Source organism: Megalobrama amblycephala, linkage group LG2, assembly GCF_018812025.1.
Source record: "Megalobrama amblycephala isolate DHTTF-2021 linkage group LG2, ASM1881202v1, whole genome shotgun sequence".
NCBI lineage: Eukaryota > Metazoa > Chordata > Actinopteri > Cypriniformes > Xenocyprididae > Megalobrama > Megalobrama amblycephala.
In genome coordinates, this window is record NC_063045.1 from 53,793,350 (window position 1) to 53,896,407 (window position 103,058).

Sequence of the window (103,058 nt, forward strand, 5' to 3'; positions counted from 1 at the left end):
AAGGCATGTGTAAAACAAATATTACAAATATCTGGGCGAGGAGGAAAAGGCTGTGTCAATAAAGTTGAAAATCCTGTCGTTATTGTCTTGCCTGTCAGTTTGATGGGTTACTCACAGAAGTTTGTGGCTGATAATTTCACCTGTTGCTCAACCTCAACACCTCACTGTTTTAAAAGTATATAAGTCTTTATCAGACTCTTGTCAATCAGAAGCGAAGCACAAGAGTGTAAGAAACAACTCACAACATGAGGAGGATTCACTGCCAGCTGTGTTTTATTGCAAGCCTGATGCTTGTTATTGACGCAGGACCGATTGCACAGCCCGTTAATGATTATGGCATTGCAAAGGTTTGGGGTTTATATATGTGTGTGTATGTATATATATATATATATATATATATATATATATATATATATATATATATATATATATATATATATATATATATATATATATTTGCTTGTTTTGTCTTTGGTCATAGGCCTAATTCTTCCAACAATTATTTTTGTATTCTTTAGAATTACCTGAAGAGCTTCTACAATCTGAAATATATCACTCCTGTTGCTGAAGGCAAACAGCCGGAGGAAAATCAAAAATTGATAGAGATGCAGAAGTTTTTTGGGCTCAATGTCACTGGAACGCTGGACATAGAAACACTGGAGGTGATGAAGAAGCCCCGCTGTGGAGTTCCAGATGTGGCTGCGTACTCCACGTTTGGAGGCAGACCTAAATGGCAGACCAACAAGCTCACTTACAGGTCTAATATCAGTTCTCTTGGTGTCACAGAAAAAAGATGCAGATACAGACTATGGGCCTTTTCCACAGGATTGAGAACTACACTCCTGACATTCCTGTAAGAGAGGTTGATGATTCCATCAAAAGGGCCCTGCAAGTGTGGGCAGATGTCACTCCTCTGAGATTCACCCGTATCTACAGCAGCACAGCTGACATCATGATCTCCTTTGCTACAAAAGGTAGGTTTCATCTATCCATTTATTTGTTCACATTTAATTATGTGCTTTTTTTTTTTTGATGAATTATTTTAACTAAATTTAAACTTGATAATATTTTGGATTCTAACTCACTGTTGTTGTAATAATAATATATGAAACATTGTTCAGTAAAATTATCATGGAAGGGATATGAAAATTTGACTGACAGTGAATCAATTTGATTCAAGAATTTTGCAAATTTATAAAACTCCTAAAAGTAAAACTAGCTAACCCTTTCCTACAGATCATGGTGATGGCAACCCATTTGATGGACCACAAGGCACTTTGGCTCATGCTTTTGCTCCCTCACCTGGAATTGGTGGAGATGCACATTTCGATGATGATGAGTTTTTTACCTTCCGCTCATCAGGAGGTAATTTTTTTTTGTTTTCAGAGCTTTGACTTTGGCACCACTTTGATTTCATGTAACAAAGTGTCAATTAAACTTTTTAATTTGTACCTAAACTGTTCTACTTGATTCCTCAGCAAGTTATATCCTGTTCTTGGTGGCCGCCCATGAATTTGGTCACTCTTTGGGTCTTTCTCATTCCAACAATCCTGGTGCTCTGATGTTTCCCACATACAGCTTCACTGATCCGGATCATTTCTCTCTGCACTCTGATGACATTAGAGGGATTCAGTCAATCTGTAAGCATATGATCTATAAGTGTACATCTATAATCTTTGAGTCAAATATATTCAATTGTTTGTTTACTATGTGGTATTCCCATCAGATCCACCTGTTCAAACGACTACTAGAGCTGTTCAAATGACTACTAGAGCTTGTAACTTTAACATGATCTTGGATGCAGTTACAACTTTTAGGGGAGAAACAATGTTCTTCAAGGATAGGTAATACACAAAAAACATAACTTCATGAATAGAAAGTTCAAAAGAACAGCATTTATCTGAAATACAAAGCTTCTGTAGCATTATACACTACCGTTCAAAAGTTTGGGGTCAGTAAGAATTTTTATTTTTATTTTTTTGAAAAGAAATTAAAGAAATGAATACTTTTATTCAGCAAGGATGCATTAAATCAATCAAAAGTGGCAGTAAAGACATTTATAATGTTACAAAAGATTAGATTTCAGATAAACACTGTTCTTTTGAACTTTCTATTCATCAAACAATCCTGAAAAAAAATATTGTACACAAATATTTTGTACAATTGTACACATTAAATGTTTCTTGAGCAGCAGATCAGCATATTAGAATGATTTCTGAAGGATCATGTGACACTGAAGACTGGAGTAATGATGCTGAAAATTCAGCTTTGCCATCACAGGAATAAATTACTTTGTGAAATATATTCAAATAGAAAACAGTTATTTTAAATTGTAATAATATTTCACAATATTACTGTTTTTTACTGTATTTTTAATTAAATAAATGTAGCCTTGGTGAGCAGACGAAACTTCTTTTAAAAACATTAAAAATCTTAGTGGTTCCAAACTTTTGGACTGTACTGTATATATATATATATATATATATATATATATATATATATATATATATACAGTGGGTACGGAAAGTATTCAGACCCCCTCAAATTTTTCAATCTTTGTTATATTGCAGCCATTTGCTAAAATCATTTAAGTTCATTTTTTTTCCTCATTAATGTACACACAGCACCCCATATTGACAGAAAAACACAGAATTGTTTAAATTTTTGCAAATTTATTAAAAAAGAAAAACTGAAATATCACATGGTCCTAAGTATTCAGACCCTTTGCTGTGACACTCATATATTTAACTCAGGTGCTGTCCATTTCTTCTGATCATCCTTGAGATGGTTCTACACATTCATTTGAGTCCAGCTGTGTTTGATTATACTGATTGGACTTGATTAGGAAAGCCACACACCTGTCTATATAAGACCTTACAGCTCACAGTGCATGTCAGAGCAAATGAGAATCATGAGGTCAAAGGAACTGCCTGAAGAGCTCAGAGACAGAATTGTGGCAAGGCACAGATCTGGCCAAGGTTACAAAAAAAATTCTGCTGGACTTAAGATTCCTAAGAGCACAGTGGCCTCCATAATCCTTAAATGGAAGACGTTTGGGACGACCAGAACCCTTCCTAAAGCTGGCCGTCTGGCCAAACTGCGCTATCGGGGGAGAAGAGCCTTGGTGAGAGAAGTAAAGAAGAACCCAAAAGATCACTGTGGCTGAGCTCCAGAGATGCAGTTGGGAGATGGGAGAAAGTTGTAGAAAGTCAACCATCACTGCAGCCCTCCACCAGTCGGGGCTTTATGGCAGAGTGGCCAGACGGTAGCATCTCCTCAGTGCAAGACACATGAAAGCCCGCATGGAGTTTGCTAAAAAAAACACCTGAAGGACTCCAAGATGGTGAGAAATAAGATTCTCTGGTCTGATGAGACCAAGATAGAACTTTGTGGCCTTAATTCTAAGCGGTATGTGTGGAGAAAACCAGGCACTGCTCATCACCTGTCCAACACAGTCCCAACAGTGAAGCATGGTGGTGGCAGCATCATGCTGTGGGGTGTTTTTCAGCTGCAGGGACAGGACGACTGGTTGCAATCGAGGGAAAGATGAATGCGGCCAAGTACAGGGATATCCTGAATGAAAACCTTCTCCAGAGTGCTCAGGACCTCAGACTGGGCCGAAGGTTTACCTTCCAACAAAACAATGACCCTAAGCACACATGTAACCCAGGTTACTGAGAGCCCTGTTAATGTAAAATAGAAAAGGGAATAAAAACCATAACACTCGTGAATCTGTAAATCAGCACTTTATTTTAATAACATTTGTGAAATAGAAAATAGGAAAATGCATAAATTCAAAAAGAAATAAAACTAATTAGAAAAATTATTCAAATAAAACAAAGTGAAATTTGGTCCAATGAGGAGAGCGAGGAGTTAGCCCCGCCCTATGATCGGAGCTGTGCGAGAGAGACTACGAGCGAGAACGCGCGAATGCAAGAGAGAGAAGCAGTAGTTACGACACGGTCCTGAAAAAGAAGAAGAAAACAGAATTAGAACATATAAATCAGCAGTTGTGTTAAGAAAAATAACAGATTTTGAGAGAAGAAATTAGTGATGGGCAGATCGAGGCTTCGTGAAACACTGAAGCAGTTGAAGCAAATGTGCCGTAATGATTCGAGGCTTCGAAACAATCTGACACCCGTCTCCACGGTGACCCCTAGTGGTCAGAACAGTGTAAATGCAACAAAACTCAGGCCAAACATGCATTAAAAATACCCTTTAACAAATGTATTGCAAAATTTAAAGTACAAAATCAATTAAATGGAATTAACTAATCATCTAATAAGATTAAATATAGTGTCTGTATAATATGTGTCTTTTTATCAATTTTAAAGGCTTGTTTCTCTGTTCCATGGCTCAAGCTAAACAGGCCAATAAGAGATAAATAACTACCATTATTCATTTTAATTATTCTAATGTATAATTAAAACATCTACAAATGTATAAAACTGATCGGAGATCAGGTAAAACCATGGGGTAAAGCCCTAGACACTTGTTCAATAGTTCTCAATGAATCTGTATGATTCATGGGTTCACTTTATCATCGCCCTCTACCGGTGAACCATTGAAATTTCGAACTGTTTTGAAACGTTTCGAAACAGTGATGACGTAACGAAGCCTCGTTTACTAAAATCACGTGACTTTAGCAGTTTGATACACGCTCTGAATCACTGATTCGAAACAAATGGATTCATGAAGCTTCGGAGCTTCATGAAGCATCGGAGCTTCATGAAGCAGTGTTTTGAAATCGGCCATCACTAGAAGAAATGTGAATTGATCATCGTCAGTCGATTATCACGGTTGATGCTAGCGCAAACTGTTATATACAAATCCGCCGCGAACTCTATGGGCGCCGCCATCTTGCCTGCCGCCATTACTGCGTGCCTGCGAAGTGTGACGGTGTGACCAGGGTGTGACATTGCCGGTGCCCTCTAATGACATTTCAATTAAAGTTCATCCTGCTCATTAAAGAAAATGTCTGGTGAAAGGGAACATGGGTAGATGATGTCAGGCAGTGGCCAAAACTTACCGATAAAGGTAATTTATTGACAACATAATGTAATAATGTAAAAATGTAATGTAATGTAATTAAGAAGTGTATTAATTGATGACAACAATAAAACCGAACGCTGTCATTACTAGCTGTGTTGCTAATATGTTCACAAGCTTAAGTTTCAAATAATTATTAGGCCATCCTTAAAAATATTCTTGTTTGCCATAACCCGACCGACCCTGTCAATTTAGGACCGACCCAATTAATTATTTTTTCCCCTTTTAGTCCGACCGACTTGCCGATTGTAATTGCGTTAAGACCCACGGATTTTTTTTTTTACTCTTCAAACAGCTAATACAAATGCAATAAAATGTGAGACACACACAATTGACGCTTTTCACACGCTCTCATGCCACACATCCATTTTCTCACGCACAGAAAAATCGCGAAGTAAAGAGGACACAGACCGACAGACTAGACAGAGCAGGTTACTTATGATAGAAAAAAATCTCAGCTCTCAGATTCTGTCAATTTTATTACGAAATTCAAACAATAAATACCGTTTTGGTGCTTGTAAATGTGACATGCTAGAAAAACAGATTAAAAAATATTACAACACCAAACGACGTATAATGTTATGTTCTTGTAAACATGTTTTTCAAAATGGATTTATGTATTCACACTTACCTTCGTCTGAGGTAAATCTCTCAGAAATGACCGAGCTGTCAGCTAGCAGCCCCTCACACAGAACCTGTTTTGGCTGATATGTGTACTGTATTACATCTTTATTATATTTTTACTTATATCATTAAATAAAGTTGTTATTATAATAAAAAATGCATTATATTTAAATTGTTATTTTTAAATAATACTGCCAGCTGATAGGGCTCTCTGTATGTTTACAGCATTAAGTTAGGTGAGTTTTTTTTTTCTTGAGAAAAATTAATGCCTACCTTGTGTAGCCTAGCTAATATTTACCCAAATGAGTCAATATTAAATCAAATCACAATAATAATTAAATAATAATAATTGAATAAAAATAATAAAAAAGTGTAGCTTACCAGAAATTGTAGCCTACCATGTAAACATTGTAACATGTCACTAAACCTAATAAAATTCAGCTTAGTTACTAAAATGTTTTGACAATCACAATACACTTAATGTGATGCAATAAATTTTTTTTTTTTTTTTTTTTTTTACATTTTTTACGACCTACCGACCATTTTTTATTTTTTTTGGCTGTTATGGCAAACCAAAATATTTTTAAGGATGGCCTTAGCCACGACCAGTTGTAGCAATAAAATACATGTTCTTACAGGTATTCAAGATTATTTTATTAATCATCTGGCATGCGATGAGCCATCTCGGTTACGTGTTTCATCCACTTTTGACGCACATCTTGGTCCTCCGCTCGACCAGGAACTCTGTGCAATCCGTATGGCCGTAAACATGGGCAGTCAATGTGCAACAAAGCTTCGTGGATTACACAAACGGTTTTATTCCAGGCCTGTAGTTTTGTGCTGTTGTTAAAACAACCAACCACACAACACGCTCTGCCCGGCATCACTGGACAGCATAGGTACTAAAAAAACTATATACGGTAGCTAACATCTGCTACAGCCTACGGGACCAACACGCTACTTCTGCTACTTCCTTAGCAGCAAGGCACGCAGTAATGGCGGCGCTGCTTTACTTCCGTGTTTCGCCGGATTTGTCTATAGAGGAGAGAGAAACTTCCGGAGGTTGGAGTTTTGCCTGTCTGGAAACTTCATAACTAGAAAAGTAGAATTCTCTTGGTGAGTAAAGTAATTAAATCCTCAGTTAAACAGGTAGTTTTGTATAAATGTTCTGTAAATGGTGTTTAACCATCAAATGCGGTTGTATTATGTGCAGTAATATATATAAAAGATGTATAAAAGCTAATTCTCTGTTAAAAAACGGGAGGAATATCGAGTGAATGTGTTAAATAACTAATGTTCAGATTTAAAAGTTACTTTAAGCAGTTACAAGTGTTATTTTAATGGGTTTTTGTCGTGTATTCGAGCTATGAGAAATGGCTGATCGTGACGCACATGCGATACGGGCAGATGAGGCCTAACTTAAGTGCGTCATTTGAAAAAATGCTCTTTGCATGTTTATGCAAATTTCAATGTGTTAATGTTAAATATGTTGAAATCTTGTTTATTCGCAGATTAACTGCTGTAATGATGTATATCTTGAACGGAATGTCTAATTGTATTTTTGGCCTTGTATTTTGCAAGGTTGGGTTTTTTTTTTTTCCTTCCCATCTCTGTCCTTCTTTTCCCTATCTTTTTTTTTTCATCATCTCTTGAGTCGGGTGCAGCATATTTTCTGGAATCGGACGATCGTCGAAGAAGACTTTGAACTTGAACTGTCCCTGCATTGCACTAGAAAGAGCATGCGAGCAGGAACTGGCGAGCCAATGCTCATATAAGGATCGAGCTACGTGAATCAAAAAAGTGATAGGATTGTGCACACGCTTTTCCTTCGTTTTTCTGACTGAACTGTGTTGCTCAGAACTAAATTGCGGAAGACGGATCTCGTGTAAGCAGCACTGAACCGAGTTAAAGTTTGGTGAAACCCTAATCCACATTGGGACTCTTATTGTGAGCATTAAGGTTTATCCATTGTAATTTCTTTTTCCTTTTTGATTTTCCTTTTTTTTTTTTTTTTTTTTTTTTCCCTCTCTCTTCTCCCCTCTACTGATTTTATACTCTCAAATTCCACTGTCAAATTATTTGTTTTTATTATTTTATTTTTGTTGTTGTTTTTTCTGAAGAACAAGAGTGAAAAAGGTATTTAAAAGTGTCATTGGAAGAATTGTGTCCAGTCAAATTCAAAGTTATTATCTATATTAAATAAGCCAATTAGAAACAAATTGAATAAATAGGTGAAAATAAATTTTATATTATTATATATATCTATATTCCATATTAGCAGAATAAGAGTCTGTTAGCTTTATTAGGTTGAATCTAAATAGGTTTAAAGAGATAAACAAATAATTAATAAGATAGAAAAATAAATAAATAGAAAATTTAAATAAGGGTTATAAGAAGAAATACATTTATTTAATTTACTCTTTTCATTTATTTCATCCTCCATTACCCCCCTTTGGTCACTATATCCATTTTTTTTTGTTTTGTTTCTTGGTTTTGATGATGTATTGAATCTCTGACATTATTATTATTTATTTATTTTTATTTTTTTCCCTTTTATTATTGCATTATTGACATCCTTTAATACATCTTACCTGTTTCTGATGCAGCCAGTGTTGTCGTCATTTCCTTCTACCCTTATTGCTAACACAGTCTCTTGAGCGAGTCTGATCTTCTGGTCGCTGGTCCAAATTTAGAACTGGTGTATTCCTTTTCCGCTCATTTCCGTTATTTACTGTTTGAGAGGGAGGGTCGCACTTGCGCCGCGACGCGGCGTTACACACAGCTAAAATAACGAAGGAGTGGCTTCACAACAGCTCCGTGACTGTTCTTGAATGGCCCAGCCAGAGCCCTGACTTAAACCCAATTGAGCATCTCTGGAGAGACCTAAAAATGGCTGTCCACCAACGTTTACCATCCAACCTGACAGAACTGGAGAGGATCTGCAAGGAGGAATGGCAGAGGATCCCTAAATCCAGGTGTGAAAAAACTTGTTGCATCTTTCCCAAAAAGACTCATGGCTGTATTAGATCAAAAGGGTGCTTCTACTAAATACTGAGCAAAGGGTCTGAATACTTAGGACCATGTGATATTTCTAAATCTGCAATTAATAAATCTGCAAAAATGTCAACAATTCTGTGTTTTTCTGTCAATATGGGGTGCTGTGTGTACATTGAGGGAAAAAAAATGAACTTGAATGATTTTAGCAAATGGCTGTAATATAACAAAGAGTGAAAAATTTAAGGGGGTCTGAATAACTTTTGTACCCACTGTACATATATACAATTTAAATGGATTGACTTAATGTGTCTCTGTGCAGCTTTTTCTGGCATCGTTCACCAAGCAGAAGTGTGTCTCAACTTCAGATCAAGAGTTTCTGGCCCAATGCCCCAGATAATATAGATGCTGCTTATGAGGATCCAGTGCAAGATAAAGTTTTCTTTTTCAAAGGTATCTTTCTCAAACAATCTGATAACTACAAATTTCATTTTCAATCTCTGTATCCATGCTCAGAAAAAAACTCTCATTGTGGCCTTTATTTATTTATAGGAAGACAAGTCTGGGCTTTTAATGGAAACAATGTTGAGCCGGGCTATCCCAAGACTCTCAGCAGCTTTGGTCTGCCACCATCTGTGACAAAAGTTAGTGCTGCCGTCCACAACAAAAACTCAGGAAAAACACTGCTCTTCTTTGACATATATTACTATAGGTGGGTCAAATGCTGTATCATAAACAAAAGCATTACAATTTGCTCTGAAAAGCTGTCAGAAGGTAAAATTTCCCCTTTTTTGGTAGCTATGATGAGAAGATGAAGAAGATGGACAAAGGGAATCCCAAGCGACTGAAAGATGGATTTCCAGAGGTGACTGCAGGGGTTACAGCAGCCCATCTATTCAATGGCAGGTGTTTCTAACTTCCTCTTCTACAAATCTGTAACAATTCAAAGACTCAATACTGGCATGAATGTACAATTTCATAAAGTTCACTGACTTCTTTTCTTCCAGGGAACATTTATCTCTTCAGTGGGACAAAGGTGTATGAGTTTAGCAGCAGCAGGAATCTCCACTGTGTGCTGAATAATAATTACTTCCTTCCCTGTTAGTCACATTTCCCCAAAATAAGAAATGAATGGAACTTAACAACAGTACTTACTTAAATGCATTTTTTTTTTTAAAAACAGTTAAAATGAACTAATTGTTTATTGTATTTCTGGATTCTGCTGATCAAAATTGTCACTGGACTTCTATTTTACTATTGTTAACATTTAAAAGAATGTGTATAATGTTTAATGTTAATGACTATTTTCAAATAAATGAAAGTGCCTAATTCAATTGAAGAGCATGTGAAGTTATTTTTAGCAGGGACATACATTTAACATTAACATCTCTGACCCTTTCAGAATCAGACAATAGTGTAACCCAGACTAATTAGGGGTTAAATAAATATATTAATATAAATGTATGAGGTTTAGAAAAGTAAATAATTGAAGATTGGCAATATTAATGAATACTTAAGATAAAATAAATTATGTGATAAAAATAATTTGTAATATTTAAACAAATTATAGTTTCATCCAATCAGAGTTCTGTTGCTATGGACCGCCCACTTGCTGACACGGCAGATTGCGCAAGACCTGAGAAGGGAGAAGACGGGAAAGAAATTCGTTAAATTTAGCTATCAAGAAATTAAAAAATAACTGAGTTAAACTTTGAAAATAGTGTTCAAATCTCTTCAAGTCAGTTGAAAGAGGAGGATATTGAGTGGATTCAGTTGTTATTTTACTCCTGTGACGATCGATGGGTGAATTACATCGTTGTATTACTGGGAAGTGAATATCTGGATGTGGTGAGTTCAATTCATGCATGTATGCTGAGTTTAATGTTTAAATAAGAAAACAAAACTTATTTTGTAAAGAAAACAGTTGTTTATTTTGTTTATTATGGTCATATATGTGATTTATGTTGTATTTTTGTATATTATGATACAAATTCGTAACGCTGTTCATTTGTTCTCATGTGGTGTCATTCTTTTTCACGTGCACGCTTCACGTGCATGTCGCGGTAATACACACGTGCCTGAAAAGAGATGGATATTTATTAGCAATGTAATATTGTAAAACATTGAAATTATTACTTTATATGTTAATGTATTGATATGTGGAGATACTTACCTGATGTGATGCTATTGTTGACTAAATGCAGTCATGCATTTCTGACCTTTTAAACAGGTCAGGTTTTTTTTTTTTCCTGAGGGGAGATTGATTTTCTTTGATGGCGAGCCAACCTATTCGGACACTGGAAAAAAGAAGAAAGAAGATTCATCCTATAGGACCAGGAGAGTATCGTGATTTCATTTTTTTTTCCCTTGCTCAAGGTAAAACTAGAGCCTGTGTTTTCTCCATATGGGACTGAAAACTGTCTGAGATAAATAGAAGAAGGAACTGATATCAGTTATTGAACATTTGGAAATTGAACTGATCGTCGACGTGTGCGTGATATCACAAAATGGTTGTCATTCTATCGTTTTCTATTGTATTCATACTATTCTAGTGTGAAACCAACAGTGATTTGCTCTAAGTGAATTGTGCTTTTATTTCTTTTTGTTGAATTTATGTAACTTACTTTGAATTGTTTTTCATTTATTTTATTGTTTGATTTCAAAAAGGGGAAAGGCCGGCATTTAAGGGAACACTTGTAAAAAAAATCTATATACTTACCTTAATTGTGGTCTCCTGTCGTTCCTTCAGCAATTACCCTCTACCTCCATAGTCGAACATACAAATCTTCTGATTTTCTTAATTGGTCCATAAAAGTGAAGAAATAAATTATAAGTAATATAACCCGTTACAATAGCAAACCAATATAACCAATATATTATATTATAATTTATGTTATTAGACTTTGTAAAAACTGACAGATCAAATAATCTAAACCCCCAACAATAAAGCAAATCACAGCACTTGTTGCTATTGATATAGTATGGTGTGTCTGAGGAATGGACGACTACATGTCGTGTCACCAGAGATGTCAAAAGTACACTTTTACAGTTTACTTTTTTCAGTAATTTTCTTGTACCTGTCACTTTTTCGTCTGAATGTCTACTTTTATGAACAGAACGTCACCTTGTTGGAAAACAACAACCTCATTGTATGCCCTTAAGTGGAAGCTTTTTGCCTCTTGTAGGCAACGTGACCTAGACCCAGTTCATTGCCCTGTAGGTTCAGTACTGGAGTTCCTGCAAAGTCGTTTTTTGAAGAGGGCAGCCCCTGCCACTCTTAAGGTTTATGTGGAAGCCTTATCTGCTAAGCATGTGCCCATGGGAGGTGCTTCTATTTGACATCACCCCCTGGTTTCCCATTTCAGACAGGGATCAGGACGGCTTAGGCCTTTCCATCCTGTGCGAATTCCTTCATGGGATTTATCTATCGCCCTTGAAGGTCTAGCAGGCCATCCATTTAAGCCACTGGAGTCAGTGTCAGAGAAGTTTTTGACCCTGAAGACAGTTGTTTAGGTGGCTCTATCCTCTCTTAAGACAATAGGGGATCTGCAGGCTCTTTCAATCAGCCCTTCTTGTATAGACTTTGCCCCAGGGCTGGTGAAAGTTTTTCTGCGACCTAGGCCTGGGTATGTTCCTAAGGTTGCATCAAAAACGCAAAATGCGGGCAGTGGAATAGGGAAAAAGTGCAAGGTCTCGAGACTCGTTTTTTAAAAGTTGAACTGATTTGAACTTGAGTGTCGTGTTTTTAGAACGCCGTGTCATGCGCCAGATGCTGCAAAAGACGCAAGATGCAAGCGCAACAGTATACATGTCCGTCTATCGCCTATTTACATAGAAAAACAATGAAAAAGTAGCACATTGGAATGGAAAAACGCGTTCTGTGTGAACGGCCCCATAGTTTTTCATTAATGACATCATCATTGACTAGTCGACGTTGACTTGACTTTAATTACATAAATGGCGACTTTAAAAAATCTGAAGTTGTTCAACCCCTAGCATCAACCCCATTTCGCTCCCAGCAGGTGGTCTTGGAGGCTTTTCCCCTCTTGATTTGGGGACTGAGAATGACATATCACTTCTTGGTCTATGCCTGGTGAGGGCTTTGAAGATCTACGTTGACCACACATTTCAGTGGTAATTGGCAGATCCACAATCCATCTGGCCAAATGTTTGTATGTTTTGGCAGCAAAAACAAAGGAGCTGCCGTCACCAAACAGAATGTCTCATTGGGTGATTGAGGCTATTTCTGCGGCCTATAAGGCGCATGGCACGGCTTCACCAGGTGTGCACGCTCATTCCACCAGAGGAATGTCTTTTTCTCAGGCTCTTTTTAAAAGCTCTTCGTTGGAAGATATCTGGGTTGTGGCAGGATGGTCCTCTCTGAACACCTTTATCAAGTTCTACACTGAAGACGACTCCCGGCTCCCAGGTTTGTTTTATCTACTTGAGCGGACACTTTCCTTGGTCTTCCAGCTATCTTCAGGTACATGAAGGCGTTATGGTATATTGTTCCCATAGCGACAGTACGCAGCATTGAGGGAACCCATGAAAGGGAACATCTTGGTTACGTATGTAACCTTGGTTCTCTGAATAGGGAACAGTGGTGGAAAAAGTACTAAACAATTGTACTTAAATAAATGTATTGCTATTAAGAAATAATTTAGAGTACAAGTAGAAGTACTGAAAAATAATATGACTCAAGTAAGAGTAAATAAGTAGTTTGCTGAAAAGCTACTCAAGTTACTACATAACAAAGAACTTTAGTATTATTTTTCTATTTTTGTATTAAACCTCTGGCAAAATCACACCATTACACTCAAACCCATGTTCGCACTGCTGCTGAGCCAGAAAGAGCAGTTGTCATGTACAGTTTAGGTATCAAACAGCTTCAAAAACAGTGTTTTCAACCACTCAGTATCATCATTTCTGTGTTACAAATATTCATTTATCTCAGAAGTACTAGGGAAAAAAGTTTATAGTTTGGATATAAAAACTACAGTTGTGAGCAAAATAGAGCAAAAACACATTTTGAATGCAACTTGTATCGATTACATTGTTACACCACTAGGTGGTGACAAATGACTGTAAAATGTATATATTGAACATTTGAAATTGAATGATCTATTCTGTTTTCCCTCAATGCTTTTTTCCTGCATATGATCCCATTAGGGTCCATTCTCAGGAAATAGGACATTTCGTTTCACTGTTATGCAGATGACACACAAATGTATCTGCCACTGAAACGGAAAGATGCCAGACCTTTAAAACCTCTGTTTGACTGCCTCAAAGACATTAAAGATTGGATGGCCCTACGTTTTTTACATTTTAATGAGAGCAAGACTGAAATCATGATATTTGATTCGAACTGTACTAATAAGGCCTCTAACACTGATTTAGGCCCTTTGCTTCCCTATGTTCACTGTTAAAAATCTGGGTGTAATAATGGATATGGATTTTAAACTTGACAAACAAATAAACTCTGTAGTCAAGTTTTTAGCAGTTAAGGCTTTTATCTAAAGTTAAGCCTTTTTTGTCATTTAATGATTTTGAAAGTCTTAAACATGTTTTTATTTCATCTCGTTTATTGTAATGCCCTCTATGTTGGTGTCAACCAGGCCTCCCTCTCACGCGTGCAGTTAGTGCAGAATTCTGCAGCTTGACTTTTAACACAAACGCGTAAATGGGAATATATTTTCCCCATATTGGCTTCCCTACATTGGCTTCACCATTATAAACTTTGGAAGAGTAAGGATATTATTTAATATATCTCAGATTGTGTTTGTCTGAAAGAAAATAGTCATATACACCTAGGATGGCTTGAAGGTGAGTAAATCATGGGATAATTTTCATTTTTGGGTGAACTATCCTTTTAATGCACACTGCAGTAAGCTAGATCAATATTAGGCATGGTAAAACATGGTACCCTCTGTCAGCAGGGTTGGGGAGTAACGAAATACATGTAACGACGTTACGTATTTAAAATACAAAATTTGAGTAACTGTATTTCGTTACAGTTACATTTTAAATAGATGGTAATCAAATTACGGTTACATTCAAAAAGTATTTTAGATTTGAATTTTTATGTCATTTATTTCATTTAATAGACTATTAACGTAAGCTGTTTGAGGATTTTTAACCAACGAGCCAATGTTGATGATTCTCCGACTCTGTCTGCTTAAAAAAACGCGCGCGCAGCCTGTTCAGATATCAGCAACCTGCAGAGTCAGACATGAGATTGATTGCACGCAAAAAATGGACAGGGAAACGGAATAATGCATTTCTCTAGTGGAAATTCAAAGACTTTTTACTTATAAACATGAAAAAGCATGTACAGTAACATCATAGTGCAATGTAAGCTATGTCTACTGCAACAAAACTTCTATCGGCTTCAAAGGATTCAACATCTAATCTGAAAAAGCATCTTGAGGTAGGCCTAAGCTGTTCTTGGTCTTTGAAAATGTTACTTTCCTTATTTACTCCTTATTTTCCTATTTACTCGTACGTTGAGCTTTATATGGTTATCATTAGCCTACATTTAATATTTAAGAATTTATTAGTTCTTTGAAATATAACATAATCCTCATAGAATTAACATCCACATGCGTTAAATAATGTTTTATAAAGCCAATATCTTGGTGTACTTTACAGACAAACTTTAAATCTTAATCATTCTTTCCAAATGTTTAGGTATATGGCGCGTGCGCGAGTTCCACTGGTCATTAAAGGTGCTAAAAAGGATCTTTTTGTCAACTGAGAAACCAAAGACTGATAGTGAGTTTTTGAAATGAGCGCATGCGCATGCGGGAATGCCTCCCAAAACTCGTGCACGGGTATTGAAACACGAGTGTTTACCACCAGCATTCGCTGTGTCGTGTTAGTGGATTCATTATGTCGGACTCACCGCAGGTAATTTATAATCTGCAGTTGTTACTCCTGTCTCCTGACAAAAACATTGCACGCGGCGCCTGTAGACTGTGAAAAGTTACTGGAGCGTGCAGCCGCTCACGTCTCGCACAAGGAACGTCATGGCAGTGATTGACAAGCCAGAGGGCCAATCGTTTGAATACGGACACAAAGAGGAGAACAGACGCACCAGCAGAGAAAATACTGCACCATGCACAAGCTCACTGTTCACCAAATATAGGAAGAATAATATAAATATTAAATTGGGGTTGATATGAATGTATCTCTGAAGGGAACTGTCTGCAGAAATGTTTTGATGGCTTTTCCTCTTATCTTCAGCGCAGCGCTGCATTGTGTATAGCTGTAACCATAGAAACGCTATATCACTGCTGTTCCATAAGTGCCACCTACTGTCAGAGATTGAATCTGCATTTCATTCAGTCCGTCTGCTGATTTTGTTTTATGTAGCATAATTTCACAAAGCTAAAGTCAGAGCAGGCTGTTTTTGCTGTTAATCTTGAAATTATACAATAATTTAAATGAAAAACAACTGATCAAGGTATTTTTCTCAAGATGGCGCCTGTGTGCTGGGCCTGCCGTCTATCGCTCTTGTGGTTGCTTGTCTGGTTGTCTGCTCTATTTTTAAACTGTTACACGCTTTTAACTTACGACCGCCAAACACTTTTGGATATCCGCAACTCGGTTGCGACCTCATTTACAAACTCTTACACTTTAGATGTGGACTGCTCCTTTAACAAGACAGATGAGTCGTTCACATCAGCTGTCCCGGGACATATCCGCCGGTGGCCCCTCAGCATCCCGCGGAGAAAGCGAAGGAGGAAATGAGGAAACCGCGGAGGATACATCATGAAGCTAAAGGCTCACTTGCGGGCTGGTTTTCTCTCGGATCCTTCCCACGAATTGCTTAATGGCGGTTCTACTACCTGGCGCCCGCGGGACGTGGCATACCGGTGGCTTCGTCATGTTCTCCCCGTGCAACCGAGCCGTTTTTCGTTCCGATCTCTTCCGTATCGGCCTCGGCTCCAGACGTCGGGGAGTGACTCATAGAAATCTGCGCACGCTGAAAAGAGCGTTATAGCCTACAGCATTTCACTGAACTGATTGGCAATATTGCCACAAATTACGACTGCTTCCTATTGGTGGGGGACTTTAATATCCATGTCTGCTGTCCGTCTAACCCCTTATCACATGAGTTTCTTAATATTATCAATGCTTTTAATCTCTCCCAGTGGATCAGTGACTTTACACATATTTTGGGTCATACGTTGGATCTTGTACTCTCATATGGGTTTGATGTGACTGATGTTGTGCTCTCAGATTTTATGATTTCTGACCATAAGCCTATATTATTCACACTATCTCTTCCAGAGCTCTCTCATTCTTCTAATACAACTGTAAGTCTCTCTCGTTTCTACTCTCCTAATTTTAGCACAAATTTCAACTTGTGTTTTGCTGAATGTTGCTCACAATTGAACTTGGATCAACCATTATCTGACTTGGATGCTGATCAACATCTGAGCCTCCTGAACTCCTGATCTGTTACCAATCCTTCTGTTAACACCTTGCCTGTTGCATCTGATGCTCTCTGTGAAAACTTCTTGAGATACTTTAGTGACAAAATTACGAACTTAAGACTTGGTGTCTGTCCCACCTTAACGTTAGCCAATTCTCCAATCATGTCACCTGCCTCTGCATTTTTGGATGCTTTTGAACCCATCAATCTCCAGGAATTGAAGGAGGTGATTGACAATCTTAAACCCTCATTTTGTCCTAGTGATATTATTCACCCCAAATTTTTTAAATTAATTATTGATTCGATTGGGCCTGGTCTGTTATCTCTTGTTAATAAGTGTCTCCAAACTGGCTCTGTTCCTGCTGACCTTAAAGTCGCTACAGTCACTCCTCTGCTCAAGAAGCCTTCACTGGACCCCACTGTCCTAAAAAAATTTCGTCCAATTTCTGTTTTGCCTTTTATTTCAAAAGTTTTAGAGAAAATTGTGCTGAATCAACTTCAACACTTTATGACTAGCAATTCTATTTATGAGGTTTTTCAGTCTGGTTTTAAGTCTGCTCACAGCACTGAGTCCGCCCTTTTGAGAGTGTTAAATGACATCTACATCTCCACTGACTCTGGGGACTCTGTGGTTCTTATTCTTTTAGATTTATCAGCTGCTTTTGATACCATAGACCACTCCTTACTATTATCTAGACTAGAGTCTTGGGTAGGTCTAAAAGCAAACGCTCTGAAATGGTTTCATTCATACCTATCTGACAGAAAGTTTTTAGTGAAGCATGGGTAATTTTTCCTCTTCCCCTGCTCCTTTGAACTGTGGCCTTCCACAAGGCTCTATTTTAGCTCCGTCTCTATTCTCTCTGTACATGCTCCCTTTGGGCTCTATTCTACGAAAGCATGGTGTGTTCTTTCATTTCTACGCAGATGACACTCAAATCTATCTTCCAGTCAAGAGAAACAATTCCACTGCGATCTCCTCTCTTCTCCAATGTTTAGAGGAGGTCAAACTATGGCTAGCCCAAAACTTCCTCTTCTTAAACGAGGACAAGTCCCAATGAGATCTCTCAGTGTATAAGCCCTGAGCTAGAAAGTTTATCCGCTTTTAGATCGACACGGGTGCAGTATTATTATTGACCAGCATTTAAAATTTGACAGACATATCTCCTCTGTTATTGGATCCAGTTTTTATCAGCTTCGTTTACTGTCTAAAATTAAAAACCTTCTCACCCCAAAAACTCTCGAAATGGCTGTTCATGCATTTGTTACGTCACGTCTAGATTACTGTAATTCCTTATATTGCGGTATATCTAAATCTCAAATTGCACGACTTCAGCTAGTCCAAAATGCTGCCGCCAGACTTCTTTTGAATGACTTTTACTCCGCTCACAACTTGGATTTTATGTTCATCACGGAATCCTGGATAAAGTGTCGCAAACATGAACACATCACTCCTATTCTTAGATCCCTTCACTGGTTGCCAATTTGTCAGAGAATAGACTTTAAAATTCTTCTCTTCGTGTACAAATCCCTACATAACAAAGCTCCTGTTTATTTATCTGAACTCCTCCACTCCTATACTCCACCAAGAAAGCCTCCGTTCTTGTGATCAGGCTTTGTTGGTCGTTCCACGCGCTAGACTGAAGCGCAGAGGTGAGCGTGCATTTGCGGTGGCAGGGTCACGACTTTGGAATACTCTACCTTTAGAGATTAGGCTGGCCCCTGTCTTGCCTATTTTTAAGTCCTTGCTAAAAACTTTTTTATTTTCCTTAGTGTACTGATTACCGTGATATGTTAAACTTTTAAATAGGTGGTTTTCTATTTTCTTCTGGTTTATTTTTATGTATGTGTGATATTCTTGCCCTTCTGTAAAGCACTTTGGTCAGCCTGGGGGCTGTTGGAAATGTGCTATACAAATAAAATTTAACTTGAACTTGATCATGCTCATGCTCATGTTCATAACATCTTTGTTGGGACTGTGATAAAAATCCAGTGTTTGCCTCTAATATCAAAGAGCTACACACATTTTTTGAACAAATAAACAACAAATATATTTACAACCAGTATCAGAATCGTCCAATTTGCTTCTATTGGCCATGAAAAATCAAAATAGTTGCATTACTAATAATAATAAAAAAAAGAAAAATAAATAAATAAAGGATTATTTAAAAAAAATTTCTTTGCTGTTTGTTCTTTATATGGTTAATATTAATGCAGCTATCAGTCCAGTAAGGTTAAATATTAGTATAAACATATTTATACTAGGGATAGTTCACACAAAATGATCATATTTTTTTCCAAACCTGTAAAATGTGGTGGTGGAGAGATGCAAAAAACTGTTGAGAAACCGTAGGTGAGTCAGCTCTGAATATAGGTCTTCTCTCGAGATTATTGGGTAGATCATTTCATTTCATTTTCTTTATAAACATTCTAAATGTTACAAAGAAACTTTGTTAATAAAACAATTTAAACCACTGTGTCAATTCGACTCTATACACCTATAAAACAACCTATATTATTAACAATATTTTATTATTGTTATTTAATATTTTGTTATGCCTCTGATGCACATCTTTACAAATATAAGAAAGAAACAAAACAAACAAATATTTTCATAATTTGTTTATCAAGTTATTGAAATTCTTTTCCAACACATAGGTTATGTCTAATAAATTGCAGATATATATTTTGTAACTGATGTTAAAAATACAATTTAGTGGAAAACCAAATCCTGGTGGGAAGAGGTCATTTTTATTTACAGGTTGTAAACTTAAAACAGAACATCAAGTTAATATGGTCCTTTGTGTTAAGTATTTCAAAGTATTCCAAAGTATTTAGATTAAGTTACTAAACTTGAGTAATGTAACGAAATACGTTACAGATTACTTTTTAAAGCATGTATTTTGTAATCTGTAGTGAAATACATTCTAAAAGTAACCTTTCCAACCCTGTCTGTCAGTCAAGAAAACGAGATTTAAACAATAAGACCTACTGCCCTGCAAACAAGCCTGCACTGGCCCTTTACGGGCCCACTTAGGGCTGCCCACGCGGGGCCCCTGAGAATTTGCTCATTGACAAAACGTTGGCCCTGCATGGTCATCCCTTACTTAGCCTCCAGGAAGCTTTAGCGCTGTTTTATTGAAAATAATAAAGTTTGAAGTCACCGTTATGGAGGTAAGCGCTTGCTTTAGTTGGGCACTTGACCCTTGATTTCTTAACTTTAACTTATGTTATTTAGATACCTCTTATAGTACATTTGAACCCATAGTGTACTACAAGTGGCAACTAAATATATTTTTTAAATGCAGAGATAGTATATTAAAAGCACATTTTAGTTCATATTTCATGGTGTCTCAAAATAGCTAATTTGAGTACACTTAGATGTTCTTAATATTATCTTAAAAATAATTTTTAGTATATTAAGCACAAAATTAGTGCGTGAAAATAGAGCACTTGAAGTACATAATAGAAGTGTACATTTTTTTTCACCTGGGATAGCTTTGTGCAACAGACAGACAGAGACAAGAAACCAATGTCTTTCAGTAGAGGAGGACAGTGGACCTCTCATTTTACCCCTACTGGTGAAAAACGTAATTGCATGTCTAAAATTCAATTTATTTTTATAATAACTTTCTTCAGCAGGAAGATAGAAACGTGAAACAAGTGCCAATCAATAGAGGGGGACAGTGGACAACTTTCACAACCTTTCAGTTCACCATAGTGGCTGATTAGGGAATTGCATGTTCAAAATTAACCTTCTTTTTGTAATAGCTTTTTCCATTAGGGAGACAGAGAAACCAGTGTCCAGTGTCAATCAATAGAGGAGGACAATGGACAACTTTCACAACCTTTATTTTTACCCCTGCTGGTGGAAAAGGGAATAGCATGTCCAAAATTAAAGGATTAGTCCACTTTCAAATGAATTTTTCCTGATAATTCACTCACCCCCATGTCATCCAAGATGTTCATGTCTTTCTTTCTTCAGTCGAAAATAAATTAAGGTTTTTGATGAAAACATTCCAGGATTATTCTCCTTATAGTGGACTTCAATGGCCTCCAAATGGTTGAAGGTCAAAATTGCAGTTTCAGTGCAGCTTCAAAGGGCTTTAAACGATACCAGACGAGGAATAAGGGTCTTATCTAGCGAACAATCGGTCATTCATATCTTTCTTTTTGTAATAGCTTTGACCATCAGGGAGACCAGTGGACATTTTTCACATCCTTTCATTTTACCCCTACTGGTGGAAAAGGGAATTGTGTGTCCAAAATTAACATTATTTTTGTAATAGCTTTGTGCAACAGAAAGACAGACATGAAAGTAGTGTCTTTCAGTACAAGGGGTCTTTCACAGCCTCTCTTTTTACCCTTACTGGTTGAATATGGAATTGCATGTGCAAAATAAACTTTCTTTTTGCCATAGCTTTCTTCAGCAGGAAGAAAGAGACATGAGACCAGTGTTATAGAGGGGCGCAGTGGACACATTTCTCAACCTCTCTTTATACCCCTACTGTTGGAAAAGGAATTGCATGTTGAAAATTAACATTTTTGTAATAGCTTTTGCATCAGGGAGAAAGAGACATAAAACCAGTGCCCATCAATAGAGGGGGACAGTTTACATATTTCACAACCTCTCTTTTTACCCTTGTGGCTGATTAGGGAACTGCATGTTCAAAATTAACTTTCTTTTTGAAATAGCTTTTTCAAACCTCAAGTAGTTCTGTTTTTTTTACTAATAAAAAGACCATTTCCTTCCTGAGATTAAGTCCTCGCCTCATCCCTTACCTCAAACCTGAAATATATAATGTATTACATAGATGTATTTTCATAGTAGTATTTAAAAGTGTTTCATAGTAGTATTTAAAAACAAATCTCCTCTTCTTTCCAGATCATTGGGATGGTTACCCTTTTGATGGACCAAATGGTTTTCTGGTTTCCCTCCATTTGAGGGCATTGTGGTGATGCCCATTTTGATGATGATGAGATGTTCTTGTACAGATGTCGTCAAAGTTAGGATTCATCTGGAGTCTTCAGTTTGTACAAATGCTTAAAATAAAAACAAACTGTTTTTGCATTCCTACTTACTGTATTCCTCAGGTTGCAATTTGTTCCTGGTTGCTGCCCATGAGTTTGGACACTCTAGGGCTTGAACATTCCCGGGATCCTGGTGCACTGATGTATACGTTTACAGAGACGTTGATACCTTCTCCCTCCCTCAAGATAGTGTAGATGAAATCCAGTCTTTTTTATGGTAAGATGTTACAAATTACATCATGTTGAACACGATGGTTCAAAAGACCCTGAAAGTGCCGTTTGTAATGATTTGACTTATCGAACAGGCCCAAACCCTGATGTCCACCCTGATGATACAAAACCCACACCACCAGTTACCCCAAACACATGTGATCCCAACCTGGTCTTGGATGATGTCACCATGCTCCGCGGAGAGAGTATGTTCTTCAAGGGCAGGTAAACAGAAATGTCGATGTGAGCTTATGATAGTTATATGACTTGTCGGATCTGACGTCTCGATGACTATCGGGTGTCTGGCTTTATTCCCAGCTTCTTCTGCCACATTTATCCCCTGAGCACAACCGCTGAACTACATCTCATTAAAAGCTTCTGGCCTGAGATTCCTGAATATATCGATGCAGCATTTGAGAGTAAGAAAAACAATTTAATATAAGAAACTGAAACACTCTTCCAAAAGAGGTTCCAAATGTGGGTTTTCACATCGATGCCATAGAAGAAACTTAATGGGTTCCCCAAAGAACCGTTCACTGAGAAGAACCATTTTAAGAACATTTTAATAATCGAAAGAACCTTTTTCCACTATAAAGAAACTTTTGTCCATTAGAAAGGTTCCTTGAGTGTTAAAGGTTCTTCATGGAACCATAGATGCCAATAAAGAACCTTTAATTTTTTAGAGTGAAGATAACTACATGTCATATGAGAAATTAAATATAATTTGAATATGTTGTCACACCTCAGGAGAGAAGGTCTGGGCTCTCTATGGTTATGATGTGGCACAGGGTTATCCCCAGAGTCTCAGCATGTTCCGTTTGCCAAAAAATGAAGAAAATCAACGCAGTCCTCTACGATGAGACCAGCCAGTTTTTCGTAGAAAGCCATATTTACAGGTCAGTAAATCAGTCTGAACGAGTTAGCATTGTCATCTTTTTCAAGAATCTTCAAGTAACGAGAATTTATTTTGTGCAGTTATGATGAGGAACAACGCAGAATGGAGAAAGGTTATCCTAAACCGGTAGAAGTTGTTTTCCCTGGAATGACAGGGAAGGTGACCGCAGCCTTCCAGTACAAAGGTGAGGGTTTTACAAAATGTAACAAGAGAAAATCTAAAATAAAATCCCATCTAACTCTGTCTTTCATGATCATTTTTAGGCTTCAACTCTCTCTTCAGCGGATCAAAGGTTTTTGAGTTCGAGCTCCTACAACAACAAGCTGTTCCGTGTTCTGAACAACAATTATTTCCTGCCATGTTAATTGGTTACCCAATTAAATATTATCTGCAGTACAGTTATCTACAGTGTAAAAATATGCGGAAATGACAGAACAAAAAAAATTTTGTTTAAAAAAAATTACTATTTTTAATTTGATTTGTGGTGATGTTGATGGATGTTGAATCAGCAGATTCTCTCGTCTCTTAGTTACAGTTGTGGCCAGAATTATTAGACCCCTTCCTAAATATGATCAATGATGACTCTAAAAATAAATATGCATTATTTATCCTTTTGATCTTTAATTCATAAAATTAGCAAAAATCTAACCTTTCATTGAAGGAAAAGAATAGAAAGTGGGGGGGGAAATAACATTATGAAATAAATGTTTTTCTCCAAAACACGTTGCCCACAATTATTAGCACCCTTTTATTCAATACTTTTTGCAACCTCCTTTTGCCACGAGAACAGCTCTGAGTCTTCTTCTATAACGCCTGATGAGTTTGGAGAACACATGAGAAGAGATCAGAGACCATTCCTCCATACAGAATCTCTCCAGATCCTTCAGATTCCAGCTCCATGATGGTGCTTCTTCTCTTCAGTTCACTCCACTCATTTTCTTTAGGGTTCAGGTCAGGGGACTGGGATGGCCATGGCAGAAGCTTCATTTTGTGCTCAGTGACACATTCTTGTGCTGGTTTTGATGTTTGTTTTGGATCATTGTCCCGACGGATGATCCAACCACAGCCCATTATAAGATTTCTAGCAGAAGCGGTCAGGTTTTGATTTTTTATCTGTTGGTATTTGATAGAATCCATGATACGATATATCTGAACAAGTTGTCCAGGACCTCCAGCACAAAAATAGGCCCACAACATTAAAGATCCAGCAGTATATTTAACCGTGGACATGGAGCACTTTTTATCCATGTGTGCACCAAACCCATCTGGTGGGTTTGCTGCCAAAAAGCAATTTTTTTAGTTTCATCTGACCATAGAAGCTCGTCCCATTTGAAGATCCAGTCATGTCTGGCAACTGAATATGTTGGAGATTGTTTCTGGATGAGAGCAGAGGATTTTTCTTGAAACCCTCCCAAACAACTTGTGGGGATGTAGGTGCTTTTGATAATTTTTTTTAGGCTTTCTGAGATTCAAGACTCAACTAATCTCTGCAATTCTCCATCTGTGATCCTTGGAGAGTCTTTGGCCACTCAAACTCTCCTCCTCACCGTGCATTAGGACGATTTAGACACGTGTCCTCTTCCAGGCAGATTTGTAACATCTTTAGTTGATTGGAACTTCTTAATTATTGCCCTGATGGTGGAAATGGGGATTTTCAATGCTTTAGCTATTTTCTTACAGCCACTTTCTATTTTGTGAAGCTCGACAATCATTTGCTACACATCATAACTATATTCTTTGGTTTTACTCATTGTGATGAATGATTAAGGGAATTTGGCCTTTGTGTTTCCTCATGTTTATATTCCTGTGGAACAGGAAGTCATAGCTGGACAATTTCATGTTCATGATCACCCCGGTGAGCTAAAAAAAATTTAAATATGAATGGGAATATACTTCAGAGATATTTTACTCATAAAAAATTCTAGGGGTGCTAATAATTGTGGGCAACGTGTTTTGGAGAAAAACATTTATTTCTTAATGTTATTTTCCCCCCACTTTCAATTCTTTTCCTTCAATGAAAGGTTAGATTTTTGCTAATTTTATGAATTAAAGATCAAAAGGATAAACAATGCAGATTTATTTTTAGAGTCATCTCTGATCATATTTAGGAAGGGGTCTAATAATTCTGGCCACAACTGTATAACATCTAATTATAACATCTAATTTAAAACTTCCACCAAAATATTTTTAATAATGTTTTACACACACAAATTAAAAATGTTTATACAACATACAGTGTACTTTGTATATTCACATCATTTTTTTCAAATTAAAATCTTGTCATATTGTTTGTCAACATGTTTAAGGCAGGAAACATTTCCTACACACCTAAAAAGAAAAAAACTCTTGTCTTTGGGATAAGAACAAAGGACATATCAGCTGTTTTCAAGGGCGATGTCAATGTAACATTAATTTAATGACAGTTAAAGATGTTTACTGCAACATTCTCCAAATCCGGAATCACCTCTTTAGTGTCCTACTGACTCATTCGATCCTCCATGTTCTATATTTCCACCACCCATAATTTTCTTTTTAGCTCATGCCTATGGAGATTTCTGTTCTCCTGCCAGGCTGTTTTTGTAAACAAGAATTCAATTTTAAAGGGTTAGTTCACCCTGAAATGAAAATTCTGTCATCATTTACTCACTCTCAAGTTGTTCCCAACCTGTATGAACTTCTTTCATCTGCCGAACACAAAAGAAGATATTTTGACAAATGTCAGAAACCAAACAGTTAATGGGCTCCACAGACTTCTATAGTATTCTTTCCATTTTTTTCAACTGTTTGGCTACCCATAAATGTGAAATAATACTAATAAAAAAAGAGTCTTCACATGCACCCACCATAGACCGTCACATTTTTATTGTGTTTAAAATGTAAAAGTTCTACAGACCTGTTAAAGGGATAGTTCAGCCAAAAATGAAATTTCTGTTCCATATATTGGAAAGAATTTCTATGGCAGTCAATGGCTACTGTCAACTGTTTGGTTACCAGCGTTCTTGGAAATATCTTCTTTTGTGTTCAACATATGAAAGAGACACATACAGGTTTAGAACAACTTGAGGGTGAGTAAATGATGACAGAATTTTCATCTTTGGCTGACCTATACCTAAGTGTTAAGCTAACTTCTGGAGGCATGTTTCTGCATTTCTACACAGTTGGCGTCCCTCTTGCTGTTGAATGATTGGCAAAATTTTAATCTTTCGCCAACATCCCAACTATCATAAGGCTTCAGAAGAGTTGAAATACACTGCACAAGTTATATGGACCATTTTCGTGATATGATGCTTGTGCTTATATAATGAAGCCTCAGTCATCATTATAAAATATTACTCATTTGTCTGACAATAACACGTGACAACGGCTGACCTGCAGATCTCACATAATACCCCAAACACACCTCACTCTCTTTGAACATACATGCCAAGCTTTCTTATTTGGGGCTTTCTTATTGATTTCTTTTGTTCTGAAATTAAGTGCAATTAGTTCAAACAAACTAACAGAAACCCTAGCCCTAAAAAAATACAACTTTTACTTTTTTTTTTAGAAGTAAATAAAGTCACAATTCTCCTTTTGAGGTTATGAGAGGAGGTGGTTTAAGTGTATATATTTTAGCAATTTATAACTAACTTTGTTAATTAGCTAAAATAAGTAATAATATCATTTACAGTCATTAATTATATAAGATTTTTCATTTTAGAAGATAAAAGTATGAATTAGCTTATGTTGCAACTCTGTATTATATTTAACAATATGCATACATTTAAGGTAAAAAAAAAAAAAAGGTTAAAACTATGTTTTTTTATGAGTAAAAATTATAAATGGCCATTGCCAGAATTCCCTGCAAAAACCATCCTATTTGTTTAAATTTTATTTAAAAAGTTACTTTCTTCCTGATTTTGCAATATGCACTGGGGGTTTTATATTGGACTTTATATTATTTAGTTAATTTAAGTTGAATTGCTGTAAAGCATTTTAAAAACATTATTACCGTGTTGCCCTTGTTTGTGTTTATAATACATAGAAACATTGCCATTAAATAAAGGCTTAAGGAAGAGAAATAATACAAATCTGGGCGAGGAGGAAAAGGCTGGGAAGAAAATTAAAAATCCTGCTCTTATTGTCTTGCCTGTCAGTTTGATGGGTTACTCACAGAAGTTTGTGGCTGATAATTTCACCTGTGCCTCAACACCTCACCATTTTAAGAGTATATAAGTCTTCATAAGACACTTGTCTATCAGAAGGAAAGCACGCGTAAGAAGCAACTCACACCATGAGGAGGATTCACCGCCAGCTGTGTTTTCTCGCAAGCCTGATGCTTGTTATTGACGCAGGACCGATTGAACAACCCTCTGATGATTATGGAATTGCAACGGTTTGGGGTTTATATATGTTTGCTTGTTTTGTCTTTGGCCATAGGCCTAATTCTTCCAATAATTCTTTTTGTGTTCTTTAGAATTACCTGGAGAGCTTCTACAATCTGAGATATATACTCGCTCCTGTTGCTCCTGGTGCTTACGGCACACGGCCGGAGGAAAATCCACTGCCCGAGAAACTGAAAGAGATGCAGAAGTTTTTTGGGCTCAATGTCACTGGAACGCTGGACAAAAAAACACTGGAGGTGATGAAGAAGCCCCGCTGTGGAGTTCCAGATGTGGCTGCGTACTCCACGTTTGGAGACAGACCTAAATGGCAGACCAACAAGCTCACTTACAGGTATAATATCAGTTCTCTTGGTGTCACAGAAAAAAGATGCAGATACAGACTATGGGCCTTTTCCACAGGATTGTGAACTACACTCCTGACATGTCTGTAAGAGAGGTGGATGATTCCATCAAAAGGGCCCTGCAAGTGTGGGCAGATGTCACTCCTCTGAGATTCACCCGTATCTACAGCGGCACAGCTGACATCATGATCTCCTTTGCTACACAAGGTAAGTTTTATCTAACCATTTATCTGCTCATATATTGTTTATTAGCTATGTGCTTTTTATTTTGATGAATTATTTGAACTAAATTTAAACTTGGCAATATTTTGGATTCTATCTCACAGTAATAATAATATATGAAACATTGTTCAGTAAAATTATTATGGAAGGGATATGAATATTTGGGCTGACAGCAAATCCATGCAATTTAAAAGAGAATTTAGCAAATTTATACACATAAAACTCCTAAAAGCAAAACTAGCTAACCCTTTCCTACAGATCATGGTGATGCTTACCCATTTGATGGACCAGGAGGCACTTTGGCTCATGCTTTTGCTCCCTCACCTGGAATTGGTGGAGACGCACATTTCGATGATGATGAGTTTTTTACCTTCCGCTCATCAAGAGGTAATTTTTTTTGTTTTCAGAGCTTCAAATTTGGCACCACTTTAATTTCATGTAACAAAGCGTCAATTAAACTTTGTAATTTGTACCTAAACTGTTCTACTTGATTCCTCAGGAAGTTATATCCTGTTCTTGGTGGCCGCCCATGAATTTGGTCACTCTTTGGGTCTTTCTCATTCCAATGTTTCTGGCTCTCTGATGTCTCCCACATACGACTTCACTGATCCGGATCGTTTCTCTCTGCACTCTGATGACATTAGAGGGATTCAGTCAATGTGTAAGCATATGATCTATAAGTGTACATCTATAATCTTTGAGTCAAATATATTCAATTGTTTGTTTACTATGTGGTATTCCCATCAGATCCACCTGTTCAAACGACTACTAGAGCTGTTCAAATGACTACTAGAGCTTGTAACTTTAACCTGATCTTGGATGCAGTTACAACTTTTAGGGGAGAAACAATGTTCTTCAAGGATACGTAATACACAAAAACAGAAAACAATCCTGTGTATATATTTTTATATATATAGACCTATACAATTTAAATGGATTGACTTAATGTGTCTCTGTGCAGCATTTTCTGGCGTCGTTCACCAAGCAGAAGTGTGTCTAAACTTCTGATCAAGAGTTTCTGGCCCAATGCCCCAGATAATATAGATGCTGCTTATGAGGATCCAGTGCAAGATAAAGTTTTCTTTTTTAAAGGTATCTTTCTCAAACAATCTAGCAACTACAAATTCCATTTACAATCTCTGTATCCATGCTCAGAAAAAAAACTCTCATTGTGGCCTGTATTTAGGAAGACAAGTCTGGGCTTTTAATGGAAACAATGTTGAGCCGGGCTATCCCAAGACTCTCAGGAGCTTTGGTCTGCCACCATCTATGAAAAAAGTTAGTGCTGCCGTCCACGACAAAAACTCAGGAAAAACACTGCTCTTCTTTGACATATATTACTATAGGTGGGTCAAATGCTGTATCATAAACAAAAATCCTACAATTTCCTCTGAAAAGCTGTCAGAATGTAAAATTTCCCCTTTTTTGGTAGCTATGATGAGAAGATGAAGAAGATGGACAAAGGGTATCCCAAACGACTGAAAGTTGGATTTCCAGGGGTGACTGCTGGGATTACAGCAGCCCATCTATTCAATGGTAGGTGTTTCTAACTTCCTCTTCTACAAATCTGTAACAATTCAAAGACTCAATACTGGCATGAATGTACAATTTCATAAAGTTCACTGACTTCTTTTCTTCCAGGGAACATTTATCTCTTCAGTGGGACAAAGGTGTATGAGTTTAGCAGCAGCAGGAATCTCCTCCGTGTGCTGAATAATAATTACTTCCTTCCCTGTTAGTCATGTTTCCCCGAAATAAGAAATGAATGGAGCTTAACTACAGTACTTACTTAAATGCATTAAAAAAACAAAAAAAAAAACAGTTAAAATTAACTAATTGTTCATTGTATTTCTGGATTCTGCTGTACTTCCACTGTACTTCTATTTTAACATTGTTAACATTTAAAAGAATGTGTATAATGTTTAATGTTAATGACTATTTTCAAATAAATGAAAGTGCCTAATTCAATTGAAGAGCATGTGAAGTTATTTTTAGCAGGGACATACATTTAACATTAACTCTGACCCTTTCAGAATCAGACAATAGCAAATCAATATAACCAATATATTATATTATAATTTATGTTATTAGACTTTGTAAAAACTGACAGATCAAATAATCTAAACCCCCAACAATAAAGCAAATCACAGCACTTGTTGTGATTGATATAGTATGGTGTTTCTGAGGAATGGATGACATATCTTGTCACAAGAGATGGCAGAAGTACACTTTTTACTTTTACTTTTTTTACCTGATCCCTTCGCTTGTCTTCCTTTGGAGAGTTTGGACGAACCGTATTTGCGTATTTGCCCCTATCATTGTGGCCTCCCAGATCTGGTCTTAACTGTCCCACCGCATATTGCACCTCGGGGATTTTAGGCTGAGCTCTCATGACAAGCACTGCATCAGACACTCTGTGCCCAAAAAGGATGGTGGTTTGTGTCCGATTTTGGACATGCGTCACCTAAATCCTTTGCTCAGAGTGAGTAAATTCAAGATACTGACGTTAAAGCACAATTTGTCTCATATTCGAACAGGAGATTGGTTTGTGACTATCGACCTAAAGGACGCATACTTCCGCATCCAGATTGTCAAGATATGCAGGAAGTTCCTCAGGTTCGGTTTCGAGGTTCGGACTGGCTCTGGCTCCTCGAGCGCTCATGAAATGTATGGACGTGGCTCTGGCCCTGTTGCGGCTTCAGGGCATCAGGATTTTTAATTACCTGGACGATTGGCTGATATTATCTAAATCACAGGATTTTGCGATACCTCATTGAGACTTGGTACTTGATCATTTGAGGAGCCTAGGATTACGCATAAACCTGTAAAAGAGTGTATTGCTGCCACATCAGCAAACAGGGGCGTAGCAACCGGGGGGGACGGGGGGGACACGTCCCCCGCACTTTTAGAAACAGGTGATTCTGACTCCTGCTATTTTTTATTTTTTTGGATCCAGCGTGAATATTTCCGGCACCGGCAGTGTTCTCTGATTTGTTACTTAGATTTGAGTGAACTAACATTCAGCCAATCACAGAGCGAATCATCTCTTGGGCGCGTCTGCTATGAGCTTCAAATCTCTTGTTGCTGTTGTGAGTTTTCGTTCGTTCATTCACTTTGCTATTTAGGCCGTCTGGGATAAAATGCACCCCAGAAAAAAGCAAAGGACGATTACATCCTTTTTTCAAACACACACTGTAAGTATGTTACAGTATGTCGCGATGACACCATAGACTGTAAAAAAATATGGACGTAGTGTCCGTGACGTCACCCATAGAGTTCTGAACAGCAGTTTTGACGCGTAAATGAGGCCGCGGCCATCTTAGCTGCACGTGACCGCACGTCACTCACGGATAACTGAAAATGGGCAAAGAGGCGGGACGAAGTTGGAGCCCATGCGACTTGTTGCTGAAACCACGCCCACCCTAGCTATCTATCTTAGATACTATCTAAAATATTAATAAAGATAGCAATATCATTAGAAAGTAGGCTACTAAAGGATTACTGTCAATCTACGGTGATTTTTTTACGATAACGTTATAGATGCACCAACACCAGTAGGCTAATTAATTTGTGTGGGGTGTGCAAATAACACAAATCAAATGGGATTTCATACCTTTATAATGAAATAGAGATCGCGAGATGAATCCAATCCATGGCACTTGGGTAAAATATATATATATATATATATATATATATATATATATATATATATATATATATATGTACCAGATGTATATCTCTCAAATGTTCTCTCAAAAGTATAATTTTTCAAAATAGTGCAGCAGTTTTAGTTATATCCAAGCAGTGCTGTCGGAGTTGTATATCCTCCTGGTATTGTCATTGTAGTAAATCTCAGGAACAAAACTTTTAGCCAATGCCACGATCCAACAACGTGTGTTCTGCATGCGAGCACATGTACACAGACTGACATCTGTCTCAAGTATGCAGCAAGCCATATATTGTATAAAATAATACAGAAAAAAGCACTAATACGACTGAGATGCCAAATTCAGCGGCTGAAATGAGCTGCTGAGGTAACATGACGGCTCACAGACAGCAGCGGCATACCTGTCACTCAAGTGACCACGCCCTTAATTATGCAGAACTTTAAGGCTTAATATAATTTAAACAGATGAGCTATAAAAAAATTCACCCCCCTCAGAGTTGTCATGAAGGGCAAAATTCGCAGTATAGACCAAAACCACAATATGAACCAGAATGTAAACATGTTTTTTTCTGCTGTAAACTTGACTAATTTAACATGATGGTCAATGAGATTCTGCTCACTTCTGCAGCCTGTCCCTAGCGGCCAGTCGATGAATTGCAGTTTAATTCACTTCCGTATTGGCTTCACGAGAAACAGGGGGAGGTTGCCGCTTGGATGACACGAATCACGCGATAAAGTTTTCATGTTATGATTTAAACTACTGTAACGTCAAAAGACAACAGAACCCGTATGGACCTCGTCACGTCGCGCCGGATTCAGTGTGTTAAATGCTCTCCTACTTGTCGCTTTGTATAAAAGCGTCTGCTAAATGAGACGTAACAAATTATTGGTTTCTGCTGTCTTTTGTTGCCTACGTGCTGCTCGCGGAGTAGAATTATCCTTTCACAATAAATCAAATTTGTTTTGCACCGAATATCTTAAAATACTTTATCAAATTTAAAATATATATTTTTTTATACTTTATGTAAATATTCAACTTTATGCCTAACTGGTCTGTAGGAAAGGCAGGCTGTGACGTCACTGACAGAGAGAGGGGACAGTTGCTCAACCTCTCCAGAATGTGTACAGGTGAGATTTGTATAAAAAAAAAGCAGATTGACTATTTTAAGGCAGTGTTTTCTTAATTGGAACTACTTGCCAATATTTTAAGGAATTACACATCAATTTAATTCCTTAAAACAAAAGATCAACCATCAATCACCTTTATTTATATAGTGCTTTTAATAATACAGATTGTGTCAAAGCACTGAACAGTATCAAATAGGAGAATAGAGTAATTTATAATGACAAGATTAAACACTGAATTTCCAGTTTAAGGCATTTTATTATTGAATGCAGAGAATATTTTAAATATCATAAAATATCTTTATCTAAATAAAGTATAGATGGTCTCACATTGGTCTCAAAGTCCTGCAGTATTTTTAAATTTTGAGGATGATTTCACAAAAATAGGTTCCTGTAAGCTATCACGGCATGTTCCCAAAATTGCCACTAGGGTGCTGTAAAATGCCAATTGGTATTCTATTTAGAATTTATTATTATGAACATCAGCTTTGGGTCACATCACCATACAGCTGTCCCCCCCACTTTTAAAATGGCTGCTACGCCCCTGTCAGCAAACAACTTTTCTGGGCGTGGACTTGGATTCTTGTGGGCACATCTGTCTCCTGTGCATGTTCAGTCATTACGGACCTGTCTGACTCAGTTCAGAACAAGGAGTCTAGTCTACGGAGGTTCGGGCAGACTGATGGGTCTTTTATGGAAGTAAATCAGTAGCAAAACATGAGAGGTTGCTGATTTGAGTGTGAGAACTTGTAGCATTAATATTTGTATTTGTAAATTGAAATTTACACTCACAACCCTGACGCGAAACGCTGAATGTTTTGATTTGCACACACAGACAGCAATCAAAACACCCGTTTTACGAAGGTGTAGTTGCAGATTAATAGTTACAAATGTGTAAAATGGCATTCACAAATACAAAATGACAGACACAAATGTGTGTGACATATTTACTTTTGCACTTTACTTCAGTTTCACTGTACAGCTTCAAGTCATCACTTACAACCTCTCAGATCTGGCAGTACAAGTTCAATTCCTGGCGCTTTGACTTTTGCTACTCTTTTTGCGATATTCCTGGTGCAAAACTGACTTGTGCACTTGAAAGCAGATGTGAGAGAGCAGAGAGCGGGGGAGCGGGGAGCGGGGGAGGGGTATTGAAGCCGTTTTGTTGGTCGATGCCTGACCAATGAACAACGCCAGCCAGTGCGACATTTTTATGCATATGTATGAGACAATATTTTAATTAAAATATCATTAGTTTTAACGGGTTTTTTATTACAGTAAAAGAGTAGTAAAGTCGTTTATTGGTTGGAGTCAGCCAATGAAATGGGACGTTTTTGTACGCGATGACGTCACTACATAGAGCAGATCGCGCCGTTTTGGTGGTCCATGTAGCAGCCTTTCATCGCGATGGAGGCATCGAGCAATTCCCAGTGCCCAAGGAAGTCGACCGGAAGTTGAAGTCGGCCGGGTGCCGCCATCTTGTAGCAGAACTTCACTTGCGTTAGCATACCCATTGACTCCCATTCATTTTGGCGTCACTTTGACAGTGAATAACTTTACATCTGAGGCGTTTAAAGACTCCATTTGTCCATTATTTATTTCTAAAGATACACGACAATGTATAAAGGGCTCCATTACCTTCTATGTTACATTATGGCCCCGTAGAAACAGTTTTTGTAAAAATAGGCTAACGATTGCGTCATAACCACTCGACTCTCTGTCGCACAGTAGAGAAATTACCGTAGAGACAGGAGGAGAAGCTCGCAGGCAATCGGGGTGATTATCTTAATATGGCGTACTGGCGTTACATTTTAAAATACTATACAAAATAATTAATCAGAATACTTACTCCTGCTCACTCACGCCAAAGAACTCCCCGCTCAAGCTCGCCGTCTCTGCAAGATTAACAATGGCAGTTTGCACGCACAGCTACTAGAAGATTTACATCTGTCAGACAGGTTGCGGACGTCATCAAGCTTAGTTTGAGTCTGCGCGTCAGAAACGGAAGTGCTAAAAATCGCTAAAAATGGGCTTCACTTCTCTCAATTGAGTTCCAATGGGGTCACTGTGTCCATTTCTTTTACTGTCTATGGCAATTCCAGGGTAAGTTTTTCTCAAGCGGCAACCTCCCCCTTTCTCTCGTGAAGCCAATACGGAAGTAACTTAAACTGCGATTCATCGACTGGCCGCTAGGGACAGGCTCCAAAAGAGAGCAGAATCTCATAGAGTCCCATGTTAAATTGGCCAAGTTTATAGCAGAAAAAAACATGTTTACAAGTTGGTTCAAATTGTGGTTTTGGTCTATACTGCTATTTTTGCCCTTCATGACAACTCTGAGGGGGGTGAATTTTTTTATAACTTATCCGTTTAAATTATATTAAGCCTTAAAGTTCTGCATAATTAAGGGCGTGGTCACTTGAGTGACAGGTATATTGCGCTGCTGTCTGTGAGCCGTCATGTTACCTCAGCTGCCGCTGAATTTGGCATCTCAGCCGTATTTGTGCTCGATTATTTTATACAATTATAAAATATGGCTTGCTGCATAATATTCGAGACTGATGTGTGTCTGTGTAGATGTGCATGCATGGGGAAGAGACACAGAACACACGTTGTTGGATCGTGGCATTGGCTGAAATTTTTGGTTGTGAGATTTACTGCAATGACAATGGCGGGAGGATATCAAAATCCGACAGCACTGCTTGGATATTATAACTAAAACTGCTGCACTATTTTGAAAAAAATATACTTTGGACAGGGGCTCATTTGTTTGTTAGATACGATCGCTGCTCAGATTGCATCCTTTCTTGAAGGACGATGACAGAGAGCAGATCATTCAGAAGAAATGTGACATGTTTTTTTGTTTTGCAATGGACATTCATATTTTACCCAAGTGCCACGGATTGGATTCATCTCGCGATCTCTATTTCATTATAAAGGTATGAAGTCCCATTTGATTTTCCATGTTGTTATTTGCACAACCAACACTACTGGTGTTGGAGCATCTATATCTTAAAAAACACTGTAGATTGACAGTAAACCTTTAGAACGTTCTGATGATAAAACTTATCTTCATTAATATTTTAGATCGTATCTTAGATAGATATATATAGCTCCTTTGCTGCTAACATGGTCACGTCGAGCTAGGCGGGCGTGGTTTCAGCAACCAGTCATATCAGCTCAAACCACCTTCCCGCCTCTTTGCCCATTTTCAGTTATCCGGGAGTGACGTGCGGTGACGCGCAGCTAAGATGGCCGCGGCCTCAATTACGCGTCAAAACCAGTGCCCAAGGAAGTCGACCGGAAGTTGAAGTCGGCCGCGTGCTGCCATCTTGTAGCAGAACTTCACTTGCGTTAGCATCCCATTGACTCCCATTAATTTTGGCGTCACTTTGACAGTGAATAACTTTACATCTGAGGCGTTTAAAGACTCCATTTGTCCATTATTTATTTCCAAAGATACACGACAATGTATAAAGGGCTCCATTACCTTCTATGTTACATTATGGCCCCGTAGAAACAGTTTTTGTAAAAATAAGCTAACGATTGCGTCATAACCACTCGACTCTCTGTCGCACAGTAGAGAAATTACCATACAGACAGGAGGAGAAGCTCGCAGGCAATCGGGGAGATTATCTTAATTTGGCGTACTGGCGTTACATTTTAAAATACTATACAAACTAATTAATCAGAATAATTACTCCTGCTCACTCACGCCAAAGAACTCCCCGCTCAAGCTCGCCGTCTCTGCAAGATTAACGATGGCAGTTTGCACGCACAGCTACTAGAAGTTTTACATCTGCCAGACAGGTTGCGGACGTCATCAAGCTTAGTTTGAGTCTGCGCGTCAGAAACGGAAGTGCTAAAAATCGCTAAAAATGGGCTTCACTTGTCTCAATTGAGTTCCAATGGGGTCGCTGTGTCCATTTCTTTTACTGTCTATGGTCAAAACTGCTGTTCAGAACTCTATGGGTGACGTCACGGACGCTACGTCCATGTTTTTTTTACAGTCTATGGTTTTTCTTTGTAATAGTTATTAAAACAGTTTCAAAATAAAATAATTATTCCTTGACGTATCTATAACGTTACCTTCACTACTGTTAGCCAAGGACTGCATTAGGTGGTTCTGTAACTTTTATAATGAACTTTTTCATATAATATGAATTTTATAGTTACATATAAGTATACCTGGTCCATCAGTTACAGCTGAAAGTGCGCCTTCAGTGTGTGATGGTACGGATTTTGTGTGTTTTATTCTCTCAGAATAGAACAGTTGATGTAAAAGTTCTTTCCATGATACCTTACCATTTTTTTTTTTGCCACAGATTGGAAGAGGATTGAGCTTCCAGAAAGGGCAGCAATAATGTATAGGTGGTATACACTTCGACAAAAAGAAGACGAGCCCTCACTGAAAGTAAGAATTGATATTAGAGAAGACATGGAGGACCAGGAGGGGAGAATAATACATTTTTACAAGGCCCCAAAAATTGATTGGACTAGACCTCTTCAATGCCGATTGGAAGGTACTATGTCAATATTAAACTTAATAATGTAACTAATTATGAAACCTTGTCATTACCAGAAACCAAACATCCTGTCCCATTGGATTTTATGTCATTCACGATATTCCTTCGATTTTTTTTTTTAATACTTTTTATGATACACCTTGTTTACATGTTCTTACTAACAAATTTTAAAACAGTTTACTTTTTTTTTTAGGGGATGTTGCCACTGGGGATGGTGTTCAGCGTCATTTTTTCAGCATGGTGATGCACAAGCTGCAGAATGGATTCCTCTTTAATGTTGGTTAGTTCTTTCAAGGAATATCATCAAGGAGGTTATTTTAACAACAACCTTTAAGAGAAAGTCACCATATTTTACTTACCCTCCTGTTGTTTAAAACCCATATGGCTGTCTTTCTTCTTGTTTATAGGAATGTTTTGGACAAAATGTTATCATTTTAAAGCCACAAAATCTTTCTGGAGCCATTGTATGGAAAACAGCCCATACGATTCTGGCAAATAGCTTTTTTTGCAATCTGTAGCAGAAACACAGCCATAAATGTTTAGAATAAAATAACTGTCTATAAAAAGATGTCAGTTACCATTTTGTAAGCATTGTGTGATCAGTTTAGTAACAGACACTGTCAACTTTTCACAAAAATGATTTTGGGTTTCCTGCGTTACAAACAGGAAATGGAAATGGAACTGCATTATTTGAAGGGCAAGCAGACCACCTTATTCCATCTACTTCCCAAGTCCTTTTGCAGAGTGACTTGTTTGTGATGGCAGGCAGGATTATTGGTCATTCTTTCCTCCATGGTGGGCCTTCATTAGCAGGTGTAAGCCCAGCCATTGTGCATGTATTATTAGGTGGCTCCCCACAGACGGCAACCATCACAATTGAAGATGTGGCTGACATCGACATTAGGGAGACAATACAGATGGTACAGATACAGATGGGATGTGCGTAGGTGCTATATTGATAATTTGTTTGTATATTTAATTGTATTCTTTCACTATTCATAAAGCTTGCTGTCTGTGATTCAAATAATGATTTTACTGAGGATCAAAAGGCAGCCATTAACCAGCTGGCAATGTCTTGGGACCTTCCAGTGTTGACTACAACTAACCGCACTTGGCTGTTACACAATCTTCTTCAGCATGCGGTAAGTGTTTTTGGTAACATTTTATTTAAAGGTGTCCTTGTTAAACATGTTACATGTACTTAAAATTGTAATAACAGTAAATTATGCACAACTGCATGCAAGTAACCCTAATCCTAACCCTATAGTAAGTACATGTAGTTAATTAATATTACTCAGTACTTAAATGTATAATTACACTGTAACAAGAACACCTTAAAATAAATTGTAACCGTGTTTTTGTTTTTTCTTTTATAAGCAGTTAAACTTCATGCAAAAGTTCAGCAGTAGACCATTAAATTTGACTTCATGTGAAAATCATTAAAATGTGAAAAACTGTAAAAACTGGAAGCAAAACAAACCATGATAATGTTAACACAACCTCTATTTCCTAATTACATGAATGATCAGTCAAATAGGATTCACCAAATTATTGTTATTTAGGTGCTGATGAGAACTTGGCGACAAGTAAAACAGCTCAGACAAGGACTGAAGGAGTCAATGGTATGGCAGTTATTGGAGGCCCGACCTGATGTGGCATCTGTGGTTTTTCCAAGACAGTCAATGGCTGACTGCAGTACACAGGTGATTTATTCAGTTAATCTACCCACTTTAATTATCATAACATTAATTCCTACTTAGTTTTATACATGTAAAATATGCCCTTTTGAATACTAAAATTATAATTAGGTTCTCTTAAACAACATCATCTGGCCCATGGAAGAAGAAGAGGGGGGTAATGAACCCCCATTTACCACCCAATGCAGAATTTCAGGGTGGAGACTGGTATGTTGTTTTTGTACTTTCCTAATAGCAAAACTAGCCATTGAGCTGCCTGGTGCTGATACAAATCCATTACAGACAAATCTTTTCTGTTTGCCTTATTGAAGAATATTTATCTTTACATTAACTTCCATATATATTGTAAAATTTGGTTTAATAACTTGTCTTCTGTTCTTCATATGTCTGCTCCATTTCAGCTGATCAATGTAAATTGAAACAGCTGGTCAAATTCTGGGTGGGCTGGGAGCTGCCAATGAAGGACATGCAGGTGAAGGTGGTGCAGGCAGAACACCCTACATCCTCCACCTGTTTTTGCATTCTTCGTCTACCAGCTCATTACACAACCTATGACCAATTCAAAAAACACCTAGAAAGCTGTATTGCCACTAGTAATGTTGGTTTTGGACTTGTATAAAACTACATGAACTGCTTTAAACTGAAAATATTAAAGTGAAACGGTAATTTCAGATATTAAGACATTTTCATGTTTTGTTTTACTGCAAATGTCAAAATTGGTAAAAGGAACCGTTTTAGAATGTTTTGATGTTGCAGTGTTTTACATATTATGATGCTTTTGTGTAATATTAAATGACCCAAACTGTTTCTATTAATGTGTTAAAATAATACTGTTAATTGTTATCTTTTCATTTACTAGTTCATTTAAGCTTTTTTGAGACAGCTACTGTTGTAGTAAGACAAAAGACTGCTTAAAGTGTATACAATTATTTTGTCTGCTACAGTTCAAGGAAAATAAAATAGCAAGACAGAACTTGTTCTTTTGTGGTTTTTTTGGGGTTATCCCAATTACAGATATTTCCACTTACATATAGCCAATACTATGCATGTACTGCAGTGTAGCAATGTAAACATCTGCCCCAAAATGTTCTGATGGCTGCATTGGGTCCACAGCAGCCTTTAGATCATTAAGTTCCTCAGAGCTCAGTGGACATTCAGTTGCAGGAACCTGGATGCCAGCATTTGTGTCACTGGGGATTAGACCGCTGCTTTCCCAGTCTATTTGTGGAATCTGTAGATTCTGTAAGAAAAGATACATTAGTAAAAAAAGAATATGAATAGATTAATAAAAAAGGAAAAAACTAAACCACATGCCTACCTCATCACACTCTTCTGAATGGTACTGCTGCCCCAGTTGCCACAGTTGATTAGGAGTGAGGTTGCCCTCTGATGAAAGAGGATGGTTGTCCCATCCATCTCTAAATATATTGAGATGGGCTTGGAGACGTGGGATGAAGGCATAGTGACAGCAGAAGATGTGGAGACTGCTGGACAGATCAAGATGCCCATCCTCTTCCAGCTGGTGCAGAACATGGTAGAAGTGGGAGGTAACCGCAGTGAACACATCCCGCCACAGTCGCTCGATTCTGTTTTGAGCAAAGGAGTGGAAAATATTTCAACATGGTCAGCACTTTAAAAGTAGCCCAAGTAATTTATATCATAATATTTATGAGGAAGGCTGCAACTTACAGATATAATGAAAACTTTTTTTCAAATAATAATTTGATAAAACAACCTTTGTGTGCACACAATAATGTGGCATAATTGCACAAAAACATTCTTAATTTTTAAAAGGGTATTTTTTCTATTATAATGATGATTTTACAGTGTAAAAAAATCTCTATTGCACAACTGTACAGTTAGTAAAAACAAAAGAGTGATATTTCAGATTTAAAAACAATAAAATAAGAACAATGATTGTTACAAAACCACATTTTACAGCCTCGGTACACACCCTAAATGATCAGTGCACAAGGGTTAAATATATCATCTAATATTAAAATTTACCGCTGATTGTGAACACTTTTACCAGCAATGAAGCTACTTCTCCCTGTTCCCCGGACAGAGAACATAAGGCAGGCCACATCTACGTTCTCCCCTCCATGATCACCCCGAACCCTGGCAAAAAAATATGTTGGTTACAAATAATGTGACAGCATACAATTTACAAATCTTTCAGATTTATATAAAATTATTTTTACATCACAACAATTTAAGCCTCTATTCTGCTTATTTCATAAATTTTCCAGCTGCAGTATTAACATCAAGTGACATCCAGCAGCATGTGTCCATAGGCTACTGGAGGTGGTACAGCATACTGTACAATATGCCAGTGGATAGTGGCACCGGCGTGCTTGTAGCATCATTCAAAAATGCTACTTTTAATGCGGTATTGGAAGTGACCCATGATATATTTATTCCTTGTGTTTTCAATTATGGGCATTTGTTGTGCTCAAAAAAATACAGCAGTATCAAAATATAGTGAACTGATAAACTGTAATAAATAGGCTACTGTAGTTTTTACTGCAGTGAACTAGTGTATTGTAGTATAATATTGCGTACCCTATAGTTGTAGAAAACTTAGTACAGTATTGGGTAAAGTAATTTGTTTACACTACTATAGCTGTTATATTACCAGCAACTAGCCTATAGAATTACCAAAACAAATTAATTCAAGTACTTTACTATAGTATGGTTGAAAAACACTATAGTATTTAGGCTACTATAGTATTTTTTTTTTCCACAAACCTGACATGTTTGAAAAAATATGACAGACTTTAATATGTTTAAATGGATTTAAAAAAAAAAAAAAAAAAAAAAAAAAAAAAACACGTCTCTAAGTTATACTATTTATTTAGGTCCACGAGACTGCGACAGTGTCAGTGTTTCGCGAAGATGTCAGTGGCACATGCCACTATCCACTGACACATGCCAATGAAGACCAGAAGTGCCACCGGATGTGCCATTGAGTCAAATGCCATGTCACTTGATGTTAATACCCCCTCTCCATTTTTTACCTCAGTGGAAATCCAAACTTCTCAACTGCCTCACGGAAAAAAGATAGTGTTGTCGAAACCAGATTGTTATTTGACACACCAAGGTACATTATCTACATTAATAAACAACAGAACAACAGAATTTTTAACAAGTATTCTACATATTAACATGTTAATATAATCTTTAAAATAGTACACCTCTTTAGTGGCATGTTTTAACAAGTTTATGAATCAAAATCACAATCATTCACTAATTCATCACTGTTCTAGTTTAAATAAGCAGTGTCTTTAAGTTACCTTCCTGGAGAAACCATCGATGCCTCCAAATATCACAATGTTATACCTTGAAAAAGTACATTTCTGTCACATATGCTGGAATGAGCATACAGTATGTACTTAATAAATACAATGTTTACTTAACTTACCGTATCAGCTTGTGGTTTGTGTCAATGTGCATCAGGGACTTTGGGCTGGGGACAGAGTATGTCCTCCTAACCACACATCCTAACTGTGACATCCTGTAAACAATACTTGCAGTGTCAACTCGATGCATCGAAGAACGGACTCTATCCCATTGTACCCGATGACCTTGTGCTCTCAGCAGCCCCATCATCATTCTGTAACCTGCATTCGGATTGCTTGTGTGGATTGTTGCCACGAGTGCATCTAGCTCTGCATCTGTAATGTTGCTGTAGGTTGCCTTCACAGACAATCCCCATTCCCCCATGCGTCTATGAATGGTAAACTTGGACACCCCTAGCAACCTTGCAATGCATGTCACAGGCAATCCTAATGTAAGCAGCTGGGATACAGAGTCCTCAGAAATCAGAATCCGTGGACGGCCATTTTTTCCTCTCTCTTGGGAAACCATGATGTGTGGATCCGTGTTAGAATTTCTTACGGCCATCTGGTGTACTTGATGAAGTGCATCATACAGTTCATTCGGAATGAGTATCTGATTTGAGATGGCACTGAAGATGACCAGCTCCTGAGAACATGTAAACTCTAAGAAATCAAGGTCAAGAGGAATGCGTTCCAGCCACAGTGACAGACGGGTATAAAGCCGTTGTAATAAATGGTTCAACAACAATTCCTGGAAGATAATATTAATATATTAGTAAAAACAAACAAAAAAAAAAAACATTAATATTATTGAAATGTAAATTATTTGTAAATCCTACAATTCATCTAACAAGGCCTTTTTATGTATTATAAGCTTTAGTATTTTCAATAGGTAAAGGCATGGGGAGTAGTAAAAAGATCACATTGGGACACTCTGGAATACTTCATTATGATGTGTAATAAACAAGATGTACAGTCAATTGGCCATTGTCTCAAAATAAACAAAATTTAGTGTGATAACTGTGCAGCACTTCGCGTTGGTGTTCTAACTTAATCACCTTATTATTTATTACATCAAAGAAAATGCCTTGAATAGTGAATTATGTTGAGCATTTACACCTAATAAATACTATCTATGGCAAAACGTTATTTTCGTGTGGGAAATAGACTTCATCCGTAATACAGTATATCAGTCAAGGAATAATTATTTTATTTTGAAACTGTTTTAATAACTATTTCAAAGAAAAACTTACCCTGGAATTGCTCGATGCCTCCATCGCGATGAAAGGCTGCTACATGGACCACCAAAACGGCGCGATCTGCTCTATGTAGTGACGTCATCGCGTACAAAAACGTCCCATTTCATTGGTTGACTCCAACCAATAAACGACTTTACTACTCTTTTACTGTAATAATGCTGCGTTCCAGGCAGGTTTTTGAGCCCGTAAGTCATGACTTCAAATCACGACTCGCGACTTTGTAGCGTTCCAGGAAAGTCACGCCAAACTGCAAAAGTGTAAACAAACCAACATGGCGGACCGTACGGGGCTTATGCTCATTAAAAATTATTTCTATCGCAGGTGCTTACTCCTTGCTTATTTGAAAGAGAAACATAGGAGGAAAACGGCGCATAAGGCAAGTGAAGCTGTTATACCTTTTATTTTACGTTATTTTACCGTGCACTTGCATACGTAGGGGCTGCCATTGTTGTTTCGCGGGCTATGTGACGTCAGAACCCGTAACTGGGAGTACATCGATCTAGTACGAGTTCACAGGTGAGAAGTCACGGGTTTGACTGCTGTTCCAGTGCACTTTCACGGGTAGAAGGTTGGAAAAACACGGGTTACGGGTTGCCTGGAACGCGGCATAAAAAACCCGTTAAAACCGTTAAAACTAATGATATTTTAATTAAAATATTGTCTCATACATATGCATAAAAATGTCGCACTGGCTGGCGTTGTTCATTGGTCAGGCATCGACCAATAAAACGGCTTCAATACCCCTCCCCCACCTCCCCCCGCCCCCCGCTCCCCCGCTCTCTGCTCTCTCACATCTGCTTTCAAGTGCACAAGTAAGTTTTGCACCAGGAATATCGCAAAAAGAGTAGCAAAAGTCAAAGCGCCAGGAATTGAACTTGTACTGCCAGATCTGAGAGGTTGTAAGTGCCGACTTGAAGCTGTACAGTGAAACTGAAGTAAAGTGCAAAAGTAAATATGTCACACACATTTGTGTCTGTCATTTTGTATTTGTGAATGCCATTTTACACATTTGTAACTATTAATCTGCAACTACAACTTCGTAAAACGGGTGTTTTGATTGTTGTCTGTGTGTGCAAATCAAAACATTCAGCGTTTCGCGTCAGGGTTGTGAGTGTAAATTTCAATTTACAAATACAAATATTAATGCTACAAGTTCTCACATTCAAATCAGCAACCTCTCATGTTTTGCTACTGATTTACTTCCATAGTCTTTTGGCAGCAGCATCCCCTGTGGTTCAGTTGGGCCTGCTCAACATGAGGCCATTCCAGTGGTGGCAGAGGCTTTTGTGCACTGCGTCCGTGGATGAGGCTCCATTTCCTTCACAGAGGAGTCTAGCTTGGGGTGTTTTGTTGTCGCAAGACTATCACGACAGTTGCAACCCCCACAGGCTGGGGTGCAGTCTATCAGGGACGTCTGACCTTTGTTGCTTGGACACAGGTGCATCGACACTGGCACATAAATCGTTTGGTGATGCTGGCAGTGTTTCTCTGAGGTGTTATCACATAATTGTCAGAACGGACAACATGAGAGGCGAGCATTTGGATGTCCTGCCCAATGTCCTGTACTTACCACATAGACCAGCTGATCTGTCCGTCACAGACTGCGTGACTTCGCCACTTCCTATGAATTTTCTTTCTCGACTAAGCGACCAATAAAATTTTGGTTATTAAGCCTGTTCTCGTCGAGTAATGGTTAGTCAACTATTAGGGGGCAGCCCTAGTAGTTTCATACCTGAATCGCCAAGGGGGACTATGTTCTTACCCTCTGTACAGACTGGCAAGGAGTGTTCTTCTTCAGTCAGAGCGGTTCATGTCCCAGGTCATCTGAACCTGGGAAGGGACCTACTCTCAGGGCAGGACCTGGAGACTGGAGAATGGAGGTTACATCCTCCAGGTGGTGAGCCTCGTATGGCAGACATTTGGCCGAGCGGAAGTGGACTTGTTTGCTTCAAGCTTGATTACGTATTGCCCACTCTCGTATTCCCTGTCTCCTCCATCGCCTCTGGGACTGGATGCTCTGGCTCAAGAGTGGTCCAGTACCAGACTTTATGCCTTCCCGCTGATCCATTTGCTCTCAGCGGTTTTGCTCAGAGTACGGGCGGACGAAGTGGAACATCTGTTGCTGGTGGCCCCATTCTGGCCCACTCAGATGTGGTTCTGCAACTGTATATACCCCTTAGTATTCCACTGTACCACCTGTGGTACAAATTCCATTCAAAAGAGACCTTAGGAATAAGGTAAAAAAAATGTTCAAACTGTTTTTATGAGTAAAAAGTATAAACAGCCATTGCCAGAATTTAAAAAATTAATTTCTTCCTGATTTTGCTATACACACTGGAGGTTTTTATATTGGACTAACTAATTGTGTATTGTATTTCTGGATTCTGCTGATCAAAATTGTCACTGGACTTCTATTTTACTATTGTTAACATTTAAAATAATGTGTATAATGTTTAATGTTAATGACTATTTTCAAATAAATGAAAGTGCCTAATTCAATTGAAGAGCATGTGAAGTTATTTTTAGCAGGGACATACATTTAACATTAACTCTGACCCTTTCAGAATCAGACAATAGCAAACCAATATAACCAATATATTACATTATAATTTATGTTATTAGACTTTGTAAAAACTGACAGATCAAATAATCTAAACCCCCAACAATAAAGCAAATCACAGCACTTGTTGCTATTGATATAGTATGGTGTTTCTGAGGAATGGATGACTACATGTCGTGTCACCAGAGATGTCAAAAGTACACTTTTTACTTTTTCAGTTTACTTTTTTCAGTAATTTTCTTTCTTGAAAGTTTTACTGTGACCTAGGCCTGGGTATGTTCCTATGGTTGCATCAAAAACGCAAAATGCGGGCAGTGGAATAGGGGAAAAGTGCAAGGTCTCGAGACTCGTTTTTTAAAAGTTGAACTGATTTGAACTTGAGTGTCGTGTTTTTAGAACGCCGCGTCATGCGCCAGATGCTGCAAAAGACGCAAGATGCGAGCGCAACGGTATACATGTTCGTCTATCACCTATTTACATAGAAAAACAATGAAAAAGTAGCACATTGGAATGGAAAAACGCGTTCTGTGTGAACGGCCCCATAGTTTTTCATTAATGACATCATCATTGACTAGTCGACGTTGACTTGACTTTAATTACATAAATGGCGACTTTAAAAAATCTGAAGTTGTTCAACCCCTAGCATCAACCCCATTTCACTTCCAGAAGGTGGTCTTGGAGGCTTTTTCCCCTCTTGATTTGGGGACTAAGAATGACATATCACTTCTTGGTCTATGCCTGGTGAGGGCTTTGAAGATCTACGTTGACCACACATTTCAGTGGTAATTGGCAGATCCACAATCCATCTGGCCAAATGTTTGTATGTTTTGGCAGCGAAAACAAAGGAGCTGCCGTCACCAAACAGAGAATGTCTCATTGGGTGATTGAGGCTGTTTCTGCGGCCTATAAGGCGCATGGCACGGCTTCACCAGGTGTACACGCTCATTCCACCAGAGGAATGTCTTTTTCTCAGGCTCTTTTTAAAAGCTCGGTGTTGGACCGCAGTAAAGATAGTTTGCGGTTTGATATTCAGATTTCTTTTGGCTATAAATACGCAGTGCGCTGTCATAGACATGCAAATAATACCGAATATCGTTCTCCATGATTTGTGAATTAAGGTGACGCTGTCCTTTGGGCCGAAATCAGTTTTTTTTTTCGTAGCGACTCTTAATTTTATAATGGCTATATCTCCAAATGTTGGACACTTAGAGGAATGAAACTGGTGTCATCTTCACCAGCTTGATCTGTGAATTTTTTCACAGCAAAGCTCTTGTCCGTAAACCCCTTGGTAAGTCCGCCAGTAAGGAATGTGAAATAAAGGCGTTCTTCATGTTTAACGTCTATTACCAATGAACACGCAGACTGCTGGAATAAAATAACATTGTTTTAGGTCGAGCTCGATTTGTGAAAACTTTCACAATAGCATTTTATCTCGTGGTCGTGTTTCTCTTTGCTCGGCCCCCCGTTTTTTGTATAATATGATATATATATATATATATATATATATATATATATATATATATATATATATATATTATATAAATGACCTTGTACAGATAATGTACATCACTATTCTCATCTGTGAAAACTTTCACAGTTCAGTACGGGTCAGCTGACCCTTCCCTGGGTCACTAGCATCATTATTCTGATCTGTGAAAACTTTCACAGTTCAGTACGGGTCAGCTGACCCTTCCCTGGGTCACTAACATCACTATTCTGATCTGTGAAAACTTTCACAGTTCAGTACGGGTCAGCTGACCCCTCCCTGGGTCACTAACATCAATATTTTGATCTGTGAAAACTTTCACAGTTCAGTACGGGTCAGCTGACCCATCCCAGGGTCATGTACATCGCTATTCTGATCTGTGAAAACTTTCACAGTTCAGTACGGGTCAGCTGACCCTTCCCTGGGTCACTAGCATTACTTTTCTGATCTGTGAAAACTTTCACAGTTCAGTACGGGTCAGCTGACCCTTCCCTGGGTCATGTACATCACTATTCTGACCTGTGAAAACTTTCACAGTTCAGTACGGGTCAGCTGACCCTTCCCTGGGTCACTAGCATCACTATTCTGATCTGTGAAAACTTTCACAGTTCAGTACGGGTCAGCTGACCCTTCCCTGGGTCACTAACATCACTATTCTGATCTGTGAAAACTTTCACAGTTCAGTACGGGTCAGCTGACCCCTCCCTGGGTCACTAACATCAATATTTTGATCTGTGAAAACTTTCACAGTTCAGTACGGGTCAGCTGACCCATCCCAGGGTCATGTACATCGCTATCTGCTAGTGACCCAGGGATGGGTCAGCTGACCCGTACTGAACTGTGAAAGTTTTCAAAGGTCAGAATAGTGATGTACATGACCCACGGAAGGGTCAGCTGACCCGTACTGAACTGTGAAAATTTTCACAGATCAGAAAAGTGATGCTAGTGACCCTGGGATGGGTCAGCTGACCCGTACTGAACTGTGAAAGTTTTCACAGATCAGAAAAGTGATGCTAGTGACTCTGGGATGGGTCAGCTGACCCGTACTGAACTGTGAAAGTTTTCACAGATCACAAAAGTGATGCTAGTGACCCAGGGATGGGTCAGCTGACCCGTACTGAACTGTGAAAGTTTTCACAGATCAGAATAGCAATGTTAGTGACCCAGGGAAGGGTCAGCTGACCCGTACTGAACTGTGAAAGTTTTCAAAGGTCAGAATAGTGATGTACATGACCCAGGGAAGGGTCAGCTGACCCGTACTGAACTGTGAACATTTTCACAGATCAGAAAAGTGATGCTAGTGACCCTGGGATGGGTCATCTGACCTGTACTGAACTGTGAAAGTTTTCACAGATCAGAAAAGCGATGCTAGTGACCCAGGGATGGGTCAGCTGACCCGTACTGAACTGTGAAAGTTTTCACAGATCAGAATAGTGATGTACATGACCCAGGGAAGGGTCAGCTGACCCGTACTGAACTGTGAAAATTTTCACAGATCAGAAAAGTGATGCTAGTGACCCTGGGATGGGTCAGCTGACCCGTACTGAACTGTGAAAATTTTCACAGATCAGAAAAGTGATGCTAGTGACCCTGGGATGGGTCAGCTGACCTGTACTGAACTGTGAAAGTTTTCACAGATCAGAAAAGTGATGCTAGTGACCCAGGGATGGGTCAGCTGACCCATACTGAACTGTGAAAGTTTTCACAGATCAGAATAGTGATGTACATGGCCCAGGGAAGGGTCAGCTGACCCGTACTGAACTGTGAACGTTTTCACAGATCAGAAAAGTGATGCTAGTGACCCTGGGATGGGTCAGCTGACCCGTACTGAACTGTGAAAGTTTTCACAGATCAGAAAAGTGATTCTAGTGACCCTTGGATGGGTCAGCTGACCCGTACTGAACTGTGAAAGTTTTCACAGGTCAGAATAGTGATGTACATGACCCAGGGAAGGGTCAGCTGACCCGTACTGAACTGTGAAAGTTTTCACAGGTCAGAATAGTGATGTACATGACCCAGGGAAGGGTCAGCTGACCCGTACTGAACTGTGAAAATTTTCACAGATCAGAAAAGTGATTCTAGTGACCCTTGGATGGGTCAGCTGACCCGTACTGAACTGTGAAAGTTTTCACAGGTCAGAATAGTGATGTACATGACCCAGGGAAGGGTCAGCTGACCCGTACTGAACTGTGAAAGTTTTCACAGGTCAGAATAGTGATGTACATGACCCAGGGAAGGGTCAGCTGACCCGTACTGAACTGTGAAAGTTTTCACAGGTCAGAAAAGTGATGCTAGTGACCCTGGGATGGGTCAGCTGACCCGTACTGAACTGTGAAAGTTTTCACAGGTCAGAAAAGTGATGCTAGTGACCCAGGGAAGGGTCAGCTGACCCGTACTGAACTGTGAAAGTTTTCACAGATCAGAATAGCGATGTTAGTGACCCAAGGAAGGGTCAGCTGACCCGTACTGAACTGTGAAAGTTTTCACAGATCAGAAAAGTTATGTACATGACCCAGGGAAGGGTCAGCTGACCCGTACTGAACTGTGAAAGTTTTCACAGATCAGAATAGCGATGTTAGTGACCCAGGGAAGGGTCAGCTGACCCGTACTGAACTGTGAAAGTTTTCACAGATCAGAATAGCGATGTTAGTGACCCAGGGAAGGGTCAGCTGACCCGTACTGAACTGTGAAAGTTTTCAGATCAGAAAAGTGATTCTAGTGACCCTGGGATGGGTCAGCTGACCCGTACTGAACTGTGAAAGTTTTCACAGATCAGAATAGTGATGTACATGACCCTGGGATGGGTCAGCTGACCCGTACTGAACTGTGAAAGTTTTCACAGATCAGAATAGTGATGTACATTATCTGTACAAGGTCATTTATATAATATACATTTATATAACATATATATATATATATCATATTTTATATATTTATTTATTTATTTATTTATTTATTTATTTATCTATCATATTATACAAAAAACGGGGGGCAGAGCAAAGAGAAACACGACCACGAGATAAAATGCTATTGTGAAAGTTTTCACAAATCGAGCTCGACCTAAAACAATGTTATTTTATTCCAGCAGTCTGCGTGTTCATTGGTAATAGACGTTAAACATGAAGAACGCCTTTATTTCACATTCCTTACTGGCGGACTTACCAAGGGGTTTACGGACAAGAGCTTTGCTGTGAAAAAATTCACAGATCAAACTGGTGAAGATGACACCAGTTTCTATGGCGGCATTTTAATGCCATTAATGACCGAGCGCACAATTGATGCTTGCGCGCGCAGTAAATCACTTCCGCGAGAGGATAACAGATCTGCACGCGAGGAAACGGGAGCCCGCAAGCTCATTTTAAACCCGCGCGCGCGCATGACATCTCCTCTGTGCGCAGATCAAGCCCTCGCGTGCTCGGACAAGATTCGCAGCACGCGCGTCATCATTCCCCACACTCGCGCTCAATCTTCTATTTCGCTCGCGCGAACACTTTTGATTTTTGTCAGTCGTGGGGCGGGACTTTACTTATTTCAGTGTAAGCTCAAATGTCATTGGTCAATTCAGTTTTTCCAGAAGTCTGTTTTGATTGGACGTCTGTTGTAAAACGATTAGACATGGCTTCATCAATGCAGAGCCATCATGGCTCTGCATCAATGGACCAGATGCAAGTGAGTTAAACTTTATTTATTAACTGATTGATTGCATTATTATTATAATATGGCCTACCATATACATTAACTTGATTTATTATTATTTTTATGGAGCTGTAGCTGCTGGGGAAATAAGAGAACACATATTATATTTGCTGTAGTTCACCGCTACATTACCACTATACTTCCACTAATCTGTTTACCCAGCCAAAATTATATCAGTTCTGAGAACTACAGAAATGTCAAAAGTGTCAATTAAATAGTTGTAACTATGATTCTAAATCCAGAATTGCTTCATGTGGCTTTGGATGAAAGATACATCACTTGTTCATATCAGCAAGAGTTGTTGTGTAAGCTTTTTGTTATCATTCTTTGTCAGTTTAATATATTATCAGGTTAATATATTTTCCATTAAATACAGTATAAAATGGTTTCAGCATTTCACTCTGTTGAAAGGTTGCAGTTAAAGTTAAGATACAGTACACAGTATGAATGATCATACCCCCCGAAACCCAATTTAGAAATCTTTATATCTAAGACATATTTCGTTTTTTTGTTGTTGTTTTTGTATACTATCATGGGTAAACAGATACTGTTTAGTGGAAGTATAATGATAATGTAGCGGTGAACTACTAGGCTATGTGTTATCATTTTTCCCCAGCAGCTACAGCTCCATAAAAATAATAAATCAAGTTAATATAGTATCTAATAAGGACATATAATAATAATAATGCAATCAATCAGTCAATCAATAAATAAAGTTTAACTCACGTGCATAATACTAGTAAGTGTTTTGGACCATACTATAGTAAAGTGTAGTATACTGTATACATTATACTATTTACAACACTTTGTTAATGAATGCTTCAGTATACAGTGTATTAACTATGATGAACTGATAAACTGTACTGTATAGGCTACTTTAGTTTTTACTACAGTAAACTCTAGTGTATATTGTAGTAATATACCCTATAGTTGTAGAAAACTATAGTATTTGGGTAATTTGTTTATATTACCCTCAACAACTATAGAATTACCACAGCAAATAAAAGTACTATACTATACTATGGTTCAAAAAAACTATAGTATTTACGATAAATTACTATAGTATTTTTTTCATCTGGTCCAAGCCATGTCTAATCATTTTACAACAGGCGTCCAATCAAAACAGACTTCTGGAAAAACTGAATTGACCAATGACAATTGAGGTTACACTGAAATAAGTAAAGTCCCGCCCCACGACTGACAAAAATCAAAAGTGTTCGCGCGAGCGAAATAGAAGATTGAGCGCGAGTGTGGGGAATGATGACGCGCGTGCTGCGAATCTTGTCCGAGCACGCGAGGGCTTGATCTGCGCGCAGAGGAGATGTCATGCGCGCGCGCGGGTTTAAAATGAGCTTGCGGGCTCCCGTTTCCTCGCGTGCAGATCTGTTATCCTCTCGCACTGCGCGCGCAAGCATCAATTGTGCGCTCGGTCATTAATGGCATTAAAATGCCGCCATAGATGACCGCAGTAAAGATAGTTTGCGGTTTGATATTCAGATTTATTTTGGCTATAAATACGCAGTGCGCTGTCATAGACATGCAAATAATACCGAATATCGTTCTCCATGATTTGTGAATTAAGGTGACGCTGTCCTTTGGGCCGAAATCAGGGTTTTTTTTCGTAGCGACTCTTAATTTTATAATGGCTATATCTCCAAATGTTGGACACTTAGAGGAATGAAACTTATGGTATATTGTTCCCATAGCGACAGTACGCAGCATTGAGGGAACCCATGAAAAGGAACGTCTTGGTTACGTATGTAACCTTGGTTCTCTGAATAGGGAACAGTGGTGGGAAAAGTACTAAAAAAATGTATTTAAATAAAAGTATTGCTACTTAAGAAATAATTTAGAGTACAAGTAGAAGTACTGATAAATAATATGACTCAAGTAAGAGTAAATAAGTAGTTTGCTGAAAAACTACTCAAGTTACTACATAACAAAGAACTTTAGTATTATTTTTCTATTTTTGTATTAAACCTCTGTCAAAATCACACCATTACACTCAAACCCATGTTCGCACTGCTGCTGAGCCAGAAAGAGCAGTTGTCATGTACAGTTTAGGTATCAAACAGCTTCAAAAACAGTGTTTTCAACCACTCAGTATCATCATTTCTTTGTTACAAATATTCATTTATCTCAGAAGTACTGGGGAAAAAAGTTTATAGTTTGGATATAAAAACTACAGTTGTGAGCAAAATAGAGCAAAAACACATTTTGAATGCAACTATGTCAACAATGTCGATTACATTGTTACACCACTGGGTGGTGACAAATGCCTGTAAAATGTATATATTGAACATTTGAAATTGAATGATCTATTCTGTTTTCCCTCAATGCTTTTTTCCTGCATATGATCCCATTAGGGTCCATTCTCAGGAAATAGGACATTTCGTTTCACTGTTATGCAGATGACACACAAATGTATCTGCCACTGAAACGGAAAGATGCCAGACCTTTAAAACCTCTGTTTGACTGCCTCAAAGACATTAAAGATTGGATGGCCCTACGTTTTTTACATTTTAATGAGAGCAAGACTGAAATCATGATATTTGATTCGAACTGTACTAATAAGGCCTCTAACACTGATTTAGGCCCTTTGCTTCCCTATGTTCACTGTTAAAAATCTGGGTGTAATAATGGATATGGATTTTAAACTTGACAAACAAATAAACTCTGTAGTCAAGTTTTTAGCAGTTAAGGCTTTTATCTAAAGTTAAGCCTTTTTTGTCATTTAATGATTTTGAAAGTCTTAAAAATGTTTTTATTTCATCTCGTTTATTGTAATGCCCTCTATGTTGGTGTTAACCAGGCCTCCCTCTCACGCGTGCAGTCAGTGCAGATTGCTGCAGCTTGACTTTTAACACAAACACGTAAATGGGAACATATTTTCCCCATATTGGCTTCCCTACATTGGCTTCACCATTATAAACTTTGGAAGAGTAAGGATATTATTTAATATATCTCAGATTGTGTTTGTCTGAAAGAAGAAGGTCATATACACCTAGGATGGCTTGAAGGTGAGTAAATCATGGGATAATTTTCATTTTTGGGTGAACTATCCTTTTAATGTACACTGCAGTAAGCTAGATCAATATTAGGCATGGTAAAACATGGTACCCTCTGTCAGTCAAGAAAACGAGATTTAAACAATAAGACCTACTGCCCTGCAAACAAGCCTGCACTGGCCCTTTACGGGCCCACTTAGGGCTGCCCACGCAGGGCCCCTGAGAATTTGCTCATTGACAAAACGTTGGCCCTGCATGGTCATCCCTTACTTAGCCTCCAGGAAGCTTTAGCGCTGTTTTATTGAAAATAATAAAGTTTGAAGTCACCGTTATGGAGGTAAGCACTTGCTTTAGTTGGGCACTTGACCCTTGATTTCTTAACTTTAACTTATGTTATTTAGATACCTCTTATAGTACATTTGAACCCATAGTGTACTACAAGTGGCAACTAAATATATTTTTTAAATACAGAGATAGTATATTAAAAGCACATTTTAGTTCATATTTCATGGTGTCTCAAAATAACTAATTTGAGTACACTTAGATGTTCTTAATATTATCTTAAAAATAATTTTTAGTATATTAAGCACAAAATTAGTGCGTGAAAATAGAGCACTTGAAGTACATAATAGAAGTGTAAATTTTTTTTCACCTGGGATAGCTTTGTGCAACAGACAAACAGAGACAAGAAACCAGTGTCTTTTAGTAGAGGAGGACAGTGGACCTCTCATTTTACCCCTACTGGTGACAAACGTAATTGCACGTCTAAAATTCAATTTATTTTTATAATAACTTTCTTCAGCAGGAAGATAGAAACGTGAAACAAGTGCCAATCAATAGAGGGGGACAGTGGACAACTTTCACAACCTTTCAGTTCACCATAGTGGCTGATTAGGGAATTGCATGTTCAAAATTAACCTTCTTTTTGTAATAGCTTTTTCCATTAGGGAGACAGAGAAACCAGTGTCCAGTGTCAATCAGTAGAGGAGGACAATGGACAACTTTCACAACCTTTATTTTTACCCCTGCTGGTGGAAAAGGGAATGGGAAAAGGGAAATTTTCCTGATAATTCACTCACCCCCATGTCATCCAAGATGTTCATGTCTTTCTTTCTTCAGTCGAAAATAAATTAAGGTTTTTGATGAAAACATTCCAGGATTATTCTCCTTATAGTGGACTTCAATGGCCTCCAAACGGTTGAACGGAGACCAGTGTTATAGAGGGGCGCAGTGGACATATTTCTCAACCTCTCTTTATACCCCTACTGGTGGAAAAGGGAATTATTAAAAATTTAAAAAAAATTAACATTATTTTTGTAATAGCTTTGTGCAACAGACAGACAGACATGAAAGTAGTGTCTTTCAGTACAAGGGGTCTTTCACAGCCTCTCTTTTTACCCTTACTGGTTGAATATGGAATTGCATGTGCAAAATAAACTTTCTTTTTGCCATAGCTTTCTTCAGCAGGAAGAAAGAGACATGAGACCAGTGTTATAGAGGGGGGCAGTGGACACATTTCTCAACCTCTCTTTATACCCCTGCTGTTGGAAAAGGAATTGCATGTTGAAAATTAACATTTTTGTAATAGCTTTTGCATCAGGGAGAAAGAGACATAAAACCAGTGCCCATCAATAGAGGGGGACAGTTTACATTTCACAACCTCTCTTTTTACCCTTGTGGCTGATTAGGGAACTGCATGTTCAAAATTAACTTTCTTTTTGAAATAGCTTTTTCAACCCTCAAGTAGTTCTAAACCTGTCTGAATTTCTTTGTTCTGCTGAACACAAAGAAAGACATTTGGAAGAATGTCAGTAACCAAACAGATCTCGCCCCCCCATTTACTACCATAGTAGGGGAAATAAATACTATGGTAGTCAATGGGGGTGATATCTGTTTGGTTTGGTTCACTAGGTTCATGCTGTCATGCGTGTTTTGTAAGCATTTGGTTTATGTTTTCATTGGCCAGGCATTCTTGTGTTGCGTTCTGTGTAGCATGCGGCTCGTGTTTTATATGCCGCGTGTTTTCATGTCACGTTTTGAGTGAACACGTAGCTTGTGAGTGTTCTCATTAGCTGTTTGTGTCTTGTTTTGTTTGAGCAAATTGCTTGTGATTTGTGTTTGCTGGCCAAGTGCTCTCATGCCTATTTTCTTGACCACGCCCACGCCTTGTTACCTGATTATTGGTTCATTTGCCCCACGGCTCTCCCTCGTTTACCTTGTTTGCTACCCTATTTATTCTCCTTGTGTTTGCAGTCCTGTTTGAGTTTGTTGTCTGATGTTACCTGTCGTGTACCTTGCCTGATCCTGTCCTGCCTTGCCCAGTCCAGTTTCCAGTTGTGTTTTCCCCGACAGGGTAGTTTTTGTTGTTGGTTTTTGTTTTTTTACTAATAAAAAGCCCATTTCCTTCCTGAGATTAAGTCCTCGCCTCATCCCTTACCTCAAACCTGAAATATATAATGTGTTACATAGATGTATTTTCATAGTAGTATTTAAAAGTGAATTTTAAAACAAATCTCTTCTTCTTTCCAGATCATTGGGATGGTTACCCTTTTGATGGACCAAATGGTTTTCTGGTTTCCCTCCATTTGAGGGCATTGTGGTGATGCCCATTTTGATGATGAGATGTTCTTGTACAGATGTCGTCAAAGTTAGGATTCATCTGGAGTCTCCAGTTTGTACAAATGCTTAAAATAAAAACAAACTGTTTTTGCATTCCTACTTACTGTATTCCTCAGGTTACAATTTGTTCCTGGTTGCTGCCCATGAGTTTGGATACTCTAGGGCTTGAACATTCCCGGGATCCTGGTGCACTGATGTATCCTACGTTTACAGAGATGTCGATACCTTCTCCCTCCCTCAAGATAGTGTAGATGAAATCCAGTCTTTTTATGGTAAGATATTACAAATTACATGTTGAACACGATGGTTCAAAAGACCCTGAAAGTGGCGTTTGTAATGATTTGACTTATCGAACAGGCCCAAACCCTGATGTCCACCCTGATGATACAAAACCCACACCACCAGTTACCCCAAACACATGTGATCCCAACCTGGTCCTGGATGCTGTCGCCATGCTCCGCGGAGAGATTATGTTCTTCAAGGGCAGGTAAACAAATGTCGATGTGAGCTTATGATAGTTATATGACTTGTCGGATCTGACGTCTCTGACTATCGGGTGTCTGGCTTTATTCCCAGCTTCTTCTGCCACATTTATCCCCTGAGCACAACCGCTGAACTACATCTCATTAAAAGCTTCTGGCCTGAGATTCCAGACCATATTGATGCAGCATCTGAGAGTCCATTTTAGGACAAAGCCTTTTTCAAAGGTAAAAAAAACAATTGAATATAAGAATCTGAAACACTCTTCCAAAAGAAGTTCCAAATGTGGGTTTTCACATCGATGCTATAGAAGAAACTCAATGGGTTCCCCAAAGAACTGTTCACTGAGAAGAACCATTTTAAGAACATTTTAATAATCAAAAGAAACTTTTGTCCATTAGAAAGGTTCCTTGAGTGTTAAAGGTTCTTCATGGAACCATAGATGCCAATAAAGAACCTTTATTTTTTTAGAGTGAAGATAACTACATGTCATATGACAAATTAAGGTCTTTGCTCTCTATGGTTATGATGTGGCACAGGGTTATCCCAAAAGTTTTAGCATGTTCCGTTTGCCAAAAAATGAAGAAAATCAACGCAGTCCTCTACGATGAGACCAGCTACAAAATCCTGTTTTTTGCTGAAAGCCAGATTTATAGGTCAGTAAATCGGTCTGAACGAGTTAGCCTTGTCATCTTTTTCAATAGTCTTCAAGTAACAAGAATTTATTTTGTGCAGTTATGATGAGGAACAACATCGAATGGAGAAAGGTTATCCTAAACCAGTAGAAGTTGTTTTCCCTGGAATGACAGGGAAGGTGACCGCAGCCTTCCAGTACAAAGGTGAGGGTTTTACAAAATGTAACAAGAGAAAATCTAAAATAAAATCCCATCTAACTCTGTCTTTCATGATCATTTTTAGGTTTCAACTATCTCTTCAGCGGATCAAAGGTTTTCGAGTTTGGCTCCTACAACAACAAGCTGTTCCGTGTTCTGAACAACAATTATTTCTTGCCATGTTAATCCGTTAATGTTGAGTTTTTCTTTAAAGCTTATGAATATACTGCCTTTCTGAAAGAACCATCAGTATTTTAAAGTAAATTGAGTAACTTTTTAAACTTATTTTACTGAAAAATGTATAGGTAGTCTAGTATTGTTTAAAAGAGTGTTTGTGCAACAAGTAAAACTTGTTCTGACTGAGCAGTTAATAATCTTAATCTTTTGTTATTCATTTTTGCCTCTTTATTAATCGTGCCTGACACCAAAGGTGGGAGTGTAAAGTAGGGGAGATTGAGAGACAGGATAAAAGTCTATACAACATATACACTGCTCTTTGTATATTCTCATAATTTTTTCAAATTAAAATCTTGTCATGTTGTTTATCAACATGTTTAAGGCAGGAAACATTTCCTACACACCTATAAAAGAAAAAAAACTTGTGTTTGGGATAAGAACAAAGGACATATCAGCTGTTTTCAAGGGCGATGTCTATATAACATTAATTTAATGACAGTTTAAGATGTTTACTGCAATATTCTCCATATATCTATGTCACCTAAATCCACAATCACCACTTAGTTGTCCTACTGACTCATTTGAGCCTCCACCTAATCCTTTTAAGGATATGAGAGCAGGTGGTTTTAGTGTGTGTATTTTATTAATTTATATAAAAAATTGTGAGTAAAACATATAAATGGCCAAATTCCCTGCAAAAACCATCACATTTAAATTTAATAAAAAATAAATAAAAAAAAGTTACTTACTTCCTGATCTTGTTATTAGCCATGTGCACTGGTTGGTTTTATATTGGACTTTATACTATTTAGTTGATTTAAGTTGAAAAAGACAATCCTGTAAAACATTTTTTAAAACATTATTTCCATGTTGCCCTTGTTTGTGTTTATAATACATAGAAATGCATAGAAATGCTGATTAAAAAAAAGGCATGAGAAAAAATATAATACAGATATTTGGGCGAGGAGAAAAGGCTGTGTCAATAAAGTTGAAAATCCTGCTGTTATTGTCTTGCTGTCAGTTTGATGGTTTACTCACAGAAGTTTGTAGTGGATAATTTCACCTGTTGCTCAACACCTCACCGTTTTAAGAGTATATAAGTCTTTATCGGACTCTTGTCAATCAGAAGCTCAAGATCGTAAGAAGCAACTCACAACATGAGGATTCAACTGTGTTTTCTTGCAAGCCTGGTGCTTGTTATTCACGCAGGACCGATTGCACAGCCCGTTAATGATTATGATATTGCAAAGGTTTGGGGTTTATATATATATATTAGCTTGTTTTGTCTTCTGTCATAGGCCTAGTTCCTCCAATAATTCTGTTTTTGTATTCTTTAGAATTACTTGATTAGATACTACAATCTGGAATATAATCCTCCTAATCCTTCAGCCCTAAAACCGGATCCAATGCCCGAGAAATTGAAAGAGATGCAAAAGTTTTTTGGGCTCAAGGTCACTGGAACGCTGGACAAAAAAACATTGGACGTGATGAAGAAGCCCCGCTGTGGAGTTCCAGATGTTGCTGCGTACTCCACGTTTGGAGGCGGATCCAAATGGCAGACCAACATGCTCACTTACAGGTGTGTAAAATATAATTTCTCTTGGTGTCACGGGGGGAAAAAGATGCAGATACAGACTATGATCTTTTTCCACAGGATTGTGAACTACACTCCTGACATGTCAGTAGCTGAAGTAGATGACTCCATTGAGAAAGCCCTGCAGGTCTGGGCAGGTCAAATCACTCCTCTGAGATTCACCCGTATGTACAGTGGCACAGCTGACATCATGATCCTCTTTGCTAAAAAATGTAAGTTTTCCCTATCCATTTATTTGGGATTCAAGCGCTGAAACCCTATTGTAATTGTTAAAAATTTCCAAGGATCAGCATTCTTCCATAAAAGTGATCGGGCAGACCAAACCGTAAGTCGTAGATACTTTAAATTTTGAGGGCAGGTAGTACTCACACTGCCTACAACCTCAGCAAGTCTCGCCCCTATTGGCCTGACGGGGGTGCTACAGCGGTCAAAAGTATGAAATTTTTTTGAAAAACCTACTTTTGTGAACTAGTCCTGGGTTGTAGCCGAATCGGAACCAAACCAGTGTAGCGAGATTCTCTGGAATCCCGTTGTCAATAATTAACAAAAAAAATTCTGATTCACCGTCGCAGAAACATTTGGGTGGAGCTACTTTCACCAAAATGTCTATAACTACGAAAGGAATGAGGTATTTTCACCAAACTCAGCACACCAATGTATGAGCTTATTCTGTGGTTGCTTGAAAAAGGATGCAGCGACTGGCCATTTAGTGGTGCTATAACAGCAAAAAAAAACATGAAAACGGCTATAACTACGTCACCATTAGTCCAATTGACTTGACTTGCTGGGTCTGTTTGACTCACGGCCCTAGTGCTTAAAGGTCCTAAAGTGCTTGAACCCTGATAATTGCTGCTCGCAGCTATATTTTGTGTTAATATTTTGTTTATTAACCATGTGCTTTTCATTTTGATGCATTCTTTTGAACTAAATTTAAACAAGTGTGCAGACTGTCCTCCATAAAAAAAACGACCCTATAGGTCATTTTTCAAACACCTTATTACGACCTATATTTACGTTTTAAAGTCATGCGCCCTCTAGCTGCCGTAAAAATAATGACAGTGTCATGAAATGACGTATTACTGTCGTTACCAATCAAAATTCGTGTTCAATTTAAATGCAATGTGTGGACTTTTTACACCATTTGTCCTATTTCCATTTAGCAAAACTCATTTTTTTATTAACGACTACACCCTCCCCTCCCCTAAACCTACCCTTAGTGATTTATAGTGCATATACACTTTATGAGCACATGCGATTCCTGGGATCGAACCCACGATCGCATGATCACATGATCACATGATTGCATATTGTTATATATTGCAATGCTCTGCCAGTTGAGCTACACGAAACCCGAAATATGACGCAGATAAAAGGAAACAATGCATTCAAATGAAAGTGTCCTGTTGTCGATATGGGCGCAACTTTAGTAAACGCTCCTATGGGTCATATTTCAGCGAAGTGATATATAGGCGTATTGGTTGGAGAACATGTTGGAGTGTGTGTGTGAGCATTATTGTAACTCAAGTACACTACTTGACAGTTTCTTTCAGTATTTACTAGTGTTTATTCGTTTGCTCCTGTCCTATGCTGTTTTCAGACTTAAGTTTTGTTTGATGTTTGCTACATTCAGGAAGTGTACTTTCTTGGAGCAGATCAAATAAAAAGGTCTCATATATCTGACTGCTTGTATTCATTGATGAAAATGTAGCTATGTGCAGTAATATTGAAAATTGAGGATGCAACGCATCGTGGAATCAAATCAAATCGTTGACATGATAATCATAATCGAATTGAATAATGAGATGAGTGATGATTCACACCCCTACCTACCCAAAAGGATCACATCCCAATCTTGATAGCACTGCCTTCAAATTCACATACAGGCTATGAAACACAGGCACCTCCCCCCTAATGAGTGTATACACCCCTTACTGTTGATTGGCTACAAGAGTGTTTTTGTGCTCGGTAGGGCTGCAGGATTTAACGCGATTAAACCGCATGCGATTTGGCAAAGGCTGCAATTTTTTTATGCACAGCTTGTCAGAGCTGTACGGCTCTGTGATCAGTATGCTTCTCCATCTGAAAGCCAGAGGGTGCTCTCACACAGAAACTGTAAATATGCTCTGCTGTAGAAGAAGATAACATGTGTCATATCGCTGTAGCTGAATAAACAAAAGATTGAAACGCTTTGATTGACTGTCGTTATGAAGTGAGTTTGGAATAAAACTTTATGAAATGTTGTCTTTTTTTGGACAAGATGTTAATAAATGCTTCTCATGTCTGGAAAGATGTATGACGCGTGTTGCTTTTTCAAATGTACATTATAAGCGACAAACTCGCAGTGCTTTCAGATGGATTAGCATTTGGAGCCATACTTCATTGACAAGCTGCACATAAAAAAACCACTGGAGCCTTTGTGATTTCATAATTGCACTAAGAATAATAATCGTTTAAGCGATAATTGCATTTAAGATCAATGTTATTTTTCATATTGTGCGATAAATCGTGCAGCCCTGGTGCTTGGTCCGATTCACTTTCAACAGCATTTCTCAGAAGTCACTTACTGCACCTTTAATTGCAACCAAATTTCTTTGATTTCTAAAATCAAATTATATTTAAAATTAAACGTAAAGCCAAATCTTTCCTACAGATCATGGTGATATTTTCCCATTTGATGGACCAAATGGTGTTTTGGCTCATGCTTTTGCTCCCGGCTCTGGAATTGGTGGAGATGCACATTTCGATGATGATGAGTTTTTCACTTTCCGCTCACAAAGGGGTGAGTTTTGCTAAATGTAGATTTCAGAGATTCATCTTCCATGGCACTTTGATTTTAAGTAAAAATTTATCTTGTACCTAAACTGTATTACATGATTTCTTCACAGGTTTTGTCTTGTTTTTGGTGGCTGCCCATGAATTTGGTCACTCTTTGGGTCTTACTCATTCCAATGTTCCTGGCGCTCTGATGTTTCCCACTTACAGCTTCACTGATCCGGATCAATTCTCTCTGCATGATGATGACATTAGAGGGATTCAATCGCTCTATGGTAATATGATCTTCAAGAGTACATCTATAATGTTTGAGTCAAACATATTCAGTCATTTATTTACTATGTAGTATTTCCCTCAGGAGCCCCTGTCCAACCTGATCCAGAATCACCAATAACTCCTAGCTATTGTAATCTGATCTTGGATGCAGTTACAACTTTTAGGGGAGAAACAATGTTCTTCAAGGACAAGTAATAGATAAAAACAAATACAATTCCTGTATATTTATATATATTTACACTGAACAAAATTATAAACACTTTTGTTTTTGCCCCCATTTTTCATGAGCTGAACTCAAAGATCTAAGACTTTTTCTATGTACACAAAAGGCCTATTTCTCTCAAATATTGTTCACAAATCTGTCTAAATCTGTGTTAGTGAGCACTTCTCCTTTGCCGAGATAATCCATCCACCTCACAGGTGTGGCATATCAAGATGCTGATTAGACAGCATGATTATCGCACAGGTGTGCCTTAGGCTGGCCACAATAAAAGGCCGCTCTAAAATGTGCAGTTTTATCACACAGCACAATGCCACAGATGTCGCAAGTTTTGAGGGAGCGTGCAATTGGCATGCTGACTGCAGGAATGTCCACCAGAGCTGTTGCCCGTGAACTGAATATTCATTTCTCTACCATAAGCCATATTGTGAAGAATATTTGAGAGAAATAGGCCTTTTGTGTACATAGAAAAAGGCTTAGATCTTTGAGTTCAGCTCGTGAAAAATGGGGGCAAAAACAAAAGTGTTGCATTTATAATTTTGTTCAGTGTATATTTATATTTATAAATAAAATACTTATCAAATGAATTCATGTGCCTCTGTGCAGCATTGTCTGGCATCGTTCTCCGAGCGGAAGTGTGGCACAACATCTAATCAAGAATTTGTGGCCCAACGCCCCGGATAATGTAGATGCTGTTTACGAGCATCCAGTGGAAAAACTTTACCTATTCAAAGGTGTCTTCTCCAACAATTTGGGAATGCTGAAACCACAGTCATACTTACAATCTCTGTAAAATCTTCATAAAAAAACTTATGGCCTGTATTTATTTATAGGTAAACAAGTCTGGGCTTTTAATGGAAACAGTCTTGAGCTGGGCTATCCCAAGACTCTCAGCAGCTTTGGTCTGCCACCATCTGTGACAAAAGTTAGTGCTGTCGTCCACAACAAAATCTCAGGAAAAACACTGTTCTTCTTTGACATATATTACTATAGGTGGGTCAAATGCTGTATCATAAACAAAAGCCCTTAACATTTGTTCCAAAAGGACATAAAAATGTAAAATTTCCCTTTTTTGGTAGCTATAATGAGAAGATGAAGAAGATGGACAGAGGGTATCCCAAACGACTGGAAGATGGATTTCGAGGGGTGACTGGAGTGGTAACAGCAGCCCATCTGTCTAACAGTAGGTGTTTCTAACTTTCTTTCTGTAACAATACAACGACTCGATTCTGGCATGAATGTACAACTTCACAAAGTTCACTGACTTCTTTTCTTCCAGATAACATTTATCTCTTCAGTGGGACAAAGGTGTTTGAGTTCAGCAGCAGCAGGAAGCTCCTCCGTGTGCTGAATAATAATTACTTCCTGTCCTGTTACGGAGTGTAACTACAGTACTTACTTAAATGCATGTGCATAGGAAACGTAAATTAAAATGAATTAATTGCTCATTGTATTTTTGCAGTCTGCTGATCAAAATTGTCACTGGACTTCTATTTTACTACTGTTAACATTTTAAAAGAAAGTGTATTTATTAGTGCTGTCAAGATTAGCGTGTTAATGCATGCGATTCATTTTTTCAGTTTAACGTGTTAAACATATTTAACGCAGTTAACACAGCATCCATTTTAATGTCATATTTTAGGTAGCGTTACATTATATGATCATGCTCTTATTCATGCTTTTAAACCATTCAAGCACTACATTAAAAACGAGAACGCATTGTCTGTGATATGGAAGGCCAAACGGTTCAAAAACACATGAATTTTAAAACGTCAACAACATGTAAAATAGACTTCACACGTGTTTAATGCGTATTTCATACGATAAATACGCACTGTTTGCGCGTGTTAAATAGTCTTGAAATACACATCAATGTTGTTGACGTGAAAAATCATGTGTTTTTGAACTGTTTGGCCTTCCATACTGTGAACGTAATGTCTGTGTGACACACACACGGCTCGTGTGCACAGAAAGATGAGTGCCAGTATCAAGTTCTCTTTTTTGCTTGAACAAACAATAACACACAGAATTATGCCAAAATGCCCATTTTGTTGAGTATCCTCAATAAGCGCAGTCTTAAATGAGTAAATAATGTCTTAAAAGACCTTAAAGCGTGAGAAAATAAGATGCGCGTCATGTTCGGCAGCGACAGGTCTTAAAGTGACAGCAGCCTAATAAATCGGTTGCTGTGATGTCTGTCATTAATGTTAATTAAAGAACAAAGGTAACAGAAAATTGTAGCTTTAATAAGGATTAATCTATATTTCATTTATTATTTATGCAGTGAAGACTGTAAAGTGTTTGATAAAAATTCAATTTCTGCATATTTCCTATCTGTTAGACACATATGTGTTTTATTATACACATTTATTATAATGGGTTTATGTGAAGATTGTTTTAATTTTTAAGCTTAAATTAAAAGTTGTTATTTTTTAAAAGCCTAATAAATGTTGAAATTGATAGCTTTCAGTTATACTGTAATGTTGAATGTCTATAATTAATTATTATTATTATTATTATTTTTTAAATCTATTCATAGATACATCAGTATCATTATTACTATCAGTGATACTGGCCTTCATTCATAAAAAAAGATGCCATTAAACAAATATTTAAAATACTGTGTTTAAGTTTTTTCTACATTAATTTGGGGAATAACTGTGAAATTATTACAATATAAAAATATTAAAAACTGTTTTAAAAAATGTTTTAAATCGTGATTAATGGTGATTATGTGCCTAATTCAATTGAAGAGCATGTTCATTTTGGAAGCAAGAATTGATTTTGGTAGGGAAGTACTTCTAATTTTAACTCAGATAATAGCTATTAGATAAACTTTGTAAAAACTGACAGCTCAAGTCATCTAAACATCCAACAATAAATAATGCACCTTTTTATAAAAGGTCAGATCAGCAAATCACAGCACTTGTTGCGATTAATATAATATGAAGCGTTTCTGCTTATCAGCTTCTGAGAAATGGATGACTGTGGAAGAGTATAGTTCACTATACTTATTTGAGTTTAGTGAACTCATTGTCATGTTCAAGAAACCAGTTTGAGATGATTTAAACTTTGTGACATAGTGCGTTATCCTGCTGAGCCATCAGAAGATGGATACACTTTGGTCATAAAGACTTGGTCAGCAACAATACTCATGTAGGCTGTGTTGCTCAATTGGTACTAAGGGGCCCAAAGTATGCCAAGAAAATATCCTCCACATCATTACACCACCAGCACCAACCTGAGACTCATCAGACCAGGCAATATACCGAAAATGACAAAATATTTAGTGGTCATTTAATGATCTATACCATTTAAATCACATATCACTGGTCAGGAAATTAGCAATAATTGCACAAATACTGTATAGATAATGTTAATTTATTGCAACTCACTGCTCCTAATGTGTGTGCACTAACTGGATATGTTAAATGCAGAGGACAAATTACAAGCATGGGCTACTATACTTGGCCTTCACATGTCATGTCACAAAACTTAGCATGGATTAGCCTTCTTCAACTTGCAGACAGCTTTTTACAGGATAACGAGTCAGTGTTGTTCAAACTGCCATGTGAACTATTGAAATTTCGAAACACTTATGACGTAACGAAGCCCCTTTTACTGAAATCATATGATTTTGGTGCTCTTAACCACTGATTTGAAACAAAAGATTCATAAAGCTTCGAAGCTTCATGATGTTTTGAAATTGCCAATCATAGATACTGTTGAATAAAGTCTTTTTTTCTTTTTTTTTGGTGCACAAAAAATATTCTCGTCGCTTTATAATATTAAGGTTGAACCACTGTAGTCGCATGAACTGTTTTAAATATGTCTTTAGTAGCTTTCTGGCATTGAAATAGGAAATGATCTTGCTGGCAATGCAGGCCTCACTGAGCCAACGGATTTAATCAAAAATATCTTAATTTGTGTTCTGAAGATGAGCAAAGGTCTGGAACGACATGAGGGTGAGTCATTAATGACAGAATTTTCATTTTTGGGTGAACTAACCCTTTAATGTGAGACCAAATATTCACTATAGAGTTCAAATCACCCTTTCTCCATGCTTTGCTGTGGTAGAGATGGTAGAGATTTCTCAGCAGAATTTCATCACCATGAACTTGTGTTTCATTGTGATTCATCACTCCGCACACAACTTCCCATATTCTGCCAAAAAAACATCATTCTGTCTTTGATGTTATTCTGAGACAGCAATGGCTTTTTATAGTGCATTTGCTTACATTTCCTGCATACAGTATATAGGCTACTGTACATGGAGCCTTGGATTTCCCATTGAAACACAGTGTCAGTGGGCGTCTCAGTTGTTGTTGAATGACTGACGTCACAGCAGTGAATCACAACCAGAGATGACAATGAATCGGAAACTTCCTCTAAGACCGAGTCTGACATGTCCATGTATGTCTATAGTTTTATGGGGTTTTTTGAAGTTCTCATTCTAAAAAGGGAACAATGGTTGCATTATTTTAGTAGTATCAGAGTAAATATTAACTGCACCAAGCTTCACTTCTGCATTTGTGGTCTTTTTGGAATGTAGCTGACTTACCCGTAAAAAAGTTAGCAATTTTATATATAACTTAAGTTACCATATATGGTAAAAAGTAGTTTCAAATATTGTAAAAAAAAAAAAACAAACAAACAAAAAACTTTTTTAAGGATGTATTATATTATATTTTATATGACAAGCAAAGTTAGAAAATGTAAAACACACAGCCACACCGTAACATCATCACCGTATTTTTAACAGGAAATTTCTGGAAAGCTGACAGTTTCTTAGTTTAAATGCAAGCAAAAATGTTCACAGTATTGCCCTTGTTTGTGTTTATAATAAATGAAAATGTTATAATATACTCCATAAGAAAAATAAATGATAAAGGAAGCTAAAAATCCTGTGATCATTCACTAGTCTGTCAGTTTAATGGTTTACTCACAGAAACCTGTGGCTGATGACTTCACCTATTGCTCAATACCTCACTGTTTTAAGAGTATATAAGCCTCCATCAGACTCTTGTCAATCAGAAGCGAAGCACGAGAGCGTAATAAGCAACGTCCAACATGAGGAAGATTCACCGCCAGCTGTGTTTTCTTGCAAGCCTGGTGCTTGTTATCAACGCAGGACCGATTGCACAGCCTGCTGACAAAGATGAAGCCGCTGCAGAGGTATGATTTTTTTAGGCCTAATACTAGCTTCCATGTTTTCTTTGTCATACTCATAATTCCTCTAATAATTCTATGTTTTTACCCCCTTTAGCATTACCTGAAGAGTTTTTACAATCTAACAGATGTAACAAATGTAAAAACCAACTTTCGACAAGGGTCCAGTCTGACTGAGAAGATGAAAGAGATGCAGGTGTTTTTTGGGCTCAAGGTCACTGGAACGCTGGACAAAGAAACAATGGAGGTGATGAAGAAGCCCCGCTGTGGAGTTCCAGATGTGGCTGCGTACTCCACGTTTGGAGGCGGATTCAAATGGCAGACCAACAAGCTCACTTACAGGTATAATATCAGTTCTCTTGGTGTCACAGAAAAAAAGAAGCAGATAGAGACTATGGGCCTTTTTTTGCCAGGATTGTGAACTACACTCCTGACATGTCAGTAGCTGAGGTGGATGATTCCATCAGAAGGGCCCTGCAAGTGTGGGCAGATGTCACTCCTCTGAGATTCACCCGGATCTACAGCGGCACAGCTGACATCATGATTCAGTTTGGTTCGAAATGTAAGTTCTATCTATCTATCTATCTATCTATCTATCTATCTATCTATCTATCTATCTATCTATCTATCTATCTATCTATCTATCTATCTATCTATCTATCTATCTATCTATCTGTCTGTCTGTCTGTCTGTCTGTCTGTCTGTCTGTCTGTCTGTCTAATTCAATTTAGTGCAGACCAATTAGTCCTCATATTCTGTCAAAATAAAAATATATGCTTGTGGGCTGTGAATATTTGGGCTGTTATCTCAGGGCCACATATGCAAATAAAAGAGAAAACCAATATCATGTTAATAAGCATTCAAATGATGCTCATAAAAATAAGCATTCAATATCAAATGATGCTCATAAAATAATTTTTATATCAGAAAAAACTGTTTTATCTTAGAAAGAAAAATAATAGTGAAGTTTAAATTCAACTACAGCAGTTTCATTTTCCTTAGAAAACTGTTCGGAAAAAGTTTGCAGTGCCAATGGGTGGAGCTTGACTCTGGACGTAATGGGAAAGGGATTAAAGGTCAAACCACACCCTAACCCTAAACCTAATTAAGTCAAGTGGCATTAAATTGGACTTTATTAATAATTTATTGAAAACGCATTTGTTTTAAATACTGTAATTTGTTGACTCATGAATTTGGCATTCCAAATGGTTTAATAGCTTAAAATCGATGCGTCGAGTGAATCATTACCACCCTAAACCAATATTTCTTTAAAGTACACTATGTTTTATCTGAAGCCCAGGTTCTTTGATTTATAAATATTTCTATAGAATTTTATATTGTCTATTAAAATCGAAGACTTAAATTCTTTATTGAACTCTAAATGTAAAACCTCTTTCCTACAGATCATGGTGATTATTACCCATTTGATGGACCAGGACGCACTTTGGCTCATGCTTTTGCTCCCTCACCTGGAATTGGTGGAGATGCGCATTTCGATGAGGATGAGTTTTTCACCTTCCGCTCATCAAGAGGTGAGTTTTGCTAAATGTAGTTTTGAGGTATATATATTTTTTTATTTTAGTAGATGAAAAAGTGCAATGACATCCATCACATTGATTTTACCCCAAAATGTGTTTTTCATTTGTACCTGAGCTGTTCTACTTGATTTGTCCACAGGTTTTGTCTTGTTCTTGGTTGCCGCCCATGAATTTGGTCACTCTTTGGGTCTTTCTCATTCCAACGTTCCTGGCGCTCTGATGTTTCCCACATACAGCTTCACTAATCCGGATCGTTTCTCTCTGCCCTCTGATGACATCAGAGGGATTCAGTCGCTCTATGGTAAATGTGCGATCTTCAGGAGTTCATCTATACTATTTGAGTTGAACATATCCAGTCAATTGTTTACCATGTGGTATTTCCTTCAGGCCCAAACAGAGAAAAAAAACCCATCCAACCTGATCCAAAATTACCAACGACTCCTAACTCTTGTGACCCTAACCTAATCTTGGATGCAGTTACAACTCTTAGAGGAGAAACAATGTTCTTCAAAGATAGGTATTACACAAAAACAAATAAAAACTTGTGGATTTACAGTATATAGAGACCTAAAATGTTTAAATGAAATGGCTTCATGTGTCTCTGTGCAGCTTTTTCTGGCGTAGTTCTCCGAGCAGAGGTATGTCTCAAATTCAGATCAGGAGTTTCTGGCCCAATGTCCCGGATAATATCGATGCTGCTTATGAAAATCCAGCGCAAGATAAAGTTTTCTTTTTCAAAGGTATCTTCTCAAACAATCTGGGAATGATTAAACCACAATCTCTGCATCCATGCTCAGAATACCTCTAAGTATCACCTGTCTTTGTTTACAGGTCGACAAGTCTGGGCTTTTAGTGGAAACAATGCTGTGCCGGGCTATCCCAAGACTCTCAGCCGCTTTGGTCTTCCATCATCCATAAAAAAAGTTAGTGCTGCCGTCCATGACAAAAACTCGGGAAAAACACTGCTTTTCGTTGACGGGGTTTACTACAGGTTGGTCAAGTCCCAAATCATAAATAAAAACCATTGAAATTTACTCTGAAAAACCATTGGAATATTAAATTTATCCTTTTTTTTTTGGTAGCTTTGATGAGAAGGCGAAGAAGATGGACACAGGTTATCCCAAACGACTGGAATATGGATTTCCAGGAATGGCTGGAAAGGTTACAGCAGCCCATCTTTCAAAAGGTAGGCGTTTTATAACTAATTTTCTACAAGCATTAAAGTACAATGATTATACCTCATTAAGATAATTATTTTTTTGTTCCAGGTTACATTTATCTCTATAGCGGGAATAAGGTGTTTGAGTTCAGTTCCTACGGGAAGAGGCTCCTCCGTGTGCTGCAGAACAATTACTTCCTGCCCTGCCTTAAATAATACATGGGTTATTTAAAAACTACAGCGCTTTAAAAAAAAAAAATGCATGGGCATATTTAAACAAATTCATTGTTTTTTTTGTTTTTTTTATCTTCTCTGCTGTTCAAAGTTGTCATTAAATTTCTTATATAACTGTTAACTAATTTTAAAAGAATGTATATTTACAGAATCTGTTTTATGTTATTTTGAAATAAACTAAAGTGCCTAATTCAACTCAAGAGTATGTGTGCTTTTCAAGTTGGAAGCTAGAATTGTTTTTTGAATTTAACATTTTAAAAAGACTCAAAGCCGACTTACTGAGCAGAATCCGAAAATATCTATTGTAAACCCAATATCAGTAATCAGCTTTGAATATCAAACCATCTAAACTCTCAATAATAAATAAAACTCGAAAGCTTTATAAAAGGTCAGAATTTTGTCAAAGCATGTAGATGCTTGTTGAAGTTGATATAGTATTAGGCGTTTCTGTGTATGAGCTTTTGAGGGATGGATTAGTCTTGTCATCACTGCGTGTTTGTGCTGTACCATAAAAACAAGTATTTGTTACGTAAAAGGGTTGCTCAGACATATATGGACAAACTTCCTGTGGTTACATTTTAGGTCATGAATAAGGGTGTTCTGGAGTACGTCTGTTAAACAGCCTCAGGGTTGTGTTTTTGAATTTATGTCAGGATTTAGGAAACTTGTATAGGCACTGGACATGCCCTGAAGAGAATTCCAGTGGTTATGTAAAACTTATGTAAAACCTGTAGTACAAAAAAAAAGGGGGGGACTTGCATCTGGTCTGTCATTGTCTATAGACTATAAACATTTAATGCCTATTTAATTTTCTTAAATATTTTAGCATTTTTGGGCCACATGCTCTGCCTGAAACAAAATGTTTATTGATATATACCTTGCAAATAACACATTATATGAACTGTGTTCAAATTGAAATATTATAGCTGGATCTTGAAGTTAACAAAAGTAATGCATTCACACACACACATTTTTTCATTAATACATTACATTTATTCAGACACCTTGAACATTGAACATGATCACATGTATATATAGATATCACATGATCAAATTTGAGATGAATTTGGTCAAATATATTTTCGTTCACTTGATTATTTAGGTTGTGAGATGTTTCTGGCTGAAATTCTACATGACATTAAAATGTAATATTTTAACGGCAATTCAATTGCGTAAAAGAGCATGGGAAAATCCAAAATTCCATTTCAGAACCTTACGAGAACCCCCTCAAGCTATTTTTCTACCCTCACCCCCACTGTTATGACTGCTGATTGGTAGAGATATGATAGAGATGGTAGAGTGACTATTTTTTTCTCTTGAAGGGATATAAACGGTGCAAATGTTTTATGCAATAAGTTAAATCTGCAACTTTGAATGGAAACACATTATGTTCCATTGTAGGCTACTGCATGGCCTAACTTGCAGATTTCTTGGCAAATGTTTTTATAGAATTTTTATGAATTAATGCTTTTTCTCAATTGCTAAGACACATTTCATGACATTTTTTACATTTTAATGTAGAAATTTAGACAATGTAGAAACACAGCGTAATATAGGCTACAGAAAATAACTGTTTAAGCTGAGTTAAAGGGTTAGTTCACCCAAAAATGAAAATTCTGTCATTAATTATGTAAGGCTGGAAGCTTACGCTGCTATTTTGAACCAATAGTCGGAAACAAAAGGCAGTTGATGGATGACATGCATGATTTAGTTATTTATCTGACTCCAATATAATTAATCTGACTCCATTAAAGTTGTTGTTATTTTTTACCTCTTATTCATTAAAGGTAAAAGTCTTTCTTTGAATTGATAGGAAAACGTAGGATTTAACCTGAACGTTTAGATGATGAATCAATTTAGCTTTCAACATTATCAGTTACAAAAGGAAAGATTCTTAAAACCTTTAAAACAGGCAAAGTTATTTATTAAGTTACATGTTTAAATATACAGACAGTAGAATGGAACAACATACTGTATAGAAAACTTAGTTGTAACAAATAATGTACTGCTGTGCAGTATTTGAGTATTTGAGTACCTTCTTGTATTAAGAGGTTTGCGCCGGTGTGCGGGAGTGGCAGGGTTAAAGCCTTTCTCCCAGAACAACAGTTACCTTTCCTTCTTATACCCTGAGCAAAGCATTGTTATACATGAGTGGAATACCAACACCAAAACCAGCTGACAGGAAACCACAAGATATGGCAAATGGGTGGTGATCAAGAGGGAGAGAAGTACATTAGCATACTCTCCTCAATACATGTTTAAGGAATACCTAGATTGTACATTAGGATACTTCAATGTCTCCATAAAGTACACTACCATTCAGTTCAGTTTATAAGCTGTCAGATGAGACCAAACATGACATAGTTAGTTAGAAAACACTAGTAGATAAATAGCATGTAGTTGAAAGCATATATGCCATGTGAAGCAAATGGTACAGATATGTCATTGAGGTGTAAACGACTGTCTCTCCAGACAGAACCATCCGGTGCCTGGAGTGTCCCAACAGTCCTCAATCAGCATATTGATGAATCCCTCGCACTAGATAGGCATTACTGTGATGATAAAGGCCATTGTGCCATGTTTAATTCACATGTATACCTTTTTAAAGGGATTTACTAGTACTAGGGCAGTAAAGAGTTCTACCCATATTTGCTCAGCCCTACAATTACTCACCCTCATTTCGTTCCACACCCGTAAGACCTTCATTCATCTTCAGAACACAAATTAAGATATTTTTGATAAAATCCGAATGCTCAGTGAGGCCTCCTTTGACAGCAAGTTAATTTTGAAGCTTTACAAATCTTTGAAGCTTTATGAATCTTTTTTTTTTTTCAAATCAGTGGGTCGGAGTGTGTATCAAATTGCCAAAGTCACATGATTTCAGTAAACCAGGCTTCGTTTCCTCATAAGTGTTTTGAAATTTTAACAGTTCACATGATTTTGGCAGTTTGATACATGCTCTGAACCACTGATTCGAATCAAAAGATTAGTAAAGCTTCGAAGCTTCATGAAGCAGTGTTTTGAAATTGCCCATCACTAGATATTGTTGAACAAAGTCGCTATTTAAATATCTTATATCTATATAAAAATATTTTAATTTGTGTTTCAAAGATGAACGAAGGTCTTGCAGGTTTGGAACGACATGAGGGTGAGTAATTAATGACAGAATTTCATTTTTGGGTGAATTAACCCTTTAACTAATTTAAATAAATGTAAACAATTAACCTATTGACGATACATGTATTTGAAGAATTTGCAGGCCCCATGAGGGATCAAGATAAGGTATCAAAGGAACATGAAAAGCCAGCACATCCAACAGTGTCTCAAATCCAGGTGCATGGCAAAAAAAGTACATAAAAAAGCAAACCAAACTCAGCACAATGTGACTCCCGCTAGTCTGAACAAGAGCTGATTTGCTCAAAACATCACATTATAATAGCCTATTCTGGTGAGTTTACATTCTTTTGTGGGGGCAACAGCGTGCTGACTTTGTTTTGCATTAAGATAAGCTGTCAAACATTTCAGCCATCTCTCCTGACAAATTTGTAGTATCTTTATTCCATCTTTGTAGACTGTAGAGTCACGCACGTAGGCTGCTTGCAATTCTGAAAAGAAAATGTGTGACAGAAGGTAAAATAAAAATCCTAAAGTTATAACATAATATTAATTTCTTCCACTCAGAAGCAAAAAAGCTATCTAGTGTCGGAAACTGGAAATGCATCCCGTCTAACCAGGAACACGGATAAAACATATCCTCTCTGGGGATGAAAATGACTAGAAGGGAGGATATCAAAAGCAGTAGCAGTGAATACAAAAGCTAAAGTCTTCCTGAAGAGGCCTATTCAGTTGCGTCATCAGCAAGTCATCAGCAACAAAAACTTCTGTCTGGCATGTTCAGACAGGAGCCAAAACCCCCTGAAACCCTGACAGTTTCCCACTCCCACCCCCACTAACACCACTGCTGATTGGAAATGATAAAACACTAGACAAGCCCCTTTTTAGACTATCTAGACTTATAAAAGACACAAACAGAGACTCTGGGGATAACTTTTCTTTCCCTGCAGAGGAAGAGGACTGCAGTATGGGGCACTTGACAGCTCTTGTTCTGACACTCGTGGTGCATTTGGCTCTTTGTGACGGCGCCCCCACGACTGCATCACCAGAAGATCATCAAATAGCAGAGGTCAGTACCCATATGCCTTATATGTTTCTTATCTATATCCAATCTAATATCCTTGTGATATGATATTTATCAGTGATGTGTTTAATCACTTGTTCCTTCCTCTTTCTCCTCAGGCATATCTGTCACAGTTCTACAGGGACTCTAATGCAACTAAATCCCGCGGCAGAATGATGTTCCTTCCAGATCTAGAAAGTGAACTGAAGGCCATGCAGACGTTTTTTGGACTGGAGGTCACGGGCAAGCTGGACTCAAACACTCTTGAGACGATGAAGCTGCCACGCTGTGGAGTGACTGATGTGGCCAAATTCGGCCACTTCCAGGGGAGTCCCAAGTGGAAGCAGAGCGTTGTAACATACAGGTAGGTTTACCCGTGACATCCTGTAACTCAATCAAAGCCGAAGGTCATGGGTTCGATTCCCAGGGAAAGCTAAAAGTCATAAAATGTGTATCTTCCTTGAGTGTAATGTAAGTCATTTTGGATAAAAGCATCTCCCAAATGCATAAATGTGAAATGTTTAACTCCTTAATAACAAATAAGACAATTTTGTTCCCAGAAACTCAACCAATCATGCCAGATATAGATTTTCTGTGCAAAATGCACAAGTCATTGAAGGGACTTTGGGGGCCAAAAGAAGTTTTAGGGAAAAAAAGGAAGTTGCAATACTTTTATCTTCTCTATTGTGGCGTATATCTGAGTGAAAGTGCTTCTCGAACAAGAAAAAAATGTAGGGCGGGTTTGGATGGTTGTGGTTTGCTTTTGGTCAATCTCATGTGAGTGACAGGTTGTCCTGCCTTCGCACCAGTAAACATGCATCAGAGAAGAGAACAGATGAAGCTGCAAGAGGGAGGGGGAGTTATTTTGATTAAAGATTATGAGAGTGCATGAATTTTTAAAAGAAATAATGATGTGCACAGATAAATCATTTATAATAAACACTGCAATATTCTATAAAAATATGAATTGTCAATTGGTGTCATGGTGACTTTAAAGTTGATACTAAACATTAATTGCTTCTTTCTCTCCTAGAATTACTGAATATACATCACAGTTGAGCCAGAGAGATGTGGATGCCGTTATTGCCAAAGCTTTCCAGCTCTACAGTGATGTTATTCCACTCGATTTCAAACAGATCTACAGTGGCACAGCTGATATCATGATTCTCTTCAAGGCTGGATGTAGGTTCTAAACACACATACATTCCCTCATTTCCTAATAAATTAATGAGAAATATATGTATATTTGGTGCAGTCGTGGCCTGATGATTAGAGAGTCAGACTGGTAACCTGAAGGTTGTGGGTTCGATTCATAATACGTAACTCAAAGTTTGCGGGTTCGACTCTTAATACCGGCAGGAAATGACTGAAGTGCCCTTGAGCAAGGCACCAAACCCCCAATTGCTCCCTGGGTGCCACAGCAAAATGGCTGCCCACTGAAAAGTGTGTGTTCACACTACTCACTACTCCTAATGCGTGTGCACTAACTTGGATGGGTTAAATGCATGACAAATTCTGAGTATGGGTCACCATACTTGGCCTTCACATGTCACTTTCATATACATATAATGTGTGTGTGTCTTTCCTTTTAGATCATGGAGACTTTTACCCATTTGATGGGCCTAATGGGGTTCTGGCTCATGCCAACTCACCCGGTCCGGAGCAGGGAGGAGACACACACTTTGATGATGATGAGACATGGACCCTAAGTTCACGAGGTTAATGCACAAATCATGTAGAATCACATGCATATGTGTATGTAAATTATTACATTTTAATAAAATAAAAAAAATCATAAATTGCTTTAGGTATAAACCTGCTTTTGGTGGCTGCTCATGAATTCGGACATGCACTGGGACTAGATCACTCCAATGACCCTTCTGCACTCATGTATCCAACTTACCGATACGTCAACACTAATGGCTATACACTTCCCCGTGATGACCGGCTTGGGGTCCAGGCCCTGTATGGTAAATTTTTTTTGCAACATCAATAGATTAAATACAATAGATCATACTGTATTCTCAGTAGTGAGCTTAATCAATTATAAAACAATCAATAAATATGTGTTGTCCACCCATTTTCTATGTTTCAGGTGTTCGAACGTCAACAGATCAACCTAAACCTGACCCAAAACCAAATCCTGGACCAAGCCCACCAGAACCATGCAAGCGTGACCTAGTATTTGATGCAGCAACCAGCATTCGTGGAGAACTGTACTTCTTTAAAAATGGGTAAGAATACACACAGACACACACACACACACATGGAAATGCTGAAAAAATAAAATAAATAAATAAATAATCACAAATTATAAACCTAATGTGGTATTGGCAAGGTCAACTAAAAATTTGATTTAAAAACTGTAATTTTTCATGCCTTCATATCCATCAGGTATTACTGGAAAAAGGGCTACTACAGTGGACTTTCAGTGCATGAAATAAAATCTACCTGGCCATCCATTGACTCTGTTGATGCCGCTTATGAGTTCAGTGGCAGAGACATTAGCTTCCTTTTCAAAGGTAAAGCCTTATTTCCCAAAGAGACTTTAAGTGGTGTATAAAAAGGCTTCAGTTGTGTGCTCTTTCACATACAGGTCAGCAGTACTGGGCAGTAAAAGGCAGCACTACTTTGTCTGGATATCCCAAACCCATATCCAAATTTGGGTTTCCCACAAATGTGAAAAAGATTGATGCAGCTGTACATGTGAAATCAACTGGCCACACTTTATTCTTTGTCGGAAGCAAATACTGGAGGTGAGAAAAAATATATAACATTGTATCGATTTTTTAAAAAACAACATCAAAACTAACATAATTTCAACAACGATGTAGCTTCAATGAAAGAACAGCTCAGATGGACAGAGGCTTTCCTAAAACTATTCAACGTCATTTTCCTGGCATTGGCTCACAGGTGGACGCTGCTTTTGAAAATTATGGTGAGCTTAAACACTACAAAACAAAAACATTAACCATTCAATCATTCATTATTTAATGCTGTTCCATTTTGTATTTTTCCCTAAAATGTATTTTTTCCCCCCTCCTTTTCAGGTTATCTGTATTTCTCAGAAGGTCCAAGGCAAACGGAGTATGATTTCACCTCAAGACAAGTGAAACGTGTTCTGTTGAACTATGGATGGCTGAACTGCTACTAAGCTTTGAATTGAAAATGTAGACATTTCTCATCTGTTTCAGTATTCCTGTACTATATTTTCTATTTTGTACAGACAAAGCCACAATAAATGTTTTTTTTTTTTTTTAAATAATTACAACTAATATTTACAACTTGTTCTAACTCATCTTCTAATATAATAAATAAAAAATGAATGTAAATGAGAGGTATTGCAATCAATATAATTGATTTACTTGTTCAAAAATACATTAAAATACTCTTTTATAATGAATATGTTTCAGTTTCTGAATTTAAGACACTGTGAAGTGTAAAGTAAAAAATGTCTAGGCGGTGTAACAGTAAGATTATAAAAAAGGCATTTATTAAAGTCTCTTAATAAATAGGCTATAGCATATATATATATATATATATATATATATATATATATATATATGTATACACTACCGCTCAAAAGTTTGGGATCGGTAAGATTTTTAATGTTTTTAAAAGAAGTTTCGTCTGCTCACCAAGGGTGCATTTACTTAATTAAAAATACAGTAAAAATAGTAATATTGTGAAATATTATTACAATTTAAAATGACTGTTTTCTATTTGAAAATATTTTAAAATGTAATTTATTCTTGTGTTGGCAAAGCTGAATTTTCAGCATCATTACTCCAGTCTTCAGTGTCACATGATCCTTCAGAAATCATTCTAATATGCTGATCTGCTGCTCAAGAAACATTTAATGTGTACAATTGTACAAAATATTTGTGTACAATATTTTTTTTCAGGATTCTTTGATGAATAGAAAGTTCAAAAGAACAGTGTTTATTTGAAATATAATCTTTTGTAACATTATAAATGTCTTTACTGTCACTTTTGATTGATTTAATGCATCCTTGCTGAATAAAAGTATTAATTTCTTTAATTTCTTTTCAAAAAAATAAAAATAAAAATTCTTACTGACCCCAAACTTTTGAACGGTAGTGTAAAATGTTACAAAAGCTTTGTATTTCAGATAAATGCTGTTCTTTTGAACTTTCTATTCATCAAGGAATCCTGAAAAAAAGTACACAACTGTTTCCAACATTGATAATAATAACAAATATTTCTTGAGGAACTAATCATCATATTAGAATGATTTCTGAAGGATCATGTGACACTGAAGACTGGAGTAACGATGCTGAAAATTCAGCTTTGCCAACACGAGAATAAATTACTTTGTAAAATATATTCAAATAGAAAACAGTTATTTTAAATTGTAATAATTTTTCACAATATTACTGTTTTCACTGTATTTTTGATTAAATAAATTAAGCCTTGGTGAGCAGACTTCTTTTAAAAACATTAAAAATCTTTATTTTTAATAAAGAAAAAAAATACTTTTTTTTATTTATTTTTTGCTTATTTCTTTTACTAATTCTTAACACCAAAAAAAGCATTGAAGCAATTTTGTTTTATATTATTAATATTTGATTTTTTTATTTTTTTATTTTTTTGTCAAATCAAAGTTACGGACTGTGTGTCAACCAAAAATCACATAGGCCTATTTAAACCTTTTATGACAAGGCACATTTTGTTCAGGTGAAATGGAAGAAAAGATGTATGAAACAAACATGGAGACAAATATTACATTTCTTAGAACTTTGTACAAGTGTTTTTAACTAAACTTCACCTATAAAAACCTTTTTCACCCATTTCACGTTTCCAACAACTATAACATAAACTACACTACCCATAATGCTTCGGGCCGTCACCATGTGACGCAGACACACCTCTTACTGTGATTGGCTGCTCACTGCAAGAGTTCACTCCACTCATTCGGAGGGCTGAAGGTGAAAATTGCTCTTCTGTGTATGCAGTTTTCCATCGCGATAATGACATCCAGTGCAATTTACAGTACACGCACACACCTGTGCAGACATCTGGTGAGTTTGAACTAAATAATTCGACATCGATAGCCGAACTTTGTCGCGAGACTCACGGCACATGCAGCAGTTTAACCGCAGGCCTGTTTCATTATTTACCTTTTAAAACACTGCGCTTCACTTCATGAACTGTAGGTCGTTGGTCTTTGTTGACATAAACGCTATAACCAGTTATGCGGACACCCATTTTATGAATCTGTCTTTGCAGGCACATAAATATCTGAGTAGGACCTACAGCACACGACCATCTCTAAATGTGAGTAAAATGTTATGCGATTGTATCACTTCATGGACCCAGAGCTGTTTCTGTCAGGTGTGCATTCAGTAAATATGATCTTTTCTCATTTGTCTCTGGACAGGAAGTTGTCATCGTCAGTGCAGTTAGGACCCCAATGGGGTCTTTCAAAGGAAGCCTTTCCACAGTACCTGCCACCAAACTCGGTTCCATTGCTATTAAAGGAGCCATCGAGAAAGCAGGTATCTATCTATCTATCTATCTATCTATCTATCTATAAAAAATGTTGTATTTTATAAAGATTATAATTATCTATTATAAATAAATATAATTTATATTATATATTATTAAATTCTATTATTATTAACATTTATTTTTAAGTTTTGGGTCTGAGCAAATAAAAGAATACTTTTATTTATCAAGGATGCATTAAATTGACCAAAAGTGACCGTAAAGACATGTATAATGCTATAAAAATTTTTTTATTTCAAATAAATTGTTCTTTTGAATGTTCTATTCATCAAAGAATCCTGAAAAAAAATATTTGTTTTCATAAAAAATATTAAGCAGCACAGTTGTTTAATAAATTAATAATGATAATCAATAATGATTTCTGAAGGATCATGTGACACTGAAAACTGGAGTAATGATGCTGAAAACTCAGCTTTGCATCACAGGAATAAATTATGTCTTAAATACATTAAAATAGAAAACAGTTATTTGAAATTATAATAACATTTCACAATATTACTGTAAATGTACTGTATTTTTGATCAAATAAATGTAGCCTTGGTTAACAGAAGAGACTTCCTTCGAAAAAATTGTATTGTATATATATGTATTGCATATGTAATCGTGTAAAATATAATAAAAATAAAAACCTGAGTAACAAATTTCTTTAAATCAGAAAGTTGTGCTATTCGCCTGTACAATAAATGCCACTTAGTTCGATGTTTTGTTATTTAATGCAGTTATATTCATGGAATAATTGTCTTTAAATCAAAATTTTTTAGTCTTATTTGTTCTAGCTGTCCGTATGATATATGACATCATATTAGGAGGTTTGCATGTCATCTACAGGAATTCCTATGGAGGAGGTGAAGGAAGTTTACATGGGCAATGTGTTGCAAGCAGGAGAAGGACAAGCACCAGCCAGACAAGCTGTTCTGGGTGCAGGTGAGTAATTTATAATACATATTTTTTTCTTTAATTATTTGTGCTTTACCTGGCATGAATTTACAAATGCAACTTCTCGAAGAGAAGTTTTAGCATTTAGTGTTAGTGTAGGTTCTGCTGAGCGTTGTGTGATGTTTGTTGTCTTCCTCATGCAGGTCTCCCTCTGTCCACTGAGGCAACTACCATCAATAAAGTGTGTGCCTCTGGGATGAAGTCCATCATGATGGCCGCTCAGAGTCTCATGTGTGGCCATCAGGTAGTGTGGAAGACACGTTACCTCAAATTCAGAAAGTGTTGTGTTTGAGTGAGCCTTCAGCGTGCTAATAAAGCAAAATTATTAAATCTATATGATGTCTCCCAGGATGTGATGGTTGCTGGTGGAATGGAAAGCATGTCTCAGGTTCCGTATGTCATGGCCAGAGAAGCGCCCCCTTATGGTGGAGTGAAGATGGAGGATCTGATTGTTAAGGACGGTTTGACAGACGTCTACAACAAATTCCACATGGTATGTACATTTTTTAAGAACCAGTAAGAAAGATTGCATTTTATTTGCATAAAAGCTTGATAATAAGATGAGTATTGAGTGAAAAAAGGAAGTGAATGAAGTTGTGTGGAAACTTTGGACAGCAAATGTACTGTACATATAACACTGGAGAGGCCATGATTGTGTACAACGTGTACAAAATTGTGTATTTCCCCATTTTAGGGCAACTGTGCTGAAAACACAGCCAAGAACAGCAGCATCTCCAGGGAGGAGCAGGACGCATTTGCCATCAACTCTTACAGCCGCAGCAAAGCAGCGTGGGAGTCTGGCATCATGGCCAAGGAAGTGGTTCCTGTGAGCATCCCTCAGAGAGGTTGGTTTCACTACTGTAGCTGTTTAATTCCTTATCATTCCCAAAGAAATACCTTTTATCAGCTAAAATATGTAGGGGTGTGACCATACACTTATCTCATGAGACGAGATGATGCACGATATTGGGTTCACGAGAACGAGACGATATTTTAACACCATTTTTAAGAAATCTTCAATGACGAAATATATGACTGGGAAAAAAAAGTATTTTATTCGACTGAAATCACAAAATAATCTAGTGCTGTCGCTAAGTATTATTTTGGTAATCGAGTTATCAGATAATAAAAATAGTGAACAATAGCCTTTAAAATGATTTAATATGACTTAAAATACATATATAATAAGAATTAGGCAATAATAATTGGTTCATGGTTTTATTAAACAACACTGTTAAAATACACAATGTAATATACACGTAGAATGGAAAATTGAATTTACCTTGGCATAGTTGAATAACAAGAGTTCAGTACATGGAAATGACATACAGTGAGTCTCAAACTCCATTGTTTCCTCCTCCTTATGTAAATTTGATTTGTTTAAAAAACCACTGAAGAACAGGCGAATTTCAACATAACACCGACTGTTACGTAACAGTCGGGATCATTAATATGTACACCACCAATATTTGCATATGCCAGCTCATGTTCAAGGCATTAAACAAGGGCAGCCAGTATTAATGTCTGGATCTGTGCACAGCTGAATCATCAGACTAAGTAAGCAAACAAGAACAATAGCGAAAAATGGCAGATGGAGCAATAATAACTGACATGATCCATGATATCATGATATTTTTAGTGATATTTGTAAATTGTCTTTCTAAATGTTTCGTTAGCATGTTGCTAATGTACTGTTAAATGTGGATAAAGTTACCATCATTTATTACTGTATTCACGGAGACAAGAGTCGTCGTTATTTTCATTTTTAAACACTTGCAGTCTGTATAATTCATAAACGCAACTTCATTCTTTATAAATCTCTCCAACAGTGTGTAATGTTAGCTTTAGCCTGTTAGCCATGGAGCACTATCAAACTCATTCAGAATCAAATGTAAACATCCAAATAAATACCATACTTGCACGATTAGATATGCTGCAGGACGAACACTTTGTAAAGATCCATTTTGAGGGTTATATTAGCTCGGGGGCGGGGAGCATGAGAATTTAAAGGGGCTGCAGCCTGAATCGGTGCATATTTAATGATGTCCCAAAATAGGCAGTTAAAAAAATTAATTAAAAAAAATCTATGGGGTATTTTGAGCTGATACTTCACAGACACATTCAGGGGACACCTTAGACTTATATTACTTCTTTTGAAAACGTGTTCTACTGCACCTTAAACAAACATCAAGGTTTTGCAACAAACTCTTCATGCAGATATCGCAAGACAGCTTTTCACCTCAACAAGAAATATCTCACATTTTAATATCGTGAAATCTTGTGGCACGATATCTCGTCACACCCCTAAAAATAGACTAATGTGCACACACACACACACACACATATATGTGTGCGTACATTATATAAAATGCACCATGATTGTGATTAAAATATGCTCTCTCACTGCTCAGGAAAACCAGACGTTGTTGTGAAGGAAGATGAAGAATATAGAAAGGTTGACTTCAGCAAAGTCCCCAAACTGAAGACTGTGTTCCAGAAAGAGAACGGTACAAATTTCAAAGACAATAGAATTATAAAAGTAAATATAAAGAATTAGGTAAAAAAAAAAACACTATTTAGTTCACCTATCTGCATTTATTATATTATTATTTAAGTGTTTGAAAACATTACATGCTGTTCGCACATAAGAATATTATTTTGAAGTATATTAGTTCTTAAGTACTCTTTTTAAAAGTATGCTTTGAGGATAATAAAGACAAGCAAAAGACAAGCATACCTTTGGTTTTTGCAGGCACGGTGACGGCAGCCAACGCTAGTACGCTGAATGATGGAGCGGCTGCTCTCGTGCTCATGACAGCAGATGCGGCAAAGAGGCTCAATGTCACACCGCTTGCAAAGATTGTTGGTGAGGCAATTCACACCTGTTTAAATAATGCTATGGTGTATTCTGTTCATTTTAACCACATTTTTCTAACCACAACATTTTGTTCATGTTTCATGAATAATTCACTGTTTCTTTAGCTGTTAGCCAGTGCTCTATGTCTGAATACATCCACCTGAATTCTTTCCTGAACAACTTCACCATGTTAAAGGCACTTTAATAATTTAATGTTATTTAAATGAAGTTAAGCTACCATCAGACTACTTTTGATGAAGTAGAAAGTGCTAAAAAATGCAAAAAGCAAATGGTTGCTAACTATTTTGGCATATTATTTAAATATCTGAAAATAGTTTTATTATTATTGCTGAAGTGAGGCACTTCAAAAAATAAGTTTACTGTAAAACAAATGTACTCTACTAAATGTTTTTTTTTATTTTATACAAAATATATATTTTATAAAATACAATTTACTCTAAAACTGCTATAAAATGAAAGCCATATGTCTAACCAAATTGTTTAGTTGTTATACCAAAAATAGCCACCGGGTGACACCCACATTACATTGAATTTTTTTTAATGTGTTCTCCTGTAACATATTATTACATATCTGTCACAGTATCACTTCTATCACAAAACAGCCACCAAATATGTAACCTTGAGTTTCAGACCTTTCAGACAATATGGGTTTTGTCAAGATTAGAAACGTTTTGATTAAAAAATAGTTAAAATAATTTTTGTAATGTGAAGCATGACACCGCCCACTTGGGGGAGGAGCCAGTTAAAAGGGTTTAAAGTGGTTTTCACAGGATGAATTTTGAGATTATAGGCTTTTGAATGATGCCTAATTTATGATGATTCTAAAATATGTTAAGAAAAAAAGGCGAAAAAAAGTGCTGAGCATCCTGCCAGGGGGATGGTGACAGTTAAGAAAATACATGAAATTCTGAAATAAACTAAAGCATATTACCTTATAAATATTACAAAATAGAAGCAATTCAATTTGAAGTGTTCTTTAAAGAATTTAAATGTCTATCAACATCTTTTAGCTTTTCCTGGGAGAACTACTCTGTTTTGAGTGTATATGAGTTGGTTGCATTATCACTAATAGTAAGTTACTCAAATATGGCCAATTTTGTCCAATTATGCATGTTTGCTGGCTTTTTCTAAACATCTGGAGCACAATTTTATCTTAATTTACAGCTTTTGCTGATGCTGCTGTCGCCCCCATCGACTTCCCTATCGCTCCAGCCTTTGCCGTCCCTAAGGTGAGCTAAATTTATGTGTTAATTGCTAAGCAGAAGTGTTTTTGAAGTCACTCCGTGTAGTAACATCTATGTTGTGCAGATCCTGAAGGCTGCCGGTTTAAAGAAAGAAGACATTGCCATGTGGGAGATCAATGAAGCCTTCAGTGTCGTGGTGCTGGCCAACATCAAGATGTTAGACATCGACCCCAACAAAGTCAATATCAACGGAGGAGCAGTTTCCCTCGGACATCCAATTGGGTAATACAAGCAAAATCCTTCTCATGCATCACTGTTCACTGCATTGACATACTGGAATTAGATTTGCATGATAATTAATGTGCCTGTTTTGCGATTTTTCTAGAATGTCAGGGGCAAGAATCGTAGGACACATGGTGCACAATCTGAAATCGGGACAGTACGGACTGGCCGGAATCTGCAATGGAGGAGGCGCCGCTTCCTCCATTCTGATCCAGAAGTATTAGGACTTGAGATTGCAATTAAATTCATTACAGAATTTGTGTAGGATTTGGACTTTTGACCAGATTCTTCATGCATATATCCTTAATGTGAGTGTGCTCTCTTGTTCTCCCTCCAGAAAAGGTCACTCTTGTTTTTTAATTAAAATAGGGAAAAAATGTATCGAAGCTCATACAATACAAACTTCTCAAATGGTAATTTATTCTGCGCACTCATTGCATATATCATTACGTGGTGTCATTCTCAAAATAATGGTAATAATGTTGTAATGAAAGGGTTTCGAATGTTACAATCTGTTACTGCAATAAAAGAGACTATTGATTGTTTTTGTTGATGCTGAATGTGATGATTAATACTCATAAGACATAATTAATACTCATAAGACATAATGCAGTTCCCCCGGAACGAACGCCAGATGGAGAACCTGCTTTGAGCTCTGCTTGCTGCTGGATGCATTTCTGAGTTGAACAAACAGTTATTACTTTATGATTGTTGAAAGCAGATACTATAGGCATGAGTGGTAATATGGACAACGCATAAGTGACATTTTTGGTTGGGTTTTGGCTTAAATGTTCACTTTCCACAATATTTTGGAATTATTAATAATGATGATGATGATGATACAACTAATAACAGAACTCACAGTTAATTTTTATGATATTAACATTGTTTAGTATCTTTCAATCCCATTTTAAATGATATTTTGCTTATAGTCTTTATTAAGTGTAATATCATGTTTCATAATAGGTAAATATCCATGAAATTAGATTTTGTTGCTTAAAAGATGTTCCAGTTTTTTTGTTTTTGTTTTTTTTTTACTGTCAGGAAATGGCCAAAAGTGATGTCCGGCCTAGGAAAACTTGGAGTTTTGCTAGGAGTCAATTGTTTTGTGGTAACGCAATGAAACATGACAAATTTTGCGGACAAAATTTTTGTCCACACTGTCATACAAAGAAATTATAAACACATGCAAAAACGAGAGAAGCAACTAAATATTATTAACTGATAATGTAGTCAGTGTATGCTGTTTCCTTTGAGCTTTTTGATTGTATATGCTTTTTTGGCATCACTTTACAATGTTTAAATAATGAACTATTGTAATGTGTTACCGCTTTTTTAATATAAAATAAAAACCTGTAGCTGTAGTTTACCCCTTTTCTGCCAAATAATTTTGTCAGATAAATACCTTAAACTTTTAAAGTTTAGTGTTTTGTTTTTCTCTCTCACATATATATATATATATATATATATATATATAATTTTCCTCATATTTTGATGATTTAATCAAACTTGTAGGGTCATTAAACACATCCCCAAACCAATCCCCTCCAGACATCACTTTTTGCCATTTTTGTACATATATTTACATACTTGATTTATTCATTTTCATGTGTTATTACATATTTTCTTAAATAATGTCTTGACAAATGGTCTGTCATTAAGGAAACAAAATTAGATGGAAAAAATAAGTGTTGTTGGTCACATTAAACAGAAATCATTTACATATCCTCATGTTGTTCTAAACTTGTGTGAGTTTTTTGGAGCCCACTGACTTCCATTGCATGGACCCCCCAAAAAATTCTCAAAATATCTTCTTTTATTCCACAGAAGAAAGCCAGTCATACAGGTTTGGAACAACATGATTTTCATTGTTGGCTGGAGTATCCCTGTAAAAGTTTTGACATTTTCTATGAAACCTATATAGTGCATAATTTGCATATTTGAAGTCTATATGTAGGCCTGTCACGATAACTACTTTCTGTTAGATATCAGATGTCCGTATGAACAAAGACATTTATATTTGCACCGGAACAGTGGATTGTCACTCTGAAATTCAGACTTGTTCTTCCAAACTGTCTGTATAGTTGTCAGGAAAACAATATAATGCCTCAAATAATGCCTTTTTTTTCACCTGTCCATGACTGCTCTGTGTAGGAACTGCAGATGACAGCATGATTGGCAAAATGTATCATATTATCATGTAATCAGCAGTTTTCATATTAATGATAATTATGGTGACTTGCTTTTGTGTTTTTTAGGCATTTCAATAAAATAGGATAAAAAGGAGCTGTGAAAAATGAGAATTACTTGCTTCAACTGGAAATGGAAAATTTACATGCGGTGCACTGTATACACTATATAGTGCAGAAATAATAACAGTGTGGTAGTATGTTGTTCTGAACAGACAGTTTTCAGTCACTTTACCTCAAAGACACCTGTTAACTGTTTAACACATGTGTCAACTTTGTCCCAGCTATTGTGCAGCAAAATCCTTCACCTTGAGAAAACATATCTGGCTCTACCTTCAGATGCCACACTTTCACGTCACATAATGTTAGTTTTGCTAAGTACACAGAGCCTCTGTTGATCATTTTTAGTTTCTTCTCTCTGTTTGTCATTGAAAAGTTATTGTGCTTCAATCTAAGCGATAGATGATCGAGTCAAATATTAACAGGATGTTGTGAGAGCACTTGCAACATCATGAATGTCAAAGTTTCGGCCCAATGACTCAGTTACTGAATAACAGCAGGGCTGAAATTGACCCCGTGTGATGGCTGAGTTTGGGAAACCGCACTTACAGTAGCCTACAGTTTATCTTTATAGCTTGTTTTTTTTTTTAAATGTTATGATTTCTCAATGTGTGAACCGTCTTTCTAGAAATTGAACAGGAAGAGGAAGTCTGGTTACGTCTAATCGTAACAGATTAATCTTTCATCACATAAGACTTGTAATGGTTTTATAGCTTTCTATCATTCAGGTGATTCTTGAGAAATTTACAAAATGATTTCTTGTACTCCGGCTAGTGATTTTATGATGCTTACAGTTAGTTGCCCTTATTAACATTCATTTCCAAATGAGGGGAGGTAACCCCCCAATAACTAAAATTTCCAAGTACCCCAACATTTAAATTCTATTGATAAGTTAAAACTTTAAAACTATAGAGAAAGTCAAACATGATCTAAAACAGCCACATAAACTCATAAGACTGATGAAAAGAGGGCAAAACATCATTAGAAAGCTTTTTAAACTACTCATGACCATGACGTTTTATTGTATTTATTGTGGTAAATTTAGTCTAACTTGTAGAATTTATAATAGATAATCTGTTAATTAAATATAGGCTATTTATAGATTTATAATACAACGGGGTTAATAAAGGCCTTCTGAAGCGAAGCAATGCCTTTGTGTATATATATATATATATATATATATATATATATATATATATATATATATATATATATATATATATATATATATATATCCCTATTTAACAAGTTATGAATTAAAATATCTAGCTGCCGCCAGACCCCCTTCCGTATTCTACTTACGAAAAAAGTGTAAAACTCTAGCGGTTCAAAAAGCTTACGCTACGCCCTACGCCTTCCCTATTCAACTTACGGAAAAAGTGTAACTTTCTTCGTAACTTAAATACGGAAGGTGTTCTGGCGGAAGCTTGATATTTTACTTCATAACTTGTTAAATATGGATATTTTTTTTTTTTTACACAAACGCATCGTTTCGCTTCAGAAAGCCTTTATTAACCCTCCGAAGTCGTGTAGAGTATACTCGTGATGGGTGGATGAGGATGCAGACATTTTCTTCAGCTCAATATTTCTCCGATTGTGTTCATCAGAAAGAAAAAAGTCATATAGGCTACCTACACCTAGGATGGTTTGAGGGTGAGTAAAGCTTGGGGTAATTTTCATTTGAAAGTGAACTAACTAACGTTAATCCTTAAAGTCTTCTTGAATTATTGACCAAACAATCAATTTCCCGCATGAAATGTGTTTCTGTTTGATGACGGCTGATATTAGGAAAAACCAAGAGATGACATAGCCAAAATCATTAAGATCCTGATGAACTGTTAAGGAGTAGGACATCATTTCAATATAAGAAAATGTTATAAAGCTTGTTTGACTTCCCATGGCACTTGGAAGTAGAAAATTCTGTCAAACTGATAAGGTTCCAGATCCTTAAATAATCTAAAATAGGCTACATTGCTATATGTTATGCTATTGGCGTGAATGAATTAGGATGGCAGAATTTACATTTTTAAGAAACATGAAGTTGAAAAAGTGCACTTGCATTTGTATATAAAGCCTATAAAACAATATCTTTTTAAAGATGAAAAACAAAACATAATCTCTTATATTGCTATACCTTGTGTTCAAAGCTGTAAACAACGCGAGTCAGAAGAAAACTCCTTTAAGGCATGAATGTTCTTCTCCGTGTTTATTTTTTTGTGTCTCCTCATTTGGTTGGTAAATTTAAATGCAAAGCTGTGTTATCTACGTCCTGTTTAGTATTGTAAAGTAAGACATCGGAATGCTCTGAGTATGTGATATTTTTTATTTGCATTCACCTGACTGGTGCGTGCTTCAGCTGGTTTACTAAAGGTGTGGTGTTGACTGCTCATTATACATACAGACAGCAGACGCAGAGTCCGCTGCAGCTCAAACACTATAGGAGAACCTTCTGTCAGGTAAGATTTAGTATAATTTATGATATATTATAATATGTATCAGGCAAGTCAGAGAGAATCTGTGGAAATCATTTCATACAGATCAGTTTCGGTTTCTGAAACTAATAATGTTTGTTTTGTTGTGTTCAGTCAGCAGAACATAGTTTGAGCTTTTTCAAGAGTTCAAGAGTTTTTTGGATTGAGTTTTACAGTCCAAACAAAGGCTAAAGATGAACAATAAGGATACGGTAATGGCATAATTCATTATTTTTCTCTCTTAATTTCTATCTGAACATGTTTATCCTCTTTCAGTCATCTTTCACTCACCAATGTCATTCGATTGTCGTTGATTTCATGAAGCAGGATTCTTTGTCAGATACTGTCAGTCAACAACTGCGTCAAACACATTTGTAAAGCATTAACTATCCTAACTATCCTGTCCCAAGGAGAACCTAATGAATGATTCGTAAAGGTCATTCAATTTAGAAAAAGGAAAGGAAGTTAGATTTGAATGCATGAAACACAATAGTTGATGGCCTGATTTAAACGTTTGGCCATGCGAGTTTCTGTTTTGTCTGTGGCAGCATTGTGCTGTTTAATAAGTCATTTTCATAGGGTAGTGCTTTCTGAATAGACCACAGGGAACTAATTATTGTGCCTGAGTGAAATTGAAATTAAAATGTAATCAAAACAGCCTATCATTTAACTCATTCAGTACTGAGATGGGAAACTTTTTAAATGAACAATGTTAATAGCTAAATATATAAAATAATAATAAAAATACTAGTGTTTTTGTGGTGAGAACTATGTAATATTCAATGCAATTTAATTGTTGTTATTATGGTATTTGATATTCAGCAATTAACACTGTAAAATTTATATTAACACTGAATATTATATAGTTACTGCTGCATTTTTTATTTATTATTATTATTATTAATAACATTAGTTGTTGTTATTATGGTATTTTATATTCAACATTTACCATTGTTAAACAAGTAATGTACTTATTTTTTCTCTGGCGATAAACTACAGTATATAATATTCAGTGCCAACATTTTAATATTCAATGTTCATGTTTTACCAGTGTTGTAAGATAAAAGCAAGTAAAGCTCATTTCCTGTGTCTACTGCATGTAAAATGCTGAACTGACATGTTTATCAGATGAATTATTGAATTACTATTAAAGCATGTTAAATACCTCAGTCTGTTTAATATCATAAAAGTAAAGAAGTGAGTATTATGACTCCAATAATAAATGTTCATTTAACATAATTATTTCCTGGAACAGTTTATACATTGTTATTGTCAGTCATTCTGTAATTAATTAACATGGACACTGTTGTCTAAAATGGTCTTTTCGTGATGCACTTCCTTATGCATGTTAAATATCCTTGTCACAATGAATTACATCACAATATGGAAGCAAAATTGTTTTCAAATGCATTTTGCTCATGAGAAACTGACAATAATTTCTAATTTCTTTCAGATCTACGACAACGTTTCTCACGTGAACCGTGGTTTCCAACATGAGGAGCAGCGGCCTCCTCCATATGCACCTTCTGGAATATACCCTGCTTTACCTCAGTACCCTGTTCCCCAAAACCCGCAGTTTCTAGACCCGGATCCCTCTCCACCATACCCTTCAGAGAGATACTCACCTGCTCAGAGCCTCCATCGGTATGCTCCTCAAACAGCACCTGTTAATACCTTCAACACGACCACACCTGGACTCCAACGTGACACTAGACTAGTTCGCAAAGGTATTTTATGCTTTTTAAGGCACCAAATGGCTTTTCTTTTTAATGTTACACCACGTATTGATTACAATATTGACGTCTTTCTGTGCTTTACACTAATTGAATGATTGCATGAGACATGATATCGAATTCAGGTAAGTTTCTTTCAACATACCTTCTGATGTTCATTCATATTTATTTTGTGCTATAACTAGTAGTAAAGATGATGAGGTTATCAGTTCACGTGCGCTAACACTTCGCTTCAACTGAGGCATTGCCAGGGTGCTACAGCCACCTGTCACGTCACATTAAAGAGCGCCAAAACCAGGCTCTGCTCCACACCAAAAAATAACCAGATTTTGATGGAGATCATGCATTTCGGCCATTTGGTATGTCAGAAATCCGTTTGTTCATGAAAAATTATCTGAACAATATTAACCAGTATTTTACAGCTTGTAATAATAGCATTTTACACTTACTAGTAAGAAAGTTTATGCAAAGCAAAAACATTTTTTTGGTTTTTGCCCTTTTAACCTTTTTAATTCCTGCCACCAACAAATAGAAAAGAACATAAGCTAATTATTCATACATTTATAATGTTAATAATTTAAAAAAAACATTATAGAAACATTATAGAAAAATGCATTATTGAATTTTATAAAATGAGCAGGAAGCTAAACAAAAGCATAAAACAAGTAATTTATGCTTATGGAAATAGTATAGCAGTGTTACTAATAAACCCTTTTGAACAAAGCCCCTTTTGTTATAAAATCTGAAATTACAAAATTAATACAACATTTGTAATCAGGAAAAAATATTAAAAATGTCAAAAAAAGTTTGTTAGTTGCGTATTAAAATTTTGATCACGCGTCACCTGAAAACAGCACAGACTAAAAGATTGATTGATGGGATATAAGAATCGATAGTGGTTCATCAAAATGAGAATTGGTTAAAATCGTGAAATCTCTATTTTTAACCCAGCCCTAAAATTTAATGAATTTTAAAGGGTGTTTAAGCTATTTAATGCTTTTTGTAAAAAAGTTTTTTGTTTTGTTTTGTTTTGTTTTTTTAATATGAAATTTGATTCTCCGGCAGCTTCCAGAAGAAAAAAATGGCAATGGATCATTGGCACAGTCACCATGCTGCTGGTCATTGCTGGGATCATACTTGCGGTGCTTTGGTTTTATGGTAAGAAACTCTCTCATTGGCTTTCATACAATACATCCACCCATTTGTTTCTTGTTCTGATGTTCTCTGTCTGCACCAACAGGTGTGTTTGATTGTTTGCAAGGGCGGCTCTGTAAAGCAGATAACAAATGCATCAGCTATTCACGGTGGTGTGACGGTGTGGTGGACTGTCAGTCGGGAGAAGATGAAGCTTATTGCTGTAAGAATTCCTTACGCATATGATCCATCATGTTTAACCGTGACCGTTATACCATTCGATGATGCCTATCTTTAGTAAACCCAGTATACAGTTATGAATGTGCCTGTGTGTCTTTACTGTTCTTTCTTTGTTGTTGTTTTTGCAGTTCGTCTGTATGGATCTAATTCCCTTCTTCAGATGTACTCAAATGTGAGACAAAAATGGGAGTATGTGTGTTCAGATAGATGGAACGACAACCTCGGAAAGCAGGCATGTGAGGAGATCGGATATGAGAGGTAATGATAGTTTGATTCATCTCAGTTGAAGTGCTACAATTAAAAGAGTGTGGCATACACTAGCATTTTTCTCAAAGAAATGAACACTGTTACTAAGCAAGGATGCATTAAAATGATTAAAAGTTACAGTAAGGAAACTTGTTACAAATTTCAAATAAATGCTATTTATGTGAAACTGAAGTCTGGAGTAATAATGCTGAAAATTCAGCTTTGCCATCACAGGAATAAATTAGGTTTAAAAAATAGTATAGAAAACATTTATTTTAAATTGTAGTAATATGTCACACTGTTTTTACTGTATTTTTGATCAAATAAATGAAGCCTTGTTGAGCACAAGTGATTTCTTTCAAAAAATAAAAAAAATTATACTGACCTCAAACTTTTGAACACCCATGTTGAATGAATGTGGTTTGAATGAATTGTAACATGTGCTGTGTGTTTGTGATTTATTTCTCAGGAAAACGTATGCGGGTTATGTGGAAATTGACCCTAGAGCATCACTGGACTATGTGGTGATGAAGACAGATTCTCTCAGCACTTCTAATCTGAATGTGTCCAGTAGTTTTCTCAGTAAAAGGTGTGTCACAGAGTTCGTTTATACAGAATTTTTACAGACTGTTAATACAGTCTTTCACGCTGTTTAGGTTTTACATTGTTGGTTACTGTATAACAGTTTACATTTAATTCTTGGTTAATAATGTTTTTTTTCTCATAATCAGCTTGTTTTATCTTTTTATATTTCTCTTATGATAATTTAGTTCAGATTGTCCATCTAACAAAGCAGTGGCACTCGAATGTATTGGTAAGATAAAAGTTTTGCATCTCTATTATTATTATTATTAGAGTTATTTTTTGTTGTGTAATTGATATTTAGGGTATTTTATTAGTTAATGTTTGATGGTGTTGCCCTTATTTTGTATGCATGCTATTTAATAAAATATTTAATGCTATTTAGTAAAAACTACAAACTAATTTGGTTTGTTAGGTTAGTTTGACTGTGGTTAAATTACTTGCAATGAATAATTCATCCCAGTCCTTATTAACTATAACTAAAACCTATTCTAAAACTATTAAAAATAGTTTCATATAACTGAAAATAAGCTGAAAAAATATACCTTAAATATTACCTTAAATATATATATAAATATTAGTTATAACAATATAAGAAAAAAAAATAATATAAGAAAAACTTAAAAAAAAAACATAATTAAAATTTAGAAATAACTTGGCATCTCACTGAAATTAGTAAGTTTAAGTACTAAAATAACTAAACCTGAAATAAAAATAAAGCTAATAAAAAGGAAAACTAAAACAATGACGAAAGCACATTAAAACATTATTATAACTAAAATTAAAATAAAAAATAAAATTAAAAGCTAATTCAAAATATAAATATAATATAAAAATACTATAAGAATATATAAATTGCATTAAAATAACACTGATCCTATTGTCTTTTACTCACTCTCATGTGAGAATTTTAATTTTTTTCATATATGAGTATAGTTTGTAGCTAGGAAAATTTTATTTTCACATATACTGATGCTGTTTTCTGAATTCTGTTCTAGAATGTGGACAGAGCAGTGGGAGCCGAATCGTGGGTGGAAGCACGGTGAATTCGAAGGGGGTGTGGCCATGGCAGGTCAGCCTGCAAGTTTCTGGAAGGCATTTGTGTGGCGGGTCCATCATTACCCCGTACTGGATCGTCACTGCAGCTCACTGTGTTCATCAGTAAGTGCTCTCATTTAGTTCATCTCATTTAACAAGCTATGATGAACTCTAATAAATGACAAACTTGTGTAGGATTTCAAATGCAAGGGACTGGACTGTGTATGCTGGATATCTGACTCGTAGCGAGATGCGGTCCACCACCGGCAATTCTGTAAGCCAAATTGTCATGCACAACTTTGACCCGAGAACCAACGAAAATGACATTGCACTGATGAAGCTTAACCATCCACTCATGATTACATGTAAGACTGAATTTTCATGTTTATTTCCCAGCCAATATAAAAATGTCATAATTATAATTTAATAATACTGACAAATAAATTAAATATTTAGTATTGTTATGTGTTATTTTAATATTATTTATGTACTATTATAGTGGTTATTACTATTTTGAATTTTGGTTTTATTTTTATATTTTCAGTTTTCATTTTAATTTTAGTAATTTTATTTATTTTTTTTTTTTACATATTTCTGTTTAGTTCTTTTTCAATTTTAGTACTTCATTATTTCAGTTAGTCACCAAGTCAACATTTTCAATTTTCAAACATTTTTAAAGTTTGAAGTTTTTTCATCAAAAATTTGTTTTTTATTTTATTTCAGCTTTTAATTTTTTAAGTTTTAGTTTTAGTTAACAATAAGGTTGTTTCAATACTTGTTTCAAGCTTGCCCTGATAATTATTTTATTTAAAAAAAAAAAAAAAAAAAAAAACCTCAACAGCTGAGTATTACATGAAAGTTTCAGTTTTAAAGAGACAGTTCACCCAAAAATGATTTTTTACTCACCATCAGGTTGTTCAGGATTATCTTTCTTCGGTGGAACCCAAAGGGAGATATTGTGCAAAATAGTCAAGCTGCTCTTCCATACAAGATTTTCAGCATATAACGATTTATATATCGGCCTGTTCTACGCACAAATTACTTCTAGTAATAATAAGTCTATGAATGAGTTGTATGGTCCACTTTTACAATGCTTTTTTTTGGGGGGCTTCAAGGGGACCTATAATGCTGTAAACCTATAATATATAACGTATAATTACAAGACATAATATAAATCTCTGGTGTCCCCAGAATGTGTCTGTGAAGTTTCAGCTTAAAATACCTCACAGATCATTTATTATAGCTTGTTAAATTTGCCCCAATTTGGTTGTGAGCAAAAACATGCCGTTTTTTGTGTGTGTCCTTTTAAATGCAAATGAGCTGCTGCTCCCAGCCCCCTTTCCAGAAAAGGGCGGAGCTTTAACAGCTCACACTTCAATTGCTCAACAACAACAAAGCTGGAGAATCTCACGCAGCCAATCTTTTGTGCAAATCCAGCGTTGAATTGATCCTCGTTTGTGAAGCAGTCCAGCGTAAAATGACGGCATGGCACTTTTTTTTTTTTTTTTTTTAGATGGAACAAATGCGGTTTTATGGATGCTACAATGTGGCTTTCAAATGAAAGATTGGTAACAACACTCTGCTACAACTAAGTTACTCTTCCTCTTCTCTAAAGCAGCCCAACTTGGGCTCACCCCAAGGGAGTTGCGTGTTCTCAGGGCCGGGTTTATGTAAATTTGGGGGTTTGTGATGTCACCAACCCGGGAGGAAGCTCGCTGTAATCCCTACCAGCCATTTGTTGTAGTTCTTAAAAAGTGATTTCTGTAGAAAATATTTCCCTTTGCATTGAACTTTGAGCATCGTAACTTTGCAGATGTTGTTTATGCTCAAACAGCAACATTACACACTAACTAAAGTTAAAAAAGTGAAATCATAATCAAGTGTGAATGACCATTTCTGTTGCGTGGAAAGGAGCAGCTTGAACATTCTGCAAAATATCATCTTTTGTGTTTACAGAAGAAAAGTTTGGATGATGACAATTTCCATTTTGTTTTATATGTATCTGGTTTCAGTGAACGTCAGGCCAGTGTGTTTGCCCAATAAAGGCATGTACTTCTCTGCTCCGCGGGAATGTTACGTCACCGGATGGGGTGCACTGTATAGTGGAGGTTTGAAACTTTTTTTAAGAGCAAATCAAAAGCTGAGACCGTCTATACTCAGCAGCACATGTAGCATCTGCTAAAAACACATACAGATCCAAATGCATGTGCAATGAATAATATCACACAGAAAATAAGTCATTTCAGCTCTCTAAAATCTCAGAAACTGAAAAGCTTGACAAGCTAATTTTTTGTTTTCTTAAAGGATCTTCCTCAGAAACCCTACAAGAAGCCAAAATTCAGCTAATCGACAGAACAACCTGTAACAGTCGACCTGTGTATGACGGACAAATAACAGACACCATGATCTGTGCTGGCAAGCTGCAGGGTGGCGTGGACTCCTGTCAGGTCAGAAACACACTCTGTTTAAACACAATTAGATGCTGCTCGATCATTAAAGAGTAAATCAGAGTACTGTAAATGAATATGTGCTAAAGGCCAAATTGAATACGTTCTGTTCCACGCAGGGGGACAGTGGGGGTCCTCTGGTCACAAAGGAGAATTCTCTATGGTGGCTGGTTGGGGACACTAGCTGGGGTGATGGATGTGCTTTCAGGAACAAGCCCGGAGTCTACGGGAATGTGACCTACTTCCTTGACTGGATATATGTACAAATGCGGGTAAGAATTAAAAAAAAAAATCCAAATTGTGTCATGGAAAATGTTTTATTATTATTATTATTAATGTATTATTTTATAAATATACAATTAATTTATAAAATTTTTATTATCATTATTATTATTGAAACGCCTCTTTGTATTCTTTTTCAGAAATATTAGCTTTTTTATATACAAAGAAGTTTTGAGAAGAGCAACTGATCCAAACCAATGAAACCGTGACTGTGTCCAGGAGACTTTTTTTGTATTTGTGTTTTTGCTTATTTTACTTTTTGTTAATAATGTTTTCACATAAATCCATTTATTTATTTTCACTAGTGCCAATGAAGTGAATGTTACAATATGCACTCTTCTAATTTTTTATGTATGTTTTATATAAAGAACACAATTGTACAAATGACTTCATAAAAATCCGTACCTGATGATGCTGTCCTACGTCACTGGAAAAATTTCTGTCATCTGGGTTTCTTTGCTATTGCAACAATTCATATTTACATTCTTACTGTATTTGACAATAAAACAGGGTGTGATAGGGCAATACAACCACTCCCATCAGCACTGTGGACCGACAGACTGTATTGCAAATGAGTTATTTTAATATAGAGCATTATAGATAGTTGCAATTGTTTTTTGCAAAAAAAATTATATAAATGTATTAGGGAAAGTATATATCCTAGGTCCTTTTTTCACCATTTTTAATCACTGTTTTTGCCTTCACATTAAATTATTTTCTATAAATAAACATTTTTAACTTGTCTTTGAATTACAGTGAGGTCATAAAAGCTGTATGTATAATAATTATAAAGGTAAAATGCTCTTTAAAACATAGTGCATCGCACCGCAGGACATCAATTTTCAATGTCCACAACCCATATATAAACTTACTTAAAATACTGTGCCACTTATTTCATGCTACACATTTGAACTTTATAATGTTTTTTTATTTATTTGTATGTAGACTTTGATATTATTTATTATATTTTAACAAGATTTTTATATATGAAGTGTGAACTTTGATGTATTCCTCAAAATATTGGTGTGCTGTGGTATCTGCACCAAGATGTTAGCAGCAGATCCTTTAAGTCCGAGACAGGGCCTTCATGGATCGGACTTGTTGGTTTAGCACATCCCACAGATGCTCGATTGGATTGAGATCTGGGGAATTTGGAGGGCAAGTCAACACCTCTAACTCGTTGTGCTCCTCAAACCATTCCTGAACCATTTTTGCTTTGTGGCAGGGTGCAATATCCTGCTGAAAGAGGCCACAACAATGCTTAGGTAGGTGGTACGTGTCAAAGTAACATCCACATGGATGGCAGGACCCAAGGTTTCCCAGCAGAACACTGCCCAAAGCATCACACTGCCTCCACCAGCTTGCCTTCTTCCCATAGTGCATTCTGGTGTCATGTGTTCCCCACTGGACTCTAGAGCTGTGGAGACGTGTTATCTGGAGTGACGAATCATGCTTCTCTCTCTGGCAATCTAATAGACTAATCTGGGGTTGCCAGGAGAACGGTACTTGCCTGACTGCATTGTGCCAAGTGTAAAGTTTGGTGGAGGCTGGATTATTGTGTGGGGTTGTTTTTCAGGGGTTGGGATTGGCCCTTTAGTTCCAGTGAAAGGAACTCTTAATGCTTCACCATACCAAGATATTTTGGACAATTTCATGCTCCCAACTTTGTGGGAACAGTTTGGGGATGGCCCCTTCCTGTTCCAAAATGACCTCGCATCAGTGCACAAAGCAAGGTCCATAAAGACCTGGATGAGCGAGTTTGGTGTGGAGGAACTTGACTGGCCTGCACAGAGTCCTGACCTCAACCCCATAGAACATATTTGAGATGAACTAGAGCGGAGACTGCGAGCCAGGTCTTCTTGCCTACATCAGTCCCTGACCTCACAAATCCGCAAATGATATAATAGATTTTTAGTGTACATTGTAATATTGTCAAATTAAAAGTTAAGCTGTAAAGTACATTTTCAGTCATTGCTTTAGTAATCTTTTGTCATGCTTTAAAAAAAGTACACTTATTTTGATGTTCACTAACATACTAAAGCAAATATAAAGTATGATTATAATTTTAACAGTAGTGTGTTAATTATAATAGTTAATATAAAAGTTAATATCTTTTAAATGCACTAAACTGCAACTTCATCATTACAAATGTGTAGTTGCAAATATATTTGTTAACCATAAATGCTTGTCAGTACATTCAACTAAGCAGTAGGCCAAAGAAAACACTCTATAGTTCACCTATTTATTAAAATATAAGTGTTTGAAAACATTACTTCCTTTTTGCACTTAAGTATATTATTTTGAAGTATATTACTTTTCCAGAAAAGTCACCTTTTTTTTTTAATTAAAATAGGGAAAAAATGTATCAAAGCTCATATGCTAATGTATCAACTTCTCAAATGATAATTTATTCTGTTATAATGTTGTAATGAAAGGGTTTTGAATGTTACAATCTGTTACTGCAATAAAAGAGACTATTGATTGTTTTTGTTGATGCTGAATGTGATGATTAATACTCATACATAATTAATACTCATAAAACTTAATGCAGTTCCCCGGAATGAACACCAGATGGAGAACCTGCTTTGAGCTCTGCTTGCTGCTGGATGCATTTCTGTAAATAATTACTTTTATTTTCACTTTCTACAATATTTTGGTACTTCAGCCCCCCTACAAAAAAAAACCCCCATCAAATTTAATAATGTTGATGATGATAATAATAATAATAATAATAACAATAATAATAATAGTACAACAAATAGAACACATTGTTTAGCATCTTTCAATCCCATTTTAAATGATATTTTGCTTTTATAATATCTAAAGATCCATAAAGTTAGATTTTGATACTTAAAAGATGTTCCTGGTTATTTTCAGAGGCCTTGAGGATTTTATTTTTTTTTTTTCATTCTTTTTTTCAAAAGTGATGTCTAGCTTAGGAAAACTGACATCACCCTTTATTGAGACTGTTAAAAATGTGTTGTGCAAATGTTTTATTTGTGATAACGGAATGAAACATGCCAAACTGTGGACATAATTTGTGTTTTTAATTATGAGCACATGCAAAAACAAGAGAATTAATTAAATATTAACTGATTATGTAGTAGTCAATGTATGCAGTTTCCTGTGAGATTTTTGTTTTTCTATGCAGTTTTTTTTAGTAAAATGAAAACATCTCAGGTTACGTTTGTAACCCTGCTTCCCTGAATAGTGAACGAGACGCTGCGTTGAATCGCATTGGGATCACCTCTGCATGATTACGTCTTGAAGCACTTGTGAAATCGAACCAATAGTGTGACGGGACGTCAGAGCAAGTGACGTCACAGACCAGGAAACTATAAAGCACCCCTGAGAACAAAGAACGGCAGCTTCTGATATGGATGAAGCAGACGCTCACAGGCGTGCAGGGAGTATGGCTAAGCAACGCAGCGTCTCGTTCCCTATTCAGGGAACCCGGGTTACAAACGTAACCCGAGACATTGGAACATCGACGCTGCATTGAATCGCATTGGGAACCCTATCCAACTAGGCCATAAAACCGAGTGCCTGTCTGTTATCTTTGCGACGAAAGCACTGAGGACCCTGGAGTGGAGCCCAAATCAAGGTTGTAAAACCTAATGAAGGTATGCTTAGATGACCACCCAGACCACCCAGCCGCATCACATATCTCAGAGATGGGAACTCCGAGATCAAAGCTTTTGAGGCAGCCATACCCCTAGTAGAGTGTGCCCAGACAGCCAAAGGTGAAGTCTGCCCGGATGACTCATAGGCAAGAGAGATGGCCTCGACCACCCACTTGCTCATCCTCTGCTTAGACGCTGGGCCTCCTTTCTTAGGAGACCCATAACAAACAAATAATTGATCAGTTTTACGCCACAGGGCAGCTCTGTGGACATAGGTGTCTAAAGCCCTCACTGGGCAAAGCAGATTTAGTTTTTCCTGATCCGGATTTGTAAAGGGTGGAGGACAGAAGGCCTGCAGTACAATGGGCCCTGGGACGTTGGTGGGGACCTTGGGTATATACCCAGGTCTATG

General features: G+C 36.9%; 9 protein-coding genes, 2 long non-coding RNA genes and 2 pseudogenes across 13 annotated transcripts; 10 read left to right on the plus strand and 3 right to left on the minus strand.

Annotated features, from left to right (window-relative positions):
• Positions 1-522: 522 nt before the first annotated feature.
• Positions 523-15,474, plus strand: LOC125262262 (collagenase 3-like). Its single transcript, XM_048180935.1, has 10 exons — positions 523-757; positions 826-974; positions 1,237-1,365; positions 1,479-1,640; positions 1,727-1,844; positions 8,990-9,120; positions 9,220-9,379; positions 9,466-9,569; positions 9,675-10,515; positions 10,898-15,474. Exons 1-9 carry the CDS (start codon positions 606-608, stop codon positions 9,770-9,772), a joined length of 1,203 nt encoding a protein of 400 aa, XP_048036892.1. The 5' UTR covers positions 523-605; the 3' UTR covers positions 9,773-10,515; positions 10,898-15,474.
• On the minus strand, positions 3,824-6,566 carry LOC125262264. The gene is made up of 2 exons (XR_007183537.1): positions 6,310-6,566; positions 3,824-3,965 (listed from the first exon to the last, which is right to left on the minus strand). It is a non-coding gene; the product is annotated as an uncharacterized LOC125262264 (long non-coding RNA).
• On the minus strand, positions 10,615-11,482 carry LOC125262263. The gene is made up of 3 exons (XR_007183536.1): positions 11,387-11,482; positions 10,841-10,964; positions 10,615-10,745 (listed from the first exon to the last, which is right to left on the minus strand). It is a non-coding gene; the product is annotated as an uncharacterized LOC125262263 (long non-coding RNA).
• A 5,687-nt stretch (positions 15,475-21,161) lies between the features above and the next one.
• Positions 21,162-23,814, plus strand: LOC125262260 (annotated as a pseudogene).
• A 2,489-nt stretch (positions 23,815-26,303) lies between these two features.
• LOC125262257 (collagenase 3-like) lies at positions 26,304-30,128 on the plus strand. Its single transcript, XM_048180931.1, has 9 exons — positions 26,304-27,953; positions 28,022-28,170; positions 28,444-28,572; positions 28,685-28,846; positions 28,933-29,050; positions 29,147-29,277; positions 29,372-29,531; positions 29,618-29,721; positions 29,827-30,128. The coding sequence occupies exons 1-9, from the start codon at positions 27,802-27,804 to the stop codon at positions 29,922-29,924; spliced, it is 1,203 nt and encodes a 400-aa protein (XP_048036888.1). The 5' UTR covers positions 26,304-27,801; the 3' UTR covers positions 29,925-30,128.
• Positions 30,129-36,961: 6,833 nt separating this feature from the next.
• LOC125262258 lies at positions 36,962-39,740 on the plus strand. 2 transcript variants are annotated; one of them, XM_048180933.1, is made up of 7 exons: positions 36,962-37,497; positions 37,694-37,780; positions 38,167-38,420; positions 38,505-38,642; positions 39,063-39,203; positions 39,309-39,404; positions 39,599-39,740. In XM_048180933.1, the coding sequence occupies exons 1-7, from the start codon at positions 37,338-37,340 to the stop codon at positions 39,614-39,616; spliced, it is 894 nt and encodes a 297-aa protein (XP_048036890.1). In that variant the 5' UTR covers positions 36,962-37,337; the 3' UTR covers positions 39,617-39,740. The 2 variants fall into 2 exon arrangements, with proteins under 2 accessions (XP_048036890.1, XP_048036889.1); XM_048180932.1 differs by lacking the exon at positions 39,599-39,740 and having other exon boundaries at positions 39,309-39,506.
• A 456-nt stretch (positions 39,741-40,196) lies between these two features.
• Positions 40,197-44,020, minus strand: LOC125262256. Of its 2 annotated transcripts, none has more exons than XM_048180930.1 (6): positions 42,619-44,020; positions 42,491-42,536; positions 42,215-42,306; positions 41,227-41,315; positions 40,516-40,783; positions 40,197-40,437 (listed from the first exon to the last, which is right to left on the minus strand). In XM_048180930.1, the coding sequence occupies exons 1-6, from the start codon at positions 43,098-43,100 to the stop codon at positions 40,416-40,418; spliced, it is 999 nt and encodes a 332-aa protein (XP_048036887.1). In that variant the 5' UTR covers positions 43,101-44,020; the 3' UTR covers positions 40,197-40,415. The 2 variants fall into 2 exon arrangements, with proteins under 2 accessions (XP_048036887.1, XP_048036886.1); XM_048180929.1 differs by having other exon boundaries at positions 40,198-40,437; positions 41,205-41,315.
• A 1,526-nt stretch (positions 44,021-45,546) lies between these two features.
• Positions 45,547-59,013, plus strand: LOC125262698 (annotated as a pseudogene).
• A 967-nt stretch (positions 59,014-59,980) lies between these two features.
• Positions 59,981-65,885, plus strand: LOC125262255 (collagenase 3-like). The gene is made up of 9 exons (XM_048180928.1): positions 59,981-60,232; positions 60,308-60,459; positions 62,898-63,026; positions 63,133-63,294; positions 63,378-63,486; positions 64,122-64,249; positions 64,349-64,508; positions 64,595-64,698; positions 64,795-65,885. The coding sequence occupies exons 1-9, from the start codon at positions 60,060-60,062 to the stop codon at positions 64,899-64,901; spliced, it is 1,224 nt and encodes a 407-aa protein (XP_048036885.1). The 5' UTR covers positions 59,981-60,059; the 3' UTR covers positions 64,902-65,885.
• A 2,643-nt stretch (positions 65,886-68,528) lies between these two features.
• LOC125262254 (collagenase 3-like) lies at positions 68,529-71,810 on the plus strand. The gene is made up of 10 exons (XM_048180927.1): positions 68,529-68,690; positions 68,782-69,026; positions 69,098-69,246; positions 70,088-70,216; positions 70,362-70,523; positions 70,610-70,739; positions 70,832-70,962; positions 71,054-71,213; positions 71,305-71,408; positions 71,491-71,810. The coding sequence occupies exons 1-10, from the start codon at positions 68,586-68,588 to the stop codon at positions 71,595-71,597; spliced, it is 1,422 nt and encodes a 473-aa protein (XP_048036884.1). The 5' UTR covers positions 68,529-68,585; the 3' UTR covers positions 71,598-71,810.
• A 3,831-nt stretch (positions 71,811-75,641) lies between these two features.
• On the plus strand, positions 75,642-79,195 carry mmp30 (matrix metallopeptidase 30). The gene is made up of 10 exons (XM_048180937.1): positions 75,642-75,798; positions 75,912-76,156; positions 76,826-76,974; positions 77,385-77,510; positions 77,601-77,762; positions 77,888-78,026; positions 78,187-78,314; positions 78,389-78,548; positions 78,627-78,730; positions 78,843-79,195. The coding sequence occupies exons 1-10, from the start codon at positions 75,697-75,699 to the stop codon at positions 78,944-78,946; spliced, it is 1,419 nt and encodes a 472-aa protein (XP_048036894.1). The 5' UTR covers positions 75,642-75,696; the 3' UTR covers positions 78,947-79,195.
• Positions 79,196-80,676: 1,481 nt separating this feature from the next.
• Positions 80,677-87,146, plus strand: acat1 (acetyl-CoA acetyltransferase 1). Its single transcript, XM_048180938.1, has 12 exons — positions 80,677-80,834; positions 81,043-81,090; positions 81,194-81,311; positions 82,150-82,245; positions 82,401-82,501; positions 82,607-82,750; positions 82,952-83,102; positions 84,669-84,764; positions 85,010-85,123; positions 86,300-86,364; positions 86,444-86,601; positions 86,705-87,146. Exons 1-12 carry the CDS (start codon positions 80,763-80,765, stop codon positions 86,823-86,825), a joined length of 1,284 nt encoding a protein of 427 aa, XP_048036895.1. The 5' UTR covers positions 80,677-80,762; the 3' UTR covers positions 86,826-87,146.
• A 3,304-nt stretch (positions 87,147-90,450) lies between these two features.
• On the plus strand, positions 90,451-99,765 carry tmprss2 (transmembrane serine protease 2). The gene is made up of 15 exons (XM_048180939.1): positions 90,451-90,503; positions 91,252-91,306; positions 91,436-91,533; positions 92,775-93,048; positions 94,120-94,212; positions 94,295-94,411; positions 94,557-94,686; positions 95,144-95,263; positions 95,445-95,488; positions 96,255-96,417; positions 96,490-96,659; positions 98,307-98,402; positions 98,599-98,741; positions 98,861-99,013; positions 99,164-99,765. The coding sequence occupies exons 3-15, from the start codon at positions 91,516-91,518 to the stop codon at positions 99,170-99,172; spliced, it is 1,530 nt and encodes a 509-aa protein (XP_048036896.1). The 5' UTR covers positions 90,451-90,503; positions 91,252-91,306; positions 91,436-91,515; the 3' UTR covers positions 99,173-99,765.
• Positions 99,766-103,058: the final 3,293 nt, after the last annotated feature.

Bases quoted from the DNA above. Each gene is read 5' to 3' on its own strand.
- LOC125262262 (XM_048180935.1), top strand. From the start codon at position 606: ATGCAGAAGTTTTTTGGGCTCAATGTCACTGGAACGCTGGACATAGAA. The intron at 1,366-1,478 runs GTAATTTTTTTT...TTGATTCCTCAG, and splicing joins TACCTTCCGCTCATCAGGAG to CAAGTTATATCCTGTTCTTG. The intron at 1,845-8,989 runs GTAATACACAAA...GTCTCTGTGCAG, and splicing joins ACAATGTTCTTCAAGGATAG to CTTTTTCTGGCATCGTTCAC.
- acat1 (XM_048180938.1), top strand. From the start codon at position 80,763: ATGCAGTTTTCCATCGCGATAATGACATCCAGTGCAATTTACAGTACA. The intron at 80,835-81,042 runs GTGAGTTTGAAC...CTGTCTTTGCAG, and splicing joins CACACCTGTGCAGACATCTG to GCACATAAATATCTGAGTAG. The intron at 82,246-82,400 runs GTGAGTAATTTA...TTCCTCATGCAG, and splicing joins ACAAGCTGTTCTGGGTGCAG to GTCTCCCTCTGTCCACTGAG.
- LOC125262254 (XM_048180927.1), top strand. From the start codon at position 68,586: ATGAGGAAGATTCACCGCCAGCTGTGTTTTCTTGCAAGCCTGGTGCTT. The intron at 69,247-70,087 runs GTAAGTTCTATC...TCTTTCCTACAG, and splicing joins GATTCAGTTTGGTTCGAAAT to ATCATGGTGATTATTACCCA. The intron at 70,963-71,053 runs GTATCTTCTCAA...CTTTGTTTACAG, and splicing joins TAAAGTTTTCTTTTTCAAAG to GTCGACAAGTCTGGGCTTTT.
- tmprss2 (XM_048180939.1), top strand. The intron at 96,418-96,489 runs GTAAGTGCTCTC...AAACTTGTGTAG, and splicing joins GCAGCTCACTGTGTTCATCA to GATTTCAAATGCAAGGGACT. The intron at 98,403-98,598 runs GTTTGAAACTTT...GTTTTCTTAAAG, and splicing joins GGGTGCACTGTATAGTGGAG to GATCTTCCTCAGAAACCCTA.
- LOC125262256 (XM_048180929.1), bottom strand. From the start codon at position 43,100: ATGGCCGTAAGAAATTCTAACACGGATCCACACATCATGGTTTCCCAA. The intron at 42,537-42,618 runs GTAAGTTAAGTA...TACTTTTTCAAG, and splicing joins ACAAACCACAAGCTGATACG to GTATAACATTGTGATATTTG. The intron at 40,784-41,204 runs GTAAATTTTAAT...TGCTCAAAACAG, and splicing joins AAAAGTGTTCACAATCAGCG to AATCGAGCGACTGTGGCGGG.
- LOC125262255 (XM_048180928.1), top strand. From the start codon at position 60,060: ATGCCCGAGAAATTGAAAGAGATGCAAAAGTTTTTTGGGCTCAAGGTC. The intron at 64,250-64,348 runs GTGTCTTCTCCA...ATTTATTTATAG, and splicing joins AAAACTTTACCTATTCAAAG to GTAAACAAGTCTGGGCTTTT. The intron at 64,699-64,794 runs GTAGGTGTTTCT...CTTTTCTTCCAG, and splicing joins AGCAGCCCATCTGTCTAACA to ATAACATTTATCTCTTCAGT.
- LOC125262257 (XM_048180931.1), top strand. From the start codon at position 27,802: ATGCAGAAGTTTTTTGGGCTCAATGTCACTGGAACGCTGGACAAAAAA. The intron at 27,954-28,021 runs GTATAATATCAG...CCTTTTCCACAG, and splicing joins ACCAACAAGCTCACTTACAG to GATTGTGAACTACACTCCTG. The intron at 28,171-28,443 runs GTAAGTTTTATC...CCTTTCCTACAG, and splicing joins GATCTCCTTTGCTACACAAG to ATCATGGTGATGCTTACCCA.
- LOC125262258 (XM_048180932.1), top strand. From the start codon at position 37,338: ATGTATAGGTGGTATACACTTCGACAAAAAGAAGACGAGCCCTCACTG. The intron at 37,498-37,693 runs GTACTATGTCAA...TTTTTTTTTTAG, and splicing joins TCTTCAATGCCGATTGGAAG to GGGATGTTGCCACTGGGGAT. The intron at 37,781-38,166 runs GTTAGTTCTTTC...CGTTACAAACAG, and splicing joins TGGATTCCTCTTTAATGTTG to GAAATGGAAATGGAACTGCA.
- mmp30 (XM_048180937.1), top strand. From the start codon at position 75,697: ATGGGGCACTTGACAGCTCTTGTTCTGACACTCGTGGTGCATTTGGCT. The intron at 75,799-75,911 runs GTCAGTACCCAT...CTTTCTCCTCAG, and splicing joins AAGATCATCAAATAGCAGAG to GCATATCTGTCACAGTTCTA. The intron at 77,511-77,600 runs GTTAATGCACAA...AAATTGCTTTAG, and splicing joins ATGGACCCTAAGTTCACGAG to GTATAAACCTGCTTTTGGTG.